Raw genomic sequence first — 144,179 nt, forward strand, 5'->3', positions numbered from 1 at the left:
ACCCCCTAACAGTCTGGTCAGAACGGCCGGTGGGGGACAATTCATCGATACGACCATCCAGCTTCTCACATCCCAATAATGCGCCCCTCCCAGACTCTGGTAACGGGGTGAAATCTCTTCTCTGCGCCGTAGAGGCGTCTAGTGGCCAACAAGTGGAAGAAGAGGTGACTACACACAAGGAGCCTCCGAGAGCCTCTTATAGGCCAAGGGGGGAATCACTTTTAGGGCCTCCGGTGACAAGACCGTCCATCTAATCACCACAACTCTCATCATTTACAGATCTACTGAGATGGAACTGCAGGACGGCTATTGCAGCAAACCGACAATTTCTTCTGGCAGCGGAGTGTTTTTGACAAATAGTGTATTTTTGATAGTTCACAATCTCAGACATTTATGGCCTTACCACAGACTCCGCAATGCAAATACACCCGTGTGCAGGAGACCTTCGGAAGTGAAGATAGAAAAATTTGAACCAGGTATCATGCTGCCCTCTTGTGGGACAAAGGGAAACTTGTAAATCTGAGAAAGAATAAGACACTAGCTGTCCGTTGTGTATGTTATGTACTAAGGTCTAACAGCTCATGGTCCTGGGTGCAACAGTTCAGCCTGCGTCCCCCCAACTACTATTTATGGCTGCTGGCTGTGGACCACCAGGACATTCTGCTGCATCTCTGGTGCTCTTTTTGTGCTGCTGATTCGAAAATACCATCCATTTCATTCTAGGAGCTCTAGTAGTGTTTGAGATATACCTGATGTCATTATCTAGTTGTTATATTTCCTTTATTTTCCCGCCTGCATCTGCTTACTATTAGTACATATGATACATATCGCCTCCGCTGCGCATCACACTTGGGTTGATGAAGCAATCTGTAAAGACATTGAAGAGAGATGGAAGGGGTTTCAGCTACAAATGTAGAACATTTCCTGCGGTGAGTGTGAAGAAGCTAAAAGCGGGGAAATTCGATGGACCACAAATCCGGGAACTCCTGAAAGACCGCCGTTTCCAAAATTCAGTAGACAACTTTGAGACTCGTGCGCATTTGTTGTTTTGTAGGGCTGTAAACATTTCCTTGGGAACTATAAGACTGCTAACTCCGGAGAACTTGTGGAGAATCCGCTCACTTCAGGTTCTGAACACTCGGGTATAACATGAGCGTCGGATGACAGGAGCGGCAGTCATTCTGGATGGGTTCCCAGATTGTCTTGGTGATGTAAGTGATGAACAAGGAAATAAGGACGGTGGGCGAACAGGACTGTGGAGGATGGGGGACGCATATGATGGCGGACTACTGGTGAAACCTCCAGAGCGAATGTCCAGGAACATCTCATCACTGGAAATCACAGAAATGTAGTTTCATCGACATCTCAATGAAGAAACTCTTGTTTTGTTCATGTTCTCGGCTTCCTGGGGTTTATCTTTGTACCTTCAGCTTTTGATTGGCAGTTATTACATGTAGAATACAATATCTGTACATAAATGGTATTCCCATCTGAGAGTTTTATGGCATATCTATAAAAGTCGGATAGACGCGGGTATGGGTCGGGGTATCTAGGGTTTTGCCCTCCACCACTCCGGACCCAGCCATCTGTCTGACAAGAAGCGGCACCAGGGAGATTTGCTGGCTCTTGTGGTGTGTATTATGTAGTTTGCTGTCCTGAATATCATGAACAATCGCAGATTATAATAGGGGCGGCCCCGGTCCCAATGCTGCATGGGGTTCCATCGCCATCCAAACTGCCCCTATTATAACCCGCTGCGACTGCGCCACTACTGTAGGAAAAAAGACAAAAACCGCTATTCTGCCCTGTGTTGCTTTTCAGCAAGGGCTCAGTGGTGTGGACTGCACAGGGCAGGAGTGGGAGGACTGATGGAAGTAACATAAGTATAGCTGGGGTTTTTTTCTTTTTTTTTAGCACAGTGGCTACATGTTTTACTAAATGGGGCCATGAGGGGCATTATTGCTAAATGGGGCCATGAGGGGCATTACTATGAAATTGGGCCATTATTACTAAATGGGGCAATAAGGGGCATTATTACTAAATGGAGCCATAGGGGGCATTATTACTAAATGGGGCCATAAGGGGCATTATTACTAAATGGGGCCATAAGAGGCATTATAACTAAATGGGGCCATGAGGGGCATTATTACTAAATGGGGCCATAAGGGGCATTATTACTAAATGGGGCAACAAGGGGCATTATTACTAAATGGAGTCATAAGAGGCATTATTACTAAATGGGGCCACAAGGGGCATTATTACGAAATAGGGCCATAGGGGGCATTATTACTAAATGGGGCCATGAGGGGCATTATTACTAAATGGGGTCATGAGGGGTATTATAACTAAATGGGGCCATGAGGGGCATTATTACTAAATGGGGCAATGAGGGGCATTATTACTAAATGGGGCCATAAGGAGCATTATTACTAAATGGAGCCATAAGGGGCATTATTACTAAATGGGGCTATGAGGGGCATTATTACTAAATGGAGTCATAAGGGGCATTATTACTAAATGGGGCTATGAGGGGCATTATTACTAAATGGAGTCATAAGGAGCATTATTACTAAATGGGGCCACAAGGGGCATTATTACTAAATGGGGCAATGAGGGGCAATATTACTAAATGGGGCCATAAGGAGCATTATTACTAAATGGAGTCATAAGGGGCATTATTACTAAATGGGACCACAAGGGGCATTATTACTAAATGGAGCCATAAGAGGCATTATTACTAAATGGGGCCATAGGGGGCATTATTACTAAATGGGGCCATGAGGGACATTATTACTAAATGGGGCCATGAGGAGCATTATTACTAAATGGGGCCATAAGGGGCATTATTACTAAATCTGGCCCTGAGGGGCATTATTACTAAATGGGGCAATAAGGGGCATTATTACTAAATGGAGCCATAGGGGGCATTATTACTAAATGGGGCCATAAGGGGCATTATTACTAAATGGGGCCATAAGAGGCATTATAACTAAATGGGGCCATGAGGGGCATTATTACTAAATGGGGCCATAAGGGGCATTATTACTAAATGGGGCCACAAGGGGCATTATTACTATATGGGGCCATAAGGGGCATTATTACTAAATGGGGCCACAAGGGGCATTATTACTAAATGGGGCCATAAGGGGCATTATTACTAAATGGGGCCATAAGAGGCATTATAACTAAATGGGGCCATGAGGGGCATTATTACTAAATGGAGTCATAAGGGGCATTATTACTAAATGGGGCAACAAGGGGCATTATTACTAAATGGAGTCATAAGAGGCATTATTACTAAATGGGGCCACAAGGGGCATTATTACGAAATAGGGCCATAGGGGGCATTATTACTAAATGGGGCCATGAGGGGCATTATTACTAAATGGGGTCATGAGGGGTATTATAACTAAATGGGGCCATGAGGGGCATTATTACTAAATGGGGCAATGAGGGGCATTATTACTAAATGGGGCCATAAGGAGCATTATTACTAAATGGAGCCATAAGGGGCATTATTACTAAATGGGGCTATGAGGGGCATTATTACTAAATGGAGTCATAAGGGGCATTATTACTAAATGGGGCTATGAGGGGCATTATTACTAAATGGAGTCATAAGGAGCATTATTACTAAATGGGGCCACAAGGGGCATTATTACTAAATGGGGCAATGAGGGGCAATATTACTAAATGGGGCCATAAGGAGCATTATTACTAAATGGAGTCATAAGGGGCATTATTACTAAATGGGACCACAAGGGGCATTATTACTAAATGGAGCCATAAGAGGCATTATTACTAAATGGGGCCATAGGGGGCATTATTACTAAATGGGGCCATGAGGGACATTATTACTAAATGGGGCCATGAGGAGCATTATTACTAAATGGGGCCATAAGGGGCATTATTACTAAATCTGGCCCTGAGGGGCATTATTACTAAATGGGGCCATAAGGAGCATTATTACTAAATGGGTCCATGAGGGGCATTATTACTAAATGGGTCCATGAGGGGCATTATTACTAAATGGGGCCATGAGGGGCATTATTACTAAATAGGGCCATAAGGGGTATTATTACTAAATGAGGCCATGAGGGGCATTATTACTAAATGGAGTCATAAGGGGCATTATGACTAAATGGGGCCATAGGAGGCATTATTACTAAATGGAGCAATGAGGGGCATTATTACTAAATGGGGCAATGAGGGGCATTATTACTAAATGGAGCCATTAGGGGCATTATAACTAAATGGGGCCATGAGGGGCATTATTACTAAATGGGGCCATCAGGGGCATTATTACTAAATGGGGCCATGAGAGACATTATTATTAAAAGGGGCCATGTGCATTATCATTATTAACCCCTTAAGGACATGGCCCTTTTTTTCTATTTTCATCCCCCCCCCTTTTTAAAAAAAAATCATAACTATTTTATTTATCTATCAACGTAGATGTCTGAGGGCTTGTTGTATTTTTCAATGCTTATCAGAGCTGTTGCAGGCGGGTGTTGGCTGTAAGAAACAGCTGGCACCCGCCTTATAAAGAGCAGGATCGACCCCCGATACTCCTCCATATTAACCCCGAACCTGAAGGACATAACTGTATGTCCTGTACCGTTAAGGGGTTAAATGGACCATGTGGAGTCTTTATTATTAATTGGGGGAACTTTTACTTTGTGGAGCCCACAGGGAGCCCAAAAAGGTTGATACTATTATTGTGTGGGGCACCATAGATGGCATTATTACTACCTGTGGCACTAAGGATAGAGAAATTGTATGGAAGTTTGTATACAAGACCAGGTGGCTAGAAATTGAGGAGTTACAGATGTCTGTGTGTTAAATTCTGCAGAGACAAGTTGTGACTGGGAGAAGTCGTCATTGTTGTCTGGACTGGATGGAGAAGAAAAGGGAAAGTGAATGACGCCAGTCAGAGAGGACATCGCCTGTGATCACTGGATATAACGGTACTGTAATCACTTAACAGTTTGCAAAGCGTCTGCACGGAGCTGCTATCTACTGCTATACAGGGGGTAATATTGGTCTGTGTTTCTTCATTACCTTTTGATATGGATTTGCAGTAGATTTTTATATCTTCAATGGAAAGGGTAAAAAGTCTGTTGCCGATTTTGCTATGGATTTTTCAGCTGTGGAAAATTGACGCCAAAATCCAAATATTGCAGAGCAGATGATCAGCAGACTTCACCTCTTCAATTGAAAGGGTGAAATCTGCAGCGGTTCCTCATCAAAATCCCTGCAAAGCACCCCAACAGTATACAATAAAGCAAAAACTATACACGCCTTTTAAATATCCTTCTAGTCCAGCGCCGCCGCTCCGGTCCCAGAAGCTGCTGCAGTGTTTACGGGCTTTATCGGTCATGTGCAATTCATGCAGACATGACCACTGATTGGCTGCAGCATTGGTCATGTGAATGATGAACTGGGCCGTGAAGAATACAGGACCAAGAATATTCTACCGGAGGATGAGGGGGGGGGGGGGTGAGGGGACGATGACGCATTGTGTGTGTGTTTGGGAAAAATACACACCCCAGCTGATGCAGAACATCATGATATACACCATCTTCTGCACAACCTCATAATGGACACCTGAAATGCTGCAGATCTAAGTTTTGAAGGGGAGTAGAAAAGCGGGAATTACAGGCTAAACTTTTAGGTGTCAATAAAAAGTTTCATCAGCATCAGAAATCCCCCAAGTCGCGGCTGACGTGATACTCCTGTCTGCGTGCACCATATGCCCTTCATTCTTCCAGCTCGGCGGTGGCGTCCGTGAAGTGTCTCTACTTGATTTCTTCAATTACCTAGTTATAATGAGCCTCCTGAAGCCTCTTTGTAGGGAGGTGATTTCAGCTGGAGACATGAATAGCGCCCACCCCGGCCCGTACTTTTTGGAGCACGCTCATCCTGAATGGGTTCACTGAGCCGGGAGCCGGTTTCCCCTTTAATCCCGGGTTTGGTAGCACAAGCTGAGAACAATGGAGAACTCTTGACGACTCCTTAAGCTTGATTCCATTTGACACCTCCAACTCCTTTTTGTCCGCCGCTCGAGGATACGGCTCGTCGATGTGCTCCAAGCGAGAATTCATCATACAAGTGTCATTGAGTTGAATCTTCCAGAATGATGGGATGGCTTCAAGTCTCGGGCCCGGTGACCACCGATGACAAGTCCCTTTGTGACACCTTCGCTGAAGAAGACGCTCACTTCATTCTAGGGTTCTTGTACCGCCACGGCCATCAAAGCCATTTCAGGGTTATGCTAATTTGTCCTTTTCACTTGCTGATAAGTCTTGCATCACTAAGTCCGATGGATTAGGCCGTTTGCATATTAAAAAAGGGGGCTAAAATGCATCAAAATGTAAATCTGGGTAACGTCTCGGGATTCGGCGCTGGTGGAGCTTAAGGAGGTGCGGTGTTCCGGCTAAGAAAGAAAAGTTATTCTTTATGTAATGAGACAGTTGGATGATTTTCCAATATACTTTCAGTATCACATATGGTCACACGTGATAATTCCATTAACCACATTTACTATTGGTGCGGCACCAGAATTTTGGTGCAATTTGCTTCTTTTTTTTTGGAGTGAATCAATTTAAACAAATTTACTCCTGATTCAGCCCCAAAAAACAGATGTTTCACCGTTTACTCCACTTTTTGAAAGTGTCCAGAAAAAGGGATGAGATATTTTTATGCTAGAAACAATGTAAATTACTTTAAACCAAGTATTGACCGACTTGCAGAACTTTTGGTATGAAAACGATTCTTGAGATAATTCCCTTTAATTCCATACAAATTCCTCATCCAGGGTCCGCGGTCTACAGATGGTGGACGGATGATAATCGCAATAAAGTTCTATTTTGTAGCATAATTTGGGGCTTTCTAGACTTATCCGTTATTTAGGATCCTCACTACTGTAGTCTCATTGCTGCAGACCGCTCCTCCAGGAACTTTTTTCGGTATCCCGACCGAAAAAGGTAAGACTTGATCCGCCACATGCTGAGAAGATATACGACCGTCATACTTCAGGGAGACTTCAAGGATATGAAGACGTTATTTGCAGATTCCAAGACTCAGCAGGAAGATTGAGCTATTCTTGTACTTTTTATTGTAGGTCATTAACCCCTTAGTGACCGGCGCATCGTGTTTTTACGTCCTGCCGCTGCAGGACATGTATGGAGGGAGATTGCGTAGCGATCTCTCTCCATACATCCCGAGTGCACGGCTCATTGGGGATGTTAACCCATCAAATGCCTTTGTAAATTCTGAAACTTAGATCACATGGAGCTGTGCGGGTGTCTTGGCAGCCTTCTGAAAGGCCCCAGGGCTGTCATGGCAGAATGCCCATCAAGCCATCCCCGTGAGTTGCCTTGATAGACTGCCTGTCAGATTGCAGTATGATGTCATGCTATGATATTACATCATACTGCAGGAGCGATCAAAGCATCGCAAGTTGTTGTCCCCTCTGGGGACTAAAAAAAAAAGGAAAAATAAAATCGATAAAGTTTTGCAAATTATTTAAAAAAAATACACTTTTGCCATATTTATAATAAAAAAAAAATCTAAATAATAAATCAAAAATACATATTTGGTATCGCTGCGTCTGTAAAAGTCTGATCTATCAAAGTAATGCATTATTTACCCCGAACAGTGAACATCGTCAAAAAAAATAAAAACAACAGAAATGTGCTTTTTTTTGGTAACCTTGTCGCCAATAAAAGATGCAATAAAAAGTGATCAAAAAGTCGTATGTATTTCAAAATTGTACCAACGCAAGCTACAGGACGTCCCGCAAAAATGAGCCCTCGCACAACTATGCTGACAGAAAAATCATGCAGCTATTGCGCGCAGAAGATGCGGCAGAAAATAATTTTAAAAAGTTAAATATCTTTGAAAAAAAATACAAGTACTACAGCAAAAAAAAAAAACTATATGTTTGGTCTCGTAGTAATCGTACCGACCCACAGAATAAATTTATCTTGTCATTTTTGTTGCAGTTTGGGCGCCGTAGAAAGATGGCAGAATTTCATTTTTTTCCCATTTCTTAACACTTAGAATTTTTAAAAAGCTTTTCAGTACATTTTATGAAAAATACAACTCGTCCCGCAAGAAACAAGCCCTCATACAGCGACGTCGATGGATAAATAAAGGAGTTACGATTTTTTAAAAGGGGGGGATGAAAGTAGAAACAAACAAAAATCTCCGTCAAAAAGGGGTCTGTATGTAAGAAGGCCAACGGCAGTCCAGTACTTCCTCTGCAGTGACTGTGATATCAACTGTTTTTGTGACATGGAATTATGTAAAAAGCAAAAACAAAAACTCTGCAATAAACTCTGCGACTCGACCAACTCTGGTGATTTGGTCATTGTGGTCAGATGTATTCACTGGGAAGGAGTAATGTGATTCCTGGGAAGTAGAGACTTCAAGAAGGAACTACAGGAAGTTTCAAATGACAGGAAGGGGTCATCGATTCATGCTGCTTGTGGCAAATTCTGACCTCCAATTAGCAACAGAAATCCGGATCCATCTGACCAGGAGATGTTTTGTCCCCTGCAACTTTCTGTTTCTCTTAGACACAATGGCGCTGGAACTAGTCGTCTGCTGTTATACCCCATCCATGCGAAGGAACGGCGAGTTGTGCGTTTGGACATGTTATTTGGAGCAACAGTGATGTATCCAGCTGCTCCTGACTGGGCCGCGCCTTTTGGTTAGAACAATTCCTGACATCCTCCTCTGACCCCTTTTGGTGACTAGTTGTTTCCGTCCACAGGATCCACTTTCGCTGGATGTTTTGCCATTCTCGGAATACTCTCTACACTGTTACATAAGAAAACCCCCATGGTTGGCAGTGAGACCCCGGCTAGTCTAGCACCGATGACCCGGCCTCGTTGGCAGTCGCCCCGATCACTGGATTTTCCCATCTAATGTGGATTCACACTGAAACTGATCCACGGAAAACTTGTCACGTGATTTTATGCTGCACTCCGGGGTCACGGGGAGAATTACCATACAGGGGGTGCCAATCATGAGAGGGCCGATAATAAAGGTGACATGCAATGAATTAGGCTGTGCGTCTTACATACAGTCATAGCAGGCCTGGAAGCCATGACTACCATCAGCATCCCACAACTGCTTCATGTAGGGTGGCCATGGGCACACGGGGAGCCTGCATCTGCCTGCAGCCACCACCAGGGTTACCACGTATGGATTTATGCATCTGGTATTGAACAGAATGGAAGCTGTATACAACTTTACTCTGTAACCCCCCGAGTGGAGACGAGGGCAACTAGAATTTTAGATTGAAAAGAGGTAATTGAAGACCCCTACAAAGCTTTATGTTGGCTAGCTGTAAGCCCTAACACACAGGACCAGTGGCGGGCACCACTGCACATATAGATAGGGCATGGGTAATTGTGTTTTAGCAAGGAGGTATGAGGTAGGACGGATGGCACAGTCTCTGTGCACTGGGGGCTTGCAATTATTTAATGGCGAGTTTGAAAACTTTCCAGTTTCAGTGCCGGCGTCCTGTATGGAAACTAGCTGCCCGCTGCCCGCCCCCCTGACAGCGATGCTTGCAGATAAGTAAGTTAATGTAAAATGTTGTTTATCTTGTTTTTTGCCCCGGATGATGGAAAACGGCAATATATACAGCTTTGGCCGAAAGGTTTGGACTGACAACATTTTGGTTTTCACAAAAGTTGTTTCTTAAGTGTTTTTAGATCTTTAAGGCCAACTTCACAGGGCAAGCGCGATATGGGACCATGAATACCGCCCTCATATCACGCTTGCCATCCATGTGAACGCCCCGTGGATGCAAGGTGTGTTCATGTGAAAACAGCCTTACTTCACTTTGGTGTGAAGGGAATCCCCACCGAGGCCGTCACAATGGGGCTGCGATGCAAGAGGGAACATGCTGCGATTTGTTGTCCGCATCGCGGCGGCAGGCAGGAAAGCATCGCTCATGTGTACAGCCCCATTTATGTTTGTGCAAGATGTCTTTGGCTGGATGAAGCCGGCATTAGGCCCAATGTACACGGGCGTATTTGCACTGCGGGGTCTGGAGCTCCGGATCCCACAGCAAATACAGGCCGTAGGACATGCATTGAAAATACATTTACATGCCCACGAGAGGAAATCAACTGCGATATTCCGCTCGCGGGGTTGAAATCGCGTCATGTCCTATTTCAGTACGAGCCTCGCACAGGCTCGCACGGCCGGGTCCTCACTGACGCACCGTCTCTGCACTGCGCATGTGTGACAGCTGGCACATCCACAGTGCAGAGTGAAGACGTCAGACAGGTAAGCCGGAGGTCACTGCAGGGACACGGGGTGGCATCCCGCTACAAGGATCTCGCAGTCAGAATCCGACCTGGCTGTCTGCATTCGGCCATAGGCTGCTCTCACATCTGCGCTCGGGGTTCTGTTTTCCTGCTCTGTGCAGGGAACAAGAAGGGGGAATCCCCTGGTCAAACAGACCCGTCTTCTGATGGAATCGCACAGCGCTGAGCGGGGAGTGTTTGCACGGGACGAGAAACCCGCAATCCAGTGATAGTTGTTATGCTAACGACTTGCGATCGAACAGTGAGCGATAATCATTACGTGTAAATGGGCCATTAGTGGGATGTCTCTATGGTTACAGAAGTACAATTATAACCATTTCATAAGTTTTTACACTTTTACTGACAAATCCATCAAGGTTAGGAAAAGACTCCACATTTACAGCATTGACCCTCATTTTTAAGACTTCTACAGTTCGCCCTGGCATACTGGATATCAGCTTCTGGGCCAAATCCTGACTGATGGCAACCTAAATCATAAATCCGTCCGTAGGTGCTCAGACGCCTGAACATCCCTCCGTCCGTCGATGCGGGGAAGCCTGAACTTCCCTCCGTCTGTAGGTACGAGGACGCCTGAACATCTCTCCGTCTGTAGGTGTGGGGACGCCTGAACATCCCTCCGTCTGTAGGTACGAGGACGCCTGAACATCTCTCTGTCTGTAGGTGCGGTGATGCCTGAACATCCCTTCGTCCATAGATGCGGGGACGCCTGAACTTCCCTCTGTCTGTAGGTACGAGGACACCTGAACATCTCTCTGTCTGTAGATGCGGTGACGCCTGAACATCCCTCCGTCCATAGATGCGGGGACGCCTGAACTTCCCTCTGTCTGTAGGTACGAGGACGCCTGAACTTCCCTCTGTCTGTAGGTACGAGGACGCCTGAACTTCCCTCTGTCTGTATGTACGAGGACGCCTGAACATCCCTCCGTCTGTAGATGCGGGAACGCCTGAACATCCCTCTGTCTGTAGGTACGAGGACGCCTGAACATCCCTCCATCTGTAGATGCAGGGACACCTGAACATCCCTCCGTCTGTAGATGCGAGAACGCCTGAACTTCCCGCTGTCTGTAGGTATGAGGACGCCTGAACATCTCTCTGTCTGTAGGTACGAGGACGCCTGAACATCACTCCGTCTGTAGGTGCGAGGACGCCTGAACTTCCCTCTGTCTGTATGTACGAGGACGCCTGAACATCCCTCCGTCTGTAGATGCGGGAACACCTGAACTTCCCTCTGTCTGTAGGTACGAGGACGCCTGAACATCCCTCCATCTGTAGATGCAGGGACGCCTGAACATCCCTCCGTCTGTAGATGCGAGAACGCCTGAACTTCCCTCTGTCTGTAGGTACGAGGACGCCTGAACATCTCTCTGTCTGTAGGTACGAGGATGCCTGAACATCACTCCGTCTGTAGGAACGAGGACACCTGAACATCACTCCGTCTGTAGGTGCGGGACGCCTGAACTTCCCTCTGTCTGTAGGTACGAGGACGCCTGAACATCTCTCTGTCTGTAGGTACGAGGACGCCTGAACATCACTCCGTCTGTAGGTGCGGGGACGCCTGAACATCTCTCTGTCTGTAGGTACGAGGACACATGAACATCACTCCGTCTGTAGGTGCGAGGACGCCTGAACATCTCTCTGTCTGTAGGTACGAGGACGCCTGAACATCCCTCCGTCTGTAGGTGCGAGGACGCCTGAACATCACTCCGTCTGTAGGTGCGAGGACGCCTGAACATCTCTCCGTCTGTAGGTACGAGGACCTACAGACGGCTTGACAAAGATCTGAGGATCGAAACGTCGCTTTCATTGTATTGAGGAATAAAGATGATTTTTATTTAAAAGAAACAACTCCTGAGTGCTGGCCGGGCTACATCTATATGGATCACTGCTTTTCTGATCCTAGGGTCTGGATCACCAACTGGGATCGTGCACCCTAGGCTGCTATATGCCTGGATTTAAATCAACTGGTAGTGCTGCTTCTCCTACCTAATTCTGTCTGTAGGTACGAGGACGCCTCAACATCTCTCTGTCTGTAGGTGCGAGGACGCCTGAACATCTCTCTGTCTGTAGGTGCGAGGACGCCTGAACATCTCTCTGTCTGTAGGTACGAGGACGCCTGAACATCTCTCTGTCTGTAGATGCGAGGACGCCTGAACATCTCTCTGTCTGTAGGTGCGAGGACGCCTGAACATCTCTCTGTCTGTAGGTACGAGGATGCCTGAACATCTCTCTGTAGGTACGAAGACGCCTGAACATCTCTCTGTCTGTAGGTGAGGGGACGCCTGAACATCTCTCTGTCTGTAGGTACGAGGACGCCTGAACATCTCTCTGTCTGTAGGTGCGGGGACGCCTGAACATCTCTCTGTCTGTAGGTACGAGGACGCCTGAACATCTCTCTGTCTGTAGGTACGAAGACGCCTGAACATCTCTCTGTCTGTAGGTGAGGGGACGCCTGAACATCTCTCTGTCTGTAGGTACGAGGACGCCTGAACATCTGTCTGTCTGTAGGTGCGGGGACGCCTGAACATCTCTCTGTTTGTAGGTGCGAGGACGCCTGAACATCTCTCTGTCTGTAGGTACGAGGACGCCTGAACATCTCTCTGTCTGTAGGTGCGGGGATGCCTGAACATCTCTCTGTCTGTAGGTGAGGGGACGCCTGAACATCTCTCTGTGTGTAGGTGAGGGGACGCCTGAACATCTCTCTGTCTGTAGGTGGGGGGACGCCTGAACATCTCTCTGTCTGTAGGTGCGGGGACGCCTGAACATCTCTCTGTCTGTAGGTACGAGGACGCCTGAACATCACTCCGTCTGTAGGAACGAGGACACCTGAACATCTCTCTGTCTGTAGATGCGAGGACGCCTGAACATCTCTCTGTCTGTAGGTGCGAGGACGCCTGAACATCTCTCTGTCTGTAGGTGCGAGGACGCCTGAACATCTCTCTGTCTGTAGGTACGAGGACGCCTGAACATCTCTCTGTCTGTAGATGCGAGGACGCCTGAACATCTCTCTGTCTGTAGGTGCGAGGACGCCTGAACATCTCTCTGTCTGTAGGTACGAGGACGCCTGAACATCTCTCTGTAGGTACGAAGACGCCTGAACATCTCTCTGTCTGTAGGTGAGGGGACGCCTGAACATCTCTCTGTCTGTAGGTACGAGGACGCCTGAACATCTCTCTGTCTGTAGGTGCGGGGACGCCTGAACATCTCTCTGTCTGTAGGTACGAGGACGCCTGAACATCTCTCTGTCTGTAGGTACGAAGACGCCTGAACATCTCTCTGTCTGTAGGTACGAAGACGCCTGAACATCTCTCTGTCTGTAGGTGAGGGGACGCCTGAACATCTCTCTGTGTGTAGGTGAGGGGACGCCTGAACATCTCTCTGTCTGTAGGTGGGGGGACGCCTGAACATCTCTCTGTCTGTAGGTGCGGGGACGCCTGAACATCTCTCTGTCTGTAGGTACGAGGACGCCTGAACATCACTCCGTCTGTAGGAACGAGGACACCTGAACATCACTCCGTCTGTAGGTGCGGGGACGCCTGAACATCACTCCGTCTGTAGGTGCGAGGACGCCTGAACATCTCTCTGTCTGTAGGTACGAGGACGCCTGAACATCACTCCGTCTGTAGGTGCGAGGACGCCTGAACATCTCTCTGTCTGTAGGTGCTCGTACCTACAGACGGCTTGACAAAGATCTGAGGATCGAAACGTCGCTTTCATTGTATTGAGGAGTAAAGATGATTTTTATTTAAAAGAAACAACTCCTGAGTGCTGGCCAGGCTACATCTATATGGATCACTGCTTTTCTGATCCTAGGGTCTGGATCACCAACTGGGATCGTGCACCCTAGGCTGCTATATGCCTGGATTTAAATCAACTGGTAGTGCTGCTTCTCCTACCTAATTCTGTCTGTAGGTACGAGGACGCCTGAACATCTCTCTGTCTGTAGGTACGAGGACGCCTGAACATCTCTCTGTCTGTAGGTGCGAGGACGCCTGAACATCTCTCTGTCTGTAGGTGCGAGGACGCCTGAACATCTCTCTGTCTGTAGGTACGAGGACGCCTGAACATCTCTCTGTAGGTACGAACACGCCTGAACATCTCTCTGTCTGTAGGTGAGGGGACGCCTGAACATCTCTCTGTCTGTGGGTGAGGGGACGCCTGAACATCTCTCTGTCTGTAGGTATGAGGACGCCTGAACATCTCTCTGTCTGTAGGTGCGGGGACGCCTGAACATCTCTCTGTCTGTAGGTGCGAGGACGCCTGAACATCTCTCTGTCTGTAGGTATGAGGACGCCTGAACATCTCTCTGTCTGTAGGTACGAGGACGCCTGAACATCTCTCTGTCTGTAGGTACGAGGACGCCTGAACATCTCTCTGTCTGTAGGTACGAGGACGCCTGAACATCTCTCTGTCTGTAGGTACGAAGACGCCTGAACATCTCTCTGTCTGTAGGTGCGAGGACGCCTGAACATCTCTCTGTCTGTAGGTGCGAGGACGCCTGAACATCTCTCTGTCTGTAGGTACGAGGACGCCTGAACATCTGTCTGTAGGTGCGGGGATGCCTGAACATCTCTCTGTCTGTAGGTGCGGGGACGCCTGAACATCTCTCTGTCTGTAGGTGAGGGGACGCCTGAACATCTCTCTGTCTGTAGGTACGAGGACGCCTGAACATTTCTCTGTCTGTAGGTGCGGGGATGTCTTAATACCCCTCCATCCATAGGTGCGGGGACGCTTGAACATCCCTCCGTCCGTAGTATTTGCTGGAGTTGTTAGCTCGTGTCATCTGTTCCGCTGCTTCTGGCTGCACGTTTAGGGAGAGTCAGTTTGCCCCTCGTTTTCTGACGCCAGTCCGTCCTTACCGGGACGATTAATCTGCTTACCGGCAGGTTCCCCTCTTGCTGTAGTCGGGGGTCCGACGTCTCCTTGTTGGTGACAATGTATGTATGTTGTATACTTGTCTAATAAACCATTACATGTTCGGTGTAAACAGAGGCTGGACAAATATCTGTCTGGGATGATTTAGTGATCCTGCACTGAGCAGGGGGTTGGACCGATGACCCTGGAGGTCCCTTCCAACTCCACCATTCTATGAGTCGCGTCTATTGGCTGTTCCCCAGGATGGCGTCGCCGTGTAGCGAGCAGGAAGCAGGTCCCTCGTGCGGTAGCCGCCATGATAATGTAGCCGCAGTTCACATTCACATTAGTCGTGCCTGCAATACTACATGACAGGTCACTGCACAGGGTACGGAGCCATCTCCTCAGTGACAGACTGCTCTACCCGGCCTCCTCCTCTCCTGCAGACTGCTCCCCATGTCCCACTCTCTCAGACTGCCCAATGTGACCTGCTATCTCACACAGACTGCTCCCCGTAACCTTCTCCTCTACCGCAGACTGCTCCCCCATGACCTCCTATCTCCTACAGATGGCTCCCTTTGACCTGCTCTCTCCCGCAGACTGCTCCACGTGACAAGCCGTCAGACTGACCCTCTTTCTTGCACAGACTGCTCCCTGTTACCTGCTCTCTCCAACAACCTGTCCCCATGGCCTACTTTCTCCCACAGACTTCTCCTTGTGGCCCCTCCAACACACAGTCCCATGTAAAACACAGGGGGAGACTTCTAAAACTATCTAAAATGAATCCTGTCTGTTACCCATAGCAACCAATCACAGTCTAGATTTCATTTCATATTCTGCCTTTGAAAAACCAAAGCCGCTCTGTGATTGGTTGTTAAGGGTAACACAGTTTTATAGGTCTCCCCTCCAGCACACACCAGCTCGTACCTCCTCCCGGCGCAGTAGTCTCTAGACGCCCCGCCCACCTCAACGTCATTCCTACCAGACACGCCTATGACTGAGAGGCTGATCGCCGAGCGCATCGCTGCATTGAGGGCGGAAGTGCGCAGAGTGCTGGCGGCAGTGATGACGTAGCCAGAACGGCTTCTTTAGAAGTAATCGATCGCCGATCTAATCGCACGGTGTTGGTTCAGCGTGTCCGCTGCCGGGAGTGACGCCGAGGAGAATGGGGGGCAAGAACAAGCAAAGGACGAAGGGGAACGTCCGGGTGAGTATTACCGGCAGTCCGTGGAGTGGGGGCCGCCATGACTGTGCGCTCTGAAGCGCTGGGCCTGTAGCTGCGGTGCATGCTGGGATTTGTAGTCCCCTTGCGGTCCAGAGTAAAGTAGGGGGATGATTGTGTGCGGTGGGCGTCCATAGGGGGCGCTGGAAGAGACTTCTACATTGTGCCTCATGCTGTATTATGTAACTTGAGGCATCTGGAACCTCGAACCTCCGGAGTCCCCAAGTTGCCAGTGAGGAGGAGCCTGTACTATCCCGGGGGTCCCCCTGACCTGCTCTACACCGGGGGTCCCCCCCCTGCAGCCCCGCTCTACATCTGTGGTCCCCTCCCGCAGACCTCCTCTACATCGGGGGTCCCCTCCCGCAGCCCCGCTCTTGGCACTGGGGGGCCCCTCCCGCAGCCCCGCTCTTGGCACTGGGGGTCCCCTCATGCAGCCCCGCTCTTGGCACTGGGGGTCCCCTCCCGCAGCCCCGCTCTTGGCACTGGGGGTCTCCTCCCGCAGCCCCGCTCTTGGCACTGGGGGTCCCCTCCCGCAGCCCCGCTCTTGGCACTGGGGGTCCCCTCCCGCAGCCCCGCTCTTGGCACTGGGGGTCCCCTCCCGCAGCCCCGCTCTTGGCACTGGGGGTCCCCTCCCGCAGCCCCGCTCTTGGCACTGGGGGTCCCCTCCCGCAGCCCCGCTCTTGGCACTGGGGGTCCCCTCCCGCAGCCCCGCTCTTGGCACTGGGGGTCCCCTCCCGCAGCCCCGCTCTTGGCACTGGGGGTCCCCTCCCGCAGCCCCGCTCTTGGCACTGGGGGTCCCCTCCCGCAGCCCCGCTCTTGGCACTGGGGGTCCCCTCCCGCAGCCCCGCTCTTGGCACTGGGGGTCCCCTCCCGCAGCCCCGCTCTTGGCACTGGGGGTCCCCTCCCGCAGCCCCGCTCTTGGCACTGGGGGTCCCCTCCCGCAGCCCCGCTCTTGGCACTGGGGGTCCCCTCCCGCAGCCCCGCTCTTGGCACTGGGGGTCCCCTCCCGCAGCCCCGCTCTTGGCACTGGGGGTCCCCTCCCGCAGCCCCGCTCTTGGCACTGGGGGTCCCCTCCCGCAGCCCCGCTCTTGGCACTGGGGGTCCCCTCCCGCAGCCCCGCTCTTGGCACTGGGGGTCCCCTCCCGCAGCCCCGCTCTTGGCACTGGGGGTCCCCTCCCGCAGCCCCGCTCTTGGCACTGGGGGTCCCCTCCCGCAGCCCCGCTCTTGGCACTGGGGGTCCCCTCCCGCAGCCCCGCTCTTGGCACTGGGGGTCCCCTCCCGCAGCCCCGCTCTTGGCACTGGGGGTCCCCTCCCGCAGCCCCGCTCTTGGCACTGGGGGTCCCCTCCCGCAGCCCCGCTCTTGGCACTGGGGGTCCCCTCCCGCAGCCCCGCTCTTGGCACTGGGGGTCCCCTCCCGCAGCCCCGCTCTTGGCACTGGGGGTCCCCTCCCGCAGCCCCGCTCTTGGCACTGGGGGTCCCCTCCCGCAGCCCCGCTCTTGGCACTGGGGGTCCCCTCCCGCAGCCCCGCTCTTGGCACTGGGGGTCCCCTCCCGCAGCCCCGCTCTTGGCACTGGGGGTCCCCTCCCGCAGCCCCGCTCTTGGCACTGGGGGTCCCCTCCCGCAGCCCCGCTCTTGGCACTGGGGGTCCCCTCCCGCAGCCCCGCTCTTGGCACTGGGGGTCCCCTCCCGCAGCCCCGCTCTTGGCACTGGGGGTCCCCTCCCGCAGCCCCGCTCTTGGCACTGGGGGTCCCCTCCCGCAGCCCCGCTCTTGGCACTGGGGGTCCCCTCCCGCAGCCCCGCTCTTGGCACTGGGGGTCCCCTCCCGCAGCCCCGCTCTTGGCACTGGGGGTCCCCTCCCGCAGCCCCGCTCTTGGCACTGGGGGTCCCCTCCCGCAGCCCCGCTCTTGGCACTGGGGGTCCCCTCCCGCAGCCCCGCTCTTGGCACTGGGGGTCCCCTCCCGCAGCCCCGCTCTTGGCACTGGGGTCCCCTCCCGCAGCCCCGCTCTACATCGGGGGTCCCCTCCCGCAGCCCCGCTCTACATCGGGGGTCCCCTCCCGCAGCCCCGCTCTACATCGGGGGTCCCCTCCCGCAGCCCCGCTCTACATCGGGGGTCCCCTCCCGCAGCCCCGCTCTACATCGGGGGTCCCCTCCCGCAGCCCCGCTCTACATCGGGGGTCCCCTCCCGCAGCCCCGCTCTACATCGGGGGTCCCCTCCCGCAGCCCCGCTCTACATCGGGGGTCCCCTCCCGCAGCCCCGCTCTACATCGGGGGTCCCCTCCCGCAGCCCCGCTCTACATCGGGGGTCCCCTCCCGCAGCCCCGCTCTACATCGGGGGTCCCCTCCCGCAGCCCCGCTCTACATCGGGGGTCCTCCCCTGACCCGCTCTACATCGGGGGTCCCCTCCCGCAGCCCCGCTCTACATCGGGGGTCCCCTCCCGCAGCCCCGCTCTACATCGGGGGTCCTCCCCTGACCCGCTCTACATCAGGGGTCCCCTCCCGCAGCCCCGCTCTTGGCACTGGGGGTCCCCTCCCGCAGCCCCGCTCTTGGCACTGGGGGTCCCCTCCCGCAGCCCCGCTCTTGGCACTGGGGGTCCCCTCCCGCAGCCCCGCTCTTGGCACTCACATTAGCGTTTCAGAATTGCGTAATCTGCTAGCAGAAAATGGAGCACAGCATGTTGTATTTTTGTGTGGATACCCGCGACCGAGCCCGAGGTGACGGATATATTGCGCTGTGTTTGGGCTGCAGGTATCCGAATCATCGCTAAGCGACGGCGCAGGAAATATAAACAAATGAAAAACCCCGTGTACCGCACGCGACCGGCTGCGCGACTCTGCGGACACGCCTGGTATCATGTCACCGCCACACACGGCCGGATGCGGGGTCTCAGCTGGAACCTGCCGCGAGCTGATGCCGCTTACGGCCGTGTGAGCCCCACCTTACTCCGATATGTTTCGGCTCCGCCCCGTTGACGATAACTGGTCCGTGTGAAGTCGGCTGCAGCCACAGATGTGAATGAGCCCCAATGTGTCACCAGACGCTGCACGAACGGATTGGTATTGCGTATTCCTTGCACATAATACGCCGTGAATGGCGCCAATAAGAGTAAATGGACCTTCGTTGTTTACAGTTGCGTATACAACCTGCCTAAAGAGGAATCCAGCCGGCGGCGGCCCGCGCGGTCAGCCCTGCTGTTTTCCATGACGGCCGTACATACGCAATTACATTGTTTATGGGCGACATTTTTTACGCTTGTTGCTAGGAGACGAGAAGAAAGCCTAAAAATAAAAGCCAAACCAGGAAGTCGTGCGGGCGCTGTACGTGCGCGGGCATACCCGCTATACGGGCGCGGGCATACCGGCTGTACGTGCGCGGGCATACCGGCTGTACGTGCGCGGGCATACGGGCTATATGTGCGCAGGCATACCGGCTCTACGCCATTCCCTGCGCAAGTGAAACGGCGACATATTTTTATCTTCAGCGCTGCGGCTCACAATATGGGTGCGTAAGTTCTGGCTGAGGAAGAGACGGACCGCGAGCCGGGTGGATAGGATGGCGCCCGGGATGGTATTTGCTACGTCTGCCGCTCGCGTTCCTTTACCTTATTATGGCAGGATAAATGGTGATAAATCGGGAGATGCGCCATTGCGGTTTTTTTTTTTTTTTGCAGCGTTCTCTGTCTTTTTCTGCATGATTTGTAAGATGGCGCAATACCCGCCTCGGCCTCCTTTCTGACCCCCGTGCCGGCGCTCTCCCACAGACTTCTACAAGAGGTTCGCAGGCAGGACTCTGTGAGGTAGATGTTCATGCGCCGCCGGGACTTCAGAGGGGGACAGCGCTGGATCATGGGAGTGTAAACAATACCCCCCATTCCTCGCTGCTCCCCCAAATGGCGCCAGGACTTGGCTTATGTGGGACGGGCCGCTTCCCGTTAATATGTATTTTGATGCCATCTGTGACTCCATTTTTCTTGTGGGCAGCAGGTCTCTTTCTCTGGTGCCTCCGTGTGATCTGGGGGTCCTGTGTGTTATTTGGGTTCTCGTTGGACCCCCTTCTGTGTCTCTGGTAACTGATCTCGCTGTTATTTTGCAGCCGTCCAGCAGCGGGCGCGCCGCGGAGCTGCTCGCCAAGGAGAGTGGCACGGTACCCGCCTTCATGGGGTTTGGCAGCGCACAGAGTGACCTGGGGTATGTCCCCGCCGTCCAGGGGGCCGAAGAGATCGACAACCTCGTCGATGCAGATTTCCGGATGGTTCTGCGCAAACTGTCCAAGCGGGACGTGACTACAAAGCTGAAGGTAAGGACACAAATTGCGAAACGCGTAGCTGCACAGTCGGCTTTGAACGCGGCGTTTAAACAGTTAACTGCCGTGATCAGAACTAATTTTGCCCATGGCAGCTGCCAGCCCTAATCAGAAACGGCCGCCGGGTATGGAGCGGACCGCCCACGCACTTCAGGACTCCAGGATGGCACCGGAGGGGTCGGGGGGTATCAGCTGCACTGGTTGTTCTCCGCCGTCTCTGTTCCCCGTTTGCAGCTGCCGTAATTTTCTATCTAGCTAATATACGCTGCTCTCTGATTGGTCAATGCTGATCATGTGACCAGCTTTGGCCAATCAGAGGGTAGCGTGTATCAGTAGCCTTAAGGCTCGTTCACACGGGCAGAGGCGTATTCGGTCGCTGAAATACGCTGAGACTTGACACGGTAAGAGAGCGTTCGCCCTCGGAGCTCGTAGGATTGTTTTAGTAGTCGGCGCCCCCTCCTGGTAGGGGGATTCTGCTGCTTCTGTACAGATCCCCGGAGTCGGCTGCCGCGGACCGACAGAGCGGTCGCCTGCTAGTGGTCACATGACTTGTAGAGGGGGAAGAACATCCGTCCGTGTATTTGTGTATTATGGCGGTCATTGACGCGCTTAATCTTTGTAGGCGATGCAGGAATTTGGAGCAATGTGCAAGGAGAGAGAGGTGGAGGCGGTCAGAGGCGTCCTTCCATATTGGCCGCGGAACTACTGCAAGATCTCTCTGGTAAGTGCTGCGTGGCCTGAAGTATCCGCTCGTCTGGTGCTCGCCGCCGTCATGTGACTGCGGACATAGAAGCAAGTGGAACTAAACCCGGAGGCCTCTGGGGGGCGCTCTGCCGCTCCAAAGACATGAAATTTGGACAGCAACCACTTCAGATGATGCGATCGCCATCTACGCAAAAACGTTTTAGTAAAAAAAAAAAATGCTATAAATCCGTAAATCACGCTACAAAACCGCATTTTCCACCGCTGAACGCAGTAAGTCAGCTTTAATCACTACGACGTGCTGATCTGACCCTGATGGAGGCCGTGGAAAACGTATCCAGACCTCCTGCTCTGCTGTTCCTGTTGGACTATCTCCAGCACAGCGCCCCCGTGAAAAGCACGAAAGTGGTCATGTGACATGGAAGTCATGTGACCACGTCAGCACCTCTTACATCCTAGCTGCCATGGCAGGTGGAATATTTTCCCTAAAAGCTTCACTCACAATGAGGCCGCTTTCACAGAAAATCGTGCAAGATTTGTGCGTTGCGAGACGCACAAATCTCGTACGAGTATGAGCCCCATTTTCTGAATGCAGTCCTACCCATGAGCGATGTGTTCCTGCGATGCTGGGAGGTAAATTCACTGCATGTCCTATTTTATTTCACATTTCCCAAAACGCGGCGCCCGTTTTTTTTCAATGGGGCCGCGTGATGCGATGTTTCCTATTGAAATCAATCGCGCATTAAACGTGCGCCAAAGGATCCGAATTTCACAGAGGCGAGGCGTGTTTGGATGAAAAACGCTCCGCAATCACAGGCAAGACACGCGCTGACGGGCGCAATATTGGGCTGAGTTTCCCATCCTGACATCGCGCTCGCCCGTGTAATACCTTATCATACAACCCATAAGGAGCGCTCGCACCGCCGCCGGGTCCGTGGAGAGACAATGGCGCTTGGAATGTGAGGGAGAAAAAAATCTAAGAAGAGCGGCTCTTAAGAGGTTAATTAGTAATCCCGGACGATCCCTTTAACTACTGCTATCCTTAAGGCTAACATCACACAGATGAGCGCGGTATCGCGCCTTAAATCCCGCGTGTGGCCGAGCCGTAGGATAACCGACATGCGGCGCAGAATTCAATTCCGCAACATGTCAATTCTTTTCTCGTTTCCGCCGCGGCCTCTCGATGGGGAGAGAAAGCCACGGCGGAATGCCGACGGTGAAACGCCACAAAACACGCGGGTTTTGAAGCTGCGCTTCCTCAGCGGAATTCTTGCGTTTTTTTTCAGTGCGGCCATTCCGTAACGATTCCGCTGAAATCCCGTCCCGTGTGACCCCCCCCCCCCCCCCCCCCCGTCTCGCGGTTCACAGCGGAATCTGATGCAGAGTTCTCTGTATGGATTTTACCTTTAAAGGTCCCGTCCGAAATCCGCAGCAGCGCAAAAGATTTGGCTAATTTCAGTGGGCAAAGCTGCGTGCAGAATTCCCAACATGGCCTCCACAGCGTGGATTCTGCGTCAAGAAGTGACGTCACTTTTTTCTTCCCGCATGCAGACTTCAAATCCTCGTGCACAAAAAAAAATGACGACGTATGAACTTTGGCGCGGATTCTTATTGAATGTAACGGGAATAAAGATTTGTCGCAAAGTGCAACACAGAAGCGGCGCGGATCCCTTGTCACATTCTGTGGCAAAAATGTGCTGTCTGAGCGCCCCCAGATGCCCCGTGCTGCCGGCGCGGCTTATTACATCACAGCTGCGGGCGCCCTTTAGTACAGCACTTAGACGGGTTGAGTTATTTTTGGCGCTTTTACACCGGACAGAATATTCGCACAACATCCGCGTGTCAAATGCCGGAGATCTGCGACAATATCCAAATTCAGTCCTTCGATTTAGGCAGCGGGATATTCCCTCCTGTGTGGAGCCCCCGTAGAGGAGCAGCAGAGCCGAGTTTGTTGTGTCTTACATGTGATTGTTTCCCCCCAGGATCCCGACCGCAGAGTGCGGGAAGCGACACAACAAGCCTTCGAGCAGCTCGTCCTGAAGGTCAAGAAGTATTTGGCCCCTCATCTGAAGAACCTCATGGGGTTCTGGCTGATCGCCCAGTGCGACACTTACTCCCCCGCCGCCAGCGCCGCCCGGGCCGCCTTCGAAGCGGCTTTTCCTCCGCACAAGCAGCCGGAAGCCGTGGCGTTCTGCAAGGATGAAGTGTTGGCCGTGAGTTGTGTGAATATTAACGAGTTTCCGTAACGAGGTTACAAATGTCCTTACGTTTGTGTCGCTTCCAATAGAAGTTAACCCCTTAATGACGCGGCCCTTTTTTTGTTTCCACTCTTGGATTCTCCTCCCCGTTTTCACAAGTTGTATTTTTCAGCGGTGCCACAAAATGTACTGAACTTAGTTTTTTAAGTCCCTCAGTCACAGCGGCTCTCGCTGCAGATGGCGCCGGCGCCCGCACCGTCCATAGGGCGTAAACGGCTTGTCCTATCTGCGGAAACTAGTTCCCAGCGTACGTTATCCCCTGGGGTGGGAAGGGGTTAATGTATTGTTTGTACTGCACAAGTGCTGCTTTCACCATCATCCTCCATCGTCTGCGCCGCTCTGACTCCTCGTACCGCGCACATCTGCTGCTCCCCTCCACGTACGTCTTTATCTGCAAGGAATAACATGTGAAGGCGGCCGGAGCCAAGTTATTAGCCGGGGGCCCGACCTCCACATCTGCTGCGGTTTGGCCACCTGTCGGGGATGCAAACATAATAATCTGCTTTACGTCGCGGTCGGAGAATGATCCCCCTCCGTGGCGGCGCTCCAGGCCCTGCTGCTTACAGCCTGTGGGATCCTCGTTGGAGCGCGGAGTCCCGGAACGTGAACTCTTCTCCTCGCTCGGGTCGCGTCCCGGTATTTCATGTTCTAGAACATCTCGACAACTTCCTGTTTAGACCAAAGTCTGACCTGATCCTGTGAATGTGCTGGAAACTTTTTTCTCACTTGTGCCGGCGTGCGAGAGTTCAGGCCATTAACTCTTAAGGTGAAAGATTTGAGAAGCAACTTGCTGCGTCCCCCTGCTGGCCGCGTCCCCCTGCTGGCCGCGTCCCCCTGCTGGCCGCGTCCCCCTGCTGGCCGCGTCCCCCTGCTGGCCGCGTCCCCCTGCTGGCCGCGTCCCCCTGCTGGCCGCGTCCCCCTGCTGGCCGCGTCCCCCTGCTGGCCGCGTCCCCCTGCTGGCCGCGTCCCCCTGCCACCCGCGTCCCCCTGCCACCCGCGTCCCCCTGCCACCACCTATACAATGACCAGTTTTATCTGCTACGTTCGTACGGTCACCCTACTGGATACGCTGTAGATTGTCTGTCCGGGTTTGTACGCCCTCTGGTGGTGGGGTTTGTATAGAGCAGATCCAGTAACTAAAGCTGCTTCATACATGGCCAGTGTTCATGTTGATCGCAGCTCTTAACCCCTTCAGTGGCAGGTTTATTATTACCATGTCGTGCCTCGCAGGTCAACACGGAAGATTTCAGATGACCGCTCAGTGCTCTGCACATTTCAGCACTAGAGCTGTCCACAAAAATCTTCCGGGGTTTAAAGGGGTTGTCCCGCGCCGAAACGGGTTTTTTTTTTTTTTTTAACCTCCCCCCCCCCCCCCCCCGTTCGGCGCGAGACAACCCCGATGCAGGGGTTAAAAAAACAACCCGCACAGCGCTTACCTGAATCCCGGCGGTCCGGCGTCTTCATACTTACCTGCTGAAGATGGCCGCCGGGATCCTCTGTCTCCGTGGACCGCAGGGCTTCTGTGCGGTCCATTGCCGATTCCAGCCTCCTGATTGGCTGGAATCGGCACGTGACGGGGCGGAGCTACACGGAGCCGGCATTCTACACGAGCGGCCCATAGAAGACTGCAGAAGACCCGGACTGCGCAAGCGCGGCTAATTTGGCCATCGGAGGGCGAAAATTAGTCGGCTCCATGGGAACGAGGACGCCAGCAACGGAGCAGGTAAGTATAAAACTTTTTACAACTTCTGTATGGCTCATAATTAATGCACAATGTACATTACAAAGTGCATTAATATGGCCATACAGAAGTGTATAGACCCACTTGCTGCCGCGGGACAACCCCTTTAACTGCATGGTCAGTGCTGCAAGCCCCGGAGATTTTCCGGGTGTGCCACTAAAGGGGTTAATGCTTTTCATTCTACTTTCATTTCTGACAACGGCATTTAAAGATCTTATTGGAGTTCGGAATTCTCAAATGGCCCCCCACAATGAGATTGGGAGGTGCTGTTCTGTTGTCATGGCAGCAGGGAGCCCTCTGAAGACCCCCAGGGCTGCCATGTATTTCTTCCTATTAGGACATGCTTGTAGCCCATTTTAATTAAATGCCATATTCTGCAATACTTAAGTATTTCAGTATATGATAAGTAATCAAGCGATCACAACCTCTTATTTCACTAAAAAAAAGTGAAAATAAGAGGGGGGAAAGTTTTTGTTATTACTATTGTAAAAAAGAAAGTATGTTAAAAAAAACAAACAACCTTTTCCTTTATGTTTATAACCTATTTGATATCGCTGCATCAATAAAAGTCCAATCTATAAAAAATACCAATTAATTATCCCGCACCGGAATATCATCCAAACGGACTTAAATGCACAATACCAGAATTGTTTCTTTTTGCCCCCCCCCCCCCCCCAGCTCTAAGATAAAATGTAATGAAAAGAGGTCAAAATGTCTTCTGAACTCCAAGATGGTACAAATAGAAACTACGTGACGTCCCGTATAAAATAAGTCGTCACATAGAGCCGTACGGACAGAGAAATGTAAGAAGATTTTTAACGTAGTACAGCAAAGAAACCCCCTAAGGCCTCCTGCACACCGCCGCATTAAATGGCACCATTAGTACAACTCGTGCTGCGGAAGAGCTCCTCGGACGGCTACGTGGGTGGAAAACTAAAAGATTAAAATTTTTTTTTTTAAAGTGGGGTGGGGGGCATTAAAGGGGTTGTCCCGCGGCAGCAAGTGGGTCTATACACTTCTGCATGGCCATATTAATGCACTTTGTAATGTACATTGTGCATTAATTATGAGCCATACAGAAGTTGTAAAAAGTTTTATACTTACCTGCTCCGTTGCTAGCGTCCTCGTTCCCATGGTGCCGACTAATTTTCGGCCTCCGATGGCCAAATTAGCCGCGCTTGCGCAGTCTGGGTCTTCTGCTTTCTTCAATGGGGCCGCTCGTGCAGAATGCCGGCTCCGTGTAGCTCCGCCCCGTCACGTGCCGATTCCAGCCAATCAGGAGGCTGGAATCGGCAATGGACCGCACAGAAGAGCTGCGGTCCACGGAGGAAGAGGATCCCGGCGGCCATCTTCACCGGTAAGTATAGAAGTCACCGGAGCGCGGGGATTAAGGTAAGCGCTGAGCGTTTTTTTTTTTACGTCCCTGCATCGGGGTTGTCTCGCGCCGAACGGGGGGGGGGGTGGGGGGGGGGGGGGGGGTCGAAAAAAAAACAAAAAAAAAAACGTTTCGGCGCGGGACAACCCCTTTAAGGGTTAAAGGGTTATTCTCACCTCTACACAGGGAATAATGGGATAACTTGCCAATCAGTGGGGGTCCGACAATTGGGGTCCCCATCGATCCAGAGAAATCGCCGACAGTGCGTACCTGAAGTTTGATAACATTGGCACACGTGGCCTCCGCACCATTCACTTCAATGGGAACACCAGAGATAGCCAAGTTCAAGCGCTTGGCCGTCACCGGCGGTCCTATCGCAGTGAATGGGACCGTTAGACATCGCCAAACGCTTGAACCAGGAACTCCAGCACGTTGACGTGAACGGCTGGATAACACATGTGCATCTGCTGTCGGACTGCAGGAACGCATCGGGGTGAGTTAGCCCTGAGTGCGACTCTTGAGATCCGTAGCGTGACGGCTCTGTGAATGGGACCGGTTATTAAAGGGACTTCAGTAGGACAACGTTCACAAGAGCGCGAAGAACGGACGCCGCTGTCATGGACTCTTTACCATATCGGACTGTACGGATTAACGCTGTGATCCCGCCGGACTGGGGCCGTTACTGCACCCCTGGTAGGTAGTTGCACTGGATGTGTTCTGCAATGTTTGTGGGCTCCTTTACTACAACGGGCATCTCATATGCCAGTCTTGGTGAATCGCCCGCCAGAGTAAGATGCAACAAATATATTAACCCTTTGCAATCCAATTTTGGATTCAGGGTTTCCTAGGGGGACTTTCTCTTTCTGCCATTATACAATGGCGCCATCTGCTGGCTAGAGCCAGTACTGCAGCATGGGAAATGCTGAGGAGGTCCCCGACAACAGAGCGGTTAGTAATATACAGTAAGAATACCCTGCCGGACATCTTCCGACATCGGAGCTGTACAGCCTTCAATCAGAATGTCTTCAGACGTCAGACAGTGGATTGGAAAGGGTTAAGTTTTCACCTCTTAATAAACTTCTTGTGTCTCCGGCCGTCTTGCGCTCCAAAACTTGAGTTCGCAGCCAGTTGTGAGCTGGTGGAGATTTGCGCTGTAGTTTTATGCCGCTGCGGTGAAAATTACAGTATACTTTGTTTGAGCCGTGGAGGCCCTGCCCCTTCTGTTAAGCCCCACCCACTTTTTTTGTTTTAAAAAAAACGTACGACTTGTGCAAAAATGTGCAACCTGTTTTTTTATACTCGGTAGTATTACATAAGTTGGTCTACTGAAGTCGCATTCAGGGGTGCTTCCAGTGAACGGGACTGAGTCTGCATTACTGTTCATGGCCACTGCACGATGTATGGAGCTGGTGCACAGCGGCTCCCGCAAACAGCTGATCCCCGAGGGTACCTGCTGCAGGACCCCCACTCATCTAATAATGATTTTAAAAAAACCTCTCCGAAAGGCGGCCTGCACACCCTGGGAGGGTTAAACTGACAGGTGATTGCAATGCGATGTAATTAGATGTGGTTGGGGTCACCTGATTACATCCCGCAGTGCTGGATGCAGGATGGCGTCGCTCCTCTCTTGGGCCTGACGAGACTTTCTCTCATATCGTGGGATCTGAATGTATTCTTTCATTTCTTCCATCTTCAGGTTCTGCTTGATCATCTGTTGAAGGAAACTGCCGACTCCCTGAGCGACCCGCAGTAAGTCTGTTGGCCTCTCCGTTTTCTGTCTGTCATAACCATCTATTCTGAATGACCCCTTTATTAGAGCGCCCGGGCCTTTCACGATTGGCGCTTCCCTGTGACCCCGGAGCATAAAATCAGGTAACACGTTTTCCGTGGATCAGTTTCCGTGTGAATCTACATTAGATGGGAAAATCCAGCGATCGGAGCGACTTCTGAGGCCGGTCATCGGGGCTGGACTAGCCGGGGTCTCATGTAACGATGTGGAGAGTATACAGAGAATGGCGCGATGGAGGTAAGCATCCAGTGAAAAGGGGATACTGCGAACGGAAACAACTCATCACTGAAAGGGGTCGGAGGAGGATGTCAGGAATCGTTCCGACCAACAGGCTGCACAGTCAGCTGAATACAACGCTGGAGCTCCAACTAACGTGTCCGAACGCACAACTCACCATTCCTCCACACGGATGGGATATAACAGCAGGCGACGAGTTCCAGCGCCATTGTGTCTAAGAGAAACAGAAAGACGAGACTCCACGGAGCAAAAGAGCGCAAAACTTGTATTCGTGATGTTGGGAGTCAGAATTTGGTACAAGCAGCATGAATCGCTGACCCCTTCCTGTCAGTCGGTCAGAACATGTCAGCACCGCCATCTCATCTGCAGCAACTACAAGAAGCTTCCTGTCCGCAGGGGCCGATATTCCTGCAGAACCGTTTCATCACCGAGTGGGATCTACACCATTATGAATCCCTGAGGTTCTGAAGGCCAAAGGAGTCCAAGGCGCTACTAGATAGGGGTCTCTAATAAAGCGGCCGTTCAGTGTCTTCTGTCTGTCTGTCCTCTTATAATTCACTCTGCTTATTTTCCAGGACTGTTCCACCAGAAGAAAGAGAATCCAAGTATCTGCGGGTCGTGACGTGTTCTCTGCTGGCTTTGAAGCGTCTCCTTTCCATTTTGCCGAGCGCTGATAATGATGCCCTACAAGAGCGGTTGGCTCACCTGCTGGCACAGAGCAAGTTCTGGAAGTACAGCAAGCACCAGTCGCCCAACGTAAGCCGTTGGCTGCACTTACTGTCTGGTCACCTACAGCCGAGGCCGTGAGCGGCTGCTAACTGATGAGTGTTTGTCGGCTCTCCTCATATGTCTCCTCTCTTCTGCACTTCTATTAACTCATTTCTGACCATACAAAGATAATGCTGCGGTCATAAATGAGCCGATCAGAAGCTGCAGGAGAGCGCGGAGGGGCACCGAGCCGACAGTCCAGCCTCGCTGACGGATCTCCCACTCGTCTGCAGTGTCTATATACAGCGATATGTAGAAGCTGCAGAAGGAAATTATACAACATTTTTAACTAAAGCTCCCAAAAATGATTCTTTGCCCAAAATACATGCATTTAAATGAAGACCCCCTGCCCCCACAAGTGTCCCCAGGTTAAGCATAATAACCTTATCATAGAAAGGCAAATGACCCGCCACACCCAACTCCATGATGTTAGACCTTGCCACATCTGTATACAGTGTATTAGATCTGTGCGCACAGCATTAGTTGTACATTATATTGTTACATTGTATCATCTTCTGTTACAGATTTGGGTCTCTCTGTGTAACTGCTGTTCAGCCTCATAACTTTGATTTGTCCTGTAGATCCGCTCGGCTTTCTTCGAGTTGGTGTCCGCCTTCTGCCAGCATCTGCCCTCCCTCATAAACACAGAAGCCCCTCGAGTGTGCCCGGCCGTGCTGCTGAGTGTGGATGACAGTGACGCCGCGGTGTGCCCGGCGCTGTGGGAGTCTGTTCTGTACACCCTGACCACTATAGAGGTGAGCCGGCTGAGTCATCGACTTTTTATTTTATATTTAGTCCCATTTAAAGGGGTTTTCCAGGGAGAATACTGTCCTCAGGGTAGGTCATCAATAGTTGATCGGCCTGGATCCGTCACTCAGGACCCCGACCAATCAGCTGAGCGGGCACATACCGTCAGTGCCGCACTAACACAGAGGTCAAAGCTGAAGCCTCTGCACCGACGACCTATGTAGTGGCCGGCGCTTGTTCTCAGGCACGGTTCTTGATTTCAATGAGAGCAGTGACTGCAGTTACAAGCGCCGGCCACTACAGGGAGGTTGGCGCCGAGGCTTCCACTCCAACCTCTGTTATTCCGGCACTGGCAGCATGTACCCGCTCAGCTGATTGGTCTAGGTCCTGAGCAGCCAAACCCGGCCAATCAACTATTGGTGACCTATCCTGGTCATCAATAGTATTTCACTGGAAAACCCCTTCAACGGTCAGTTACCGTCTGACTGCCACTTACATAAGGGGTTCCTCACATCGGCGTCAGAGACTGTTCTGCCTCAGACCCAGCAGAAAATCCCCAACCGCCTCATTGCGCTGCTTTGCTTGGTGACGTAATGTGTGTTTGGGGGAAGCACATGATGGAAACCCGGTGGACCTCGTTATAGTCAGCAGGGTCCATCGGGCACTTAACTATAGATGACTTATCCTGAAGGTAGGTCATCAACAGTATTTTGCTTGGAAAGCCCCTTTAAGTGCCAACTGCTCCTTAAGGCCGCCTGCAGACGGGCAGAAATTCCGCAGCGGAATTTCCGCCCGTGGAAGCTGCCATAGGATTGCGTTAGCAAACGCAATTCTAGGCAGACGGCCGCGTGAAATCTTGCACGGCAAACAAATCGCGGCATACTCTATTTCTGTGCGGGGCTCGCAGCGCCCCACACAGAAATCTCACTCCCCAGCCGCCGACACATCAAACAGCCAGAGCCGCGGAAGGAGGTGAGTGCCACGCTGCTCTCTGCAGGCGCTCGGGTCGGGTCCCGCAGCGAGAATTCTCGCAGCCGGATCCGACCCGGCCGTCTGCAGGCGGCCTAATAGTTAACCAGTAACCCACAGAAAAGACCTGTGTCCATCTAGTTCAGCCTATTACCCCCCCATTGTTCCAGAGGACGACAAGAACACCCCCCCCCCCCCCCCGCACATAACGCCCCGCCCCTCTGCGGATACATTTTATCATAATGTTTAACAAATATATAACTAAAGGTGAAGATTAGACGTCGGCCCAGTATTTTTCATTTCTGTACTTATACGCGGGCCAATTATAAGCTAAATAGAGGCGGGCGGCTGGAGGAGATCTCTGGCGCGTTCGGCCTTCATTCACTGAATGACTATCACTGCTGTGCGGAAGCGCAGGACAAAAGCGCCCAACATTCGTAAAAGTACCCCGAAATAAACAATACAGGTGTGAAAGAGGGCTTGACAGGCTAATGGTACGGTCCCTATACCTTCAGCCCCTTGAAGGGGTTTTCCATGCAGCTCCGGCTGTCAGTCCCTGGATACGCCGGCGTCGGAGCGGAAGCTGTTTATCCAATCCCCGTGTAGTGTGCGACGCTCGTATTTGCAGGTGCAGCTCTCAATAAAATCAATGGGAGCTGCACTTGTAATTGCAGGCCGGGGTCCCATTGATTTCAGCGAGAGCTGCGCCGGCCAATTAGACGGGTCAGAGCAGCCGCATCGTCTCTGACCCCGGTGTATCCTGGCAGCCGGCGCAGCCTGGAACTCCTCTTTTATTTTCATGCTGCCATTGCTGGCACCGTATACTCCTATCTGCCGGATTGGGGTCTCATCTGACCCCATACTGTTACAGGGAACTGAAAAGAGGAGTTCTGAGGCGCTGCGGACTGTGTCGGCGCCATACATGTAAAGACTGTCATTATTAGTGTCGTGTCCGGTATGGAGCGCCGTGTCCGGTATGGAGCGCCGTGTCCGGTATGGAGCGCCGTGTCCGGTATGGAGCGCCGTGTCCGGTATGGAGCGCCGTGTCCGGTATGGAGCGCCGCGTCCGGTATGGAGCGCCGCGTCCGGTATGGAGCGCCGCGTCTGGTATGGAGGGCCACGTCCGGTATGGAGGGCCGCGTCCGGTATGGAGGGCCGCGTCCGGTATGGAGGGCCGCGTCCGGTATGGAGGGCCGCGTCCGGTATGGAGGGCCGCGTCCGGTATGGAGGGCCGCGTCCGGTATGGAGGGCCGCGTCCGGTATGGAGGGCCGCGTCCGGTATGGAGGGCCGCGTCGGGTATGGAGCGCCGCGTCGGGTATGGAGCGCCGCGTCGGGTATGGAGCGCCGCGTCGGGTATGGAGCGCCGCGTCGGGTATGGAGCGCCGCGTCGGGTATGGAGCGCCGCGTCGGGTATGGAGCGCCGTGTTCCCGAATGCGTTGGTGAGGTCAGTAATGAAGTCAATGTTCTGACTAGAGAAGGTTGGACGAACGCGAAGCTGATGCGATCTTCGTCCTTCCTGCATATCTGTTTACAGATCGCTGGTAGGGCCTCATTCACACGGGGCGTGAATATTCTGCGTATTGCGCAGGGAATATACCTGTTGATTTCTATGGAGATATTGTGCATCCTTCACAAGGATTTGGCTGCATGGAAATACATTGAGCCCGTCCTATTGTGGTGCGTATCATAGGCCGGTAATGGAATGGAACTGCGCAAACACGCGATCCGCGGGTCGTCGCTACATTCAGTACAGATGAGGCTTATTTGCCACATTTACAGATTCAGCTATTTGTTCTTGTTTGATTGTATAAAAAACTATTTAATTTGCTCCACACAAGCGATCTTTAGAATTCAGCATCCAACGTCCGTATTTCGGCCGGGTTTTCACGCCCGGCCGATATATGCTCTCCCTCTCTGCAGGGGGAGGAGGCGGGCCGGGCCTGGAGCGGTGCACTGAGCTTCTACCCCCTCTCCGCCTCCTCTCCGGCCCTCGCCACTGTTGGCAATGGGAGACGGGGCAAATAGTGGAGAGGGGGTGGGAGCTCAGTGCGCTACGCCCGTCCCGCCTCCTCCCCCTGCAGAGAGGGACAGCGTTTATCAGCCGGGCGTGCAAACCCGGCCGATATACGGAAGTCGGAATAAGCCCAAAAGGTGACGTTTTACTCGGCCCGTGAAGGCCCGCCCCCTCGTTGAAGGAAAGGGTTAATGTAGATGTTTTTGTAGCAGTGTGTGAATATTCTAATTCCTTGCTTCATGTCTTTATCTCATCCAGAACTGCTGGGATCATGTGAACGCCAAGAAGGGGGTCCTACCCAAGTTGTGGACGGTGCTGAGAGAGGGAGGAAGAGGACTGGCCACCGTGATCTTCCCCAATGTGCTGCCGTTCATCAGCAAAGTCCCCCGTGAGACGATGGAGCCGCGCATGGACTTCTACAGCACTTTATTCGACTCCTTAATCCAAGGGTACGTTCTGTGCTGCTGTAGATGTACGCGCCGTAAGTGACGCCAAGCCCTGTTGTACCGCCTCTAGCTTGGATACAAGATGTGATACAGGCGGGCATGGAGGCTCTAGTACCCTGTTGTACGACCTCTAGCTTAGATACAAGATGTGATACGGGCAGGGATGGGGGCTCTAGTACCCTGTTGTACTGCCTCTAGCTTGGATACAAGATGTGATACGGGCAGGGATGGAGGCTCTAATACCCTGTTGTACTGCCTCTAGCTTGGATACAAGATGTGATACGGGCAGGGATGGAGGCTCTAGTACCCTGTTGTACCGCCTCTAGCTTAGATATAAGATGTGATACAGGCTGGCATGGAGGCTCTAGTACCCTTTTGTACCACCTCTAGCTTAGATATAAGATGTGATACAGGCTGGCATGGAGGCTCTAGTACCCTGTTGTACCACCTCTAGCTTAGATATAAGATGTGATACAGGCTGGCATGGAGGCTCTAGTACCCTGTTGTACCACCTCTAGCTTGGATACAAGATGTGATACGGGTGGGCATGGAGGCTTTAGTACCCTGTTGTACCGCCTCTAGCTTGGATACAAGATGTGATACGGACAGGCATGGAGGCTTTAGTACCCTGTTGTACCGTCTCTAGCTTGGATACAAGATGTGATATGGCGGGTATGGAGGCTCTAGTACCCTGTTGTACCGCCTCTAGCTTGGATACAAGATGTGATACGGGTGGGCATGGAGGCTTTAGTACCCTGTTGTACCGCCTCTAGCTTGGATACAAGATGTGATACAGGAGGGCATGGAGGCTCTAGTACCTTGTTGTACCGCCTATAGCTTGGATACAAGATGTGATACGGCCAGGCATGGAGGCTCTAGTACCCTGTTGTACCGCCTCTAGCTTGGCTACAAGATGTGATACGGGCGGGCATGGAGGCTCTAGTACCCTGTTGTACCGCCTCTAGCTTGGCTACAAGATGTGATACGGGCGGGCATGGAGGCTCTAGTACCCTGTTGTACCGCCTTTAGCTTGGATACCAGATGTGATATTAGTGGGCATGGAGGCTCTAGTACCCTGCGTGTTCTATTGTTGCTTAATCTGGTGACCGGCAGCCATGGAAGTGTGACAATGTTGTGGGGGCTCCTGTGACCCCCTTGTGTGCGGCCGAGCATTATCCTGAGAGGATTACACGTGGCTGCAGGATGTCCTGAATATATCGCTGAGCTGTCGTTGCCCCTCGTACCACCACTAGGGGGGACCGACTGTTGTGTGCGATGCCCCCCAGGTCACTACACACAAGGAGCCTCCGAGAGCCTCTTATAGCACAAGGGGGGAACCACTATTAGGGCCCCCGGTGACCAGACCGTCCATCTAATCACCACAACTGTCATCATTACAGATCTGCCTGAGATGGCATTGCAAGCCGAGGTCTGCAGCAAAACGTCCGCTTCCTCTGGGGGCGGGGTGTATTTGTCAGAGTATATATATAATTTATATCTGGGTATTATACTAAAGCTAATGATCTGCAGATTGTTCGTACAGCGAGGTTAAACTACAAGCGGCGTTCCATCAGGACACTTATATGTGATGTCATCGGACTGATCCGACCTCTCCCAATTCGCAGGTTGTCCTCGGACCGAGCCGTTTCCAGCCCCGCTGAATGTTCCGCCATACTGAGCGCCTACATGGATTGTCTGCGCTTCACCATGCAGGAGAACCTAGGAGACGGCGAGGAGCAGCTGAAGGTCCGGCAGTCCCTCGTTATGGACCAGGTATGGGACTTCATTAATGCTAATCAGTTGTGCCATCACGCCGGTCGCAGCGATATCCGTTAATCAGCCTCTGCTGCGGCTCGTTGGTCACAGAGACACGAAGCAGAAAGTTCATAAAAAAATAAACCCGTATAGAAGCCCGATCTTCTCATCAATTTACCGGCCAGAATAGAACCCATCAGCAGAGAACCAGAGGGGTTGTCTGGGACTTTTGGGATTTCTTTGTGTTATGATCTATCCTCAGGACAGGTAATCAATAGATGATCAGCTTGGATCCACCCCTCGGGATCTCCACCAGTCAGCGGATTCCCGGCACATCTGTCAGTACAGACATCGGAGGAAGCACATCACACTGTCTGTAGAGCGGTGGCCAGGGTTGGTACTGCGGGCACAGCTCCCGTTGAATTCAATGTAATGCCAAACTTGGCCATTGCAATACGGAGAGCGCTATCTGCTTTCTGCCCTGACCGTACTGGTAGGGGTTCTCGCGATCACCTGACAACTCCTTTTAACCCCCTTTTTTTTCTTTTCACAACTTGAACGTATCACCAGGTATGGACACCGTAAGCTTACTTATGGTACAGCAGGTTCCCTGGAGTCCGGGGAGGTATTTCTTGTACTTGCCTCCCTCACTGATCTAGCACCACACCGAACTATAGCTCTGATTATCAGGTGCCGCATACAACCCAACCCTCTGTTGGTATTTAATGGGTGACCCTTGGTTTTAGACTTATGAATGATCATTATGTTTGGGGTGCATTGATGTAATGTATTGGAATAGGGGGCTTGTGAACTTGAAAAATGACTGTTTTTGCAGTTGCTTTTAGAAGGTACTGATTCTCCTTGGGGAGATCCAGGATTCTTACAGCATTGCACTCTGGGATAAATGCAAATCAGCTCTACTGGAAGAAAACTGTCTCTCTGCTGCCATCTATGGGTAGCTGCTCTATAAGCCATGACAGAACCCTGAAACATGACTGGAGGGATCACCAAACTACATAGCCCTATTTTGGGGTCTTTGCTTCTTATTAGATCAGATTCAGGGTCTTTTTGACTGTTTTGTATTTAATATTTTGCTTTTTATAGTTTTGTGATTATTTTAATATGGAAAAACCTCTCTTTATTATTTTTCTCCCTTAGTTGATCCCGCTTATCGATTCCTCATTAAAAGATCCCAAGCTACAGAGCGGTCCGCTCTTTGGCCAAGTGGAGGAGACCGTTTATTCTTGGGAGAAGAAAGCAGGAGGCCAAATGTCACCAGAAGACGTTCCCAAGACCTACCGTGCCGCGCTGACGTGGTTCTGGGAGAGTCTGGAGCGGGTCTGCGTCACTCATGTGGACGTCCTCGAAGCCGGAGAGCGGGAATTGGCCGGCGTCTCAGGACTGCTACAAGTCATGCAGAACCCAAACTGTTCTCCGAAGGCAACAAAGAAGAAAAAAGCCAAAATCAGATTTACGGACGAAGAAGACGACGAGAAGGAGGATGCTCAGCTGGAGCCTTCCCCCGCGGCATCTCCCACCGCTGCGCCGGATGGAGACCGAGGTCTGGATGGCTTACGGCAGGAGCGTCTACAGGACTTGGTTTGTAAGCTGGCGGAGCTGAGCATGGTGTACATCTCCGAACAGGGATCGCACCGCCACCTACGCTTTCTGGCCGCTCTCCTTGGTGCATTCTCCTCCGTGAGGGTCTTCCATGTGCTGTTAGAGCCAAGCGGTGAAGACGACTCAAAGAAAAGTCCCGGAAATCCAGCCGTGCAATTCTTGCACCAAAAGTTAACAGTTTGGCTCCGTGAAGGCACCCAAGAAGACGCCGACTTCTTAGTAGACATCCTGTACAGCGTTCTGAGTTGTTGTCCGGAGTCTGCGGAGAGGAAATGTCTTCTGGATGGTTTAGTAAAGGTAATAAGAGGTAGAATCTGTAGGCTATGTTCACATGATGGAGTTTTCATCTGGGCTTCGGCTCGTATTTTGTACTGAAAGCTGCAGAAATTGAGTGTTTTTATCCGCGTCTCATTGTGGAACTCTGCACCGTAATTTATACGGCGTGGACAGCGGAGGAGTTTCATGGTGGTCGCAGCCCCGGCGGTAAACTGTTATCTAGTCCTTTGTCCATGTGGAAGTTGCCGGAAGCTGACGGCTCTGTACACTCCGCAGCGATCTGGGTTGGTGACGCAAGCGCAGCTCCCATTGAATGCGTTTACAGAAAACCCAAATCAGCGCCAATATCCAAGTGCAGACGCCATAACCGTATCCAAGTGCAGACGCCATAACCGTATCCAAGTGCAGACGCCATAACCGTATCCAAGTGCAGACGCCATAACCGTATCCAAGTGCAGACGCCATAACCGTATCCAAGTGCAGACGCCATAACCGTATCCAAGTGCAGACGCCATAACCGTATCCAAGTGCAGACGCCATAACCGTATCCAAGTGCAGACGCCATAACCGTATCCAAGTGCAGACGCCATAACCGTATCCAAGTGCAGACGCCATAACCGTATCCAAGTGCAGACGCCATAACCGTATCCAAGTGCAGACGCCATAACCGTATCCAAGTGCAGACGCCATAACCGTATCCAAGTGCAGACGCCATAACCGTATCCAAGTGCAGACGCCATAACCGTATCCAAGTGCAGACGCCATAACCGTATCCAAGTGCAGACGCCATAACCGTATCCAAGTGCAGACGCCATAACCGTATCCAAGTGCAGACGCCATAACCGTATCCAAGTGCAGACGCCATAACCGTATCCAAGTGCAGACGCCATAACCGTATCCAAGTGCAGACGCCATAACCGTATCCAAGTGCAGACGACACCAAACATACGATTCTGCGGAAAGAGGCGCTTCAGACCTGCTGATAATCGGCCTGTTGGTACGAGCGCTGATGCACAGAGCGTGTCTGGCGCTCATTCATTGGCATTCCCACATGCTAGAGGGTTGCATGTATGGGTACCGTCCCTACCAGGATCGCTCATCCCTCCGCTATCGTTGTTCGGACACCTTTCTGGTTCTACGAGTCGATGTGCCGCCGGCTAACAAGCATTAAAATACGATCAGCTGATGAACGACTGTTGGCTCCTCCATCAGCCGATGCTCTTACATGGCTCAGTTGGGTAAAAGAACCTTCATGCCTGATAATTGGGTGGTGCAAAAGGTCCTTCAATGCAGAATGATCTGACCAGTCGCTGCGGATGGAGGAGGGCTCTCGGTTGGACTATGGGGTTGGGATTAGCCAAATATTCGTCATCAGGAAGGTGAATTGATAGATTCTTCTCTCTCTTCTAGATGGACTTTCAGTGGCACGTTCTCCTTCACATCGTTCAGAAGGTAAGTTTCGTGTTTTCTATGTAATTGTCCTAATTTATCACCCAGTTACCTGGCAGGGAGAATAGTAGCCGGTAACACATAGAAAACTCATCAGTCCCTGGTCACACGCTACCGTCTTGTCCCGGCGCACGCTGCCAGACCTAGCCGCAAAGGAGTTCAAGCAGCCCCTTTATTAGAGACCCCATCCGGTAAGGTGTCGGACCTCCTTTGGTATTCAGAACAGCAACAATTCATCGTGGCATAGATCCCACTCAATGATGAAATGGCTCTGCAGGAATACTGGCCCCTGCGGACAGGAAGCTTCTGGTAGTTGCCGTAAATTAGATGGCGGTGCTGACATGTTCTGACCAGCTGACAGGAAGGGGTCTACGATTGATGCTGCTTTCGTCAAATTCTGACTTTCCCATAATCTTACAGGCATTGCACCCTGGGAAAAAGTATGCAAATTAGCTGTCCTCCAGAACTGTTCCTCTAGCACCACCTACATGTAGCTACTAGAGTTGAGCGAAGATGGTCATTCGAGTATTAGCATACTCAATGGTGCTCGTTACTCGAGTGAGTACCACGCCGTGTTCGAGCATTTTGGTGCTCGCTCATCTCTAGTAGCTACCCTGAAAGTTAGTGTCCAACCTTAGTAGAGACATAACTAGTAATAACAGGTAAACCAGAGACTCCTCTGCAGCTCCCCTCCTCATACATCTCTGTATTTGACTGCTTTCACCAGACCGGCTACAGGATGTACAAAGAGGCGGCCCATGTGGCTGCTGTAAGGCCCAGTCTGAGGCTCATGGGATGTGGATAGAAGGTAGATTTTTGGTAGGGGGTAACTTTTCTGTATACACTGATCACTTTTATTATAGACTCCATTGTCCTTCAGACCCACAGCCATTCCTCATGACGTCCTCCAATACCTGTGGATGGGTGCAGAGTGCGTCTAGAAAACCTTCCCCACACTATTACTGCACCTGCACCAACTGACAGGAAGGGGTCAGCTATTCATGCTGCTTGTGCCAAATTCTGACCTATCAGCACGGAGCAACAGAAATCTGGATCCATCTGACTAGGCGACACAATGGTGCTGGAACTTGGTCGTCTGCTGTTATAGCCCATCTATGCTAAAGGACGATGAGTTATGCATTTGGACGCGTTAGTTGGAGCCCTAGCGATGTATCCGGCTGCTCCTGACTGTGCAGCCTGCTGGTCAGAATGATTCCTGACATCCTCCTCCGACCCCTTTCAGTGATGAGTTGTTTCCATCCGCAGAATCCCCTTTCGCTGGATGTTTTTCTCCACTCACTCCATTCTCAGTATACTCTCCACACCGTCACATGAGAACCCCCCCAACCCCCCACCGTCCCCGCGGTTGGCAGCGATGCATCGGCTAGTCTAGCACCGATGACCGGCCTCGCTGGAAGTCGCTCCGATCGCTGGATTTTCCCATCTAATGTAGATTCACAGAAACTGATCCACAGAAAACTTGTCACGTGATTTTATGCTGCACTCCGGGGTCACAGGGAGAATTACCATCCAGGGGGCGCCAATCATGAGATATGTATATATGTATATATAAATGGAATACCGAACAACGGGAGGTCACATGCGGAGAACCGATAAACTGTGCAGAGAGCGGGTTGTTTGTCCTCTTTTAGTAATTGAGGAACGTGTAAATGTTGTCGCTCAGCGGTTTCTTTCTGGACATAAAGTTACTTACGGCCCGGTATATCCCGCAGCTGCCGTGTTTTTCCTGTTTTCTACACGGCTGTCCGTCCAGTAAACCAAACCATCTTTTCTTCCTCTTCTTTTCTTCCTCTTCTTTTCTTCCTCTTCTTTTCTTCCTCTTCTTTTCTTCCTCTTCTTTTCTTCCTCTTCTTTTCTTCCTCTTCTTTTCTTCCTCTTCTTTTCTTCCTCTTCTTTTCTTTCTCTTCTTTTCTTTCTCTTCTTTTCTTCCTCTTCTTTTCTTCCTCTTCTCTTCTTCCTCCTCTTTTCTTCCTCCTCTCTTCTTCCTCCTCTTCTCTTCCTCCTCTCTTCTTCCTCCTCTTTTCTTCCTCCTCTTTTCTTCCTCCTCTTTTCTTCCTCCTCTTTTCTTCCTCTTCTTCTCTTCCCCTGTAGGCTTGCTCAGACTCTGTGAAGCACTCCTTGATCTGCGACTGGCTGAAGGGCGATACTCTGGGTGACAAGCTGCTCTCTCTCGCCAGCGATCTGTGCAGCGCGGGGTTAATAGACCGGACGAGACAACAAGAGCCGTACCGCAGCGACAAATGGGCTCTGCTGAGTCTGTTGCTCTCGGAGCACGTCAAGAACGGTGAGCTTCCAGATCCTCAACCGCAATCTGTCCCTTCCTGTCCGATATTAAAGGGTTGGAGATCCTATCAGGAGGGTGGGGGTTGTAGAAGGCCAAGTTTTTTTTTCATCTACCACTTTTGTTTATACCTTTTTTATATAGATCATCTATTGTGAATCCTGTGTTATGTCACAGCTCCCCTCCTCCCCTCCCTGCACAGGTCACAAAGCATGCCCACAACACTCTCCCATAGAAGTCAGTGGGTCTCCTCCTGTCCATTGTGTCTACGGCCCATGCTGTAAAGCAGCTCTGTAAATGCTGTTAACTGCAGCTCAGGCAAGGTGGCCGTCCTCATAGAATAAGAAATCTACAGTCAGAAGATAAAAACGGATTAAAAAACCTGTTCATGATCTGGTTTTAATCTAATGTTGGTGGTACATCCCCTTTAAGTGGTTAATATAATGTTGGTGATGCATCCCCTTTAAGTGGTTAATATAATGTTGGTGATGCATCCCCTTTAAGTGGTTAATATAATGTTGGTTATGCATCCCCTTTAAGTGGTTAATATAGTGTTGGTGATACATCCCCTTTAAGTGGTTAATATAATGTTGGTGATACATCCCCTTTAAGTGGTTAATATAATGTTGGTGATGCATCCCCTTTAAGTGGTTAATATAATGTTGGTGATGCATCCCCTTTAAGTGGTTAATATAATGTTGGTGATACTTCCCCTTTAAGTGGTTAATATAATGTTGGTGATGCATCCCCTTTAAGTGGTTAATATAATGTTGGTGATGCATCCCCTTTAAGTGGTTAATATAATGTTGGTGATACATCCCCTTTAAGTGGTTAATATAATGTTGGTGGTACATCCCCTTTAAGTGGTTAATATAATGTTGGTGATGCATCCCCTTTAAGTGGTTAATATAATGTTGGTGATACTTCCCCTTTAAGTGGTTAATATAATGTTGGTGTTGCATCCCCTTTAAGTGGTTAATATAATGTTGGTGTTGCATCCCCTTTAAGTGGTTAATATAATGTTGGTGATACTTCCCCTTTAAGTGGTTGAAGTTACATTTTTGGTCCAGTGATTGCAGCGATAGAAGACAAGTTGAGAAGTCCCCCCCCCCAGCGACATTCAGCTCCTCGCTCCGTTACTCAGAACGTCCGGTTTTGTCCTCCTGAACATTTGGGTGTTCCTCCCAGGAGGTCCGCCTCTCCTTATTAATGGCGCTCTTCCTCTTCAGAGTCTCTGATTGCGGAGATCTACGTAGAGAAGATCATCGATCAGCTGCACTCTGCGCTGGCCCAAGCCAGAGACCTGTCTGCGGCCGGCGAGGTGGAGCCGTCCGTGTCCTTCATCTGCGACGTGGCTTCCAACTTCTTCAGTTCTGTAAAGGATTGCCTTGCGATGCCGTCGGCCGAGGACCTGCTGCTCACCATCTTCCAGCTGTGTGCCCAGCCCTCTGACAGCACCCATCTGTCAGGTACCGCCGCCGGCGTTGGGGTCTTACACATGTAGCCTAACCTGACTGAGGACTTTCTGGGACAAGTTATGTTAAGCCACTGAAAACCACGGAATCGGTACATAAACTGCGGCACAGAAAGTGATCTCACAGGGTTTCTGAGACTTTTACTGTTGATGACCTATCTTGAGTAGTTGATCCGCTCAGGATGCCCACTGACCAGCTGATCCCCGGCCCGCTGTTGGTGCCGACAGAGCTGGAGGCAGATAGTGCTGTCTGCATTGCAGTGGCCAAAATTGGTACTCCAGGCGCGGCTCCTGTTGAATGCAATGCAGGACAACCCAGACCGTATCAATGTTGGCAGCATTATCTGCTTCCAGAGCTGTATGTCCGGACGGTGCGCCTAGGCAAGAGCCGATCATCGGGGATTTGCAGAGCAGACCCCCACTTATCAAGTATTGTTCAAGCAGTGACCATTTGGACCCTTTTCCTTGGGGTCAGTGGGGTTCCCAGTAGTCGGAGGCGCACCAATTATACAGGAACCCCCTATGGTGTGGAAGGGGATGACTTTATATTTTAGTACAACCCTTTTAAAACCCGGCACACCTCCAGAAAATCCATATGTTAACCCCTGCGCGACACATAAATACCGCTTACGTCCTAACTGCACATACCCCATACAGGTAGGTCGTAAATAGTCTTGTGCATGTTGTATGTATGGAGCGGGCTCAGGAGCCGAACTTGCGGCACACACAGTGGATATCGGTAGTCTCTTACACCCTCGCGCATGTAGACGGGCCGCGCGCATGTAGACGGGCCGCGCGCATGTAGACGGGCCGCGCGCATGTAGACGGGCCGCGCGCATGTAGACGGGCCGCACGCATGTAGACGGGCCGCGCGCATGTAAATGCGTCACCGGAGAAAGAAAAAGTTTTTTTTTTGACTGAGCTGCATGCGGGCGCATCGATGACCGTTGGTCATGAAAGGGTTAGTTAGGTCCGAACAGTTTGGCGGATGTACCCTGACTGTTCCTGCCACCCACAGCCGCCTCTGTAGACGGATCCCTCTCCCTTTTGCTACGCATCCCTGTGTGATCCACTAGCCGCTCCGTCTGCGCCGTGCGTCCTGGGAGCGGCTCTGGCACAGTTGGCTCTTCTGCCTTCATGCATCCCTCCCATAAAGAAAGGGGAAAACCGGGTGCCAGGGTCCCTCAGAAGAAGCCGTTCGAGGCGGCAAGAAAATGATGGCGTCTTCTGCTAAGTGTATCGGGGTCTTCTGAGACGCAGTTTGTTTACCTGTAATCTCAGGTCTCGGTGGTAGAACACGTCAGCGGCGAAAATGTCCAAGTATCAAAGTCGCTAAATGTAAGCGGGACGCCGCAGCGTGAGATGGCGGAGCGCCCCCTGATGGGTGGAGTCACTCTGACGCTTAATTCCCTTCTAGAACCGCTGTTGTTGAAGCTGAAGCACACATGGATGTCCGGGCTGAATTCTCTCGTCCGCCAGTTCCACAGTATCCCCCGAGGAAGCGCCTTCCTGAACCGCTCTGCTCAGTGGGTCAAAGATCAGATGGAGACGTCACACCTGTCCGTACAGAGGTAAGCCGGTGGTGTGCCGCATCTCCTCCGGCCGCCTTCTACAGGATGCGGAGTATTGAATAGCAGGACTTCTCGGGGGGATCACCCAGACTGGGGGGCCGTTACTGTAGTTCCAAAGAGCCCTTTTACACGGAACGCGGATATACGTACAATAACCATTCAGTGTAAATACGGCTAGTGAATGAACAACGAATGGTAATTCATTCGCTTATCATTCATCATTTAGTTTAGGCAGATGTAAAAGCTGGAAGATTAGTCCCTGAATGACTGCCTGTGTACTGTGCATGGAGGCGGTGGAGCGATCTCTGGCGCGCTCTGCCTCCATTGACTGAGCGATCACCGCTCTTGAGTGAGAGCGCAGGAATGATTATCGTTGGGATGACATCAGGTGGTCCTGCATCATGACTGATCGGAATAGTGGGTATTCTGTGTACCCCTCTACCCTTGAATGGAGTGCTGGTCGAGCATGCACGCTGTCGGCCCATTCAGTTGAGAGCAGGAGAATTGAGCAACAGCGCACATACTCGGGAACCGCTCCATTCAGGAGAAGAGGGGGACATGGGATGCCAGTGGGACTTGTATCACTTATCCATGTGAATGGGGTGGAAACGCGGATGCTCAACTGCTGCTCCTTTCACTTGTGTGGGAACTTCACCTGTAATACCAAGCCTGGCCACTGCAATAGGAATGGAGCTGTCTGCTTCCTGCAGAAATCTGCTCAGTCCATTAGCACACTGTCCCACAGCTGATCGGGGGGGGGGGGGGGGGCAATCTACTCCTGCAGATAGGCCAGCAGTAGTTTGGAATTGGCTAACCCCTTTAGTATGACTGGTGCATTATGAGATATTGATCTACAGCATTGTAGCACATGGTAGTTGAGGTATCGCTGCACATTAAATGTCGTTGGCACCCGCTACATCTGTAGATGACTACTGACCGTGCTTGTGACTGTCCTTATAAATGCCCCATTGTCCTTCTTGCGCTCCCATGTCTCTTCATTTAGCTTGCAGTCACTAATTGTCGCTGTCGATGACCTTCATGCCAAGATCCTGCAGTCCGGTCCCTCTGCTGCTCCTATACTGGCGGAGCAAGTGTCCCGAATGATGCCCAGTGCCGAGAGGTGGCAGAAGATGCGCCAGTGCCTCTCGGGGCAGGTCAGTCGCCGCGCTCTGCTCACATCTGTCTTGGGTTTCCATTTTCCTGCTCCCCACAGAGGGTGAACCCAACTCATGATGGAACCAAATGGACTCATTAAAGAGGTTGTACAACCCGTTTAACCCCTTAATGGCACGGGCGTGTTTTTAAAATTTTTCTTTCCATTTTTGTTTTTCCTTCCACTTAACCCCTTAATGACATGGCCTATTTTGGCGTTGAGGACCAAGCGATTTTTTTTGGTATTTTTCCATATCCATTTTTCAAAAGCCATAACTTTTTTATTTTTCCGTCGACGCGGCCGTATGAGGGCTTGTTTTTTGCGTGGCGAGCTGTAGTTTTTATCGGTGCCACTTTTGGGTATATAGACAATATCGTAAAATTTTATTTTATTTTTTTTAATGATAACAGGGAGAGAAAACGCATCCATTCTGCCATAGATTTTTATTTTTTTTTTACAGCGTTATTTATGCAGCATAAATGACACACTAAATTTTTTCTGCGGGTCGGTATGGTAACAATGATACCAAAATTGTTATATTTTTTTTAGGTTTTTACACTTTTTTGCAATAAAACCCCCTTTTTTTTGGAAATCTTTTTTTTTTCTCTATAGCTGCATTCAAAGTCCTGTAACTTTTTTATTTTTCTATGTATGGAGCTCTTTAAGGGCTTATTTTTTGCGAGACGAGCTGTAGTTTTTATTGGTACCATTTTGGGAAATGTGCGGCTTTTTTGATCACTTTTATTGCATTTTTTGTGAGGCAAAATGCTAAAAATTAGCATTTTGCCTCTGTTTTTTAGCGGTTTTTTTAATGCTTTTTGTCGTACAAAATAAAAAGCATGTTCAACTTTTTGTACATGTCGTTACGGACGCGTCAATATCCAATATGTGGGGTTTTAGTTTTTTTTCCCTTTTTTTATGCTAATATTAGAAAAAGCATAAAAAAGGGGTTTTTTTACATTTTTTTTTTTTACATTTTTCTTTTTTTTACACTTTTCTTTTCTTTTTTTATACTATTTGAGTCCCTCTGAGGGACTTACATCACTGTGCCTATGATCGCTGTCATAAGGCATGGCAGAGCTACTGCTCTGCCATGCCTTATCGCTTGTACAGCGATTATAGGCACAGGCAATACAGGACGCCAGCGTCTGGCGTCCTGTTGCCATGGTGACAGGCCGGGCTCTCGCGATGACAGCGCAAGAGCCGGCCGGAGACACACAGGGATCGCGATCCCTCTGTGAACTCTTTCCCTGCCGCGATCGCGGCAGGGAAGGGGTTAACAGCGGCAGGCGCATTTAAATACCACTGCAGCGGCATTTTAAAGGGTTAACAGCCGCAGTCAGCCGTGAGTGCTGATCACGGCTGCTGTGGGTGATGTCAGCTATCAACGACAACCAACACCCTCCTTGAATGGAGCGGGATCGGCTCCTGATACCGCACCATAAAAAACCCGCACACCCAGGATGTAAATGTGTATGTCCTGGGGCTTGAAGGGGTTAACTAGAGCGTCATCCGTTTGGCTTCTGCACTGTCCTCAGGGGTTTCCCGGATGGATCTGTACTGCAGCCTCCGACGTAGATGTGAATGGAGCTTTACTAGTTGTTCGCTCCTACTAGAGGGGTAACTGTAAGCGCCCGGCCCTAATGCACAATCCATAACAGGTGCCATGTACCATTTACAATACTGGTGTTGTCTTATGTGGCAGACGGGCCCTTGGACTCCCTCGGGTACTAGCCGACCGGTGTGGCTGCTGCCCCTGCATCCCCAATTGTTACTCCACTGCTCGGTAACTAATGAGTTGTTGACGTGGCCGTGATGTTGTTGTGACTGCTCCGCTCTGTTACAGTGGTCAAGCAAACCTCTCTTGGACGGTCGATTAAGCATGAACTCGGAAACATCTGGGACGGATCTTAAATCATTCCCCAAGACTTGGCTGCCCCACCACCTCTGCACGGCCTCTCTACTCAGCAAAATGGCTTTCCGCATGCTGGAGAACGACGCGGTTACGAAAGACGAGGAGACTGAAAGGAGAGTAAACATTGCCGGTAAGAGCCTGGAATGCGCAGGGAATAACCTACTTCTTCTTCCCGTCCTCCCTGTTTTCTGTAGTTCTCCCATCGTCGGCGCTGCGGCTGCCAAACCCTCGTCCCGAATCCAGGACAGAGCGACTTATGTTTAGATTAAAGCCAATTAGCGTCCATTAATTGTCCAGCTGGAACGCTGCGGGAACATTGTGGATTGTTCTCGCCCACGCAATCTACTTGGAAAAACGTTTCCAACCGTCTCACTCAGCGCAGAGTAATGTAGGGGCGAACGGCTGATCCGCGGAAGAGGTCGCCCGGGCAGGCAGCCTTGTTCTCTCCCAGTCCCTGAACACTTCATTTATCTTCCTCGCCGGATGATGGACGGAGACGATACCGCGAAGTGTTAAGCCCTTCCTCGCTGACATTCCACCTCTGGATGAAATATGGGGTGGAAACTGACGAAACGCTGTTCTAGATCCGTGTATTTCTATAGAAATGGCTTATACGCCACGGGCGCACGGAGGATGCCACGTATCGCCCACATCACATCGTCTCTGCTTCATGTACGATGAGGGGTACGAAAAGGGGCAACATTTTTTTTTTAGCCACTTTTGCTTTAACCATTTAGAATCTACAGTCACTATTGACCATAGTATCTAAGGGGTTAAACGTCCAAGATCGGAGTTAATCTTGGCGTCGGCCATTATGGGGAGAGGCGGTCAATCTGTCCTGCAGGTGCGGGCACAGCTTCTGACCGCCATTGCTGTCCTGCTCTGAATCACGGTGGCCTTTGCTAGTGGCGTCATGAGATTATTAGAACACTTGTCGGATGTCTAGTCCGTAGCCCAACGGTGGTGCAAGCGCCTCCTGATGGTTTGTGTAGACGCTGTGTGATGCCCGAGGCTTGGGTTGGGGCGTCCAATTTCACTCGCAGTACAGAATGCATCACTGCGCGCCATTCTTCTAACCTGACGATCTGTTCGCATCTCTGCACCTCTTGCTGGCACTCCAGCTCATCGTTGTCTTCCCAACCGCCGGGACAAGCCTGTACCGTAGCGATCCACCGGAGTGGGTAAGCCAAGGTGGTGATAACCGACACGTCAACAAACAGGAGGCGTCGCATGATCGTACCTCAAGACTTGATCCGATTTGGAGGCTTCATGTGGCTAAAAATATTTTCCCTCTCTCCGGCTTCTATACCATTGAAGCCCCTCCCACTTGCCCTGGATCGGCATTAGATGCTTGAGGATGTGATCATTTGCATATCTTAGCCACATCTTCTGCTTCAATGACTTGCATAGCCTTGGGGCTCCTTCTTGTTGTTGCAGTTTTAATGTTGAGTGTTGAATGCCCAAATGTAATCCCTGTGTGCCTCCATTTTGCATATTTACATTCGCGTTGGTGAAGGTTTCATCGCTGAGCAGACTGGGCCGTTCCACCGCCCCGACCCGAGAGCAGCTCTGTTGCCTTCTAATTAATGGCACTGAGCTGTTATACCAGGCACGGACACTATTAAATGCATGGCGCTGTACCTGGCATGAATCCCTGCAGCCACTTCATACAGCTGATCGGTGGGGGTTCTGAAGCAGCGGACCCCCACCAGTCATCTGAGGACAGATCATCCTTATTGAAGTCCCAGAAAACCTTCTCACAGTGGCCATCTGTGAGGCCATGCTCTTAGGTGCTGACAGTTGTGACATAAATAACGTGCTGATTACCTGCTGCCACCACTGGAGGGAGCTGAGGAGCTTACTGTATACTGTTACTATTGAAGTCAATGTACAGTATAAGCTGTATGCAGTAAGCTCCTCGGCTCCCTCTAGTGGTGGTTGAAGGTAACCATCATGCTGTTGAAAGGGTTGTCCGAGTTGTGATATTTCACTAGACTCCATTCCCCATGCACTGACATAATAAACCAGCACTGTGTCTCATGGTGCCGCTCGGTCCTCCGCCGCTTTGTTTCTGTACAACTTTCAGTCGTGCCTGGGTTTATGGAACGTTACAGGCGCTGCAGCCAATAACGGCTCGGTCATTGATCGCTGAGCTCTGTTGGCTGCAGCGCCGGTCACATCCTGTAGACCGCCTGGGGCAGCCTGTAAACGTGGCAGCAGAAGGGAGACCCGGCGCAGCAGGGAGAGGTGGCTTATTGTGTTAGTGCATGCGAACGGAGTTTAGAGAACTATCACAACTTGGACGCCCTCTTTAACTTTTAGCATTATGCTGCAGAAGATTTAGAACTCGGATGAACCAAATTTTGATTGTTTTAAAACTATATTAAGAAATTATTGCCACCCAATTTTGGACCTAAAGACAATGATTAACCCCTTCCTGCCACGGGATGTGAACTTTTGTTGTGGCTGGGAAGCAGTCCTCCCCAAGGATATAAGCTTACAGCCTATGGATGGCATGGGCCCAGAAGCTGATCCTGCACTATCCACATCGCATATTTACCAATTCAGCATTGACTGAGTTGCGCTGCCAATTCCAGCCACCTGATTGGTTGTCGGGTACACACCCCCTTTGGAGATGTGCACGAGTGGCCGGCCCGTTAAATAAGCAGTAGGAGGGTCGGCAACTAACCCTAACCCCTAACCCCCCGCTGGCCTCGTGAAGTTGCACTCGTGCAGATCTCCTCAGGGGGTGTGTAACCAACAACCAATCAGGTGGCTGGAATGAGCAGCGCTACTCAGTCAATGCTGAATTGATATATATGCATCCACATCGGGAGCCAGCTGTAACTGACAGCCTGCCTCCTGCTGTGCCCGTCGAGGTCTGCCATGGCCTGTGATCGCTATAATTAGTGATAATGCATTGCAGCACAGAAGTACTGCAGTCTATTATCAAAGCAGTATCATGTTCACAGGTTCAAGTCCCCTACACGGATATAAAAAACATTTAAAAAAAAAAACCAAAAAACTTTAAATAGTAAAAAAAAAACCATTTTGAGCACTTTCCCTTTGTGCTTCAAAAAAAAAAAAAATTTGGTAGTGTCGCATCCCTAATGACCCGTACAATAAACTGAACACTCTTCTCATCCAAAGTGTTTTTTTTTTCTTTGTTCATTTCACCCCCCCCCCCCCCCCCAAAAAAGCGCATTAAAAGTGATCAAAAAAGCAGTTTGTGCTCCGAGATGTTATTGCTAAAAACTACAGCTGGTCACACAAAAAACAGCCCCTCACAGAGCTGTAATATATAATGTCCGTATCATCGGAATCCTACAAAGTGTATTGGGCCGCTCCGCTGCAGAATTAATGCTGTAAAAGATTGTAAATAATGAATAACAGCAGCAGGATTGAGGAGTTTTTTTCTCTCCCTCCCCGCCCCAAAAAAGAAGAGAAGTTGTACAACACATGACATATACTCGAAAAATGGTATCGCTAAAACAAGCCCTCATACGGCCATTTTGATGGACAAATAAAGTTATGGCTTTTGAAAAGTACAGATTAAAATCCCCCCCAAAATTGTTGCCGTTGGGTCTGGAATCGTCCTTGTCCCTAAGGGGTTAAAAGGGTTGGAAGAGATACAGCCCCGTTCTTGTGGAGAAGGGAGCTGGTCTGCCATATCAGACACAACCAATGGGGAGTAGTAGTAGAACGCCGCTGTGTCGCTCTAACCCCATACAGACCCTATGCAGGTTCCCGGTCCCTGTGGGGTCCAGAATGAGGGTCTTCAGCTGCATCTCTCCATGTTTTGTGACGTACCGCTCTGTAATGTCTGGTCTGCTCCGCAGTGGCAGAGATGCTGTACAGCCTGCAGTGGTGCGAGGAGCTGGAGCGACCGCCGGGTATCATCACCGAGTGCCGCCATATGCTGAGGACATTGGATATAACCCATGGAAGGGTGAAGGAGCTCGCTGGCTGCCATCCTGCTCTGCTACAGCTGCTCTACACCAGGTAACACACAGGGGGCGCCTGCGAGGCTGCACTATATCCCCCACATCTGGTACTCCTCAGATCACCGTCTCTGAATGCCTCTCACCTGCAGGTCAATGGAAAGCGGAACAATCTGGTCCCTGACTCTTCACAAGCTTATTCATGTGATCCGCCCCGGAATCGAAGAACTGAAGCCGCTGACGGTGGGCACACAGAGGTGGGTGCTCTTCTGCTAAACCACACGATTCTCCAGAATCTCAACTTTTTCCCTTTTTCTTTTTGATTTTTATGATTTTTAAAACGTTGAGGGTCTTTTCTCATCCTATAAAGCGATGGCAGTGTGCTAGGATACACCATCACTTCAGGATCAATAGGGGTCCCACCTCTGGGACGTCAACTGATCCTAACAATCGGGGTCTGTTCCACTGGGTTGGCACATGGTAAATTGTATTCAAAAAAGGGTCAACAATTGACCCTGGAAACTACAGGCCAGTAAGTCTGACTCCTATTGTGGGTGAAATGTCTGAAGGGTTTCTAAGAGATGTCATACTGGAGGACCTCAAGGAAAATAGCTGTGTAACTCCATATCAGCACGAGTTCTAGACTGGACCGGGAGCCACTGAATCTTGTGCATCTGGACTTCTCCAAAGCATCTGATACTGAGCCGCATTGAAGGAGTTACTAGTGGGGTACCACAGGGGGGCAGTATTGTAGGGAGTTATTAGTGGAGTATCAGAGGGGGCAATATTTGGCCCTAATCAGTTTAATATATTTATTAAAGCAACTTTCTGGTCTTGGATAAAAAAAGTTGCCCGCAGCTCCTCTGACTCCCTGCTGTACACGGCGTATTAGTTTGCATCATTAGTCCATTGGCCGGGATGCCCCCTTACATGGCTGCTAGGAGTTAGTACCGCTGTAATACGCTGCTGGGTGGAGGCTCATATGGCGCCATATTACAGACCTGAGAAACTCTGTGCCTCCGTACACAACCAGGGGGGCACAAGGCCTTGGTCTTTATTACAAAGTGTTATTAGAAATGATCCCCCCCATGTGAAGCCCCCATAACTTCTATTAATGACACTCTCGTACATACATTTAATATCAATGGAAACAAACTCAAAAAGTTACATTTGGCAAAGCTGTCTACCAGTAAGACGTTCTTGTTGCCCCTAGCAACCAATCACAGCGCAGCTGTCATCTTACCTCAGCAGCTTGAGAAATGAACGCTGCGCTGTGATTGGTTGTTATAGGCAACAAGGACATCGTACTGTTGGACAGTTTTGCTAAATGGGGCCCAAAAAGTTTTAAACAGCCGTAGCCATCGCTATATAAGACAAAATGGCTGCCAACGAAGACCGGGAGCGTTTTGTGTCCCTAATTTTCACACCTACCAGTCTGTTATTAATGTGCAACAACATTTTTGAACTGTTTAGTGAATCACTTACGAATTGTGCGCCCGCTGGGCGGAGCTTCACTAATTTTAAGGCAATGGGTTTGATTTATAAGTGAAAACCATCCAGCCATCCACCAGTAAGCGTGGAAACAGTGACGCACGTTCATGCGAGATTCACACGAAGTCCTCAGAAATCCGTTAGAGCGAGCAGAAGATGTGTAGAAGATTCTGCGCAAATGTTTGTGATGTTATCCCTACTGATTACAATTGTTACCGGCCCTGAAACCGGACGACAAAGCGCGGCGGCGATCTTTCTGCGACCGTGTACTGACTATAATGGAAGCCGGCGGTTTCATGGAGTCTTCAGTGTTTAGTGATGAAGTCGCCTTATAACTTTCAGGCAACATATGTAATGTCAGAATCTGGGAGGGAGAACCCACCGGTCTGCGTGGAGCAAACGGGCGACTTTCCCGAGGAGAATGTGTTTTGCGCTACAACCGTCAGGAAAGTGTCCGGCCGCTTCTTCTTCCATGAGGAAACAATCCCGGGGATTCCATATCTGGGCATTCTACAGATATGGCTTCTGCTGTAGTGTAACAGGGAATCCCAGCAGGACGGAGCCCCCCATCATTGTCACAATGACATCAGAAGTGAGCAGCGGCCACCAAACTGATGGACCGGCCGTGCCGGTGGGGGCGATAATGATCTTCCTCAGCCTCCACATTCCCCGGACATTACACCTTGTGGTTAGAGTCTACATGCCCCATGATCTGCGGCATCCCAGAAGTCATTGCATCCGTTAGTTAGGATCTGCTACAATGTATAAGGCAGGAACGTGACTACAGGCTCTAGTGACAAAGGGGGCCGTACTGACCCCTCTGAAGGGGGAGGGGAAACATTGTTGACATTATGCTACCAAACCTTTTAAGTTTCTGTCTCTATTTACATCCAAGTGTCATTAACGGGGGTTCTGGGGGTCTCGCATCGGCATGATCATGTGGAATAACCCCGGTGTAGATATTACTAGCATGCTTTCTGTCTCCGGTCTAGTTACTTCCCGGTGACCCCAGGCAGCCTGCACACTGTCCAGTGTCTGTCCCCATTCCTGCATGCAGAGGAGAAGGAGTCTCTGATCATCCAGTTTGTGTCCCGCCTGATGTCCTGCCCCGCCAGCGCCTTGTCTCATACAGATGGTGAGTAACTCCATAACCGTAGAAGGAATTATACCGAATACATGGCATTACCCTGGAGCCCCATGAACCACGTTACGAGGCTGAAAGGTTATACAACGGGGAGTACGGGGAAATACATTACCGGGCGCCCGTTCCGGCCCTGTGTCCGCATGAAGTCAATGCGCGCCAACGGCTATTCACTTCCCATAGAGATGAAGAGTCAAACTGCTGGCATGCTGACTTGGCACAGTGCTAGAACGGGGTGAACGGTGAGTATCAAACAGCTCTCCCCCGGAGTCCCTGTTCCCTGATCTTTGAGCCCCATAACATGGTTTTTGGGGCTCAGAGCTGATGACAGTTTGCCTTTAAGGGGGACTCTGGGTCTCTGGTATCAATGTACATATCTGCTCCCATCCAGCAGGGTTGATGCCATTTTGATAGGATTTACATTTTTTTGGTGCAGAATGTCACATTCAGACCACACATATCCTGCTAAGCTCCTCCCCTCTCTGGGAAGCCGCGCTCCTTTTCAGATATTCCACAAAAAGTGTTTAAAAAGAACCTGTCAGGTCCCTAATGGTCCCTGGGCTGCGGACACTACATCATAGTGACAGCCACACTGATGTCAGGGATCTGTCGCTTATCGGTGGCTTCAGGAAGTTTGGAAAACTTATATTTCAAACTTTGCAGTGAGTCGTAGATCTGAGTGCGACTCCTTAATATTCATATATTTCTCACCGTGGGACACGCTAAGAACGCTCACTGTTGCCCTCATCCACTCTCGGCTCAATTACTAAAACTCGTTGCTGATCGGCCTCCCCTGCACCAGACTCTACCCTCTCCAATCTATCCTGAATGCAGCAGCCAGGCTCATCTTCCTGTCCAGCCGCTACTCGGACGCCTCTGCCCTGTGCCAGTCACTGCACTGGCTGCCCGTTACATACAGAATTCAATTCAAACTCGCTACCTTCATCCACAAAGCCCTCCACAGTGCAGCGCTACCCTATATTGCCTCCCTCACCTCAATCCATCACCCAGCCCGGGCTCTCCGCTCTGCTAACGAAACCAGACTGAGTGCCCCTTTAATTCGAACTTCTCATTCCCGCCTCCAAGACTTCTCCAGAGCAGCACCGGTCCTCTGGAATGCACTACCAAAGGATACCCGGGCAATCCAGGACTCGCAGAACTTCAGGCGTGCTCTAAAAACGCACCTCTTCAGGGAGACATACCGCATTCCCTAAACAAACCCCTCTGTACTCCGCCTGATAACATGCCGTCATCAGGTCATTTGATATTTTTGTGAGGGCGGTTTGTTGAGTGTAGAGGGCGGAAACCTCTCCCTTACCTCTGGCACTTGCCCCTCATTTAAACACTCAATATCCCCTCTGCTTAAAGAACCAACCCTGGACCCGACTGATGCTGCCAACTACTGATCCATCTCAAACCTCCCCTTCATCTCCAAATTACTGGAACGCCTGGTCTACTCCCGCCTTACTCGCTTTCTCTCTGACACCTCGCTCCTCGACCCCCTCCAGTCTGGTTTCCGCTCTCTACACTCGACCGAAACTGCCCTTACAAACGTATCAAATGACCCGATGACTGCAAAGTCGAGAGGTGATTACTCCCTACTAATCCTCCTTGACCTGTCTGCTGCATTTGACACTGTCGACCATAATCTCCTTCTCACTATGCTCCGCTCTATTGGTCTAAAGGATACTGCTCTCTCCTGGTTCTCTTCCTACCTCTCTGACCGCTCTTTCAGTGTTTCCTTTGCTGGTTCTATCTCTGCTCCACTTCCTCTCGCTGTTGGGGTCCCCCAGGGCTCGGTCCTTGATCTCCTTCTCTTCTCTATCTATACTGCCCCAATTGGACAAACCATCCACAATTTCAGCCTCCAATACCATCTCTACCCTGATGACACCCAACTATACACCTCCTCTCGTGAGATCTCTGGACCATTCCTCCAAAGTATCACCGACTGTCTGTCCGCTGTCTCTAACACTATGTCCTCCCTTTTTCTCAAACTAAGCCTCTCTAAAACTGACCTCCTTGTCTTTCCACCTTCTAACCGACCTCCCCTCAACATCTCCATTCCAGTGTCTGGCACCATCATAACCCCCCGACGGCATGCCCGATGCCTTGGGGTCACACTGGACTCTGACCTCTCCTTTGCCCCCCATATCCAATCTCTGGCCCAAACATGTCACATGCACCTCAGGAATATTGCTAAAATACGTCCGTTCCTCACCACGGACACGCTAAAGACACTCGTGGTTGCCCTCATCCACTCCCGACTTGCCTAATACAACTCGCTACTCATTGGCCTCCCCCGCACTAGACTCGCTCCGCTCCAATCCATACTAAATGCAGCAGCTAGACTCACTTTTCTATCCAGTCGTTATTCAGACGCCTCTGCACTATGCCAGTCGCTGCATTGGCTGCCCATCCACTGCAGAACTAATATTAAACTCCTCTACCTCACCCACAAAGCTCTGCATGGCGCTGCGCCACCATACATCGCCTCCCTCCTGTCAGTACACCACCCAGCCCGGTCACTCCGATCGGCTAACACACTCAGACTAAACACCCCTGTAATACGAACCTCTCATGCTCGCCTACAGGACTTCACCAGAGCAGCACCCATCCTCTGGAATGCTCTACCCCAAGGCATCCGGACAATTCCCGATGCACGAAATTTCAGAAGTGCCTTAAAAACGCACCTCTTCAGAGAAGCATACCAAATTTCCTGCCCCTCCCTATGGCTTCCCACACCTTCCACCCTACTTACTACATACGACCTCTACCCCTGCACCTCCTTATCGCCCCACCATGTTGGCTTCCTAATAACTGATTTCCACATGTAATTCCTGTACTGCCCGTTCTCACCTTCTACCCCCACTTGTACCTCCTGTATCACCCCCACCCTGTTGGCTTCAAACTGATTGTATTATTTCCCTGCAGGAGGATTTGGTTTTCTTGCCATTATCAATTCCTGCCTGGATGCGGAGTCCATCCCGTCCCCCGAGCTTCTCCCGGGAATACTAAAAGTAATTTTCACGTGGAAGAACGCTCAGGAGAACATCTTTCTGTTCAGCAGGTGAGATGACCCTATTCGTTTCATGTCCCACCTGACCAGTGAACGCTCAGGGGTCCCTGAGAGACATCATGTTAGAGTGTCAGCTTCTAAACTAGCTATCGATGTACCCACGCTCTGCCCTGTTGCTGCCCCTGCGCTCTGCTGCCCCCTCTGCACTACCCTCGTGCTGCGCCGCCCTCTCTGCTTTGCTCTGCGCCCTTTGCGCCGCCCCCTTTCCCCCCTTTGCGCCACCCGCTCTGCTCTGCCCCCCTTTGCGCCACCCGCTCTGCTCGGCCCCCCTTTGCGCCACCCGCTCTGCTCTGCCCCCCTTTGCGCCACCCGCTCTGCTCTGCCCCCCTTTGCGCCACCCGCTCTGCTCTGCCCCCCTTTGCGCCACCCGCTCTGCTCTGCCCCCCTTTGCACCGCCCGCTCTGCTCTGCCCCCCTTTGCGCCGCCCGCTCTGCTCTGCCCCCCTTTGCGCCGCCCGCTCTGCTCTGCCCCCCTTTGCGCCGCCCGCTCTGCTCTGCCCCCCTTTGCGCCGCCCGCTCTGCTCTGCCCCCCTTTGCGCCGCCCGCTCTGCTCTGCCCCCCTTTGCGCCGCCCGCTCTGCTCTGCCCCCTTGCGCCGCCCGCTCTGCTCTGCCCCCTTGCGCCGCCCGCTCTGCTCTGCCCCCCTGCGCCGCCCGCTCTGCTCTGCCCCCCTGCGCCGCCCGCTCTGCTCTGCCCCCCTGCGCCGCCCGCTCTGCTCTGCCCCCCTGCGCCGCCCGCTCTGCTCTGCCCCCCTGCGCCGCCCGCTCTGCTCTGCCCCCCTGCGCCGCCCGCTCTGCTCTGCCCCCCTGCGCCGCCAGCTCTGCTCTGCCCCCCTGCGCCGCCAGCTCTGCTCTGCCCCACTGCGCCGCCCGCTCTGCTCTGCCCCCCTGCGCCGCCCGCTCTGCCCCCCTTGCGCCACCCCCTCTGCTCTGCCCCCCCTCTGCTTTGCCCCCCCTGCACCGCCCCCTCTGCTTTGCCCCCCCCCTGCCCCCCCCTCTGCTTTGCCCCCCCCCTGCGCCACCCCCTCTGCTTTGCCCCCCCTGCGCCACCCCCTCTGCTCTCGCTGTCCTTCCTGTGATGTCTTCCATACATCCTCACGTCTTCATGTTGTGTTTTGCAGCACTTTGGAGAACACTGCCTTGGACTTAGTTGGGCTGAATGTTGAAATCATCAGATTCTTCTCACATCTGCTGAAATACTCTGCGTCTGCTTTACCCTCCCTGGAGGACACGGAGTGGGACTTTATATTGTGCTCCATGTTGTCCTGGTTGGAGGTGAGTCTGCGGACGACTGACCTGTAAGTGTTGGGGAGACTGCTGGATATTTCCTGATTGCAGGGGGCGCTCTCCTTGTATTAGGGGGGGCAGTTACTGTACCGGGCAGCAGGAGTGTTTCATCTTGGATCTGCTCCCATCAAGGGCGGTTTCACGTTAGGGACGTGCTGATAGTATATAGGAGACAACCAGCCTTAAAGGGAACCTATCCTAAATCTACATTATGGGTCTCAAAGGTGAGGATTTGGGGTGATGGGGAGCTTGTTTGATACAGTGGGTGCCCCGTTGCTGCGCTGTGTCCCCGTGAAGTTATGGCGTGTGCAGTATGACTGACTCTGGTTCTGCGCCCGCACTCTCATGTTCATCTCTATGGGAGAGCGCTGGCTCAGAGACATTTAATAAGTCAGTGTGTGCGGGCGCCAACTTCACAGGGAAACGGCGCAGGAACAGGAGACTCCTCCCCCCCATCCACCTACCTGTTGAGCCCCATATAGTTTGAGGCTCGAGCGTGATGACCGCTTCCCTTTAACACCCGACTTCCCTGCTTTGCAGAATCCTTTGCTTGCAGGTCTGCTGCTGGTGTTCAGCATGCAGCGTCCTCCGCCTCGCACGCCAACGTCCTCCGCCTCGCACGCCAACGTCCTCCGCCTCGCACGCCAACGTCCTCCGCCTCGCACGCCAACGTCCTCCGCCTCGCACGCCAACGTCCTCCGCCTCGCACGCCAACGTCCTCCGCCTCGCACGCCAACGTCCTCCGCCTCGCACGCCAACGTCCTCCGCCTCGCACGCCAACGTCCTCCGCCTCGCACGCCAACGTCCTCCGCCTCGCACGCCAACGTCCTCCGCCTCGCACGCCAACGTCCTCCGCCTCGCACGCCAACGTCCTCCGCCTCGCACGCCAACGTCCTCCGCCTCGCACGCCAACGTCCTCCGCCTCGCACGCCAACGTCCTCCGCCTCGCACGCCAACGTCCTCCGCCTCGCACGCCAACGTCCTCCGCCTCGCACGCCAACGTCCTCCGCCTCGCACGCCAACGTCCTCCGCCTCGCACGCCAACGTCCTCCGCCTCGCACGCCAACGTCCTCCGCCTCGCACGCCAACGTCCTCGGCCTCGCACGCCAACGTCCTCGGCCTCGCACGCCAACGTCCTCGGCCTCGCACGCCAACGTCCTCGGCCTCGCACGCCAACGTCCTCGGCCTCGCACGCCAACGTCCTCGGCCTCGCACGCCAACGTCCTCGGCCTCGCACGCCAACGTCCTCGGCCTCGCACGCCAACGTCCTCGGCCTCGCACGCCAACGTCCTCGGCCTCGCACGCCAACGTCCTCGGCCTCGCACGCCAACGTCCTCGGCCTCGCACGCCAACGTCCTCGGCCTCGCACGCCAACGTCCTCGGCCTCGCACGCCAACGTCCTCGGCCTCGCACGCCAACGTCCTCGGCCTCGCACGCCAACGTCCTCGGCCTCGCACGCCAACGTCCTCGGCCTCGCACGCCAACGTCCTCGGCCTCGCACGCCAACGTCCTCGGCCTCGCACGCCAACGTCCTCGGCCTCGCACGCCAACGTCCTCGGCCTCGCACGCCAACGTCCTCGGCCTCGCACGCCAACGTCCTCGGCCTCGCACGCCAACGTCCTCGGCCTCGCACGCCAACGTCCTCGGCCTCGCACGCCAACGTCCTCGGCCTCGCACGCCAACGTCCTCGGCCTCGCACGCCAACGTCCTCGGCCTCGCACGCCAACGTCCTCGGCCTCGCACGCCAACGTCCTCGGCCTCGCACGCCAACGTCCTCGGCCTCGCACGCCAACGTCCTCGGCCTCGCACGCCAACGTCCTCGGCCTCGCACGCCAACGTCCTCGGCCTCGCACGCCAACGTCCTCGGCCTCGCACGCCAACGTCCTCGGCCTCGCACGCCAACGTCCTCGGCCTCGCACGCCAACGTCCTCGGCCTCGCACGCCAACGTCCTCGGCCTCGCACGCCAACGTCCTCGGCCTCGCACGCCAACGTCTTACAGCTTTAGCACACTGATGAATAACTCCTGCGGTACCAGAGGATGTTAGACCGATGGGGCCGAGCAGATCTATTTAACCCCTTAAGGACCAGGGTGTTTCGCCTTAAGGACCAGGGTGTTTCGGTTCTAAAGGACCAGACAGTTTTTTGCATGTTTTTTTTTTTTTTACCCATCTGGTGGTTTTACTGACCTAATCCCGGGATTAGTCAGCCATGTGGACGACATTTGTGAAAAATCTCGTCCACACGGGACGGCCAATCTGTCGCGGCAAAGCCAGCAGAAGTTGACACTGCGGCGCGGATTCCCTGACCGTAGCATGTCTATTATTTTTTTCTCCGTTGCGGCCGCGCTCTCCTCTATGGGAGTGCCGGTTGCAACGGAAAAGCGAGCGGCCAGACCGCTCCAAAACCCGCAGCTAGGTGCCACAGGTTTTGAAGCAGCTCTTTCCTGGCGGAAATCTTGTGGCTTTTCGCTGCGGCCAAACCGCGATATTTCCGGTGGTATTCCGCCCTGTGTGACCCCAGCCTTGGGGGGTAAAAAGATTAAAAACAATATTATTTTGTTTAATTTATTATATTGTACTTTTCTGCAATTTTTTTTCTTCTAAACTTATTTTTGTAACTATTTTTTTTTTAACCTCTATGTCTCCCATGATGTCATATAAGACTTCTGGGGGTCATTCACATTCTTTTTTTTTTTTTCTTCTTTTTTAATTTCACTTTCCCCCTGTAGCTGGGGCATCTATAGAAGCCACATCCATAGGAGCCCTAGTTACAGGAGAACGCATCCCCCTGTAGTGACAGTTGTCACTGGCAGAGCTGATCTGGGGTTGCTAGGACCCTGAAGCTCTGCTGTTTCAGTGAGTACCCGGTGGTCACGTGATCACCACGCAGCCTGCAAGAGAGAAGGCAGAAGCTGTTAAATCCGCTTCTCCCTTCTCCTCTGGGTCCTCTGCTGTGACTAACAGCCGAGAACCTGACTGGCTCCTGCTAGATTGCAGGAACAGGAGCTTTAGTCCCGCGTCCTATTTTTACTGTCAGACAGAATTAAAGCCCAGGACCAAGCCCCGTAAATTTAGAGCGCTTTGTCCTTATGGGGTTAATCCGAATGCCCGCCGTCCAGGCCTCTCTCCTAAATCACTGGCTGAATGTTAGCTTGCATCAGACGAGGACGTTCCTGGATAGCCAAGAATCCTGGTGATTTATTTGTTGTTATGACTAACACCAGGAAATGATTTTCTGTGAAGCCCGCTGAGTGTTCTGCTGCCGTCCTCATGAGCTACTGCAGTTACTGCAAAACACCACTAGAGGGCAGTGTTTACCTACTGAAGTTTTAAAGTTTTTCTAACTTTTAAACACTGATAAATAACTCCTTCAGTACCAGAGTGCGTTTTTTACATTTATCTTTTTATTTTATCCCCCCCCCCCCCATTCCAAGAGCCACAACTTCTTGATGTTTCTATCCCTCCGTTGACGTAGATGAACAAGGACTTGCATCTTTGCAGGATGAGTTCTATTTTATTTTTTATTGGTACCGTTAACAACGGTATTCCCGCATTTTTTAAAGTTTTTATTTATCCACTGGATGGGTAAAAAAATGATAAATCAATAAGGGTCTGACTGTTGGGCCCCCCACTGATCCTGAGAATGGGGGACCCGTGTCCCCTCTATATCACAGTTCACTCCCCATTCTTCCGTTTCAGTGTTGTAGTAGCACATCGGCCGCTGGTCGCACATAGACGGCAGTGGCTCCAATCCTGTCAGTGGTGCAGACAGATAGCCGTCATGATGAATAGAGTGGCGCTGCTCCTGGGACTGACGAGGATAGCGCTTGGCTAGTTGCCTGCGCTATTGAGATTAACGGAGCCGCCGCCATGCATATGTGGCCAGCACACGATTTGCCACTACACTACAGAAATGTGAGAATGAATTGTGAACTATGAATTAGGAGGGTACATGGGTCCCCCATTCTCGGGATCAGGGAGATCCCAGCAGTTTGACCCCCACCCCTGGGTGAAAACTGGGGAAAAAAAGCCCCAATTGCTGGAATTCCCCTTTAATTTTTCGAAAAACCTAAAAATTTGCAATCATGCCATTTTTTTTCTTTGGAGGTAAGTGGGGGGAGCTTTTTCGGTAAACCTGGTTTTTTTCTGTCCCCTAATATCTGTTTTGCACTGACGCACATGGCGGTCCGTCTTGATGAGGAACGGTCGGGTCAGCGGCTGTTCTATTCCCCTGGAAGGTGGTACGAAGGTTATTTCCTCGGAGCCGCAGCTTCCTGTCATTATCGATGAGCTGGTAGAATGTCTTCATCATATTTTGTCCTTATTGTAATCACATATTCCTTTTCCGTCTTCACATCCGCAGACGGCGTGTGAGAGCTCGGCACGCTACCATCAACCACTTGTTCGGCTCTTCGCTTGCGTCAGCTGCAACCTGGCCGCAGATTTATCTGCTTATTTCCAAACCGCGCCGACGAGCGCCGCCGAGACGCTGCCTGCAAAACGGATCTCAGAGTGGAACGAATTCTTTTCTGAAGGCGTCCGTGGCTTATTGTTACCGCTGCTGGTGCAAATAACAGGTGACCTATATGATGGGGTATATAGACACAGCCGCAGGGTGTATATAATGGGATATAGAGACACAGCCGCAGGGTGTGTATAATGGGATATAGAGACACAACCGCAGGGTGTATATAATGGGATATAGAGACACAACCGCAGGGTGTATATAATGGGATATAAAGAACCAACCGCAGGGTGTATATAATGGGATATAGGGACACAGCCGCAGGGTGTATATAATGGGATATAGAGACACAGCCGCAGGGTGTATATAATGGGATATAGAGACACAGCCGCAGGGTGTATATAATGGGATATAGAGACACAGCCGCAGGGTGTATATAATGGGATATACAGACACAGCCACAGGGTGTATATAATGGGATATAGAGTCACAACCGCAGGGTGTATATAATGGGATATAGAGACACAACCACAGGGTGTATATAATGGGATATAGAGACACAACCGCAGGGTGTATATAATGGGATATAGCGACACAACCACAGGGTGTATATAATGGGATATAGAGACACAACCGCAGGGTGTATATAATGGGATATAGAGACACAACCGCAGGGTGTATATAATGGGATATAGAGACACAGCCGCAGGGTGTATATAATGGGATATAGAGACACAACCGCGGGGTGTATATAATGGGATATAAAGACCCAACCGCAGGGTGTATATAATGGGATATAGAGACCCAACCACAGGGTGTATATAATGGGATATATAGACACAGCCGCGGGGTGTATATAATGGGATATAGTGACACAACCGCAGGGTGTATATAATGGGATATACAGACACAACCACAGGGTGAATATAATGGGATATAGAGACACAACCGCAGGGTGTATATAATGGGATATAGAGACACAACCGCAGGGTGTATATAATGGGATATAGAGACACAGCCGCAGGGTGTATATAATGGGATATAGAGACACAGCCGCAGGGTGTATATAATGGGATATAGAGACACAACCACAGGGTGTATATAATGGGATATAGGGACACAAACGCAGGGTGTATATAATGGGATATAGAGACACAACCACAGGGTGTATATAATGGGATATAGAGACACAACCACAGGGTGTATATAATGGGATATATAGACACAGCCGCAGGGTGTATATAATGGGATATAGAGAGACAGCCGCAGGGTGTATATAATGGGATATAGAGACACAACCGCAGGGTGTATATAAGGGGATATAGAGACACAACCGCAGGGTGTATATAATGGGATATAGAGACACAACCACAGGGTGTATATAATGGGATATACAGACACAGCCGCAGGGTGTATATAATGGGATGTAGAGACACAGCCGCAGGGTGTATATAATGGGATATAGCGACACAACCGCAGGGTGTATATAATGGGATATAGAGACACAACCACAGGGTGTATATAATGGGATATAGAGACACATCCGCAGGGTGTATATAATGGGATATAACGACACAACCGCAGGGTGTATATAATGGGATGTAGAGACACAGCCGCAGGGTGTATATAATGGGATATAGCGACACAACCGCAGGGTGTATATAAGGGGATATAGTGACACAACCACAGGGTGTATATAATGGGATATAGAGACAGAACCGCAGGGTGTATATAAGGGGATATAGAGACACAACCGCAGGGTGTATATTATGGGATATAGCGACACAACCGCAGGGTGTATATAATGGGATATAGAGACACAACCGCAGGGTGTATATAATGGGATATAGAGACACAACCGCAGGGTGTATATAATGGGATATAGAGACACAACCGCTGGGTGTATATAATGGGATATAGCGACACAACCGCAGGGTGTATATAATGGGATATAGAGACACAACCGCAGGGTGTATATAATGGGATATAGAGACACAACCGCAGGGTGTATATAATGGGATATAGAGACACAACCGCTGGGTGTATATAATGGGATATAGTGAAACAACCGCAGGGTGTATATAATGGGATATAGTGAATCAACCGCAGGGTGTATATAATGGGATATAGAGATACAGCCACAGGATGTATATAATGGGATATAGAGACACAGCCGCAGGGTGTATATAATGGGATATAGAGACACAACCGCAGGGTGTATATAATGGGATATAGAGACACAGCCGCAGGGTGTATATAATGGGATATAGAGACACAGCCGCAGGGTGTATATAATGGGATATAGCGACACAGCCGCAGGGTGTATATAATGGGATATAGAGACACAACCGCAGGGTGTATATAATGGGATATAGAGACACAGCCGCCGGGTGTATATAATGGGATATAGAGACACAGCCGCAGGGTGTATATAATGGGATATAGAGACACAACCGCAGGGTGTATATAATGGGATATAGGGACACAGCCGCAGGGTGTATATAATGGGATATAGGGACACAGCTGCAGGGTGTATATAATGGGATATAGAGACACAACCGCAGGGTGTATATAATGGGATATAGAGACACAACCGCAGGGTGTATATAATGGGATATAGAGATACAACCGCAGGGTGTATATAATGGGATATAGAGACACAACCGCAGGGTGTATATAATGGGATATAGAGACACTGCCGCAGGGTGTATATAATGGGATATAGAGATACAACCGCAGGGTGTATATAATGGGATATAGAGACACAACCGCAGGGTGTATATAATGGGATATAGAGACACAGCCGCACGGTGTATATAATGGGATATAGAGACACAGCCGCAGGGTGTATATAATGGGATATAGAGATACAACCGCAGGGTGTATATAATGGGATATAGAGACACAGCCGCAGGGTGTATATAATGGGATATAGAGACACAGCCGCAGGGTGTATATAATGGGATATAGAGACACAGCCGCAGGGTGTATATAATGGGATATAGGGACACAGCCGCAGGGTGTATATAATGGGATATAGGGACACAGCCGCAGGGTGTATATAATGGGATATAGAGACACAACCGCAGGGTGTATATAATGGGATATAGAGACACAACCGCTGGGTGTATATAATGGGATATAGTGATACAACCGCAGGGTGTATATAATGGGATATAGAGACACAACCGCAGGGTGTATATAATGGGATATAGAGACACTGCCGCAGGGTGTATATAATGGGATATAGAGATACAACCGCAGGGTGTATATAATGGGATATAGAGACACAACCGCAGGGTGTATATAATGGGATATAGAGACACAGCCGCACGGTGTATATAATGGGATATAGAGACACAGCCGCAGGGTGTATATAATGGGATATAGAGATACAACCGCAGGGTGTATATAATGGGATATAGAGACACAGCCGCAGGGTGTATATAATGGGATATAGAGACACAGCCGCAGGGTGTATATAATGGGATATAGAGACACAGCCGCAGGGTGTATATAATGGGATATAGAGACACAGCCGCAGGGTGTATATAATGGGATATAGGGACACAGCCGCAGGGTGTATATAATGGGATATAGGGACACAGCCGCAGGGTGTATATAATGGGATATAGAGACACAACCGCAGGGTGTATATAATGGGATATAGAGACACAACCGCAGGGTGTATATAATGGGATATAGAGACACAACCGCAGGGTGTATATAATGGGATATAGAGACACAACCGCAGGGTGTATATAATGGGATATAGGGACACAGCCGCAGGGTGTATATAATGGGATATAGAGACACAACCGCAGGGTGTATATAATGGGATATAGGGACACAACCGCAGGGTGTATATAATGGGATATAGAGACACAACCGCAGGGTGTATATAATGGGATATAGAGACACAACCGCTGGGTGTATATAATGGGATATAGAGACACAGCCGCAGGGTGTATATAATGGGATATAGAGACACAGCCGCAGGGTGTATATAATGGGATATAGAGACACAGCCGCAGGGTGTATATAATGGGATATAGTGATACAACCCCGTGATGTCATGTCCGGAGGCTCCTGTCCTCCCTTTACACTGGGTGCGGACTTACCGTGTGCTCCGGAGGCTCAGACGCTGTCCGGTTTATGGACGGTCCACACGTTAGCCCACATCTGCACCTCCTTATCCTCCTCCGGACACGGACGGGTCACACGTTGAGTCTTTTCATGTAGTCGGAGTCTGCGTGTGCCGCCTCATTTAACAATATGAGTCCGTATGCTTTCCGTGTGTCTGACGTGTTTTTCACATCCATGACACGGATTAGTAATAATGCTGCTATGTCGGAGGTCTTATTAAGACTTGTTCTCTGCTATAACAAGACAAGTGTGTTTATAGCCTCTGGAGGTCAACAAAAATGGGAGGTCCAGTATAAAGGGACTGTTCAGGACTTGTACTACTGATGACCTGTCCTGGTGGGATCCTATAGCTCACTGGTGGGATCTGCCGCTCGGGATCCCCACCGATTGGCTGATTGTTAGTGCAGACAGCGTTGAAAGCATATGGCGCTATCAGTATTGCAGTGGCCCAGTTTGGTACTGCAGGCACAACCCCCATTGAAGTTAATGGTAGCTGTGCCTGTAGTACCAAACGGGGCTGCTGCAGTGCTGATGGCACCATCTGCTTTTAGCCCAGCGATCAGCTGATTGGCAGGCGCCTGAGCGGCAGACCCCCTTCGATCAGCTATTGTTGACCTATCCTGAGAGGAGGCCATTACTAGTAAAAGTCCAGAACAGCCCCTTTAAATCTAGGACGAAATGTTGGGCAGTACGGTGGCTCAGTGGTTAGGACTCTTGCCTTGTTGCATCAGAGTTCCAGGTTTAAATGGGTTTTCCCGCTGATGACAATAAATGTCTGATTGCTGGGGGTCCGACTGCTCCACTGATCTCATCTATATACCCTGAAGGGACCACCACTCCATTCACATCTAGGGGATAGGGACAGAGGTGAATGGAGCCATAGTCACCCAGGGTGCACAGATGTTGGGATCGCAGGGGGTCTCGGTTGGTAGGACCCCCAGCGGTCAGACATTTATCCCCTCTCCTGTGCAGATGGGATACTATAATTATCATTAGTGGGAAAATCCCTTTAAGTCCCACCATGTCAACCAATGTGTGCAGCCGGTATGTCCGCCCATGTTTCCTCCTGCACTCCACAAGCTTACTGCTAGACGGACCCCAGCGTGCAGAGCAGCAGGAAATAGGATGCTGATATTTCAAGATATTTCTGCATTTCTATGACATTGGCGGTAATGTTGGATTTTTAGGGATATTGGTGCACCCCACTAGTGACGGGGACCGATGTGAGCCATGTGGCTTTCTGTGCTGCGCTGCATAGTGACAGCGCTATACATAAAGACTGGCGCTGTGTCTCATACTGGCGCCCTATAGGATCGGTCGCCGAATCTCCTGCAGACGGCGGCGGATGACTTGCTGGATGATCTGCTCCTGCCGTAGCTGAAGGAGGCCGCTTCTAGTACTTCCCTTACTTCAGGATGCCAGTAGTGGGGTATAGCGCTGGATCAGGCTTTTCCACTGCACCCCGTATAGGAGCTGAGCTAAACGAATTCACAATGGAAGTTGTAGTTTCGCCCCTCTGGGCTCCTCCGAGGGTCGTTTTGCAGTATTTGGGGGTCAGGAGGTTATCCCAGTCTAGACCTATTAACAGATCTTACCTCTGGATGGAATGCTACAGCAAAAAAAAGGTGTATTAACATATGCCAGCCATCCTCCGCCGGGTGATTGGGGTCTATGAATACGTTGGACATACGCACTGAGAGCGAACGCCGCACAATACTGCATGAAAGTCGCCTTCAAGGGGTTGTGCTGAGATCGCACATTGTGCTTCATCCATAAGATAGAGAATAACCTGCTGATCGGTGGGGGTCTCACCGCTGAGTCCCCTGCCAGTCTCCAGTACGGGACTCCCGTGTAGTATTCTGCCCATCACTGTGGGGGTCTCTTCTCCCTTTGCAGTGATGTCCACATGGAGGGAGTGCCTGACCAAGCATGGGCCGCCAGCGCTCCATTCATTTCAGTGGGGCTGATGGAAATACACAAGCGGCTGCCATTCAGGTACCTCCGCAGTCCCATTGGCAGTGAATGGAGCAACAGTGCGCTTGCATGACCGGTGCTTCATTCATTCTCCTCCTCCCTAGGTGCAAGTGGCGGGATGGTAAGCCCACAATGAGGAGAACGGGACTCTTGATCTTGAGATCTACATGGGTCTCAGCAGTGAGACCCCTCCAATCAGCAGGTTATTTCCTATTCTATGGTTAAGGGATAACCCTTGCAATCTTGGTACAACCCCTTTAAGGGTGGCCGTACACATTAGTCATAGGTTGTCAACTACATCGATTTTCGGAGGGTTCAGCTGTTCATCTAATGGTATGGCGGCCTCCTGACTGCAGATGAGGATTAGGCAGATGGATTTCAACATGCCCAATCCTTCTATTCTCAAGGGGGATTTGTCGATGCCAGACGTGCGGCTGACAGCGGCTAACTCCGCCTCCGGTATCATGTGGCGGAGAACCGTGCCGCGCGAGCTGTCGGATGTGTCTGGGTGTCCTTACATCCTAAATAGATTCACATGTGGGAATTCTGATTTTAACCCTTTTGGCTTATTTCCATGAAGCGGTCTTGCTATACTGGGGTCCGTGCATCTGTGCGCTCTGACTTTTATCTCTCCGTGTGCAGGGGAGAACAAGGCTCCGGAGACGTCTTATCACACCTCCGTGCTGCAGTCGCTGGGCCAAGCTTTGTGCTTCATTTCAAAGGAGCAGCTGCTGAACCACAAGCTCCCTGCCAAGTTTGTCGCTGGACAGAAGAGCCGCCTGTCGGACCGCTTACAGAGCCTGCTGAATACGCTGGCCCCGCTGCTGCTGTACAGAGACCGAGCCGTGCAGATCACCGTCTACCACATGCTGGATAAGTAAGAGCACCGCCGGCTTCTCTCGGGGCTCACGTGGCGCCGGCGTCTCCCTGTGCCTCTAATTATTCACCACTTACTTTCTCACATTTTGGCAACGTGGTACTTAATGCAAAATGATGTAACCTTACATCATGTGGATAGTGCAAGATCCGAAGAGATCCCGAGCCACCTGGCAGCGGGAGCCGGCTGTTACTGATAGCCAGTCTACTGCTGCAACAGTTGGTCAGCAACCCCCACATGTAAGGGTTCACAGAGGGAGGGCGCTCCCTCTGTGATGTCATCAAACCCCGTGATGTAATCGGTTAAAGAGGTCTTCAGGGTTAGGAAAAAATGGCTGCTTTCTTCTAAAAACCGCGGTACATCTGTATATAGGTTGTGTGTGGTATTGTGGAAGCCCCCCAGTAGGTTTGCGGGACGTCACGGATGACTTCCCTATCGGGCCTTCTGGTGACAGCAGGAGTCAAGTGGTTAATTCTTTTTAAAGAAGAGATTCTGGGTGGCCCTGACTTTTGAATCACCCTGTATATGAGCATCACCTTGAGTCATTCTCTTCTAGGAAAGCTGGGAGATAAGCCATGATGGCAGCCATATTGGTTGTCACCCAGTTTTCCCAGATGTCCAACACAAGCCAAGATCTGGTCATCCGAGCCGAGGCATTGGAGCATCGAGAGATCAAGTTCTCCAGTTCTGTGTGTGTTCTGGATCCGTCTTCCTGGGTGTTCTTGATTGAAAGCCTCGACTTCTGGTGCCTGAACAGACCTGTGATTAGTGTTTTCCATACCAGATAATTAACGTAACTTTATTAATACTCAACATGACTTCCATAACTCAAACATGGTTGCAGGTGCTGAACAATAGACGACACCTATCGACTTCCGATGTAATCCTACCCCTAAATCATGTATCCCATGACCCCCCTTTCCATTGACGTTTATTGGGCTGAATCCAAGATGGCCGGCAGGCACCACCATAGTGCCAAAAACTTTTCCCCACCCAACTAAGTGTTCTACAAATGTTTCCTATTTGTGTCTCTTTTGGTTCAGGTGGCCCTGACTTTTGAATCGCCCTGTGTACTAATGCAGACCGTTCCCAGTTGCTGATATGGGTACCCTGAGCGCAGATACGCGGTATATAGTCGCGGTATACAGAGTGCATACAGTATAACTTGTAAACATCGTAAATAGTTGGAGCGATTACGTAACCGCGATCAAATCCTCTCCAAGTCAGGGAACACAACAGTCGTAAAAAGGATCTAGAGATGGTGAACAGCTGTGGGGGACTGGTAACAGGCGAGGGGGTCTGTTACCTCTGCACATCAAAGACGGACATTTACCTTCCACCGTCTTGGGTTTATCTGGGAGCACTTAATGTTACAGTCCTGACGTCATCGTGGAGCTGTGGACGAGGAGGTGCCGCCTGTTTGTAATAAAGAGCTCCTGCTTAATTACCATGAAAACCAGATCCACCCTCCCCCCCCCCCCCCCCCCCATGCAGGAGAGGGAATCGCTGCTGATCGGGGAACCCGAGCCTCCATGCATGAACCCAGGGATGCCGCCGCTCCGTTAACTTCACTGGGACCCTCGGAGAGCGGAGTTCAATCACTGCTGAATGCGGCTGACCCAGTGAAATGAATGGGGTGGCAGCGAGCGTGTACGACCTCGGTTCTGATCATTCAGGGATGTGCCGGACCCCGTTCTCAGGATCCACCCGCCAATCGGCAATCCTGTGGATAGAGGATAACTTGTTTTTGTGGTAAAACCTCTCGTACATGTGAATGGGTCCTCTGACACAGAGGTGAATGGGGCCTTAGAAGTAAGATTGAAGTAGTTGTCTAGTTGTGAAGTACTCTGCAAGATAGGTAATTACTAGTGGAATGACCGTAGTTTGTTGCCTAGGGCCCCCGCTAATCAGCTGTTCTCTGAGCCAGCATGCTCAGGCGCTCAGCTCTGTTCTCACTGCAGTGGTCAGGGTTGGTATTGCAGGTATTATTCATTTCAACTTTCCAGCAAGTCCTGATTAGAAACTTTCCTAATGTTTTCTGACTTTAGCTCCTAAGCAGATTCTGCAGAGTCCGCTATTCCAATTTAAATCCCCATGCTAGTGCAAGGGCTAAGCTGCAATACCAGACACAGCCATGAGAGAAGGTGGTGCTGTTTCTGAGATCAATAACAAAAGAGGATCGTTTTCTAATCCTGGACCTGAACCCCTTGAATAAAGTAGCTGCAGAGGGCAAATACAATCGGATTCACAGCCTACAAGATCCACGATGATCATCTTGATGGAAAGATCTTGTAGACGTCACATTTGTTGCCTATATATATGGCGTTCGGCACCGGCGGAGTTTGACTTGACATTTCGCTGCGTGGTCACACTTGTGCATCAGTTATAATCCGCTTTTTATTTCCTCGCAGACTTATGGCCGATCTACCGGCGTTTGATGAAGACCACAGCCCTGAGGATGAGGAGGAGCCCGCTCTGTAAGTCTTCACAGTGGTTTGGTAAATGGGGCGAATTGGTTTCAAGGGGCTGAATGGAGCAGTGGTGCCAATGCAAGACCACCGTGTACTTCTATGGGACAGAGGGAGATGGAGCAGGTCGATGCACTGGGCAAACTGGTCCAGGATCAGCAGGACCCGCACCTACTATGGGCTCCCATCTTGCAGTCATGTGACTCACACAAAGCAACCCTCCCCATATTTGTAGTCGCGGCAGTCAAGTCTTTTTCTTATTTGGTCACTTGGGTTGGTACTGACAGTTTCTCATAGTAACTCCTTATTAAAGGAACAGGCAGACCTTAAACAGCGTAGTGCCCTAACAGCGGGCCGGGCCCACAGGAAGGGGGGGGGGGGGGTAGTAGGCCTGCAGTAAAGAGGACGGAGGACACGGGACGTCTGTTCTTGGGATCGGTGGGGGTCTTAGTGGTGAGACTTCCATCGGTCTGCAAGTTATTCCCTCTCCTGTGGATATGAGATAACTTCAGATTCTGGTACAACCCCTCTTATCATTGGAGTCTGGCAGATTCCATGTCCATAGCATGTAACGTGATGGTCATGTGATCTACCCATGCGACTTCATGTTGGAGAGGTACTTAAAGCAGAATCTTAGCATGTAAAGTGATGGGTACACTTTGTGAGGATCCTCTTCATATTATGATTTATGGAAATCATACAGATGGGTCCCCCCCGCTCCGGACCCCCCGACCAGGGAGTTACTATGATAGGTACACGTGAACAATCGGCACATGGCATCTTGTGATCAGTAACGCGGTACCATGTGATGGCCGCGTCACAAGCTGTTCTCCGATAATGTGCTGACCCCTCCTCTGTGCAGTAGAAGGCAACATTTGGTAGTCGTGGGTAAACGTGACTTGAGTGACTTTGACCGCGGGCAGATTGTTGGTGCCCGGAGGTGTGGTAAAGCTTTCTGGAACAGTCGCACTTTGCTGTTCCTGAACCTCCGTATCAAGAGTGTTCCAAGACTGGATGAACCAAGGACGAACATCGATAGAAGATCATACAGCGGCAGGCCATAAGGGGTTAATGGTAGAGGCGAACATTAAGTAGCGGGTCTCGTCTCTCTGCAGTGATGTGCCACGGTGGACCACCTGACCCAGTAGTACAACAGTGGGGGGAGTTAAACAAATTTCCACAATGACTATGTGGCACACCTTGTGTCAACTGGGATTCAATAGCCGAAGACCGACAAGGATACCCCCGATGATAGACTTCATCACCAAAAACACCTGGGATGGGCCCAGGAAAGATATCAATGGACCTTGGACACATGGCTGAAGGTCCTCTGGAGTGACAATGCACTGATCGTTCAGTGTAAAAAGTGGCCCCAGCTCTATCCATCATGGCCACATGACATGCTACACTTTCCCTGCAGTTACCACTACTGGCCCATGTATGGTCAGATGCCGATTCCTCCGGTGGCGATACAGCCCCTCGAAAGGCTCTCTTCTTACAGTCTAAAACCAGAGGTTCTGGTCACACGGACATGAGGAGAACCTCAGTATGACAAGGAGGTCACTAACGCCACTTCTTCAGCTCACGGTTAAAAATAACACTTGGCTGCAGACGAATGATGAGTTTGTTCCTCTCTGCTGCCGCGTATTCTCTACATAGAGGAACATCCCCACCGAAGAATGACTCAGAGTCCATTATTGGCACGGAGCAAACCTAATGTGTCACCTTGTAGCCGTCATCGATGGGGCTTATGTAGATGAAGGGAAACAAAAACTGGCATAAAACTGACAAATCAGAATAAATGAACACCCCAAGGACAATAAATAAGTCCAATTTGATGAAGTAGATGTGAAAGGCGTTTATTCCCTGTGGTAACACCCCGGTGTGTTCCGATGAACTCCATGGAATTTCTTCTTCATAGGAGAAAGAAGCCAAGTTTTTGTTCCTATGATCACCACCAACAAAAGGGGGAAAATTAAAGCCTGAGATTTCCAGAGACTTATTTTTTTGGGTGGTGGTGATTAACTGTGTGTTTTCCATTAATCAGCTTTTTTTCATTATTGGTTGATACATAGAGGCCATGCTTTTGGATGGAGATCACTTTCTGATAGTTTTTCGAGGAAGGGCAGTGACCATAGAAAATTAACTTAACCTCCTATCTAGAATTTCTCTTAGAAGATACTGATTCTCCTTATGGAGAGCCATAGTCTTGCAAGCATTGCACCCTGTGAAAAAGTATGCAAATTAGCCCTCCAGAACTGCTTCTCTAGCGCCACCTATATGTAGCTACCCTGAAAGTCAATGTCCAACCCATTAAAGAGCCTTGAGACATAACTATTAGTAAGAGACAAACCAGAGACTCCTCTGCAGCTCCTGCCTTCATACATCTCTGTATTTCACTGCTTTCACTAGACCGGCTACAGGATGTACAATCTGGCTAATAAAGTGTAGAAACCAAAGAGGCGGCCCATGTGGCTGCTGTACGGCCCAGTCCGAGGGTCATAAGATGTAGACAGTGGGGAAATGCCAAACTCTTCTGTTCTGCATGGCAAAGCCCAACACCATAATGATAGGGCGGTAGGGGGGATAGATTTTTTTTCCATGGGACCACTGAGTGACTACTTTATTATAGACCCCCACTTAGCAGCACGTTGAACCTCTGTTGTCCTTCATACCCACAGCAATTCCTTGTGATATCCATCCACAGGAATTGGGAGGACCCGGAGTGTATCAAGAGAGCCTTTCCCACACCATTACTTCACCTCCACCAGCCTGACAGGAAGGGGTCATCAATTCATGCTGCTTGTGCCAAATTCTGACCATCAGCACGGAGCAACAGAAATCTGGTTCCATCTGACCAGGAGATGTTTTTTCTGCTGCTTAGTGATACAAGTTTTGCGCTCTTTTGCCCGCTGGAGTCTCGCCTTGCTGTTTTTCTTATACACAATGGCGCTGGAACTGGTCGTCTGCTGTTATATCCCATCTGTGCGAAGGAACGGCGAGTTGTGCATTCAGACATGTTAGTTGGAGCTCCAACGTTGTGTTCTGCTGCCTTTGACTGTGCAGCTCCTCTTGGTCAGAGTGATTCCTGACATCCCCCTCTGACCCCTTTCGGTGACTAGCTGTTTCCGTCCACAGGATCCCCTTTTGCTGGATGATTCTTCTTGATCACCATTCTCTGTATACTCTCCACACCGTTACACGAGAAAACCCCACATGGTTACAGTGAGCCCCCGGCTAGTCTAGCACCGATGACCGGCCTCGTTGGAAGTCACTCAGATTAGTGGATTTTTCATCTAATGTGGATTCACACTGAAACTGATCCGCGGAAAACTTGTCACGTGATTTTATGCCGCCCTCCGGGGTCACGGGGAAAATTACCATATTGGGAAGCGCCAAGTATTAAAGGGCCAGGTCTTATAATGTGACCATTCAGTGTAGATCACCGTTGCTGTTTATTAGATGTGGGATTTCTTGGCCCTGTGATGTTGTCCTCTTATGCATAAGTTTTGATTCTCTGTAGGTCTCCACCTGCCGCTCTCATGTCTGTCCTGGCCCTTCAAGAAGATTTAGTAGAGACCCTTCTAGAAGGAATCCAAGTGGGGGAATTTGCAGTCATCCAACCCTTAAAGGAAGAGTTCTGCTCTGTTCTTGGTTATCTTCTGACTTGGAAGCTCATACTGACTTTCTTCAAGGCTGCATCATCCCAGGTATGTTCTTAGGATCTGTATTGGCTCATCGTCTTGACCGAACGGTACATAAAATGTTTTAAACTAAAGCCCGGTATGTGATGATGCTAATTGTTGTTGAGCTACGTTTGGAGTTGGGGTCTTAACTTGTTTTCATAGTAAAACCCCTTTGTCTCCTATCCACATCATAGAGGAATACTTCCTGATCTGTGGTGGTCCAACCACTTAGACCCCAATGAACCCAAGAATGGGGTCTGGTATGTCCCTGAATGAACACCTCTGGCCTTCTACTCCATTCATTTCAGTGAGACCACCAGATATGGCAGAGTGCTGGAAGCTGACTATCTCCAGTAGCCCCATTGTAATGAATGGAGCAGCAGTCCTCATGTCCGACCGCTGCTCATACTGGAGGCCTGTTCTCGGGTTTGTTGAGGGTCTTAGGAGCATACAGGGGTGTATGGGGTCAGACCTCCATCGATCAGCTAGTTATTCTTTATCTAGTGGATAGGTATAACTGTTTTTGTGTTTGCGATAACACCCATTTAACATCAATGTCCACCTTTTATGGTATATAGTGAGTTATCTGCACTCGGTGGTGTTTTACAATGGCCTGTAGTTTCCGGGGTGCCTTGAGCTCTGGCGGGCGGTCATGCCATGTCCTGATGGTTTAGGGCCTACTCACATCTCTTTTTGGCCTTGTCCCAGAGTTCCTTCTGGATCACCGACAGCCGCATTCAGACCGAACCAGAGATTTCCATTATTAGAACAAAGACCAATAAGGCGGCCTCTGTGTAATCCGCTTCCAGTTAGTTTGCAGCATTTGTGCTGGATGTAGGGAATAGCCGGATACATTGTCTGCAGCAGATGCTCCCCATTTCCAGCTTGTAGGCCCCATATCGTGACCGCTATTCCCATCCCCCTTGCAGACTCGGTGCCACATACAATGCATTTGACAAGTCTTCAGACCCTTTCATTTTTTTTTCATTTTATGTTCTAGCCTTGTGCAAATTTAAAAAAAAGTCAAGTCTTTTTCATCATTCTGCACTCAGTACCCCAGAATGACAAAGTGACAATAGAATGTTAGAAATCTTTGTACATGTTTTGCAGTGACATAAGTTTTCACACCCCGTACTCAGTACTTAGTTGAAGCCCCTTTTGCCAGTGATTCTAGCTTTGTCTTCTTGGGGATGATGCCACAAGGATTTCACACCTCGATTTGGGGATTTTCTGCCCTCTGTCAAGTTGGATGGGGGCCAGCAGTGGACAGCCGTTGTCAGGTCTCTCCAGAGATGTTCATTGGGTTCAGGGCTCTGGCTGGGTCACTGAGGACATTCACAGAGTTGTCCCCGTTGCTGTGTTGTCTTGGCTGGGGTCTTAGGGTCATTGTCGTGTTGGAAGGTGACCCTTCTGCCCAGTCAGAGGTCCCTTGCGCTCTGGATCAGGTTGTCATTATCTCTTTACTTCGCTCCATTCAACTTTCCATCCACCCTGATCGGTCTTCCCTCCTGCAGCATGATGCTCCCCCACTAGGTTTCACTGTAGGGATGGTATTGGGCAGGTGATGAGCGGGGCCTGGTTTCCTCCAGACATCTTCTCCAGATCTGCGCCTCCACACAATCTAGTCTCTGAGCTCTATAGGCAGTTCTTCCCTCTTCATGGCTTGGTTTTGGCTCTGATATGCATTGTGAGCTGTGAGACGTTATATAGACAGGAAGGGGTGTTGTGATGGCCAATCAAATTAATTTCCCACAGGTGACTCCAATCAAGGTGTAGAAACACCTCAAAGATGATCAAGATAAATGAGAGACCCGCTGTTAAATTCCAAGTGTCGTACCAAAGGGTGTGAATACTTAATTCAATGCAAAATGTTAGTTTTTCCTTTTGAAAACTTTACAAAGATTTCTAACATTCTGTTGTTACTTTGAGTGCAGAATTATGGGAGAAACTTCAAATACTTTTCAAGTTTGCACAAAGTTACAAGATGATAAAATGTAAGTAAATGAGCGGGTGTGACGACCGTCCAAGTGCGATGTAACCGGTCCTATCACTTACCTCCAGTCCAGCCAGTTGTTGGTGTTCTGTCAGATCGTTAGACCTATCAGCGTTGCTTCCACTAGAGCTGCCCCTTCACACGCCCGGCCCCCCATCACATTAGCAGGGGGGCAGTAATACTCCGATTGTGGGTCTTACAGCCCGCACTTTACATAAGACGGCATAAGTCTGCAAACCGCTGCTACATCTCTAACCCATCAGTGTTTTCCCCCAGCTGCGGGCGCTCTACTCCCAGTACCTTCGGAAAACAAAGAGCTTGAATAAGCTGCTTTACAACCTGTTCCGGTTGATGCCACACATGCCGATCCTACCCGGTCAGGCGGGCGATGCCAGCTGCAAAGAGCCCAGAACCTTCTTTATGGAAGAGCTCGACCTATCCGTACAAGGTGAGTGCATGTACACGGCAGCACACTTGGTGAACCACATTTAGGGTCTGTCGTTCACGCATTGTTGGAAACGCTGCGGTTTGGTTTGGAATTTCCGCAGCGGATCTGCAGCAAAACCGCAGGTTGGAATTACAGCAGAAAACCTGCAGCACGTGGCTCCTGCTGTGATGTGGGCAGATTATCCATCCTTGTCCGCAGAAGATTCAGGGACCGATCCACATAGAGAGTCCCTGGAATGAACACGGGTCCAATGAGATGATCGCACCAAATTCCAACCCGCACGTTCACGACGAAATTGGCGTTATCCTCTTGCATTGCATCCACACTGAATCAGCGCTTTGCACACGGTCCCGCCATGATGGCGTCAGCCCTGGACCGCACTGTCAAATGGATCTATGCATGTATCATAGCAGAAAGAGGCCATTTTGAGTACGCTTTCCTTACATCAGTCGTAGCAGCGATCCCATTACACTTAAAAAGACGTGGAAGCGCACTTCTGCTTCCCATAGGCTACTCTTCAGCTTTACAATTGGGTTTTTCCCTATATCTCTTACAAGGGCCACAGCATAAAATTGAAATCTATGTCCCAGGGGCCGAAGGCATCCATGCCTTCTTGTTCAAGTACGCTATTGGTATTTCAATATAGGACAGCAGTAATGAGATATGGCGCCGGATCCGTCTCTTTGACATTACCCAATATACCTAAAATGTCATAAGAAACAGAAATCTCCTCTATCACCCCACTGATTCTGCGCTGTTCCCACGCTGCTAAATCTCATTGGTCCCCGGTTGTTTGCCGCAGTATTCGATGAGAAGTCCATGTTGTGATGTGTCACATGACTGCTGTCCAGTCTAGGCTTGCCGCGTTGACGTATCGTCCATACCGACCCCACATTCTGTGGCATGAGAAACCAGCGCTGTTGGCCAACTTTGGGATTTTGACTTCATGTTGTTGTGTGCTGCCCCGCAGATGGCTTTTACCAAACACTTGTCTGTCGGACATCTATACCCCCCCCCCCCCCTATACGTGTGGCTTGACTTGGTCTTTGACCAACATTTGGCATTTGGCTGACGTTCATCTAAGGTATGGAACCACCTTCAGGTTGCGTTGTCTCTGGAATCCACAGAATAGTAGATAAATGTTGGATCGCTGGGGGTCCAACTGCTGGGACCCCCTGTCATCTCAGGACTGGCACCCCTGAATGCCACGTGCAAATAGAACAGCAGTGCACATACATAACCGCCACTGACAGAAGGAAGGTTGCCAAGCTCATTAATCTCCACATGTCCCATAGAAAGTAATAGAGTGTTGGTCAAGCGTGTGCACCGCCGTTCCAATTACACGCAGCGTTCGGAGGTGCCAGTCCTGAGATGACAGGGGGTCCCAGCAGTTGGACCCCCAGCGATCCGACATTTATCTACTATTCTGTGGATCGGTGGGAGTCCCAGCCATCAGATGATATCCCCCTGTGCTGTAGAGAGGGGATAAATAACTTTAAAGGGAAAACCTCTTTAAATATCCAACAGAACCTCCTTCGTATCGCTGCGTTTAAAGCGACGCTGGCTGCTGCGGCCCCTTAGTGGTCTCCAGGAAGCTCCAGCGCCCCCGGTGTGGAGTCCCCGATATCCCACATCCAGCTGCCGGCATGAGATGCCAGAGAGCGCGGACATCGCACAGTAATGCGCTCTGGTGTTACTTTCCACGCGGCGTCCAAGATGATGTCATCGCTGCTGCAATCCGAAGGCTGATAACGCCGGAAGGTGAAGACCACGAACTCAGGAAAATGTCTGCATGTTGGCAGCGGAGGGCGGCCAAAGCGAGAAGCACGATGGAGTTCATATAACAAAGTGGACTGGAGACGCAAGAAGATTATTTCTGTAGTACCAATATATTCTGCGCCACTCGTCAGACAGTATATATAATATTCCACTAATAGGGGGGAGGGTTCACAAGAGCTTGCAATCTATGAGGAAATAGGGGGAATCAAGAACTTACAGTCTGATGAAATAGGGATGATGCAAGCTTATGGTCTATCAGCAAATAGGGGGAGGGGCACGAGGTAGCCGTGCTTGTTCTGTACGATGGTCGGCCATCGTGTATAGAAATATGATAGTATACATAAACCTGCATGAGCCGCTATCTGTGTATGTACAGAGGAGGTGCATTAGGATGTCTGGGGTAGCGCATTGCAAAGAACTTCTGCAGCTCAGGAGAAGTCTTGGTGAGGGGAGGCTTGGATTATGGAGGAACTTGGTCTGAGATCATTAGCAGTGCGGAGAGCACGGGTAGGGTGGTAGACGGAGATGAGGGAGGTGATATAGGATAGTGCGGCACTGTGGAGAGCTTATGGGTAAGAGTCATGAGTATAAATTGTATTCTGTAGCGTACAGGCAGCCGGTGAAGTGGCTGGCGTGGGGGCGGAGGCGTCGTTGCAGTGGCTGGCATGGGGGCGAAGGCGTCGTTGCAGTGGCTGGCGTGGGGGCGGAGGCGTCGTTGCAGTGGGGGGCGGAGGCGTCGATGCAGTGGCTGGCGTGGGGGCGGAGGCGTCGTTGCAGTGGCTGGCGTGGGGGCGGAGGCGTCGTTGCAGTGGCTGGCGTGGGGGCGGAGGCGTCGTTGCAGTGGCTGGCGTGGGGGCGGAGGTGTCGTTGCAGTGGCTGGCACGGGGGCGGAAGCGTCGTTGTGGCTGGCGTGGGGGCGGAGGCGTCGTTGCAGTGGCTGGCACGGGGGTGGAAGCGTCGTGGCTGGCATGGGGGCGGAGGCGTCATGGCAGTGGTTGGGACGGGGGCGGAGGCGTCGTTGCAGTGGTTGGCACGGGGGCGGAGGCGTCGTTGCAGTGGTTGGCACGGGGGCGGAGGCGTCGTTGCAGTGACTGGCGCGGGGGCGGAGGCGTCGTTGCAGTGGCTGGTGCGGGGGCGGAGGCGTCGTTGCAGTGGCTGGCGCGGGGGCGGAGGCGTCATTGCAGTGGCTGGCGCGGGGGCGGAGGCGTCGTTGCAGTGGCTGGCGCGGGGGCGGAGGCGTCGTTGCAGTGGCTGGTGCGGGGGCGGAGGCGTCGTTGCAGTGGCTGGAGCGGGGGCGGAGGCGTCGTTGCAGTGACTGGCGCGGGGGCGGAGGCCTCGTTGCAGTGGCTGGCGCGGGGGCGGAGGCGTCGTTGCAGTGGCTGGCGCGGGGGCGGAGGCGTCGTTGCAGTGGCTGGCGCGGGGGCGGAGGCGTCGTTGCAGTGGCTGGCGCGGGGGCGGAGGCGTCGTTGCATTGGCTGGCGCGGGGGCGGAGGCGTCGTTGCAGTGGCTGGCGCGGGGGCGGAGGCGTCGTTGCAGTGGCTGGCGCGGGGGCGGAGGCGTCGTTGCAGTGGCTGGCGCGGGGGCGGAGGCGTCGTTGCAGTGGCAGGCGCGGGGGCGGAGGCGTCGTTGCAGTGGCTGGCGCGGGGGCGGAGGCGTCGTTGCAGTGGCTGGCGCGGGGGCGGAGGCGTCGTTGCAGTGGCTGGCGCGGGGGCGGAGGCGTCGTTGCAGTGGCTGGCGCGGGGGCGGAGGCGTCGTTGCAGTGGCTGGCGCGGGGGCGGAGGCGTCGTTGCAGTGGCGGGGGCGGAGGCGTCGTTGCAGTGGCTGGCGCGGGGGCGGAGGCGTCGTTGCAGTGGCTGGCGCGGGGGCGGAGGCGTCGTTGCAGTGGCTGGCGCGGGGGCGGAGGCGTCGTTGCAGTGGCTGGGGCGGAGGCGTCGTTACAGTGGCTGGCGCCGGGGCGGCGTTGCAGTGGCTGGCGCGGGGGCGGCGTTGCAGTGGCTGGCGCGGGGGCGGCGTTGCAGTGGCTGGCGCGGGGGCGGCGTTGCAGTGGCTGGCGCGGGGGCGGCGTTGCAGTGGCTGGCGCGGGGGCGGCGTTGCAGTGGCTGGCGCGGGGGCGGCGTTGCAGTGGCTGGCGCGGGGGCGGAGGCGTCGTTGCAGTGGCTGGCGCGGGGGCGGAGGCGTCGTTGCAGTGGCTGGGGCGGAGGCGTCGTTACAGTGGCTGGCGCCGGGGCGGCGTTGCAGTGGCTGGCGCGGGGGCGGCGTTGCAGTGGCTGGCGCGGGGGCGGCGTTGCAGTGGCTGGCGCGGGGGCGGAGGCGTCGTTGCAGTGGCTGGCGCGGGGGCGGAGGCGTCGTTGCAGTGGCTGGCGCGGGGGCGGAGGCGTCGTTGCAGTGGCTGGGGCGGAGGCGTCGTTACAGTGGCTGGCGCCGGGGCGGCGTTGCAGTGGCTGGCGCGGGGGCGGCGTTGCAGTGGCTGGCGCGGGGGCGGCGTTGCAGTGGCTGGCGCGGGGGCGGCGTTGCAGTGGCTGGCGCGGGGGCGGCGTTGCAGTGGCTGGCGCGGGGGCGGCGTTGCAGTGGCTGGCGCGGGGGCGGCGTTGCAGTGGCTGGCGCGGGGGCGGCGTTGCAGTGGCTGGCGCGGGGGCGGAGGTGTCGTTGCAGTGGCTGGCGCGGGGGCGGAGGCGTCGTTGCAGTGGCTGGGGCGGAGGCGTCGTTACAGTGGCTGGCGCCGGGGCGGCGTTGCAGTGGCTGGCGCGGGGGCGGCGTTGCAGTGGCTGGCGCGGGGGCGGCGTTGCAGTGGCTGGCGCGGGGGCGGAGGCGTCGTTGCAGTGGCTGGCGCGGGGGCGGAGGCGTCGTTGCAGTGGCTGGCGCGGGGGCGGAGGCGTCGTTGCAGTGGCTGGCGCGGGGGCGGAGGCGTCGTTGCAGTGGCTGGGGCGGAGGCGTCGTTACAGTGGCTGGCGCCGGGGCGGCGTTGCAGTGGCTGGCGCGGGGGCGGCGTTGCAGTGGCTGGCGCGGGGGCGGAGGCGTCGTTGCAGTGGCTGGCGCGGGGGCGGAGGCGTCGTTGCAGTGGCTGGGGCGGAGGCGTCGTTACAGTGGCTGGCGCCGGGGCGGCGTTGCAGTGGCTGGCGCGGGGGCGGCGTTGCAGTGGCTGGCGCGGGGGCGGCGTTGCAGTGGCTGGCGCGGGGGCGGCGTTGCAGTGGCTGGCGCGGGGGCGGCGTTGCAGTGGCTGGCGCGGGGGCGGCGTTGCAGTGGCTGGCGCGGGGGCGGAGGCGGCGTTGCAGTGGCTGGCGCGGGGGCGGAGGCGTCGTTGCAGTGGCTGGGGCGGAGGCGTCGTTACAGTGGCTGGCGCCGGGGCGGCGTTGCAGTGGCTGGCGCGGGGGCGGCGTTGCAGTGGCTGGCGCGGGGGCGGCGTTGCAGTGGCTGGCGCGGGGGCGGCGTTGCAGTGGCTGGCGCGGGGGCGGCGTTGCAGTGGCTGGCGCGGGGGCGGCGTTGCAGTGGCTGGCGCGGGGGCGGCGTTGCAGTGGCTGGCGCGGGGGCGGCGTTGCAGTGGCTGGCGCGGGGGCGGCGTTGCAGTGGCTGGCACAGGGCTGGATTAACATCAGGATTAGGTCAGTCTGTAGATGACTGAAACAGAAAAAGGTCTATTTTAAAAAGATTCCCTTTCAGATGGAGGGAAGACCTGACCGGTGGAGCAGGGAGGCAGATGATCGATGGGAACAAAGTTTGTGCATTTTGGAAAACCGTTCTATTCAAAAAGACCATTTTTGAAACTATTGTTTTTAAAGTGCGGCCGTCATTTCATTATTTCTTTTTTTAGGGTTTCTGAGCATTTTTGGAGTGTGTATTTATTAGCCAATTCTGTAAAAAAAATTTTCTTGAAAACCTCTCTTCTGCTTTGCAGCTAGGTGAAGACATTGCTAGGGCACTATGTGTCCACCTAACAGCAGAAGAGGGCGCTCAGGTGTGCCTGCACTGTCCCCATGACAGCCTCTATTATACTGAAGCCAGCTGGGTGACCTGTAGTCATTGCCAGGGATTGTTGCAGCGGCAAGGTCTGGCATGCATTCCTGATACTTACAGCAGCCCCGACTTGGCCTGGGTCTTGCTCATTGCGCCTCGTCTGCACAGTTTGACTTGTGATCATGGACAGACTTGTTGCTAGGCACGTACATCCAGACAACCTTATATATAATCCTGTGAGTCCATAGCAACCAGTCTGTTTTAAATGTCCAACGGCTGCATTGGCAGTAATGGGGTAAAGACTGGCAGCAGCTGTAACATGCCATTCCCTTCTGGGTCATTGGTCAAATTGTTCTTTGCACGCCCCTTACATCCAATGGCCTATGTCTATGGCTTCTGAGCTTTTGGACCTTGGGATTTGCAGCTTACCTTTTTGTAGTAGGATAGGACATTGCGGTCAGTTATGCATCCAGGGTAATGGTGCCCGCTTTCCTTCTTTAGGTTGCAGCACGCTGCAGTACGAGATCCCCCATTTGGCGTGTTGCGTTTATCACATCACTTTGAAGGATTTGCCGGCCATGGTCCGCTTGTGGTGGAACGGCTGTGAGAAGAGGATCTTCAACGTGGTCGATAAATTTACTACGAAGTATGTGAGCGGGGTGCTGTCGTCTCAGGAAATCTCATCTGTTCAGTCCAGCACTCAGATGTTCGATGGCATGACCGTAAGTTATACTTCCATCACTATAGTGTGTGTAGGGAGCGGGGATCGGCAGATCACTAGACACTTGAGTTGTCAGTTAGACTAGTCCAGAATCGGGTCAGCAATGACCACTTCTATACTCGCCAATATCAAACCAAAAAAGTTAAAGGGGTTGTCCAGTTGTAAACAACTGATGGCCTATCCGCAGGAAAGGCAATCTCTAGTAGATCAAAGGGGATCTGCTAGCTGGGATCCCCACCAATCAGCTGTTTGCCCAGCCAGTGTGCTTGTGCATTAAACTGATTTCTGCAGGAAGCAGACAACTCTGTTCCCCTTGCAGTGGCCGGCTTTGATATTACAGGCAAATTTCCCATTGAAGTGAATGTAATATTTGTAATACCAAGTCTGGCCACTGCAGTGAGGATGGAGCCGTCTGCTTCCTGCAGAAACCAAATCAGTGCATGAGCGCACCAGTCCATTGAACAGCTGATCTGTGGAAGTCCCAAGTGGTGGATCCGTTGCTAATCCACTATTAATGGTCTGTTTTAAGGATAGGTAATCAATAGTTTAAAAATGGGCTACCCCTTTAAAGCGACCCTCTGGTCCCAGAGACCACATTTGTCCCGACAACGGCAGGAGGAAGTAATATTGCCCACTGTTCTCCTTTCTTTGCAGTTCTACCATGGTTTGGCTCTGGGACTTAATGGATCGGATCTGTGGCAGAACTGCAAGAAAGGACAGTGATGGGTATTATTACTCCCACCCCCTCCTTTCCGAAGACAAATTGTGCCGTGGGACTTGAGGGTCCCCTTTATACACGACTAGCAAATGCCTAAATGCCCAAGATGAATGGCAGGGAGTATCAGACTACATAAGGTTTATTTGTAGTCTGTTACCGTGGAGACACATAGGTCTATGGAGAGTTTTAATTTTTAAGCCTATTTGCTAAGCTGCTTCATTTCTTAATTTTATGCATTAAACAGGCACGGTCATTTCAACTAACTTTACATAAAGCAGTAGAAACTTTGTAATATATGTTATTAGCGAAACATGCTTTTTATGGCATTTGAGTCACAGCTCCACCCCTTTCTCATGCATTGATTATTCACTTTGAAATACTGCTAAATCTATTTTATGATAGACAAATGGCTCACTGAGGGATCAGGTTACATGCTGCCAGTAGAAGTCTATGGAAAGTGGAGGGAGAGGAAGAAATGGCTGCAGTGAGAGAGAGGCAGCGGGTCACTAAGAGCTAATGCTGCCGCAGTAGTTTATCTCATCCCTGTGCTGAAATTACATCTACACTGCTCAGTACTGCTGTATAATGTCCTCCATGCTGCTACTACATCTAAAGGTTCGCTACAGAGAGAGTTAAGTGGCAAGATCTCTTCTATCTGTGCAGTGTATAGGAGACAACATAGCAGCAGTCCACACCTATGATCTCGGAGAGCTAGAGAATAGATTCTGCTCTCCTATGTGTGCATGGTATGAAGACATAGCAGCAGTCTACACGCACCAGCTTAGAGGTAGAGAAGAAGACATCCTGTTCTCTTATGTGTGGGTCATTCCACATCAATTGGACCAATTTTCAAAATCGTCCCCACTCGACCGTCTCCGATTTTGCTGAAAATTTACTCAGATATATGTATATGTTTGAAACGAGGTTCTGTGAAGTTTTAGCTCCAGATCTTAAATACCTGTGGCACTGTCGCCTTTACACTGGAGGTCCCACTGAGCTCGCGGCTTCAGCTACAAGGATTTTGCAAACTTTGGCACATAGGCATTATAGAAATATACTGGCTATGATGCTGAAATTGGACATACTAGCTCAACTTTTGCTGGTGAACACAAAAAAATTAGTACCGGCTATCACAAAAGAATATATCGGCCACAATTTTGTGTCAAAGTAGCTTGAAAATCACGCCGCATGACATTTACACCAAACTTTGGCCAAGTATAGCTCAAGACCAAAAACGACTTGTAACCGGTGCTTTGCTCTGTACACCAAACAGCTACATGGCGTTGCACTGCTGCAATATCACGGTCAAAGCATATGTATTTGTGAAGATATTCACACCCACATATGATGAAAAATGTTAAATGATCAAATCTGACCTATTTTTAAGGTCAAATATCTAAAAAAGGGTACCCCTCAAATCTATTTATTTTGATATCAGTCGAAAGAGCAAATTTTTCTCTACAAGGATCATCATTTTATTTTTTGGAGTCTTTCAGTTTAAGAAAAGAAAAATGCCACTGAACATGGCGTTTTTAAACATACGCAATGAATGATAAATGCACTATTCAAACCCTTGCGTTGGTCCATGGTGGTTATACCACTACCAATTCCCTAAGAATTGGTATTATAATCCTATTAAGAATTGTAATAATGCCAAATCTGAAATTTCAGTCGACGACCATGATGCATTAATAAATTTCATGCATCCTCATGGACCAGCTAGCTTCTTTCACTGGCCTGTGAGAAATGATACCTGCTGGATTCCTGAGCAGTCAATCATTGCAATACTGCCAGCACCAGCTGCAACAGCAATGGGACGACAATACAGCTTCTTGGAGCCAATTATGTTGCAAATTCAGCAACAGTTCCAGACCACTTAGACTGAACATTATGGCTTGGGAACCAACAAAAGAGACCCAATATTAGGCTTGGGATCCTAGGCTAAGACACCCACCCTCAGGCTTCGGAACCTGTGATAAAGAGACCGCCCGTGGCTGGCCTTGCACGGCTATCGGGCGTGGCCCCTAGGCGATGGGGCTGCCAATTCTCAAAAGATTTGGCATTATTACAATTCTGAATAGGATTATAATACCAATTCTTAGGGAATTGGTAGTGGTATAACCACCATGGACCAACGCAAGGGTTTGAATAGTGCATTTATCATTCATTGCGTATGTTTAAAAACGCCATGTTCAGTGGCATTTTTCTTTTCTTAAACTGAAAGACTCCAAAAAATAAAATAATGATCCTTGTAGAGAAAAATTTGCTCTTTCGACTGATGTCAAAATAAATAGATTTGAGGGGTACCCTTTTTTAGATATTTGACCTTAAAAATAGGTCAGATTTGATCATTTAACATTTTTCATCATATGTGGGTGTGAATATCTTCACAAATACATATGCTTTGACCGTGATATTGCAGCAGTGCAAAGCCATATAGCTGTTTGGTGTACTGGTCAAAGCACAAATTACCAATGGTTTTTGGTTTTGAGATATATTTAACCAAAGTATGGCTTAAGTTTGCAAAATCCTCGTAGCTGAAGCCGCGCGCTCATTGGGACCTCCAGTGAAAGGGCAACAGTGTCCCAGGTATTTGATATCTGGCCCTAGAACTTTACAGAACCTCGTTTCAAACATACATGTACATCCTTATAAATTTTCAGCAAAATCGGAGATGGCCGAGTGGGGACCACTGGTCCACTTGGCATGGAATGACCCGTGTGCAGTTTATAGAGATGTCATAGCAGCAGTCTGCACCCATCAGCTCAGAAATGGAGAAGAGCTCCTGCTCTCCTATGTGTGCAATGTATGGAGACAACATAGCAGCAGTCTACACCCATCAACTCGGAGATAAAGAAGAGATCCTGCTCTCTTATATGTAAAGTGTACCGAGACATCATAACCACAGTCTACACCCACCAGCTCAAGCACAGAGAAAGAGATCCTGCTCATCTACGTGTGCAGTTTATGGAGACCAACACTGCACACATCTGTCTACACCCTGTAGCTCAGAGACTGGGGATAAGGATCTCTTCTCTATCTCTGAGCTGCTGGGTGTAGACTGATGCTATGGTGTCTCGATACACTGCACACATAGGAGAGCAGGATCTCTTCCTCTCTGTGTGCAGTGTATGGAGACCTCATAACAGCCAGTCTACACCCACCAGCTCATGGAAGGCTGAGAATTCCTGATGGAGTTTACAGAGGGGAAACTGATAATAAATGCAGGATACAAGTCCTATAATGGCCATATATAGTGTTCCTCCTCATGTACGCACACCGCAGCTAATTCTGGAAGTCACCTGTGATGACAAGTACTCTTTATATTGCAAATTACAAGTCTTTTCATTGTCTTTGTTATTTCCTTTCTTCTGTTCATCCGATCGCTGGTATTTTTACAAGGACACCGCTGTGATCTTCTTAAGGAGCCCGTTAGCATGGCCTTCCAGCTGCAGAGGCGTACAAGACAATGGAAGTGTTGAAGGCTTTGGTTCTTTCATCATCCTCTTCCCATAAATACGTCCTCTATAGCTCACCCTCTACATACCTGGGAGTCCTCGCTCTCGGTTACGGTGGGGGTTGTATAATGCAGACTTTGTAGTAACGCCACATTAGCAGTCAATAAAAATGACAAGGGGAAGTTGTGCAAAAAGCAATTAAGCTTCCAAGTTGCGAAATTGTATTTAGTTTTAAAGTTTATTGTGCTCTTTTCTCGGGGGAGAGCGGGCATTATTAACGACGGATGGAACTACAAACGGCGCGGACGTCATCTGTAGAAATAAGCTGCCATTGTCTTCCATATGCCTCTAAAGGCCGTGGATGCTGGAAATATAGAGGAAGGCCAAACGATCTGCATCACATCCTCCCATAAAACCTGCAGACACTTTCAAGTTTTCTTTAGTTGTTTTCCTCCCCATTTTCAAAAAATCATAACTTTCTCATTTCTCCGCAGATGGCCGTCTGGGGGCGCGTTCTATGCGGGGCGAGTCGTAGTTTTCAATGGTGCCATTTAGTTTACCATATAATCGACTGGAAGTGTTTGAAAAATGTATAAGTGGAGCGGAATGGAAATAACTAAATTTTGCCATTCTGTTGGGCGGGGGGGTCTTTACCATGTGGGATCAAAAATACGTTCTCTTAATCAGACTTTTACGGATCCTACAATGTCAAATATGTGTATTTTTTTATGCTTGAAATGGGAAAAGTTTTTTTTTTTTTAATTTGTTTTGTAATTAACCAAAGAACAAAGTCTGTAAAAAATATTTTTAGGTCCTCTTAAGGAACTTGACCTTATATAATGTCTGATTGCTTATAAATCTACTGCAACACTTCAGTACTGCAGTGTATTGTTATTCTATTAACTTTGGCGCCTTTTATAAGTATTCAATTTCCCTGCAGCATCACAGCATTGGAAATGACCCATAAATGGTATCCTTCAATCTAATGGTGGAGGTGGGGGATGCTAGGGAAAAAAGAGGGGCGATGGGGGATAACTTTATGATCAGTGGTGGTCCGTCCACTGAGATCCCCACTGATCCCGAAAACTGCTGTCCCAGATGTTCCTGCATGAATGCTGCGGAGGTTGTGCAGGAGCTCCGCTGCTCCATTCATTTCCATGGGAGTGCCAGAAATTGCTGAGTTTCAGCACTTGGTCATCTCTGGCACTGCCATTGAATTTAATGAAATGGTGGCGTGCCCAACCTCTGCACCACTTATCAGGTGGTCTTTCGGGAACAACGGGGGTCCTGGTTGTCTGATCCCCCGATCATACAATTATCCGCTATCTTATCGATGGGTAACTGTACCATGGCACTGCCCCTTTAAACCAATCTTTTAAAGGGGTGGTTCCAGAATTGACTTTCATCACTTAGTCTTGGTGATAAGTCTGATCAGTGAGGGTGTCCGTGCTGAGACCTCCACCAATTCCGAGAACTAGGTTGCCATTTTCCCCTCTCCTCCCCACTGCGGGATCACGGCATCCTCCGCAGTGAGAAGGAGGTTGAACGGTCTGCCAGTGATGGCGGAGCGCTTGTACTCGCCAATTTCCATCAGTCTTATTGAAGTGAATGGAGCAGCACTGCAGACAAGCGCCGCTTCATTCACTCTGCACATCACTACGGGTGGATAGAAGGACTCCTGTTCTCGGGGGCCCCGGGTGTCCCTGCAATGAGGTCCCTGCAAATCAGACATTTGATGCCTGTTCTTTGCATAGGTGATAACATTTGATTGTGGTGCCAACCTCTTTAATGCCCCCCATGGGCGCTGTAATGGCAGACATTGCTAAGTATCGCCCGTCACGAAAGAAGAACATGTTTTAATTTTAGGCTTGGGCTTACTTATCAAAGGCGCAATTCGTGCCCGTTTTATACTAGTTTCTGTAAGGTATCTATGCCGTACGTCTGAAAGCAGTGAACGCCTCTTGTAAATCTGGTTAATAATTAGAGGTGCGGGAAATATCATTGATGCGCCAAAAATTTCTGAAATGGGTCAAAAATTTGAAGGAATTTGCAAAAGAGATACACGGCCAGGATACAAATCAACAGGAGACGTAAAAAAGGCTATTAGGAGGAAAATGGCGTCCGTTACACGTGACCTAAATAGCACAGGCGACCATTTGCACATTTTATGGCGTTTGTGCAAGTAAGTTGCAACAGATTGTACGATTCCGTGACAACCTTTCAGCCACGAGTAGGTTATAAAACGTGTGTGTGTGTATATATATATATAACATAAAATATCTCAAGGCTGAAAGATTGCGCCAGAATCTGCGCTTACATGATGAATTCCATAAAATGCGCCAAACTGTGACCTATGCTATTTAGACCACGTTTTTCTTTGTCTGCACTTTTTGCACCATTCTTCAGGGTTTGGGCTTCATAAATGTGTTGGAAACATCCGGCAGGCAGAGTCTTCGCATTCCTAACAAAATTAAATAAAAACCGTAAAGCCATTTGTAACTTTCTATTTTTGGCGCAAATAACTTGTAAATATGGCGCAACAAATCACGCGCCATTATTCTGGCGCAAATTCTGCCACGATTTTGGCGGCAAGGTCCTCATAAGTCCGGGGCTCCGTCTTTGATCTAGTGGGTTTGAATATACAATGATTCTGCAGGTCTGTACTGACACACTGTGACGGCACAAGAATCGCTTCCAGCCTAAAATTAGAGAACGGTGCGCGGCCTTTGAAGTTGGAAATTGTACTTAATGCCGATTCCATTTCCTCCGAGCCAAAGGCAACACAAGTCGTGTGTCTCATTTTCCGCTGCTGCTGGATAAACTCTAGAGACGGCGTAAATGAGGAAGCCTTTATGTGATTCCTGTATTGTTATTGGAAGTTCCCATGGAAACTCTGGAAGATGAAGTTGAATCTCGCACACGGAGAGCCTCGGCGCCGAGAAATTCAGATTTAGAAACTTCTTCACTTTTGCTTTTTTGCGCCTTCGTCTATTCGGTCTAACCTGAGATGGTTTGTTCTTAGGTCAAAGCTCGTCCGACCACGCGGGAAGTCATCGCCACCTATTCCGTGGATGACATCTGCATAGAACTCATCATTCAGCTACCGCAAAACTACCCCCTGGGCTCCATCTTCGTAGAAAGCGGACGGCGAGTGGGCGTGGCAGTTCAGCAGTGGCGCAACTGGATGTTACAGCTCAGTACCTACCTTACCCACCAGGTCGGTCGATGAAGAACGTTCCTCCTTCTCTACACTGATTGCCTTTTGCCTCCTGATAACGATATTCCGCCCAGTCTGGTTACTGAGTTTGCTTTACTCGTATAGATGTTGGCAGTTTTCGATTCATTGACAGCAGCAAGGGCAGCCATATTGGTTGTCACCTTTTGATTTAAAGGGGTTGTCCAACGAGTTATTGCTCTTGCAAATGCGTCATTAAGGGCCAAGCGATTTTCAAAGGGGCCGTTCCAGAATTTCAAGTTATCTCTTATCCGCAGGATATCCATAGGACAGGGAGTAACTTGCTGATCAGTGGGGGTCTCACCGCTGAGACCCCCACGATTTCCAGAATGGGACTCCCGTGTTCTGTTCAACTGTCCCTGCAGGGGGCACTTTTCTACCCCGCAGTGATGACAGTTTGTGTGGTCAGCGCTCCATCCATTTCAATGAAGCTGATGGGAATACCCTGTCGGAGCCTCTTGGGTATCTCAACAGTGCCGTACACAGTGAATAGAGTACTTGCGTCACCAGTGCTTCATTCCGTCCACAGCGAGGAGGACGGGGGCAGAGGACCCCCTGTTCTTGAGATCAGTGGTGAGACCCCCACAAATCTGCACGTTATCCCCTATCCTGTGGTTAGGGGATCGCTTCAAATTCTGGTACAACCCCTTTAAGGCACAGAATAGGCGCATCCCTAAAATAAAACCCCCCGATATATGATAAAAAGCAGAACTGGTCACTAGTTCTGTGGATATGAGACCACCTACATCAGTAGAACAACAAGAGCCTGCTCATTTACAACATTACGGTGTAAGTCATTCCAGTAAAGCATGCACATAGGTGGGCGGGTAGGACCACTTCCTGCGGGGTGCGTACCTCCTCCAACTCCTCTGCCAATGAAACTCTCGTGCATGAGCCGGGAGCTGCGGGACCGACACATGCGCCGTTGAGTCTACTGAATCTGCCCACAAAAGGGACTGATGAACTGCGCCAGCATCGGTCCCGGAGCTTCTGGCGCATGCGAGAGAGTTGGATCTCCACACTGATGACATGGAGAACGTCTCAGGTCAAATCGGGGATTTACACGCACTGCAGGAAATGTTACAACCCTGTGTGCTTTTACCAGAAGGACCAACAAAGTATCGTTGTAAATGTGCATTACCTCGCTGTTTTACTGCCGCAGGCGGGTTCATATCCGGTAAGCGATTTACGTGTTCCCGTGCCGCCGCCGCCGGCTCTTCCATCTGCAGATGCAGCAAACTTTAACCCAACAGTGTTAATTTGCTGCAACAAGTTATCGTATCTTAGAACAACAAAAGGCAATATTAAGCTCGTCGCCGCAGTCTAACGAGTGTCTGGCCAGGGCCCTGCGCTGTTTATGTATCGCCTCACTATATCATTACTGTATGTTACTCTGTGTCCTCAGAACGGCAGCATCATGGAAGGCCTGGCCCTCTGGAAGAACAATGTGGACAAGCGCTTCGAAGGAGTAGAAGATTGTATGATCTGCTTCTCCGTCATTCATGGCTCAAATTATTCTCTCCCTAAGAAAGCCTGCAGGACCTGCAAGAAGAAGTTCCATTCGCAGTGTCTGGTAAGGGCCGGCAGCTCCTAGATATTAGGTCGTCCATGGAGTTGTTAAAGGGAACCAATCAGCAAGTTTTTACAATGTGATCCACGATCAACCTTTAACAGCGCCGCTAATGAGATCTCCTTATCGTTATTTGTTCTGTACTCTGCGCCCGACACCTTTACAATCTGCTTCCCGTTTTTTTACGTGCTGTATTCTAATGAGCTGAAAAGAGTCCGATGTTTCCTGCCGCGCAGCGCCGGGCCCTCCTGTGTTCTTGATTGGGAGACTGATTTCTCTTCTTCACTGTAATCCCACGCAGGTGCCGTAGCAAACCCGTACTGCGCACCTCCGCTCTCCCTTACTTGCTGAGACTTTAGTGGTGTATTGCGCATGTGCATTGAGGACCGTTACTCTGTCATATGACTTTGGACACTATGGGAGTAATCATCCTCGAGATGTATGCGCAGTACACCACTGAAGTCTCAGCAAGTAAGGGAGAGCTGGGGTGCGCAGCTTCGGGCAGGGTTTACTACGGCGTCTGCGCAGGATTACAGCGAAGAAGGGAAATCGGTATGCCTGCCAATCAAGAACAGAGGCCAGCCTGGCACTGCGCTGAGTTCGAAATTGGAGTCTTGCCTGCCCGGCCCGAGTCTTGCCTGCCCGGCCCGAGTCTTGCCTGCCCGGCCCGAGTCTTGCCTGCCCGGCCCGAGTCTTGCCTGCCCGGCCCGAGTCTTGCCTGCCCGGCCCGAGTCTTGCCTGCCCGGCCCGAGTCTTGCCTGCCCGGCCCGAGTCTTGCCTGCCCGGCCCGAGTCTTGCCTGCCCGGCCCGAGTCTTGCCTGCCCGGCCCGAGTCTTGCCTGCCCGGCCCGAGTCTTGCCTGCCCGGCCCGAGTCTTGCCTGCCCGGCCCGAGTCTTGCCTGCCCGGCCCGAGTCTTGCCTGCCCGGCCCGAGTCTTGCCTGCCCGGCCCGAGTCTTGCCTGCCCGGCCCGAGTCTTGCCTGCCCGGCCCGAGTCTTGCCTGCCCGGCCCGAGTCTTGCCTGCCCGGCCCGAGTCTTGCCTGCCCGGCCCGAGTCTTGCCTGCCCGGCCCGAGTCTTGCCTGCCCGGCCCGAGTCTTGCCTGCCCGGCCCGAGTCTTGCCTGCCCGGCCCGAGTCTTGCCTGCCCGGCCCGAGTCTTGCCTGCCCGGCCCGAGTCTTGCCTGCCCGGCCCGAGTCTTGCCTGCCCGGCCCGAGTCTTGCCTGCCCGGCCCGAGTCTTGCCTGCCCGGCCCGAGTCTTGCCTGCCCGGCCCGAGTCTTGCCTGCCCGGCCCGAGTCTTGCCTGCCCGGCCCGAGTCTTGCCTGCCCGGCCCGAGTCTTGCCTGCCCGGCCCGAGTCTTGCCTGCCCGGCCCGAGTCTTGCCTGCCCGGCCCGAGTCTTGCCTGCCCGGCCCGAGTCTTGCCTGCCCGGCCCGAGTCTTGCCTGCCCGGCCCGAGTCTTGCCTGCCCGGCCCGAGTCTTGCCTGCCCGGCCCGAGTCTTGCCTGCCCGGCCCGAGTCTTGCCTGCCCGGCCCGAGTCTTGCCTGCCCGGCCCGAGTCTTGCCTGCCCGGCCCGAGTCTTGCCTGCCCGGCCCGAGTCTTGCCTGCCCGGCCCGAGTCTTGCCTGCCCGGCCCGAGTCTTGCCTGCCCGGCCCGAGTCTTGCCTGCCCGGCCCGAGTCTTGCCTGCCCGGCCCGAGTCTTGCCTGCCCGGCCCGAGTCTTGCCTGCCCGGCCCGAGTCTTGCCTGCCCGGCCCGAGTCTTGCCTGCCCGGCCCGAGTCTTGCCTGCGCACTAGAATACAGTGTGAGAAAACTTCAAAAGCAGATTGTCAGAGTACCGGGGCACGGAGTACAGAACAAATAGCAATAAGGTAATCTCATTAGCAGCGCTGTTACAGGTTTGTCATAGATTGTATTGTAAAATCTTGATGACCGGTTCCCTTTAAGGGATTTTCCGGGATCCTGATGACCTCTCCTCGGGACAGACGGCATCAACAGGCACCTGCTGGAAGCACCTGATCATAGGGTACATGACGGATAGGAAGCCTGGCTGCCCATTGTGACTTGTTTGTGTCCTTACAGACGCACACAAGCTGTCATTCCAAGTGTCTCTTTATACCTCCAGATTTGTGTTTTGCATCCAGCTTCCCATCACACATTTCTGTGCTGTAACCCTGTATTTTGCATTCCTCCGTTCTAGCCACAGATAATCCCCCTCTCCACAGGCCACGTGCTGCCGAGGAATAAGAGGGGAAGCCGCTAAGAAAGGTCACTTTGTTACAGGAGTAAATTCTCTTGAACTAAAACCACCAATATCCTACTTAATCTCCTGAGTTCAGCTCTGCAGCACAGCACTCCCAGTTCTATCATACAGGAAGAAGGCAGAATAAACAGTCACAGGTGTCTGACCTCCGGCCATCCCTCCGAATCCCAGCCCTGGTGTCAAACATCCTCTCCAGGACACGTGGGTCAGGCTTTACTGTGGATGAAAGCGAGACGAGCGCCTGTGTATTTACTGCGGTTACATCACTCACCGCATAGTTTTTGTTCTACTTACGTAGTTAAGTTTTCGTCTTTTTCAAATTATCAGTATAGGCTGAAAGTAGACTTAACCCTTTGCAATCCAATTTTGGATTCAGGGTTTCCTAGGGGGCTTTCTCTTTTTATATCTTTTTACAATGACGCCATCTGCTGGCTAGAGCCAGTACTGCAGTATGTGACATGCTGGAGAGGCCCTCCCGACAACAGAGCGGCCAGTAATATACAGTAAGAATACCCTACCGGACGTCTTCCAACATCAGAGCTCTACAGGCTTCAATCAGAATGTTAGAAGACGTCAGACAGTGGATTGGAAAGGGTTAATATCCAAATATATATTACTCGGACGGCCTCTTTATTAGCGACCACCATCTAGTAGCACGTGGGACTCCTCCGACCTTCAGAACTGCAGCAATTCATCAAAGAGTAGATTACACTCAGTGATTAAATCATTCCTCAGGAATTTCGGCCCCTGCGGACAGGAAGCTTCTTGTAGTTGCTGCAGATTTAGATGGAGGTGCTGACATGTTTTGACCAGTTGACAGGAAGGGGTCATCGATTCATGCTGCTTGCACCAAATTCGGAGATTAGCACAGAGCAACAGAAATCTGGACCAGGAGATGTTTCTCTGCTGCTCGGTGATACAAGTTCTGCGCTCTTTTGCCCGCTGGAGTCTCGTCTTTCTGTTTCTCTTAGCCGGCAGTAGGAAATAATTTTAAGCTAAAAAATTTTCGGCGTTTGTCTTCTGCAGTTTCTACATATCACTGTATAAAGACACTGCAGCACAAGCCAATGTGGATGGACTCAGGGCTTGGTGTCCCTCTGCTCTCCCCTCTCCTGCACCTTCTGATCCGCTCATTTAGGACCACAACCAAGTTTTTCTTCCTTGTGGTCATAAATTAGTTAATAAGCAGGAGAGGGGAGATCAGGGCTGAGAACTAAGGATCTCTTTTACACGGGGGGGGTTATTGGACCTCGGCATCCTTTTGGACTCTTGTTTGCTGGACACTTGCGTCACGTAAAAGGACCAACGATGAGCCGACGAACTAACAATCGCTCGTTTATCAGCTGATCAGCTTTATGCAAGCACAATAAAGCTCATTGATTGGTGGAGCGTCTTCCCGTGTGAACAGGGAGGCGTAGAGATGCTCGGTGGGGGCCGTTGATCCTATTATGGATTGGTCAGCCCTATAAGCAGGCTCTCAGTCCGTGTAAGAGACACTGAAACAAGTACTGATCAACGTGCATCAATCAGCATATTACCGCAAGGCGGACAATGTGGCCCGTGTGAAAGGACCATAAGCTGCAGTCTCTATATATATGGTGATACGAAGAAGCAAATGCTGCAAGATTGTAATTGAAGTGAACCCTGAACAGACGCGACTACTTGGTCCATGTAGGTTTTATCAGAAAACATTGCTGCATACTTAGAGGTTTGACTCGGAGCTCTTGAGTCGACGGGGCCGGCCTCTGCTTGCCTGCCGGTTTTCCTCTCCATTCTTGTGTATAGGGAAAGGGCCTTCAGTCCTGATGATGTGGATGAGGAGAGCCCGGCGTTGTTCACCTCTTTGACTCGGAGCTCCATTCCAGCTGAGCTTCAAGCCAAATTGGCATTGCTGTCTGAGGTTCATGCTGCCCATCACCCGTGCAGCGTGGACCTGGTGACTGATTCCCTCTAAATCCTATTGCAAGGCTAATTGTCAGCTCAAAATGTATATATTTAACCCTTTGCAATCCAATTTTAGATTCAGGATTTCCTAGGGGGGGGTTCTCTTTCTGCCATTATACAATGGCGCCATCTGCTGGCTAGAGCTAGTACTGCGGTATGGGACATGCTGGAGACGCCCCCAACAACAGAGCGGCCAGTAATATACAGTAAGAATACCCTGCCGGACGTCTTCCGACATCGAAGCTGTACAGCCTTCAATCAGAATGTCTTTAGACGTCAGTCAGTGGATTGGAAAGAGTTAAAGGCATATTCCCATGTCAGGAATCCTTTCTCAAAGAGTTGAAAACCCCCAGACCATGCGCTCCCCCAGACCATGCGCTCCCCCAGACCATGCGCTCCCCCAGACCATGCGCTCCCCCAGACCATGCGCTCCCCCAGAAGATGTTGGTTTCCAAAATGCTCCATTCTCCAAATACTTACTCTTCTGCCCTCTTGTTGTTTACTGCTCGTTGCCAGGGAAACAGACCGCCTCTTCTGGTGGCCGGGCTGGTAAGCTAGGGCGCATGCGCTCCTGAGATCCTGGCCCCCAGATTTAGACCCCGCTCTGCTGTTTCTTTGGCAACAAGCAGTAAACAACCAGCGGGCAGAGGAATCAATGGCTTCAATATCTGGAGAACGGAGCTTTTTAGAAATAAACCTCTTATGGGGGAGTATATAGTTTTGTGATTTTGAACACCTACAAATAGGATCCCTGAGATGGAATATCCCTTTAAATAGGAAAAAAAATGGCTCCCAAAAGTGTCCATTAGCATTAAAGGGGTGGTACCAAAAGCTATCCCTTTCCACTAGATAGGAGATAACTTGCAGATCAGTGGGGGTCTCGCCGCTAAGACCCTTTAAATCTCCAGAACAGGCATCGCCTTATGATGGTCACTAAGGGGGTCGCTTCGTTCCCCACAGTAATATCGCTGTGAATGGATCACTGGCTGAGTATGCGCGGTCAGCGCTCCACCACTTTCAGTGGGGCTAACGGAAATACCCAAGTGGGTGCTGCACGGGCATCTCACCAGTCCCACTGAAAGTGAGTGGAGTGCCTGTGTGATTGCACGGTCAGCGCTCCATTCAGTCTCCTCACTCCTCAATGCAGGAATGCAGTAAACCCCGCATTGAGGAGGACAGGGGACACGGGACCCCCATTCTGAAGATCAGTGGGGGTCTCAGCACTGATTAGCAAATTATTCCCTCGTCACAGAACTTGCAATTTTGGTACATCCCTATTAGAGGGGTTCTCTGCTCACTTTAAAAAAAAAAGAGGTTAAGATTAGGGATGAGCGAGTATACTCACTAAGGCACGACTCGTTCGAGTAATGTGCTTTAGCCGAGTATCTCCCTGCTCGTCCCTGAAGATTCGGGGGCCGCCGCGGAGCGGGGAAGAGCGCGGTGGAACGGAGGGGAGATCTCTCTCTCCCTCTCTCCCGCCCGCTCTCCCCTGCTCTCCGCCGCGACTCACCTGTCGGCTGCGGCGGCTCCCGAATCTTTAGGGACGAGCAGGGAGATACTCGGATAAAGCACATTACTCGAGCGAGTAGTGCCTTAGCGAGTATACTCGCTCATCCCTAGTTAAAGGGGTTGTCCCGCGCCGAAACGGTTTTTTTTTTTTTTCAATAGGCCCCCCGTTCGGCGCGAGACAAACCCAATGCATGTGTTAAAAAAAAACAAACCGTTTAGTACTTACCCGAATCCCCGCGCTGCGGCGACTTCTTCCTTACCTTACTAAGATGGCCGCCGGGATCTTCACCCACGATGCACCGCGGGTCTTCTCCCATGGTACACCGTGGGCTCTGTGCGGTCCATTGCCGATTCCAGCCTCCTGATTGGCTGGAATCGGCACACGTGACGGGGCGGAGCTACGAAGACCCTTCTGCGCAAACGCGTCTAATCGGGCGATTAGACGCTGAAATTAGACGGCACCATGGTGACGGGGACGCCAGCAACGGAACAGGTAAGTGAATAACTTCTGTATGGCTCATAATTAATGCACAATGTACATTACAAAGTGCATTAATATGGCCATACAGAAGTGTATAGACCCACTTGCTGCCGCGGGACAACCCCTTTAAGATGCTTTAATTTGAGGATAAAAGTATTACTGATGCCCTGCCGCTTGCATTCTTGTGCTACATGGGGTCCTCTGCTGGTTTCTACACTTCCTGGTCCTTGTTGACAAGGACATGCAACCACTTCAGCCAATCAGTGGCCGGTAGTAGGTTACCCCTATGGCAGTGATTGGCCACAGCAGTCACATGTCTGTGTAAACAGGGATCAGGAAGTACAGAGGCCAACAGGGCACCCCAGGAAGCATCAGATCGGGATCGCTGTGGTGAGTGTTACTAGTTTTTTATGTAAAAGCTTTCTAAGCAGATTAAAAAACAAAGTCTGAGACGCTGAACATCCCTTTTAAGTGCAGCCAGCTGTATTCATCATCTCTGCACTGTTTTGACACATCGGTGTTCCCTGGTGGACACGTGTAGTACAACAACTGTATGATGTCATGAAGCTGCTATCTAGGAGGTTTAGCCGCTCCCCCGTGTATCCGTGTCATACTCCTTATTACAGACTGATGATGAGCCTATCCGCTACATCGGCGGTTTGTAAACTCCCGCATATTCTACCTTCAATTATCGAATATTATGGCCCCTTAACACCGGCCGATTGTCTGGGGCAAATGCCCAACGGTCGTCCCAGCGATGGTCGCCCATGTGCTTTTAAACAGGAGGATCATCGCCGAGTAATTGGAGGTGGGGCGGGTGGGAAATCGTTCCGGGCCTCCGGCCTCCATTCACAGTAAACAGGCAGTCCATCATAGATGAGTGACTGCCTGTTCACATGGGACTGGCGACCGATAACCAAACAAGTTAATTATCGTTGTGCAGTCACTGCAAGCATTTACACTGAACGAATCGTTAAGATTCCCGACGCCCGCCTGAACAGTCGTCGGCCGTGTAAAAGGGCTGCAAGTCTCCATGCTTTATGTCCAATTCAGGAGCGTCGTTTCTAGAGGGTTCCTCTTTGCAGTGCGCCAGGATTTTCTTCGGCTTGCTGCGACTTATTGCAATGTGTTGAGGATGAATAGCATGTGACTCACAACCAAACTAAAATAGTCATGTGACTTCAGTGGACAAGTCAGACAAATGGCGACTTGTAGCGTGTAGACATTGGCCTGATGAAGCATCTGCTTTTTCTTATTGGCCGAGCTGAAACATGTGGCCTCGTTTCTTGCACCCATGGGGTGTGGATATGGCCATGTAATCCAAATACGATGGTCAATTGCCATACAAAGCAGTGGGAGGGGGGGGCAACCCTCTTCTGATAGGTTGTCGTGGCAGTCTGGAGCCGGGCTTAAAGGCCTATTAAGCCTTGGCAGTGGCAGATCTTACTAGGCTAGCAGCATCCGGTAAAAATGCACGGTATTGCAGTGTACTGTATGAGTGATCAAGCGATTACTTGTTCAGGTCCCAATAAAAAAATTTCAAAACTTTTTTTTTTTTTTTTTTTAATGCACCGTCCGTATCACCGCAGCCATAAAAGTCAGAAATATTAAAATGTTCATTACTTACCCCACATGGTGAGCAGCATTAAAAAAAACGCTGTTAACCCGCTGTCGCCTGTGTGGGAGGGGCCTAAGACGTGTTCCTGGTGGAGGCGCTTCTTGGCCTGCTTTTGTTTCAGAAGATGCAGAATAATTCCGTCGTCTTATCTTTTCAGTACCGGTGGTTTACCTCCAGCAACAAGTCTACGTGTCCCCTGTGCCGAGAGACGTTCTTCTGAGAGCCGCCAGATGTCCTACACACTGGAGCCATCTACATAGGTCCAGCAAGGCCTCCCAACGCCGTTCTCCACCGCGTCCCGTATAGATGTAGAGTTCCTGCGGAAAGGATGTTTTCTACACCCATACATGATGATTTCTGCGTGGCTCGTCTTGTCATCTGGGTGAGCGGTAACCTTCTACACGGGATTGGCTGGGACGGATTCCGGGAAGTATAAATCAGTCGTCTGTCACCAGGGATACTTTTAGTGGAAGAAAATAACATTTTCGGTTTAAAGGCCCGTGGAGTCGCGTGGACAGCAATACGAATACGACAAGACTTGTAAATGTCGTAGATTCGGAAATGAGATTTATTTTAAATAAAAATTCTACAATCGCCGGTTGTGGGGAAGAGTTGTGTTAAAGGGGAAGTCTCACCTGAGCAGATTGTAAAACGCCAAAGGTTTGGTACCGTGTTGAAAGAAGACCACAACAGGATGGGTAGAGGAGTAAATACTTAATCAGTCCACTAGTAAGGGATGTAAAAGTTTTATGGTCTCTAAATTGTTGTTAGGGGGTCACCAGGCCTGAGTGTTATCTCTGCTCCAGATTTCTCATATTCTCCACTGATGCAAGAAGCCCCCCCCGGAGGTACATTCCGGTCCTGACTATGTCAAAGGTTGTTATAAATTCGCACTCCCAAATTCTTCTGTGACGTTGGGATTTGAAGTTGTCTTTTAATATAGTAACTTGCATATGTCGTGTCCGTGACTAGAAAAGTGCTCGGCCGCAGGAAATTCTGTATTTTTCTGTTTAATCGTGTGGCGATGAGATCTCATCCCGGCTCTCAGTTTTTGTCCTGTTTCCCCGATATAAAGCCCCCCCCAACAGGACATTTACTGCACAGGATCAGGTACACAACATCAGACGTGGAACAGGTGAATGTCCCCAGGATCTTATAGTCCTGCTGTGTGTTGGGGTTATGTATCCTGTCCGCGGTCCGTACATGTGAGCAGGTCTTACAGCTCCTTACATTACAGGGATCTTATAGTCCTGCTGTGTGTTGGGGTTATGTATCCTGTCCGCGGTCCGTACATGTCAGCAGGTCTTACAGCTCCTTACATTACAGGGATCTTATAGTCCTGCTGTGTGTTGGGGATTTGTATCCTGTCTGCGGTCCGTACATGTCAGCAGGTCTTACAGCTCCTTACATTACAGGGATCTTATAGTCCTGCTGTGTGTTGGGGTTATGTATCCTGTTCGCGGTCCATACATGTCAGCAGGTCTTACAGCTCCTTACATTACAGGGATCTTATAGTCCTGCTGTGTGTTGGGGTTATGTATCCTGTCCGCAGTCCGTACATGTCAGCAGGTCTTACAGCTCCTTACATTACAGGGATCTTATAGTCCTGCTGTGTGTTGGGGATCCGTATCCTGTCCACGGTCCGTACATGTCAGCAGGTCTTACAGCTCCTTACATTACAGGGATCTTATAGTCCTGCTGTGTGTTGGGGTTATGTATCCTGTTCGCGGTCCGTACATGTCAGCAGGTCTTACAGCTCCTTACATTACAGGGATCTTATAGTTCTGCTGTGTGTTGGGGATCCGTATCCTGTCTGCGGTCCGTACATGTCAGCAGGTCTTACAGCTCCTTACATTACAGGGATCTTATAGTCCTGCTGTGTGTTGGGGTTATGTATCCTGTCTGTGGTCCGTACATGTCAGCAGGTCTTACAGCTCCTTACATTACAGGGATCTTATAGTCCTGCTATGTGTTGGGGTTATGTATCCTGTCCGCGGTCCATACATGTCAGCAGGTCTTACAGCCCTTACATTACAGGGATCTTATAGTCCTGCTGTGTTTTGGGGTTATGTATCCTGTCCGCGGTCCGTACATGTCAGCAGGTCTTACAGCTCCTTACATTACAGGGATCTTATAGTCCTGCTGTGTGTTGGGGTTATGTATCCTGTCTGCGATCTGTACATGTCAGCAGGTCTTACAGCTTCTTACATTACAGGGATCTTATAGTCCTGCTCTGTGTTGGGGATCCGTATTCTGTCTGCGGTCCGTACATGTCAGCAGGTCTTACAGCTCCTTACATTACAGGGATCTTATAGTCCTGCTGTGTGTTGGGGTTATGTATCCTGTCTGCCGTCCGTACATGTCAGCAGGTCTTACAGCTCCTTACATTACAGGGATCTTATAGTCCTGCTGTGTGTTGGGGATTTGTATCCTGTCTGCGGTCCGTACATGTCAGCAGGTCTTACAGCTCCTTACATTACAGGGATCTTATAGTCCTGCTGTGTGTTGGGGCTATGTATCCTGTCTGCGGTCCGTACATGTCGGCAGGTCTTACAGCTCCTTACATTACAGGGATCTTATAGTCCTGCTGTGTGTTGGGGATTTGTATCCTGTCTGCGGTCCATACATGTCAGCAGGTCTTACAGCTCCTTACCTTACAGGGATCTTATAGTCCTGCTGTGTGTTGGCGATTTGTATCCTGTCCGCGGTCCGTACATGTCAGCAGGTCTTACAGCTCCTTATAATACAGGGATCCTATAGTCCTGCTGTGTGTTGGGGTTATGTATCCTGTTCGCGGTCCGTACATGTCAGCAGGTCTTACAGCTCCTTACATTACAGGGATCTTATACTCCTGCTGTGTGTTGGGGATCCGTATCCTGTCTGCGGTCCGTACATGTCAGCAGGTCTTACAGCTCCTTACATTACAGGGATCTTATAGTCCTGCTGTGTTTTGGGGCTATGTATCCTGTCTGCGGTCCGTACATGTCAGCAGGTCTTACAGCTCCTTACATTACAGGGATCTTATAGTCCTGCTGTGTGTTGGGGATTTGTATCCTGTCTGCGGTCCGTACATGTCAGCAGGCCTTACAGCTCCTTACAATACAGGGATCTTATAGTCCTGCTGTGTGTTGGGGTTATGTATCCTGTCCGCGGTCCGTACATGTCAGCAGGTCTTACAGCTCCTTACAATACAGGGATCCTATAGTCCTGCTGTGTGTTGGGGTTATGTATCCTGTTCGCGGTCCGTACATGTCAGCAGGTCTTACAGCTTCTTACATTACAGGGATCTTATAGTCCTGCTGTGTGCTGGGGGTATGTATCCTGTCCGCGGTCCATACATGTCAGCAGGTCTTACAGCTCCTTACATTACAGGGATCTTATACTCCTGCTGTGTGTTGGGGATCCGTATCCTGTCTGCGGTCCGTACATGTGAGCAGGTCTTACAGCTCCTTACATTACAGGGATCTTATACTCCTGCTGTGTGTTGGGGATCCGTATCCTGTCTGCGGTCCGTACATGTCAGCAGGTCTTACAGCTCCTTACATTACAGGGATCTTATAGTCCTGCTGTGTTTTGGGGCTATGTAGCCTGTCTGCGGTCCGTACATGTCAGCAGGTCTTACAGCTCCTTACATTACAGGGATCTTATAGTCCTGCTGTGTGTTGGGGATTTGTATCCTGTCTGCGGTCCGTACATGTCAGCAGGCCTTACAGCTCCTTACAATACAGGGATCTTATAGTCCTGCTGTGTGTTGGGGTTATGTATCCTGTCCGCGGTCCGTACATGTCAGCAGGTCTTACAGCTCCTTACAATACAGGGATCCTATAGTCCTGCTGTGTGTTGGGGTTATGTATCCTGTTCGCGGTCCGTACATGTCAGCAGGTCTTACAGCTTCTTACATTACAGGGATCTTATAGTCCTGCTGTGTGTTGGGGTTATGTATCCTGTCCGCGGTCCGTACATGTCAGCAGGTCTTACAGCTCCTTACATTACAGGGATCTTATAGTCCTGCTGTGTGTTGGGGATCTGTATCCTGTCTGCGGTCCGTACATGTCAGCAGGTCTTACAGCTCCTTACATTACAGGGATCTTATAGTCCTGCTGTGTGTTGGGGTTATGTATCCTGTCCGTGGTCCGTACATGTCAGCAGGTCTTACAGCTCCTTACATTACAGGGATCTTATAGTCCTGCTGTGTGTTGGGGTTATGTATCCTGTCCGCGGTCCGTACATGTCAGCAGGTCTTACAGCTTCTTACATTACAGGGATGAGTTACTTTTTGTGTGTTGGAGGACAATGCAGATAGTGAAACCTTTTCCATGTTTCTAATGTTTTTATTTTGCTTTTATGAGGGCGGCCATCCGGCTTGAGTTGCAGTCGATTGCATTTAAAGAGATGATTTACAGCAGCTTCTTGTTCTGTAGACACAATGAACAGATGGGGACCCATTGACCTCTATGGAAAAATGTTGTGGAAGTATACTCAGTGGGGGGAGGAGGTGAGCTGTGACATCACCTATTGTGAATGGTGTCACCTCTCAGTGTAATCCTGCCTGTGATGAGAAGGAGATGGCTACTGAGAAGTTTTCTCTATGCAACAGGAAGTATCAGATTATTATTAGGCCTAGTGGTCCATGTGAGAACTGCAGGATTTTAGGTTTCTTTTTTTTTAGAATATAAATTGTGACGTTAAAAATGTAAAAAAAAAAATCTAAAATTCTTAATGTTTAATATAAAAACTGTTTTTTTACAAGAGGCTATCTTCTGATGACACATTCCCCTGTCAGAGAAGGAAGATTTTAGAAGAAACTTGTCATCACCTATGAATACCATAAATTTAAGTTATGGTGTTTACAGAACAGGTCCTGAAGAGTCCGGGATGTGCTTTGCATACTTGCCTGGCCCCCTGTTCCCACGCTGTCACCTGTGGAAGACTTTGTGGACAGTTCTGCAGACTCCCATAGAGAACCATGTATGTGTACTTGAACAGCCTGCAGAGATGGGTGCTGCACCGTCCGTGCGCCGACTTCTACGGGTGACCTTGTGGGAATAAGGAGCCAGGTAGGTATGCAAAGCACATCTCCAGTCTTTGTGACTTGTCCTAGGAGTGACATAACTTAGTTTATGGTTGTTATGGGTGATAACTGGTCCCCTTAAAAGGTTTCAGCCAATAAATACAGTATAAAATATACAGTTTTTCAGCATACTTTCTCTATCATTTCCTTGTGGCTTTCAAGATCCCTGCTTGCTGTTCTTTATCAGGCACGCACATGGGAGCATGGCTCATTGCAGCTTTGTAATTTGGCTCTTGAAAGTGGACACTGAAAATGTCTCGTTTGTCCAAGACGGCCAACAATAACTTTGTCCCGCCTGCTGCCGTGTTCAGTCCTCCAATGTGTTTGTGGGGGACTGAGGATTGGTAAACACAGGACTAGACAGGTGATGGGAGAGAACAGTAAACTATGGGGCAGAACAAAACCCCCTGAACCTCCCCAACTGGACTCTACAGAAAGCACAGCACCCGCCCTGAGAAGGGCGACCTTACCACTTACACATGTCAAGGTCTGATGCCAGAGAGGAACCGGGGACTACAAAAGGATACGATGTAGAGTGCTGGACACTGGCAATCTGACAACAGACAAGTATGTTGAGAGTCCTGAGAGGTTGAGAATACTAGGAGTATAACTGCTGCCCTCTGCAAGGAGGGGCTGGTTTAAATATAAGAACATTGCTGCCTCTACACTGTCACTCATCCCTGCCAGTCCTTCAGTTAAACAGCAGCAGGGAGGTTTCTAACCCTTCACCGTCCAGGACTGAATGAAACAAATACGCCAGCAGGTGCATCATGCGATCCGAATCTGACGTCATGACGGCATCCTGTAATCAAACCCAAGACTTGGGAGAAACCAGTGCTGGCAGCACCGCGATAAAGTTCCCATTGAATGACTGCAAGCAGTGATCCTAAAAAGCATTGAAACTTGTTACGGTCATGTCACACCGGCTGCTAAGTACGCTGTGTAATCAATTGTGGCCTTTATATGAGCTTGTCCGTTATTAGGTGGGCAAGAGAGCGCCAGCATGCACAATGGGAAGAAGACAAGTTGGTGGAGGGAGTGTGAGCAAACTAACCATTGCACAAACTAAGACCCCCCCTTCCCCCCTCTACCTTCATGACAGCAGTAATTGTTCAGGAATGGTTGGGGAAACGTGACAAAGGGTTCAAGCCGATGACTTGGCCTCCACATTTCTCAAATCTCAATCTGATGGACAGAATCCATGGAGGCAGCGCCTCACAATTTACAGGACTTAAAGGGGTTGTCCCGCGGCAGCAAGTGGGGGTATACACTTCTGTATGGCCATATTAATGCACTTTGTAATGTACATCGTGCATTAATTATGAGCCATACAGAAGTTTTTCACTTACCTGCTCCGTTGCTGGCGTCCTCGTCTCCATGGAGCCGTCTAATTTTCAGCGTCTAATGGCCAAATTAGACGCCTTTGCGCAGTCCGGGTCTTCTTCTTTTCTCAATGGGGCTCCGTGTAGCTCCGCCCCGTCACGTGCCGATTCCAGCCAATCAGGAGGCTGGAATCGGCAATGGACCGCACAGAAGCCCTGCGGTCCACCGAGGGAGAAGATCCCGGCGGCCATCTTCAGCAGGTAAGTAAGAAGTCACCGGAGCGCGGGGATTCAGGTAAGCGCTGTCCGGTGTTCTTGTTTAACCCCTGCATCGGGGTTGTCTCGCGCCGAACGGGGGGGCTGTTGAAAAAAAAAAAAAACGTTTCGGCGCGGGACAACCCCTTTAAAGGGATTGTGCCGCTTCTAGTTGTTTTGCTGCACAGTGGCTCCAGTTGAATACTACCAACGAAGTTCCATTCACTTCTACAGGAATCGGCTTGCAGTACCAAGCCAGGCCACCCCTAACCCCTTAATGACACGGCCTATTTTGGCCTTGAGGACCAAACGATTTTTGGTATTTTTCCATCTCCATTTTTCAAAGGCCATAACTTTTTTATTTTTCTGTCGACACGGCCTTATAAGGGCTTGCTTGTTGCGTAGCGAACTGTAGTTTTTATTGGTACCATTTTTGGTTACATAGATTATATTGTAAGACTTTTATTATTTTTTTCCCCTCGTCATCCTGACAGCATACACATGGAGGTTGCCTGCTGGACACCTGTTGGGACAGGAAGCGGAAACTACAAAAGGCAACTCCCAGCACCGGCTCACCAGTGTCTTCCTGTCCCTACAGGACAGTCCAAGCGGGCCTCCAGGTGTATCCTGGAGGTGAATGAAGAAAGAAGACTCCCATGCAGCCTGTCCGCCCGTGGGGGGACGACTCTCTGTTCGGGCTGGCAGGGCTTGCGCGAGTGAGACCCTACGAGGGGACCCTCACCCGCAGGATCTACCCAGCAATGTTCCCCCAGTGGGAAAATCCTCCCCCGGTACACTGCCCAGTGGGGTTGTCGTACCGGTAGGAAGCAGCCCCGGTACCTGCAGGCTCGGACGCCGGTGTCTCCAGGGATCCACGTCTAGAGAGGTATGCCAGCAGCGCTCGGGGCGGGCCAGGGGGGCATAGCTCAGTGGAAGAGCATTCGACTGCAGGTCGAGAGGTCCCTGGTTCAAACCAAGTCCCCTCAAGTGCCAGCTTTACTCAAAAGGCCGCCGGCGCGGCGTCAGCGCGGCCGCATCACGGGGGGCGGGGCCTCACTTAAAGGGGGCGTGTCGGCGCCAAATTTGAAAATTTAAAAGGACTGGATTCCTCTGCATCTCTCCTGGCTGCACCTTACTGAAGATGTCAGCCAGAGAGGACACTGAAAGCAGCCTGCTGGTGAGTAGACTGCTTTGGGCGTACCGGGGAGGGAGGATTGAGACATCAGGATCTGGTGCTGGAAGTCCTTTTTGCTGTCTCCGTTTCTTAGGACAGAGATGCCCAAAAAGCGAGTGCGCAAATGTCCAGTTGGCTTGCGGCGGCTAGAAGAGGGCCACACCAAGCCACTATGCGCGGACCCTACGGAGAAGGTGATCCGCAAAGAGGGCTCCTCGGGCATGTCGGACATCCGATCCATGATCCGCGAGGAGATTGAAGCCTCGCTCTCCTCTCTTTCTCTGCCACCCCCCACGGAAAGGGTAAGGCGGGCACGAATGGAAGAGTCAGACTCTGAGGAGGTCCTAGAAGATTCTCCTTCAGAATCCATGCCGCCCATGAAGGATACAAGGAAGTATTTCTTTTCATCGGCGGACTTGGGTCAGCTGTTAACTGCAGTCCGGCGCACCATGCAGGTGGAGGAAGAGGTGCCGCAGCAGCCATCCTTTTAGGATTGCCTGTTCCGGGGACTCCTACCACAGCCAAAACCGTCATTTCCAGTTAATGACACTTTAAAACAGCTGATCCTGACAGAGTGGAAACAGGCAGATCAGAAATTCTTCCTGTCCAAGGAATTCAAGGATCGCATGGTCTTCACACCAGAAGATATCGAGTTCCTAGAAACCGTCCCTAAGGTGGATCTGGCGGTCGCCAGGGTCTCAAAAAGCAGCCCTCCCCTTTGAGGACATTTCCCAACTGCGGGATCCACTAGACACCAGAGTGGATTCTGCGATGGAAAAGGCCTGGGAGACCGCGGCCCTGACCGTCAAAGCCAACATCACGGCCACATCTGTGGCGAGATCTATGTCAGTCTGGTTAGACCAACTCCAGACGCTGATTTCTCAGAGGGGCTCTAGGGAGGACATCTCCAGCTGCCTTCCCCTCCTCCAGAGGCAACCGGCTTCCTGGCAGACGCCTCTATGGAGTCAGTGAGGTTCAGGGACCGTTCAGCAGCCCTCTCGAACACAGCAGGAGGGCTGTCTGGGTTAAGGCCTGGACAGGAGATAACGCCTCCAAGAATAGACTCTGTTCCCTGCCCTCCCAAGGACACAGAATCTTCGGGCCTTCCTTGGATACTCTCCTAGAGAAGGCATCGGATAAGAGCCAGGGACTACCATCGGAGAAATCGTTTAAGCGGCTTCCTCCTCCTACCCTCCTCCTTTTGTTCCCTCAAGAGCATACAAGGGGAAAGGAAAAACCGGACGCTGGTCCTATCCCAAAGGCGGAAAGGGTGAGAATCTGCCTTCCCGGATCCTACAAGTAGGGGGTAGACTGAAAGGGTTCGCCCTTAGATGGAACGAGGCGACCTCCAATCCCTGGGCCTTACGCCTAGTCTCGGATGGCTACAAAATTGAAATTTCCTCCCTGGAGGTTCATAGTCACCCCCTGCCAGTCACCTGCGTCTACTCAGGCCCTCCAGTTGGGGGTGCAAGAGCTGTTGTCCCTAGGGGCCATCACTCGGGTTCCCGCAGAAGGACTATTCAAGGGGTGCTACTCCCCCTTGTTCCTAATCAAAAAAAAACAAAAAAAAACAATGGATTCTATAGAACTATAATTAACCCCTTAACGACCAGCCCATAGTGTTTTTACGTCCTCCCGAAGTGGGCCTTATTCTCTGAGGACGTAAAAACATGCTTCCTGCAGAGAATAATGCCCCTCGGGCTGTGGACGTGACAGCTCCATGCTGTCGGTGTCCGCAGGTAGCTGACAGCATGGAGCTGTCATCCCGGGCTGTTCGGAGCCCCCCCCGGCATTGCGATCGGCGCTATGCAATGGATAGCGCCGATCGCAAAAAAGTAAATAAAAGTGCCCAAAAAGTTAAAGATTCAGCTGCTCTGATGGATCGGATCCATCGGAGCAGCTGAAATTACTCACCGCTGTCCGTCGCACGACTCCCAGCTGTCCCGATGCTCCGGGCGCCGTAGCCGTCCTTCTGCGCATGCGCGCCTGGCGGCATTACGTCAGCCGCATGCGCAGAAGGCCCGGCGGCGCGGGAGACTTAAAATCTCCTGGCTCCCGGCTCCTGTAGGTAGCCGGGAGGCAGGAGATGTCAGCGGGGACTGCGGTGAGCGGTCCCCGGTACCGCGATCGCCGTTATCCAATGGATAGCGGCGATCGCAAAAAAGTTAAAAAAAAGTGTAAAAAAAGAAAAGTTTCACCTCCCCTCATGGATCGGATCCATGAGGGGAGGTGAAAATACTCACCTCAGGTCCGCCGATGTCCTCCGGCCGGTGTCTGGACCCCCCGCTGGCTTCTGCGATGTGCCGATGCGGCGCGCATGCGCAGAAGCCGGCGAGCCCGGCAAATTCAAAATCTCCTTGCACCCGGCTGTCACAGGTAGCCGAGTGCAGGGAGATATGACTGGGGACCGCTGTATGCGGTTTCCAGTCATATGATCACCGTTATCCATCAGAGAACGGTGATCATATAAAGTTAAAAAGTAAAAAAAAAAAAAAAAAGTAAAAAGTAAAAAAAAGTTTAAAAAGTTAAAGTTTCATCTCCCCTTATGGATCGTATCCGTAAGGGGGGATGAAATTACGTACCCAAGGTCCCGGATTCGTTCCCTGGTGGGATGTTGATCCGCGGATCTTACCCCAGCTTCGGCGCATGCGCCCGTCAGCATGATGGCGGACGCATGCGCAAAAGTGAAAGATTGCCCAAGAAATATAAAATCTCCCTGCTACTGGCTACAAAAGGTAGCCAAGAGCCTGGAGATGTCACGGGGAGCCGCGGTGAGCGGTTACTGGTCACGTGATCGCCGTTATCCAATGCATAATGGCGATCACGTAAAAGTTCTTTAAAAAGTGGCAGTTTCATTTCCCCTCACCGATGCGATCGGTGGGAGGAGATGAAACATCTTCTCGGAGGCTTCCGCATTTGAATCCAGATGCGATTATCCTCCATGGACCCTTCCGGCTGCTGAGCATGCGCCCGCCGGCAAAATGCCGGACACATTCGCAGGAGCCGGGAAGCCCAGGAAATGTTAAATCTCCTTGCTCCCAGCGACCAACGGTTGCTGAGTGCTTGGAGCAGTGACCAGCGGCCTCGCTGAGCGGTCCCCGGTCACATGATAAAGTAGCGAACTAACATTAGGCCGGTCACGCGTGACCAGAGAGGAATTACAGGTTCTGCATGCGCTTGATCAGCGGTAATCCACGGATCAATCGCATGCATTGGATTACACAATTCCCCCCAATTAGCGGGTCGGAATTACGTAATCCACTCGCAGAAACAGAACACAGCATGCTATATTTTACCACGAATATCTGCGACCTAGAGCCCATTGTGCTCTATGACCGCGGATATACTCGCACCCCATATGCAAACACATTGTGTACGGGCTGCGGGTACCCGGGTCATCTCTAAGCGACGGTGCGGGAAATGCAAACAAAAAACCGCCTGTGTGAGTAGGCAGTTATGTGCAGTACATTACGCAACCGTACGCAGGGTCACAGCCGGGCTCACAGCTGGAATCCGCTGCGGGCCTCCGCAAGCAGATTCCGCCTACGGCTACGTGAGCCCGGCGTTATTCAGACCGCTACCTGTAATCCGTAATTTACAAGAAGCCCCGGGAACGCTCGCCTTCCTGCAGTTCCAGGAGCAGCTTGTTGAGCGCCTTCTCTGTGAGACCGCTGCACCGCAGCAAGATTACAAAGCCTCACAGCGCCACTTTCTACACCCCATCCCCGCCGCTGAGGTTACGAAATACCCCCCAAAATACATGAGAGGAGGAGGGGGGATACCCGGTTTTCTTGCCCCATGTGCCCAGCCCAACCAGCCTCCGTAATTACCCCTGTCTTCGGACATAAAACGCATTTATATTATTACCTTTATCTAATATTTAGGGAATGCCAAAAAATGGGGATGGCGGGGGGGGGGGGGGGGATTATTTTTAGGAAGTCAATTTCCGTATAAGTGGGCAATGGGGCCTGGAATTTATTCAGTTCTGCCCTGAAATCCAGCGGGCATTCCCTCCATTATGGGCCTAGCCATGTGTCCTGTAAGTAGATTAGGGCCACAATGGGTATGTTTCTGAACAGGGGACAAACAGGGGTATCCATTTTGGGGTGAAAGTCTTCATTCCTATGTACACTGTACAAAAAAAACAGTTTTTAAATTGACAAAATTGACAAACAAATGAAAATCGTAATTTTTTCCTTTTGCTTTGCTTAGATTCATTCAAATACTTTGGGGTCAAAATATGCAGTACACCCCTAGATGAATTTGTTAAGGGGTCTAGTTTTTAAAATGGGTCATTTGTGGGGGTTCTCTATCGTTTTGGACGCTCAATGGCTCTAACTGTGGGCAATGGGGACTGGAATTTATTCCGTTGTACCCTGAAATCCAACGGGTGCTCCTTCCATTATAGGCCTAGCTATGTTTCCTTTAAGTAGATTAGGGCCACAATGGGTATGTTTCTGAACACGGGACAAATGGGGGTATCCATTTTGAGGCGAAAGTCTTCATTCCTATGTACACTTTCCAAAAAAACCAGTTTTTAAATTGACACAATTGCCAAAAAAATGAAAATCGTAATTTTTTCCTTCTGCTTGGCTTAGATTCATTCAAAAACTGTGAAGTCAAAAAAGTCATTATACCCCTAGATAAATTCGTTAGGGGGTCTACTTTTCAAAATGGGGTCACTTGTGGGGGTTCTCCATCGTTTTGGTCACTCAATGGCTCTACAAGTGGGCAATAGGGCCTAAATCTCCTTCAAGCAAAATTTCTGTTCCGAAAGCCACCGGTTGCTCCTTTCATTTTGGGCCCCATTGTGCATATAGACGTAATACTAGGGCCACAATGGGTATGTTTCTGTGCACAGGACAAACAGGGGTATCCATTTTGGGGTGCAAGTCTTCATTCATATATGTGTGGTACAAAAAAAACTGCTTTTGAAATGACAGAATTACCAAAAAATGAAAATCGTATTTTTTTTCCTTCGGCTTGGCTTAGATTCATTCAAAAACTGTGAAGTCAAAAAAGTCATCCTACCCCTAGATAAATTCGTTAAGGGGTCTACTTTTCAAAATGGGGTCACTTGTGGGCGTTCTCCATCGTTTTGGTCACTCAAGGGCTCTACAAGTGGGCAATGGGGACTAAATCTCCTTCAAGCAAAATTTCTGTTCCGAAAGCCACCGGTTGCTCCTTTCATTTTGGGCCCCATTGTGCATCCAGACATATGATTAGGGCCACAATGGGTATGTTTCTGAGCACGGGAGAAACAGGGGTATCCATTTTGGGGTGCAAGTCTTCATTCATATATGTGCTGTACAAAAAAACTGCTTTTAAAATGACAGAATTACCAAAAAAATGAAAATTGTAATTTTTTTCCTTCGGCTTGGCTTAGATTCATTCAAAAACTGTGAAGTCAAAAAAGTCATTATACCCCTAGATAAATTCGTTAAGGGGTCTACTTTTCAAAATGGGGTCACTTGTGGGGGTTCTCCATAGTTTTGGTCACTCAATGGCTCTACAAGTGGGCAATGGGGCCTAAATCTCCTTCAAGCAAAATTTCTGTTCCGAAAGCCACCGATTGCTCCTTTCATTTTGGGCCCCATTGTGCATCCAAACGTAAGATTAGGGCCACAATGGGTATGTTTCTGAGCACGGGACAAACAGGGGTATCCATTCTGGGGTGCAAATCCTGATTTTCATGTGTACTATAGAAAAAAGTCCTGTCTTTAAAATGACATATTTGCAAAAATATGAAATTTTTGTTTTTCTCTTCTAAATTGCATTGACTCCTGAAAAAAAACTGTGGGGTTAAAATACTCATGACACCCCTCAGTGAATACGTTAAAGGGTGTAGTTTTTAAAATGGGGTCACTTGTGGGGGTATCTATCATTTTGACTCCTATGAGCCTTTCCAATCTTGGATTGGTGTAGGAAAACAAAGTGTTCCTCAAAATGCTGAAAAGTAATGTTACATTTGTACGTCTCCTAAATGGTTAAAAAAAAACGAAAGTTTTTCCAATGTGCGCCCAAAATAAAGTAAACGGATGGAAATATAAATCTTAGCAAAAATTTCTATATTATGTTTGCACATATTTGAGATATTGCAGTTGGAAATGTGAAAAAATGACGATTTTTTCAAAATTTTCCCAATTTTGGCGCTTTTTATAAATAAACACAAATTCTATCGGTCTTTTTTTTCCACCTAAATGAAGTACAACATGTGGCGATAAAACAATGTCAGAATCGCTTGGATATGCAAAACCTTTCTGGTCTTTTTCCATGCTAAAGTGACATGTGTCAGATTTGCAAAATTTGGCCTGGTCATTAAGGCGTAAACAGGCTTGGTCACTAAGGGGTTAATCTGAAATTCCTGAATAAATCTATCACATATCAAAGATTTAAAATGGAATCGGTGCGGTCAGTAATCCCCTTAATTGCGCCGGATAGTGTCATGGCCACCGTGGACTTAAAGGACACATATTACCATGTCCGTATACACATAGATTCCCAGCGGTTTCTGCGGTTTGCCCTGGTGATAGATGGCTCTGTCTCTCACTTTCAATTTATGTGCCTGCCGTTCGGGATTTCCTCCGCACCCCGGGTGTTCTCCAAACTGGTGTTAGAGATGGTGGCGGCACTGACAAGGTGTTGATTGTCCCATACCTCGACGATTTCCTGATCATAACAGGATCGGCTTCAGAACTCCAGTTCCAGGTCAACCTCACACTCCGTCTGTTCGAGTCATTAGGCTGGATCATCAACTCCTCTAAATCCAGTCTTCTGCCTGAGCAGAAAGGGAAAAAAAATAAAAAATTCTGGGAGTGATTCTGGACTCACACCATCAGTGCTCATCCCTTCCCCTAGAAAGGCAAAAAACGATCCAGGATGAGTGTCGGGCACTTTCTCTAACCACTAAAGTCTCCCTTAGGAGAGGCATGAGGGTCCTCGGCCTCATGACCTCTTGCATCGGGTAGTCCCTTGGGCCCAGTTACATTGTAGAACCCTCCAAGACTTTATCCTAAACAACTGGGATAAATCCCCCGCCTCCCTGGATCGGAAAGTCGTCCTTACCTACAAGATAAAATCCTCCTTGGAATGGTGGATGTCTATCTCTAACCTTGCCAGAGCCACGGCTTGGTACCCCGCGTCCCCAGTATCCATCTTTACTGACGCAAGTGCAACTGGTTGGGGGGCCCACTTAGGCCGTCATTACGTCCAAGGGGGCTGGAACCGGGAGGAAGCTGCTCAATCCTCCAACTACAAAGAACTTTGCGCTGTCTGGAAGGCCATTCGGGGCCTCGAGACAGAGATCAGGGGTAGACACATTAAGATTAGAGATGAGCGAACGTATTCGTCCGAGCTTGATATTCGTGCGAATATTAGGGTGTTCGGGATGTTTGTTACTCGTAACGAGCACCACGCGGTGTTCGGGTTACTTTCACTTCCTTCCCTGAGACGTTAGCGCGCTTTTCTGGCCAATTGAAAGACAGGGAAGGCATTACAACTTCCCCCTGTGACGTTCAAGCCCTATACCACCCCCCTGCTGTGAGTGGCTGGGAAGATCAGATGTCACCCGAATATAAAAGTCGGCCCCTCCCGCGGCTCGCCTCAGATGCCTTGTGAGTTAGATGAGGGACAGTGCTGCTGGTACCGGAGCTGCTGTAGGGAGAGAAATAGCAGTTAGTGTAGGCTTCAAGAACCCCAAAGGTCCTTATTAGGGCCAGTAATACCTGTGTGTTGGCTGCTGTTAGCAGTGACTTTTTTTTTTTTCTTCTCAAAATCGCCTCTGCAGAGCATTGCACCCGGCATTAGGGACAGAAGTGTTGGATAGGCAGGGAGAGTGTTAGGAGTGAGTGTAGCCTTCAAGAACCTCAACGGTCCTTTCTAGGGCCATATTTAACCGTGTGCAGTACTGTGCTGGCTGCTGTTAGCTGTGCTGCATATTTTTTTTTCTTCTCAAAATCGCCTCTGCAGAGCATTGCACCCTCCATTGATACTACAGGGAAAGAATTGTGTAGGCAGGGCCACAACACAGTTATTATTCATTGAATATACGCAGTGGGTCCTTTTGGTGTAAAAAAAGGGAAACGAAATCTATTTGTCCTGCCTCTGTCCGTCCTAAGGGCTGTGGACACGTGTGAGCTGCGTGTACAACGTTAAAAAATGAGACGCACCCAGCTACGGTTTACGGCTGGCTTCGCCATTTGCTTTCCTTAATTGGGAAAAAAATACCTGCTCTGCCAGAGTTAATAACTCTGCTACCCTCAAGTTCTGTGACACATTAGCAGGGACACAGCACAGTTATTAAACTTCTCATGTTCATTGAATATACGCAGTGGGTCCTTTTGGTGTAAAAAAAGGGAAACGAAATCTATTTGTCCTGCCTCTGTCCGTCCTAAGGGCTGTGGACACGTGTGAGCTGCGTGTACAACGTTAAAAAATCAGACGCACCCAGCTACGGTTTACTGCTGGCTTCGCCATTTGCTTTGCTTAATTGGGAAAAAAATACCTGCTCTGCCAGAGTTAATAACTCTGCTACCCTCAAGTTCTGTGACACATTAGCAGGGACACAGCACAGTTATTAAACTTAGATTATTCATTCACTAGAGGCAGTGGGGCCTTTCGTTTTCAAAAAAGGGAAAAAATTATATTTGGCCTGCAGTCTTGCGCCAATTTATTTCCTGCCTGTGAAATCAAATCACTGGTAATACAGCATGCTGAGGGGTAGGGGTAGGCCTAGAGGACGTGGACGCGGCCGAGGACGCGGAGGGCTAAGTCAGGGTGTGGGCACAGGCCGAGCTCCTGATCCAGGTGTGTCGCAGCCGACTGCTGCGCGATTAGGAGAGAGGCACGTTTCTGGCGTCCCCACATTCATCGCCCAATTAATGGGTCCACGCGGGAGACGGTTAATAGAAAATGAGCAGTGTGAGCAGGTCCTGTCCTGGATGGCAGAAAGTGCTTCGAGCAATCTATCGTCAACACGCAGTTCTGCGCCGTCCACTGCTGCAAATCAGAATCCTCTGTCTGCTGCTCCTCCTTCCTCCCAGCCTCCTCACTCCACTCCAATGACACCTGCTCAGGAGCGGGAACACTCCCAGGAACTGTTCTCGGGCCCCTGCTCAGATTGGGCAGCAGTGGTTCCTCTCCCACCAGAGGAGTTTATCGTCACTGATGCCCAACCATTGCAAAGTTCCCGGGGTCCGGGGGATGAGGCTGGGGAATTCCGCAAACTGTCTCAACAACTTTCTGTGGGTGAGGAGGACGATGACGATGAGACACAGTTGTCTTGCAGTCAGGTAGTAGTGAGGGCAGTAAGTGCGAGGGAGGAGCGCACAGAGGATTCTGAGGAAGAGCAGCAGGACGATGAGGTGACTGACCCCACCTGGTTTGCAACGCCTACTCAGGACAGTTCTTCAGAGGGGGAGGCAGGGGCAGCAGCAGGGCAGGTTGCAAGAGGCAGTGCGGTGTCCAGGGGTAGAGGCAGGGCCAGACCGAATAATCCACCAACTGTTTCACAAAGCGCACCCTCGCGCCATGCCACCCTGCAGAGGCCGAGGTGCTCTAAGGTCTGGCAGTTTTTCACCGAGACGCCTGACGACCGACGAACAGTGGTGTGCAACCTTTGTCGCGCAAAGCTCAGCCGGGGAGCCAACACCAACAGCCTCACCACCACCAGCATGCGCAGACATATGATGGCCAAGCACCCCACAAGGTGGGACGAAGGCCGTTCACCGCCTCCGGTTTGCACCCCTGCCTCTCCCCCTGTGCCCCAACCTGCCACTGAGATGCAACCCCCCTCTGAGGACACGGGCACTACCGCCTCATGGCCTGCACCCACACCCTCACCTCCGCTGTCCTCGGCCCCATCCACCAGTGTAGTTCAGCGCACCGTCCAGCCGTCGCTTGCGCAACTGTTGGAGCGCAAGCGCAAGTACGCCGCCACGCACCCGCACGCTCAAACGTTAACCGTCCGCATAGCAAAATTCATCAGCCTTGAGATGCTGCCGTATAGGGTTGTGGAAACGGAGTCCTTCAAAAGTATCATGGAGGCGGCGGCCCCGCGCTACTCAGTTCCCAGTCGCCACTACTTTTCCCGATGTGCCGTCCCAGCCCTGCACGACCACGTCTCCCGCAACATTGTACGCGCCCTCACCAACGCGGTTACTGCCACGGTCCACTTAACAACGGACACGTGGACAAGCACAGGCGGGCAGGGCCACTACATCTCCCTGACGGCACATTGGGTGAATTTAGTGGAGGCTGGGCAGAGTCAGAGCCTGGGACCGCTCACGTCCTACCCACCCCCAGAATTGCGGGCCACAGCTCGGTGGTGGTATCTGCGGAGGTGTATGCTTCCTCCACTAAAGCACCCTCCTCCTCCTCCTCCTCCGCAACCTCTGTCTCGCAATCAAGATGTGTTAGCAGCAGCATGTCGCCAGCAGTCGGTGTCGCGCGGTGTGGCAGCACAGCGGTGGGCAAGCGTCAGCAGGCCGTGCTGAAACTACTCAGCTTAGAAGAGAAGAGGCACACGGCCCACAAACTGCTGCAGGGTCTGACAGAGCAGACCGACCGCTGGCTTGCGCCGCTGAGCCTCCAACCGGGCATGGTCGTGTGTGACAACGGCCGTAACCTGGTGGCGGCTCTGCAGCTCGGCAGCCTCACGCACGTGCCATGCCTGGCCCATGTCTTTAATTTGGTGGTTCAGCGCTTTCTGAAAAGCTACCCACACTTGTCAGACCTGCTCGTAAAGGCGCGCCGGCTCTGCGCACATTTCCGCAAGTCCCACACGGACGCTGCCACCCTGCGCACCCTGCAACATCGGTTTAATCTGCCAGTGCACCGACTGCTGTGCGACGTGCCCACACGGTGGAACTCTACGCTCCACATGTTGGCCAGGCTCTATGAACAGCGTAGAGCTATAGTCGAATTCCATCTCCAACATGGGCGGCGCAGTGGGAGTCAGCCTCCTCAATTCTTTTCAGAAGAGTGGGCCTGGTTGGCAGACATCTGCCATGTCCTTGGTAATTTTGAGGAGTCTACCCAGGTGGTGAGCGGCGATGCTGCAATCATTAGCGTCACCATTCCTCTGCTATGCATCTTGAGAAATTCCCTGCAAACCATAAAGGCAGCTGCTTTGCGCTCGGAAACAGAGCCGGGGGAAGACAGTATGTCGCTGGATAGTCAGAGCACCCGCCTGTCTATATCTCAGCGCGTTCAGGAGGAGGAGGAGGAGGATGAGGAGGAGGGGGAAGAGACAGCTTGGCCCGCTGCTGACGGTACACCGGCTGATTGCCTGTCATCCTTTCAGCGTGTATGGCCTGAGGAGGAGGAGGAGGAGGAGGAGGATCCTGAAAGTGATCTTCCTAGTGAAGACAGCCATGTGTTGCGTACAGGTACCCTGGCACACATGGCTGACTTCATGTTAGGATGCCTTTCTCGTGACCCTCGCGTTGCACGCATTCTGGCCACAACAGATTACTGGGTGTACACACTGCTCGACCCACGCTATAAGGAGAACCTGCCCACTCTCATTCCCGAAGAGGAAAGGGGTTCGAGAGTGTTGCTATACCACAGGACCCTTGCGGACAAGCTGATGGTAAAATTCCCAGCCGACAGCGCTAGTGGCAGAAGGCGCAGTACTGAGGGCAAGGTAGCAGGGGAGGTGCGGAGATCGAGCAGCATGTACATCCCAGGCAGTGCAATAGTCTTTAAGGGCCTGGACAGCTTTATGGCTCCCCACCAAGACTGTGTCACCGCTCCCCAGTCAAGGCTGAGTCGGCGGGAGCACTGTAAAAGGATGGTGAGGGAGTACGTAGCCGATCGCACGACCGTCCTCCGTGACGCCTCTGCCACCTACAACTACTGGGTGTCGAAGCTGGACACGTGGCCTGAACTAGCGCTGTATGCCCTGGAGGTGCTTGCTTGTCCTGCGGCTAGCGTCTTGTTGGAGAGGGTGTTTAGTGCGGCTGGGGGAATCATCACAGATAAGCGTACCCGCTTGTCAACTGACAGTGCCGACAGGCTAACACTCATCAAGATGAACAAAGCCTGGATTTCGCCAGACTTCTCTTCTCCACCAGCGGACAGCAAGGATACGTAAGCAATACGTAGGCTGCACCCGCGGATGGAAGCATAGTTCTCTCTCACCATCCAAAACGGGGACATTTCTGCTTCATCAATCTGTGTCTAATATTCCTCCTCCTCCTGCTCCTCCTCCTGAAACCTCACGTAATCACGCTGAACGGGCAATTTTTCTTAGGGCCACAAGGCTCACTCAAATAATTTTTCTGAACAATTTTTAAAAGTTTCAATGCGCTTAAAAGCGTTGGAACTTTAACTTGAACCAATTTTTCGTTACACTGGGCTGCCTCCAGGCCTAGTTACCACTTAAGCCACATTAACCAAAGCGATTAATGGGTTTCACCTGCCCTCTTGGCTGGCCATGGCCAATTTTTTGGATGTACATTAGTACTGTTGATACAGCAATTTTTGTGGGCCCTCGCCTACAGTGTAATCAAATTAATTTTTAGCCCACCTGCATTACAGCTGACGTTACCTCAGCTGTGTTGGGCAATGCAATGGGATATTTTTGTGTACCGCCGGTGGGTTCCAGGGAGCCACCCATGCTGTAGGTGCACACGGAGTTTTTACTACATCTGTACACTTGAAAAGAACCCCAGTCTGACTGGGGCATGCAGTGTGGGCCGAAGCCCACCTGCATTAAGCACGACATTACTACCTCAGCTGTGTTGGGCAATGCAATGGGATATTTCTATGTACCGCCGGTGGCTTCCTGGCACCCACCCATGCTGTGGGTCCACAGGGAATTATAAATGCATCTGTTTCCACTTGTAAAGAACCCCAGTCTGACTGGGGCATGCAGTGTGGGCCGAAGCCCACCTGCATTAAGCACGACATTACTACCTCAGCTGTGTTGGGCAATGCAATGAGATATTTTTGTGTACCGCCGGTGGGTTCCAGGGAGCCACCCATGCTGTAGGTGCACACGGAGTGTAACCTACATGTGTCCACTTGTAAAGAACCCCAGTCTGACTGGGGCATGCAGTGTGGGCCGAAGCCCACCTGCATTAAGCACGACATTACTACCTCAGCTGTGTTGGGCAATGCAATGGGATATTTTTGTGTACCGCCGGTGGGTTCCAGGGAGCCACCCATGCTGTAGGTGCACACGGAGTTTTTACTACATCTGTACACTTGAAAAGGACCCCAGTCTGACTGGGGCATGCAGTGTGGGCCGAAGCCCACCTGTATTACGCACGACATTACTACCTCAGCTGTGTTGGGCAATGCAATGGGATATTTTTGTGTATCGCCGGTGGGTTCCAGGGAGCCACCCATGCTGTCGGTCGACAGGGACTTCACAATAGGGAGTTGTACCTGCCTGTGTCTATGAATTAAAAACCGCGGTCTGACTGGGGCATGCAGACACCTTGACAGAATGAATAGTGTGTGGCACATAGGTTCCCCATTGCTATGCCCACGTGTGCAGCTCCTGATGGCGGTGGCACAGGATTCTATTTCTCATTGCTTCTGTACAGCATTGTGGGCTATCGCCCCGCCACTTTTAAAGAGGGTCGCTGCCTAGCCGTGCCAACCTCTGCAGTGTGTGCCTGCGGTTCCTCGTCATGGCAGACGCACTTCTAAATAGACATGAGGGTGGTGTGGCATGAGGGCAGCTGAAGGCTGCGCAGGGACAGTTTGGTGTGCGCTGGGGGGGGGGGGGGGGGGGGGTTGGGCAGCATGTAACCCAGGAGAAGTGGCAGCGGAGTGTCATGCAGGCAGTGATTGTGCTTTGTTGGAGGTAGTGTGGTGCTTAGCAAAGGTATGCCATGCTAATGAGGGCTTTTCAGAAGTAAAAGTTGTTGGGAGGGGGGGGGCCCACTCTTGCCGGTATTGTGGCTTAATAGTGGGACCTGGGAACTTGAGATGCAGCCCAACATGTAGCCCCTCGCCTGCCCTATCCGTTGCTGTGTCGTTCCCATCACTTTCTTGAATTGCCCAGATTTTCACACATGAAAACCTTAGCGAGCATCGGCGAAATACAAAAATGCTCCGGTCGCCCATTGACTTCAATGGGGTTCGTTGTTCGAAACGAACCCTCGAACATCGCGGGAAGTTCGTTTCGAATAACGAACACCCGAGCATTTTGGTGTTCGCTCATCTCTAATTAAGATCTTTTCGGATAACATAACAACTGTGTCCCTCATCCGCCACCAGGGATCCACGCGGAACCCCCGACTCCAAGACCTGGCGGCAAAAGTTCTCGGGTGGATAGAGCAGCGGACGCCTTCCGTCACAGCGTACCACGTAAGGGGCCCAGAGAACTCCATGGCGGACCATCTCAGCCGCAGGAAGATAGACCCCGGGGAGTGGACTCTACATCCACACGCGTTCCAGCTAAATTTAGAGAGATGGGGAACACCCAAGGTGGACTTGTTCACCTCTCGGGAGAACACCAAGTGTCCCCGGTTTTTCTCCATGGGAGCAGACGGGGGCTCCCTGGGAATAGATGCACTATCCCAGGCCTGGGATTGGGACCTTGCATACGCCTTCCCGCCTATCCCCCTGATTCCTCGGGTCCTAAGGAAAATTCAGGAGTCCCCAGGCTCCGTTATCCGGGTGGCCCCATTCTGGTCCAAGAGACCCTGGTTCCCGCTCCTGGCCGCTTTCTCGACACAGGATCGCCTCTACATCTGCCGCAGAGAGACGACCTCCTTCAGCAGGGTCCCCTGATATGCCCAAAGGTCCGACAGTTCAGACTGGCGGCCTGGAAGTTGAGCGGGTAAAATACCTGAGCCGGGGCCTATCAGAGGGGGTGACCACTACGTTATGTGAGAGCCTCAAAAAAGAAATCCACCTGAAAAATATACTCCAGGGTGTGGGATACCTTCTCTAGGTGGTTGGGGCATAGTATACATGACCTCCAACAGCCCGACATTAACAAAATATTGGAGTTCCTACAGGATGGTTTGGACATGGGGCTAAGACCTGGTACCCTTAAGGTCCAGGTGGCCGCCCTTGGGGCCTTCTTCGACTTCCCCTTAGGCGACCATAGGCTAATTAAGAAATATCTGAAAGGGGCAGTCAGACTCCATCCCTTTATAAGAGAAACCATGCCCCCATTGGACCTGAACCTTGTTTTACAGGCCCTCTGCGCACACCCCTTTGAGCCCCTGGAAGATCTATCAGTAAAGATCCTCCCCCACAAAGTTGCCTTTTTAGTGGCCATCACATCCGCCAGACGGATCGGGGAGATCCAATCCCTCTCGATTAGGACCCCATACATGACCACCTTCCCAGATAAAATAGAGTTCAGGCCTGACCCCTTCTTTCAACCAAAAGTTCTCACAGACTTTCACAGAGAACAGCGTATAGTACTTCCCTCCTTCTGCCAGGAACCCCGTAATACCACGGAACAGAGGTTCCATAATTTAGATGTTAGACGAGCAGTCCTGAAGTATTCGGAATTCACACATTCCTTCAGGAAGTCTAACAACCTCTTTATTCAATTTCAAGGTCCACGCAGAGGAGGGGCCGCTACTAAGGACTCCTTAGCGCGTTGGGTCAGGAGGGCCATAGAAGAGGCGTACAGATCCCAGGGGATCCCACTCCCGGGCGACGTTAGAGCCCATTCCACTAGGGCGGTCGCCTGTTCCTGGGTGGAGAGAGCCCAGGCGACAACCGACCAGATCTGCAGAGCCGCCACGGGTCGAGCACACATACTTTCGTTAAACACTATCGCCTGGATTTGGGGGCCAACCGGGATATGGCCTTTGGGCGGAAGGTGCTACAGGCAGTGGTCCCTCCCTAAAGCCCTTGGTCGTTGGTATTCCTCCATGTGTATGCTGTCAGGATGACGAGGGGAAGACAGGAATTAGGTCCTACCTGTTAATTCCTTTTCTTGAAGTCATCCTGACAGCATAGGGGCTTTTCCCTCCCCTTCGGTTATATTTTACATGAAGTAACGTATTGTACTATGATTTCCATATTAGAAATGATTGGTTAAGCAAAGCCGGGTCACTGTAGTTATTTGGTACACACTGGTGAGCCGGTGGTGGGAGTTGCCTTTTGTAGTTTCCGCTTCCTGTCCCAACAGGTGTCCAGCAGGCAACCTCCATGTGTATGCTGTCAGGATGACGAGGGGAAAAGGAATTAACAGGTAGGACCTAATTCCTGTCTTTTATGATCGTAGGGAGAGAAAACGCATCAATTCTGCCATAGAGGTTTTTTTTGTCTTTTTTTTAAAGCCTTAATTATGCAGCATAAATGACACACTACATTTTTGTCTGCAAGTCAGTACGGATACAACGATACCAAAATTCTTATATTTTGGGTTTTTCCACTTTTCGACAATAAAAACCCTTTTTTTGGAAAATATTATTTTTTTCTAAACTCACAGCATTCAAAGTGCTATAACTTTTCTATTTTTCCATGGACGGAGCTCCATGAGGGCTTATTTTTTGCAAGACGAGCTGTAGTTTTCATTGGTACCATTTTGGAGTACACACTTTTTTTATCACTTTTATTGCATTTTTTTGGGAGGCAAAATGCTAAAAATTAGCATTTTGCCTCCGTTTTTTAGCATTTTTTTAATGCTTTTCACCGTGCAGAATAATAAGCACGCTCAATGTATTGTAAGCGTCGTTATGGATGCGTCGATACCAAATGTGGGATTTTTAATTTTTTTAAAAAATTTTTTATGCTAACGAGAAAAAGCATTTAAAAAAGTTTAACTTTTTTTACATTTTTATTTTTTGTACTTTATTTTTCCCTTTTTTTTGGGACACCGTCGGTGTCCCTCTGAGGGACTTTTACTGTAGCAATGCAGATCGCTGCGATAAGGCACGGCAGGACTTCTCTCCTGCCATGCCTTATCGCTTACTATAGCCATCACAGGCTATGGCAATACAGGACACCGGTATCTGTGAACCTTTTCCCTACTTAGATCGTGGCAGGGAAGGGGTTTACCACTAGAGACATAAACAAATACATGAAGACGACTATAATGTTTCCACAAGCACAAATCTTGGTGTGATGATGGCTGTAAACATGCGGTTTGATCCAATGACTTCTCCTTTACTTAATTTTTGATGACTGGACATGCTGGTGCCTGGTCAACCTGAAAAGAAGCCAATCATCCTGTCCATTTACTTCCCACAGTCAGGAATGGTGGTGGATCCGTCATGGTTTGGGCAGACATTTCATGGTTTTCTGCAGGACTAATCATCACCTTAAAAGGGAGAGACCTGTACTGATATTTTGACCAATTGGATCCACCCAATGGTGTAAACATTGTGTCCTGATGGAGATGCCATTTTCCAGGATGATAATGCCCCCATCCATGCAGCTGACTATGTCCAGGCGTGGTTTCAGGAGCGCGTGAAGATGAGGTTCAGCACCTTCCATGACCAACAGTCACCAGACCTGAACATCATCGAGAACAAGAGTGAGAAGACATTATCCCCCACCAACATCTCTACTAGTACTTGATTAATTATTGCATGAAGAGTCGTTTGATATTACATTAGACACCATTCAACGCTTGTATAAGTCCATTCTCAAGCAAATTCAGGCTGTATTAACCCTATGCACCAGGGTGTACTTTTACATCCTGGCCAAATGGGGTTCGTATGGAGCAGAAGCTGATCCTAATCCATACACAGCAGGTACTGACTAGCTTTGACAGCTTACAACTGCCCACAACAGTGAAGGTGGATCATTGCATTGAAACACCCCGATCAGTATTGGGGGTTCCAAACAACCTCCCCCTGCGATGAGATCACGGTGTGCTATTCATTTGTCATGGCAGCCCAGGGTCTTCTGCAGGCCCCAGGCCTGCCATGAATAAATGCCAAGATATGCTACACCCTGCCTGTCAAAAATATTGTATAATGCACTAAAAACATTTGGTATTGCTGCATCCATAAAAGTCTGATCTAGCAAAGTAATACATTTATTTATCCCGCACGCTGAATGTCAAAAAAATATAAAATACACTGACAGAATTACACTTTTTGGTCACCCTGTCTCCAAGCAAAATGTAATAAAAAGTGATCAAAAAGTCATATGAAGGGGGCGTGGCCTGACTGCCGTCCATGCTGGAAGCAAGTCCTTGAGCTCCGCGGACTCGGTCCCTTCCAAGCGACAACAAAGCTAATTTAAAATAGCCATCTTCACTCCTAAGGTACCACTTACCTGTGTGACAGCGGAGATGTCAAAACGGAGGAGTTCTAAGCCGCCTCCGCAGAGAGTCTCCGACTTTTTTGCAGCCCGGGGCGCCGCTCGGAGTGAAGCCGCAGCCACTGACAGCCCGCCCGCGCTCCTCACTCCAGCTACAGAAGACGATGTCTCGTCTGCCTCTTCTTACACAGAGGAAAGCTCCAGGACCGAAAACGCTGCACAGGAACACAGCGGAGACTCCCCGACCGGCAGACAGCCACAAGAGCCGCTCGCACAACGCCAAAGGAGGGTGAGTGGAGATCTTCACATTCCAAAAAATAACTGCGACACAGCTAAAATGGCGCCCACAACAAAAAAGGTGCGAGGGACTGTTCCCCCTCCCTCCCCCTCCTCGAGCCCTGAAAAACAGCGGCCAAGGGTGTCTTCTCCCTCCCCCCCAGAGTCTAATTCAGCTGCCTTAGAAGACCCTATTACAAATCTTCCCTCTACTGACCAACCTGTGACTGAACTTTTTATCAAAAACATGGTTGTAGCTCTGAGGAAGTCCATGCAAATAGATTTTAATAACTTATCATCTTCAGTAAATGCATCCATACAGGATTTGGGTGACCGTACGGATCATATAGAGCATAAGATGGAGGAACTGACGTCTTCTCATAACAATTTAATTGATTCCCATTACTCCCTTGAAGATGAAGTATCAGCCATGAAAAACAAACTTGCAGACCTAGAAGACAGGAGTAGACGCAACAACATAAAATTTCGAGGAATTCCAGAAAATATTACCCAACCTAACCTAAAAGATTTCCTATCGAAACTTATAAGCGTCATCCTTCCAGACATCCCAAAATCTGAACAAATCCTTGACAGGGCTCATAGACTTCCCAAACCAAATTTTCTCCCGGCGGAAATCCCAAGAGATGTGATAGTGAGAGTCCACTTTTTTCATGTTAAAGATGCCATGATGCAAACAGCACGGAAGTTGGGCACACTTCCAGACCCTTTCTCCAAAATTCAAATGTTTTCGGATCTCTCTCAGACAACTATCCAGGCAAGAAGAGCCTTTGCCCCGGTAACATCAGCGTTACGTGCAAATAAAATTCTATACAAGTGGGGCTATCCAGCAAAACTGCTAATCCACAAGGAGGGCTCTATTCACATAATCGCAACCCCCCAAGACGGAAGCAGGGTTCTTGCAGCTTGGAATATATCCCTTCCCGATGAGGTCCAGAACACCAATACAACAAGATCCAACAAAGTCCCCAATTCCTGGTCCCGCCAGGCTCATACTTGAAAACTGCGACCGGAACTTACAACTCAATTGTCTCCTTTTCTCGCGCACGAGGAGTGCGATGGCTCAAGATTGTCCTGATGGAAGGTTGATTGAAACCAGGCGAACTTTTGCTATCCCCCACAAATATGCAGGCAACAAATCCTGCTCTTTTTGATGTTTGTTTTACATGTTTTACCTTTCTATATTTCCTTCTCAGGCATCAAGAATCCAAAAATCTACAAGAATCTACAAATGTTGAATCTGATGCATCTTTACTTGTATGTAATTTCAACTGTTCATTATCTGTTGTTTGTGCGGTCTCGCCCCATCCCCGGAAAAATAATATCCGAGTAACCCTAGATCATGTTACTTAAACTTTTATCTCAAAATGCTAGGGGATTGAACTCGCCCTTTAAGAGAGCTCAAATCTGGAAAGATGCTAAACAATCAGGAGCAGACGTGATCTGTGTCCAAGAGACGCATTTCGCCTCTACAGCCTGTCCTAAATTCACCAATAAAAATTTCCCTCAAGTGTACATGTCGTGCGCCCCCCCAAAAAATGCGGGAGTATTAATCGCTTTCAAAATCCATACTAATTTCATACTCAAAGAAAGTCTCATCGACCCAAAGGGTAGATATCTTGTCCTGGCTGGCACCATTAATCAAATCCCTATTACATTTGCCAACATTTACGCTCCAAACAGGTCCCAAATCTCCTTTTTAAATAAAACTATAAAAAAAATAAAAAAACTACAAGCAGGAAAAATAATAATCTGTGGTGATTTCAACATCACACCAGATAGAGATCTCGATTCCACAAATAGACACAGGTCCTCTCCAATACTTTTCCCTTGGCTCCATAAAGAGTCCCTTTATGACACTTTTAGGTGTCTAAATTCTTCTTCCAAAGAATATACATATTTCTCGCCCCGACATAATTCTTTTTCACGTATAGACTTGTTTTTAACAGATAGATGGACCCTTCCCCTAATTAAATCGTCAGATATTGGCACAGCAACCTGGTCCGATCATTCCCCAATACACTTAAAAATAGAATTGGGACCACCCAGAGTAAATACAAAAATTTGGCGTAATAACGTTTCATTAATGAAACTCCCCCAAAACAAAAACCTAATATCCGAAGCCCTTAAAGAATATTTCAGACTAAACGCAAACCCAGAAACGAATCCATTTACTCTGTGGAACGCCCATAAGGCGGTAATCAGGGGAACCATAATTAAACTAGATATCCAACATAAGAGAAAAAAAAGAAAACAAACGGACGATCTGTTGTCTCAAATACACACTATAGAACAAAGACTACAAAACTCCCCTCAGTCTACAGACCAATTAGAACTGACAAACCTTAGAAGACAACTTCGAACAATACTTATAGAAGAATACGACAAAAATACTAACTATATGAAAGCTAACTATTACTCCTCATATAACAAGCCATCCAAATTAATGTCAAATAAGGTCAAACAAAAAAATATTAAAGCAAAGGTCCCTTTCTTATTCAAACGTAGCAACCCAAACATCAAGCTTACTCACCCACAAGATATTGCTAATGAATTTAGTTCCTTTTATGCTGAACTATACAATTTAAAAAACGACTCTGCAACTCCCCAACCAAACTCAACCACCATTAACGACTTTTTACAGAAAATATCTCTCCCAAAAATTGACCCATCAAAACACGAACTAGACAACCCCATTTCTATAGATGAAGTTGTGTCATCCATTAAACTATTAAAAAATTTTAAATCACCAGGCCCTGACGGGCTCACAAATGAATATTATAAAATGTTTGGCCAAATTCTCTCTCCCTACCTTGCCAGTACCTTTAATGAGGCTGTCTCCACAGGTGCCATGCCCTCAGAGATGCTGCAGGCCACCATCATTACAATCCCTAAACCAGGGAAACTAGCGAACAACCCAGTAAATTTTAGACCTATCTCTTTACTCAACTCTGATACAAAACTTTTTTCAAAAATTTTAGCGACAAGATTACTCCAAATACTCCCAAACATAATACATAGTGACCAGGTGGGTTTCACCAAGGGTAGACAAACTTCAGATGGAACGAGAAGAGTACTTAATCTCTTAGCAGGTATGGGGTCGAGTCGAGCGCCTTCTCTCCTCCTTGCCCTGGATGCAGAGAAGGCGTTCGATAGACTCCATTGGGACTTCGCATTCGCGGTCCTAGAAAAATTTGGCATAGGGAACAACCTACTAAAAGCAATTAAGGCCCTTTATTCCTCCCCGTCAGCCAGAGTGTTAGTCGACGGAACATTGTCTGACCCTTTTCAGATATCAAATGGATCAAGACAAGGCTGTCCCCTCTCTCCCCTACTATTTATAATGGTGATGGAACCCATGGCCGAATTGATCAGAACTTCCTCTTGTGTGTCTGGCTTTCCAATGGGAGTCAGACAACATAAGATCGGACTTTATGCTGACGATGTTCTGCTAACACTAACTAACCCGCTAACCTCTTTGAGAGCAATACAAGACATTATTCATGAATTCAGCACGGTATCATATTACAAATTGAATATAAGTAAATCCTTAATTCTCGGGATAAACGTTTCCCCGTCTTTGAAACAGGCCATCCAAACTGAATTTAAATTCACATGGACAACAGCGATTCCATATTTAGGAATAATTATATCCCTTCCGCTACCAGAAATGGTAGCGATAAATCTAGACCCCCTTCTGGTCTCAACTCTGGAGGAACTAGTCGCCCTCGGGAAGCACGAATATTCATGGTTCGGGAGAATCATGCTTTATAAAATGATAATATTACCCAAACTCTTATACCTTTTTCGTACCCTAGCTATGCCAATACCCTATAGCAAAGTCGCAGACTTCCAGAAACAACTTTTACGCTTTATCTGGAACAATAAAAAACCCAGAGTGGCGTCTTCAATTCTATATCTAAATCGTAAACAGGGTGGGGTGGGAGTCCCAGACCTGTGGGCATACTCTCAAGCCATAAATCTAAAGCTAGCTGCCCCTTGGGTGGAAAGATCGCTCACCCCTCCGTGGCGACACATAGAAAACTATTTAAATAAGAATAGAGATTTGGAAACACTATTATTAGCATCATCATCTGTCGAGTCAGCTCGACACCCTATCCCAGCCATGGATATTCAAGGATTATCCCCTCCCATGATGGCAACCTTGCAAGCCTGGAACATATGCAGTCTTAAACTAAAAACAGATAAAGACAAAAGGGAAGTCAAACTACCCCTAGAAACTTTGACATATTTTATCCCAAACCTAACAGTCCGGAACTGGACTAGGGCGGGGGTGAAGTGGATAGAGGACCTTCTGGTGGAGGGGAGGATTGCTCCTTTTCAAACTCTAAAGAGTAGATACGGAGTCACTGACGGAGAGGTTTTCTCCTACTATCAGATGCGCTCACTATTATCAGGGTCCTTTCCAGACAAGTGTTTCTTACCCAATAAACTAATTAACCCTCTTTCCAAGGAAAGCTCTCCAAACACTTCCTCAACAAGAAAGTTTTACAACATTCTCTCAGGAGATTTGGGTACAAATAAGAAAATTTACCTTCTAAACTGGGAACTAGACTTAAAAAAATCATTTTCCGCTGATCAGTGGCTTCAATCCTTTACCTGGGCAAACAAATCCACATTATCTGCCAACCTCCTTCAGACTCATTATAAAACACTAACTAGATGGTATTATACGCCTGCTAAGTTGGCCAGATTTTTCCCCAGGTCTGACGGATACTGTTGGAGAAATTGCGGACAAGAGGGCACCCTGGTCCACCTACTTTGGTCCTGCCCTCTCATACAACCATTTTGGACAGAAATATTTCACATTAGTCGGAAAGTGTCCAGTTGTATAATTTCAAAAACCCCGGAATTAGCGTTGCTGCTACTAAACAACAACAGTATCCCAATTCAAAAGAGGAAACTGTTATGCCATCTACTCATGGTTGCTAAATTAGCTATACTTAGAAGGTGGAAATCCGCACTTCCTCCAACGGGAGCTGAGGTATTTGATATAATGTCGGAACATTGTTCCTATGAAAAGATATTGGCTCGGTCAGGTGAAAAAATGCCTGGCTTCCTTCACGTGTGGAACCCCTGGCTAAAATACGCTTCTTCTATCCCCTAACTGAGATCATCTCAAATGTGTCTAGATATACAAATTTTTAGGGATGTATGCGGACCGCACTAAGGTTATAAAGTTTTAACTGTTTCCTTGTTAAAAAAAAAAAAAAGAAAATGCTTCTTTACAGTCCCAAATGGGGTTTTCTTTATAATTCCTGTATACAAAGACTACTATTACCCAGTATTAGCGTCGTTGTTTTTTGATGCAACCCTCCGCACCCATGTCTTTCTTAAACGCTCTGTAAACGTGCAGAACTATGTGATTACTGCGGTTACTTGTATGTAATATTACTCACTTGTGTAAAACCCAATAAAAAAATATTTGTAAAAAAAAAAAAAGTCATATGAACTTCAAAAATGGTAGGAATAGAAACTACAGGATGTCCTCCAAAAAAGGAGCCCTAGCCTAGAGCTATTAAGGGGAAAATAAAGTTACGGTGGCAGAAAATAGCAATTTTTTTCCAAAGAATTTATTTTTTTTAATTTTTAAAGCAAAACCTAGAAAAAGTGATCATGCTTAAAATGGGCCTAGATAAATTGGAAATTGGGGTGAGAATAGGTGGGAGAAACATCAACAATCTCCGTTCTGTGGATGACACAACTCTGCTTGCAGAAACAGAAGCCGGTCTGAAGCTGCTGATATGGAAGATTAAAACTGAAAGTGAATGAATGGGCCTCTACCTGAATGTAAAGAAGACTAAAATTATGACAACTGTAAAAAATGGCCAAATTCAAAGCAAAATCGACAATGAGGTAAAAGAATGCGTGCGAGACTTCATCTTCCTTGGTTCGCAAATTGACAAAGCTGGAGAGTTTATGCCAGAGATAAAGCGTGATGCTAAACACAAACAAAATCTGGAAAAGTTGGGATATCGGCATAGCAACTAAACACAGGATAGTGCAAACCACCATTTTCCCCAGAGCCATGCATGGATGTGAAAGCTGGACTGCGAGGGAAACTGATAGGAGGAGAATTGATGCGTTGGAGTCGCTGGCGAAAGCAGCTGTTTATACCCTGGACGGCGAGAGGAGCAAACAGAGAAGGCCTAAATCATATAAGACCCAATATATCACTGGAGGACAAGATGACCGGACTCTGACTCACGGAGGACAAGATGACCGGACTCTGACTCACAGAGAACAAGATGACCGGATTCTGACTCACAGAGGACAAGATGACCGGACTCTGACTCACGGAGAACAAGATGACTGGACTCTGACTCACGGAGGACAAGATGACCGGACTCTGACTCACGGAGGACAAGATGACCGGGCTCAGACTCACGGAGGACAAGATGACCGGGCTCAGACTCACGGAGGACAAGATGACCGGGCTCAGACTCACGGAGGACAAGATGACCGGACTCTGACTCACGGAGGACAAGATGACTGGACTCTTACTCACGGAGGACAAGATGGCCGGGCTCAGACTCGTGTATGTTAGCCATGTAATAAGAGCAGAGTCACTAGAAAGATCTATAATGCTTGGATAGATCAGTGACAAAAGAAGACCCAGCGCCAAAGGACATGATGGCTTATACTGTCAGAGCAGATACTGGCATGGAGATCACACAACTGAAAGAAGCGGCGCAAAACTGAAAAACATGGAGGGAGCTCACCCGTAGGGTCGCCGAGGGTCGTGAATGACTAAACGGCTAACAACAACATAAAAGAAAAAAAAAAAGTATATAACTTTTTGTAAAGTCATTATCGTACTGACCCACAGAATAGAGTCAGCATGTAATTTTTGCTGCAGTGTGTACGCTGTAAAAAGACACCCCCAAAGATGGCGGAATTGAGTTTGTTTTTTTCCAATTCACTCTACTTCGAAATTTGTTTCACGTTTTTTAGTACATTAAATAGTACCACTAAAAAATACAACTCGTCCCACAAAAAAACAAGCCCTCCGACAGCGACGTCCATGGATAAATAAGAGTTGTTTTTGTAAAAGGGTGGAGGAAAAAGAAAAATGAAAAAAAAAAAAGGGTCATGTCCTTAAGGGGTTAATAGCCAAAGGTGTCCTACACATTGAAAGAAAAAAAAAAAAAAGTCTCCCGGACACCTAAATGTTTCCATTATTTTGATAAATCCCAGTATATCCCTCCAATTTATTGTCCACCTTATTACGTAGCACAAGAGGTGTAACTTGTAGCTCCTGGATCTCAACCGAAATTCTATAACGCCGCCCACCAACCATGCGCCATTTATAATACTGGCATGGCCCCATGTGACAGGCAGGGCTTTAGGCTCCCTCCGGCCCCGGGGGTGACAGCTACCTCTCATCTCCTCTATGGCTGCATCCTTGTTGAGCTCCGTTCATACATTCTTTTTGTGCCTCTAGATAATTGATAGCGCTGAGGCTGTAAATTTCCCATAAACCCTGCGCCGAGTTACCGAAGCCGAATGTAACTTTAGATTTATTAGAAAGAAATAAAATGATCTCATCTGCACTCCGAAAATAGAAAATATTTCGCCAAATCAAATATATGAAACAATAATAGAAACTTACACCGGCGGCATTTTTAACATCTCATTTTTCTTTTTAGTTTCCCCCAAAGTCGTCGTCTCGCGGTGCGTCCAGCGCACATCTGTGCTTTCACCGTTCTTATAAATGCAGGCTTGTTGTATCCGGTAACGACGGCTGGAATGGTGTGATGGATTCAGCCTGTACAGAATGTTACATAACGCGCCGCGTGCGATTGTATCAGCCGGACGGTTATCATATTCTATTTTCTTTTCATCCAGTACGGATTGAATAATTCCGGACCCGGGAAAATCAAGAATATCCTTTTACTGGTATTCTTAGAAGGGAATGTATCACCAGCAGAAAATGACTCCTATTATTTCACTCAGTTATTTTATTAGAAACACTTTCTTTTTATAATCTTTCCAATTATGGTCAAAACGTTTAGATTTTTTTTATGCAACTACATAAAAAAAAAAAAATCTTGAAATATTCCAGTTCTCACACTGACCACCAAGGCAGGAACAGTGGGATGACATTTCCTATTTTCCATAGATCACTTGCCAGCTGTGCTGTTTAGACTGAGATAGATAAACAGAGTCATCTCAGCATAAGGCCTCGTTCACACAAGCGTGCATTTGCACATGCGTAGGTGCGCACTGATCCACGCATCCGCACGTGCCAAAACACGCGTGAACGAAGCTCCGTGCAGCATTGCTTTCAATGGGGTATATTTATACTCCCATGTCCACCGCTGCAGGAGCTCAGGCTCGTCTAGCTGCTTGTTCTCCCTGCACTGCTCTGAAGCTCTTTCAGGGATTTGAGTGCTCAGCCAATCACAGGCAGCGCTTTGCCATTTATTGCATTCAGTTCCTCCACTGCCTGGGACAGGGGGGGCCACGCAGTCTGCTCACTGACCTGGGAAGGCCGCAGGGCAGAAGCACCTGCTGCGACCTTGCCAGATGCCTGCCGCGACGGGATGCGGTTCCCAAAAAACTGCTCTGCTTGACTGCCCGGAAATTTTGTCTTGCATCGGGAGCACGCACAGAATGTGGCCCTGCTGGGGGCCTCTCTGGTGTCAGACATGGCGCTGCCAATAGCCAAGTGCAGGAAGAAACAACTGTGGAGATACAGCCAAGTCGCTGTTGCCCGTACAGCCTGTGCTTTTGGAAAACAGGACTGGGATTGACCGGAGCATGACCACACCATGAAATTGGTGTGTCCCAAAGAAATAGCCTGAAGGACGCTTATCCCAGCTGCTGGTCTCCATTAAATCGGGCGCACAACGTGTGGATAGGATGCGAGGGGGTGAAGGGGTGGGAAGAACACCCACCCCCACCCCCTTGATTCACCTGGACGGGAGCAAGCCCTGGACCCTGCCAGCGTCATCAATATGCAGGGTGGTGTCGGCGCGCACCAAAATTGAATCCTTGCATCACCCGGAAGTGAAGACAGAACTTTGATGCGCCTGGGACACATGCCGGCCGGGGCGCCCCTGACCCACCTGATACCGGAAAGGAGGAAACGCAACCCGGTAGAACGCCAGCAGGGAACTGCCGAGGAGGAGAGCCCAGAACAGGGTGGCACCACAAGGGGGGCTGCACCAAATGGGGGAGGCAATACCAAGGGGAACCTTCGAAATGAGGGGCTGCACCATAAGAGGAACTATATGCAGCTGGTGTTGCCTACTTGCCTGTCTTCATGCTTCCTTGAAGAAAAGGAAAATCTGGGTTCCAGCAGGGTCCTCCTACACGCTCCCCATGATCCTAAGGGTGGGCCAGGGGCGGTTCACCAGGAGGAACCCCATGGCTGGCGTGTCAGTGTACTACCACCCCAGACTTGTCTTCGAAGGCAGGGCAGACAACGGTCAGGAATTGGCTGGATATTAGCCCTTCTTGTGTGGGGGTAGAGCGGAGAGTAATGGTGCTCCATTGACTTTTTCCCTGAGCGGCCCAAGAGGACCACCACCGCTTTTCCGTCTCCTGAAGACACTAAGCTGAAAACTAATTAGCTAAGTGCCTGCAAGGGGTATATAGCTAGTGGGAGAAGCCAGCTCTTTTTTTTTTTCTACTTAGCGTCCACCTCCAATCAGCAGTTGCTATATACCCATGGTCAAACTGTGTCTCCCAATGACACGAGCAAGAAAAATATGTTACAGGGATCCCCTTACACAGGCCTGCGGCATAAAATGGACCTGTAGTTTGAGCAGAGCTGTCCGGTCCTCTATGGGAGGTAAGTGGCCAGCGCAGATTTTTTTTTCCTGTACTTTAATATAATATGACATCATTTTCTGCATATATTAGGCTCATGGAGAATCCCTGCAACCAAAAATACAAATTGTGTATTTTCCTCTGGTTCTCCGTCGTATTTACAAGAAATAACGGGATTACTAATATTGTCTTTAAGGCCGGTGGAAACAAGCGCTGAACATTTCTATCCAAGGAAATCTCACACTCGGCCCATGGCTGGAAAACTCATTCTTCTGCCTGTTTTTATCTCTACAGGTGGCCGCGCTTATTAGGCTCACCCAGCGGATGACCTCACCTTCCTCAGCTGTATACGCTGTTAGTTTTGGCCCCTTTTGACATCTTAAAGCCGAACTAATTATGATTCATTTTTTAACTTGTAAATCTCCTGCCTAAATGTTTGCAGCGTTTCTATTAATTGCTTTAGCAAAGCCACAAGTACACAGAGATGTTTGCCTTGGTGTCAACTTCATCTGTTTTTGCCAGTTCAGATTCTCTTTTTCACTTCTGAAAGTGGTTGGAAAGTTGGTATTGATAGTTTTATGTTTAGTTTGTCATGATGTTATGTGTCCCCCTAACTGCCTTTCCTACTCTTAGGCCGGCTTCACACGGGCGGATTCCTATTGCGGACTCTGCGATCAGCATCCGTACCGAGGATCCGCTGCAAGTTGCACACATTAAAAGGCACGCCAAATCATTTTTTGCTCACACCCGCGGATACGAATTGCATAGGAAAAATCTCAGCATGCTCTATTCTTGCTGCAGAATCCACACAGATGCGCTCCATTGCAGTCAATAGAGACCGTACAAACCCATAACCCATACGCAATTAACATTCCATATGGGCCGCGAGTACCTGTGGTGTCATCACTAAGCGACGGCGCTGGAAATCCAAACATTAAAAAAGAAAACGTACCGCGCATGACCGACGGCGGACCGTTGTGGTCATCCACAGTATAGAATAAATAGTTCGGCAGGGTCACTGGCTGGCTTCACAGCCGGAGTCCACTGCTGGATTGCTCATGCCGAATCCAACCCGGTGGTGTGAGCCCGGTCATAGCCTGAGTCTGAGGGGTAATGTTTCTTCTTGTGGAGAGTATCACGAGAGTGTAGGGAGTCTTGTAGGCCATGCAATGCTGTCTGGGAAAAAATAGCTGTACACATAAGGGCTCATTCACACGGCCATATGCCTAGAACATTGCGTGTGTTACGCAGCATTTTACCGCCGTGTGAGCTGGCGGTGTGCCGGCTATCGCTGCATAGGGCAGCGAGTCTGCACTATGCATGGCAGCATATCTCACGCATGCCACCATACGTGTTGTAAGTATTTTCTACAAGCTGAAGTAGGTTTCTAGTATAATGTATACCAGTTTCTGGCTTAGGTTATACTAAATGTGACAGGCCCTGCCTACAGGCTATAATAGATATGCCTCAGTGTGTAAACTAGACAATTCCTTTAAAGGGGTAGAATTGACTTTTATCACCTCTCCACAGGACAGGTGTTAAAGGTCTGAAGAATAAGGGTCCTATACCCCCACCATCTGTTTACTGCACCCCCTCCCCGCAGAAAGGAAGAGCTTGAATGGCATGGCAATTGAGCAGGTGTTCAATAATTTCAATGGGCCTGACAGAAATAGCTGAGCTTTATGTGCTTTGACAGTCCAGTAGAGTTGAATGCTATATTCAGCAGCCCTTCACTCAACTCATCCCTGCTACAGGGAGTGCAGTAAGGAGGAGAGGATAACATTGGACCCCGTTTCTGTAGGGACAAATGACACAGCAAAAAAGGACCTTGAAACTATCTGCAGAGACTTTAAAAACCTTGGAATGAAGGTGAAGGAACTAGGAGCTCAGGTGGTATTCTATATCCATCCACTGGGAGGATGGATGAGAAGAAGGAGATGGAACAGGATTCTAGAGGTGAACAACTGGCTATGTCAATGGTGCCGTCAACAAAGATCTGGATTCCTAGACCATGGAGTGAATTATCTATATGATGGATTGCTTGCTAGAGACAGGTTATACCTTACAAAAACAGGTAAGCATATATTTGGTGGGCACCTTGCTTCACTCATTAGGAGAGCTTTAAGCTAGAACAATATGGGAAGGGAAGTGAAAGGTAGAAGAGAAAACAAGGGGATCTGCAATCTTGGACCTAATTCTTACCAACAGGGAGGAAATGGTTGAGGAAGTAAGGGTGGCTGGGACCGTAGGAGGCAGTGATCATGCTATCCTTGGATGTTGAATAACAAGGGGAGGAAGACCTGAGAAAACTTAGACATCAAGGTTGGATTTCATAAAGGCAGATTTTAATGAACTCAGAAAGAGGAAGGATCCAATGGCTGGATGTTCTTAAAGGGGTTGTCCCGCGCCGAAACGGGGTTTTTTTTTTTCAACCCCCCCCCCCCCGTTCGGCGCGAGACAACCCCGATGCAGGGAAGTAAAGAAAGTTTACCGGAGCGCTTACCTTAATCCCCGCGCTCCGGTGACTTCAATACTTACCGCTGAAGATGGCCGCCGGGATCCTCTGTCTCCGTGGACCGCAGCTCTTCTGTGCGGTCCATTGCCGATTCCAGCCTCCTGATTGGCTGGAATCGGCACGTGACGGGGCGGAGCTACACGGAGCCGCTTTCTGGCACGAGCGGCTCCATAGAAGACTGCAGAAGACCCGGACTGCGCAAGTGCGGCTAATTTGGCCATCGGAGGGCGAAAATTAGTCGGCTCCATGGGAACGAGGACGCTAGCAACGGAGCAGGTAAGTAAAAAACTTTTTATAACTTCTGTATGGCTCATAATTAATGCACAATGTACATTACAAAGTGCATTATTATGGCCATACAGAAGTGTATAGACCCACTTGCTGCCGCGGGACAACCCCTTTAAGGACAGAAATGTCCAAGAAGGTTGGAAAATATTGGGAAATGAGATTCTCAAAGCACAATCGTTAACAATCCCTAAAAGAAGGAAGAATGAGAAGCATTTAAAGAGACCCGAATGGATGAACACAGAACTTGCACACATGTTAAAGAGGAAGAAAAATATGTTTATCAAATGGAAAGAGGGAGGAAGATCTAAGGAAGAATATAATGGGGTCTGCAGAAACTGTAGGGCAAGTGTCAGAAACGCTAAAGCTAATAATGAATTGAGGCTTGCAACAGAGGCCGAAAGCAATAAAAAAGGATTTGGGGGGAGGAGGGTGATGTCAAAAGCAAAAAAAAAGTCAAAGATGCTATTGGATGCTTACAAGATGAAAATTGTAAGTTTGGTTAAGAATGATGTTGAGAAGGCCGAACTTTTAAATTCCTATTTTGTATCTGTTTTCTCTCAGAAAGTAGATGGAACATCAGCTGATCTTCCCTGTGTTATTGGGGGAATAAAAGAATGCAGGCTATCTGTAAGCAGAGAGATGGTGAGGGAACACTTAGCTAATTTATGCTTAATCAATGTTTATTATTATTATTATTATTAATAATACAAAACATGTGAAGCATGTACAGTACACAGACATAGAATGACAAAATTGTAAAAACAGTCGTCTGTTGTTGCATCATGAAAGAAAAAAGAAATACTGACTTAATTACTTCGTTACAGTAGCCTAAACGATGCCACATACACCAAATGGATATAGCAAACTGTAATTGGAGAACCATGTTAAGAACTCAATAGGAGAGAAGAAAAGAGACAAAGAAGAAGAAAAAAGGGAAGGAGGGGGGTGAGTAGCAGAAGGGAACCTGGGAAAATGCAAGTATTGTGGATATAGGTTAGTAGTGCTTGGAAGTCAGGATTATTTTGGAACAAGATCCTGGGGCTCCACAACGCAACAAACTTCTCCAGGAAATCCGAATCCTCAGCCATTAATTCTTCCATTGCCATTATTTTGTTTCCTTCATGGAGCCATTCAATTGCTGAGGGGGCCTGCTGGGTCCTCCAATGTCTAGAAATGACAGCATGTGCCGCTATTAAGTATTGGTGCAGGAGATCCCTTTTTATAGAAGCTAATGAACCATGTAAAATGGAGAGTAGGGATATCTGTGGAGATGCTACCACAGAACATTTTGTGACACTCGTGTAGGTAGAAACACCAGATCCGAAAAGGGCTTCAAAAAAAGGACAATCCCACCAAATATGTAAGGATAGGATTACAAGAACCGGTGGTAATGGCATAACACTCTCTAAACATGAAAGAAATATTGTAACCGATGCAGTGTGAAAATCCTCCTTTATTAAATAATGTGCATTGCCAGCATGGGAAAATGCATTTCGGGGCAAAACCCCTTCATCAGTTCAGCTGGTTAGAATATACAAACAATTGTAGACCTAGAGGTTTTGGGGTCCCAAAAGTCAAGAGGACTCCTGACCATCTATCTTTCCCTTCTAGAGTGTTGCACCATTACCACCAGTTCTTGTAGTGTTATCCTCCTGTTCACTGACAGCCACTCAGGTGGTGCATCATCCGGTAGGCGGCACCTCTCCCCCTTTTTGAGTACCATCAGAATCCTCAGTCTTGCATTTTCCTAAAACAATTATACAGGTTTTTCCCCACCTTTTTTCCTTTTCAGCGAAATATGTAGCATGGTTGCAAGTCCTGAGCCACATCTCCAGCAATTTGGAGAGACTGATGGGTAAATGCGGTGTAGGAGCTTCGGACACCTATAACATCTGGTCAGTAGCTAATAGTTCTTTTTCTGGGCTTTACAGGCCATGGGCAGCTGTTCTAGAGAGGTTCTAGTTTCCATGTTAATTGTAGGAAGAGGGTTATCTTGGCTATATTCTTGTATTTTTGTTTGCAAGGCATTTCTAGGTAGATCTGAGAGTGGTCCTTTAATATTCGATAGTCTTTGTAATTCCTTCGGATGAAGTCTGAAATGGTTGTTGGATGGTGAGTTTTGTCACCTGAGAGAGTTGTAAGATAGGGGGTGAAAGTGTCTGGCAAGTGTCAGCCACATTTATCAACATGTTAGTAGAAATATCTTTTGATTTGTTGTCACATTTGTTGGCACTTTTTTTTATTTAGGATAGTTTTGAATTCTAGCCTAGTGCTAAGAAGGTCATTTAAGATGATGGGAGAATAAGTGGATTTGTGTGAGAGCTCTAGGTTGTGTAATTTAGTAAGCAAACAAGATACTTTAAAGGAAATTGCTTTTTTCAGGTGGGTGCTGTGTTTAATAAGTAGACCTTATAATCTGCATTTTAGGGCTTCCAATTGGAAAAGTGGGGTTAGATGAGGGGTGTACAAGGAAATCTATGATTAATGATGTAATCTCTGAGATGCATGATGAGTCCTTTAATAAGTTATCATTCAGGCGATGTCCAAGGTTGCCTCAATGTTCCCGGGATCTCTAGGAAGAGGAAAACAGGTGCATGGTCAGAATATAAGATGTTCCCTATGAAGGAAGATGGTTTCCAGGAGAGAGCGTGGTGGCTCAACATAAACAGATTAATACGCTATAAGATTGGTGTGCATGGGAGAAAAATTAGTTATTTCTGTCCTGGGGGAGAAGAATTTGACAGACATCAACTAACTGGAGGTTAAGAAGGTGTTGTTTGATGAAACGTAAATGAGATGTAGGTAAATGTGTAGAATCTATAGTATGGTTTATTATGAAGTTAAAGTCACCTCCGAACATATTCACTCCCTCAGCAAAGTCAGCCAACCTACAGAATATTGTCTTCAGGAGATGAAGCTGTTCAGTATTGTGGAAGTATAGATTACCAATAGTAAGGATCTTACCCCCTATCTGCCCCTTAATAAAAGGGTTTCGACCTTCTGTGTCCACCAAGATGACCTTGTGCTGGAGGAATTTGTAGATGGTCATAGAGGCAGGTTCGGTTGGGCTATGTGAGACGTGGAGGTTCGGTTGGGCTATGTGACCAGACTGAGTAATGGCGGTCATGCATGGTAGGGATGTGTCCCGTTCTGAAGTGTCTCCTGAAAAAAATACATCATCCTTTAATTTATGCATTTGATGAAGAACCTGGTTATGTTTCTGAGGGATATTTAGACCACGGACATTCAAGGAACAGAAATGTGTGGGGGTTATGAGTCAGATAAGTATACGAGGAGAGAGATGCAGGAGAAAAAAGAAAGAGGATAGAGAGAAGAAAGAAAAAAAAGGGATAAGAAGGAGCTAAAAAGAAAAGGACAGAACAGTACGTTAGGCAAACCTACAGGCTTGATCTTAGCAGAGTTTAAAAGATTAAATAACAGATAAAGGAACTAAACTAAATCTGCCTAAATAGACAGTAAAACAAAAGTAGGCAGAAGCTGCCCTCAGCTCACCTGGGCACAGAACTGTGAAAAGGAAAACTGGTGATAAATTCACTTTAGGCGAGTCCAGGAGGGCCAAGGGGAAAATTCCATTGGACCTCCCGGGTCCGCTGAAAATAACCTAAGTCGGGGAGTGAAAGGACAGGAACTAGTGTCCTTTCCACCGGCACTGCAATGTTTGAAATACCAACAGTAGAAGCTATTGCTAGTTCGAACATTAATCCCTTTAAGGATTACAAATCTAGAG

General features: G+C 50.0%; 1 protein-coding gene across 1 annotated transcript; it reads left to right on the forward strand.

Moving 5' to 3' along the window:
• The first annotated feature begins 16,277 nt into the window (after window positions 1-16,277).
• On the forward strand, window positions 16,278-102,113 carry LTN1 (listerin E3 ubiquitin protein ligase 1). Its single transcript, XM_066599083.1, has 30 exons — window positions 16,278-16,407; window positions 20,514-20,717; window positions 21,346-21,444; window positions 23,408-23,638; window positions 28,496-28,548; window positions 29,401-29,581; window positions 30,175-30,348; window positions 33,584-33,774; window positions 35,397-35,544; window positions 36,685-37,443; window positions 38,833-38,874; window positions 40,984-41,176; window positions 42,403-42,642; window positions 44,065-44,218; window positions 45,222-45,372; window positions 47,218-47,416; window positions 51,126-51,288; window positions 51,380-51,484; window positions 53,711-53,853; window positions 56,794-56,929; window positions 58,057-58,210; window positions 62,586-62,799; window positions 69,450-69,684; window positions 72,096-72,161; window positions 75,676-75,862; window positions 78,108-78,279; window positions 84,511-84,731; window positions 91,929-92,123; window positions 93,547-93,714; window positions 101,677-102,113. The coding sequence occupies exons 1-30, from the start codon at window positions 16,366-16,368 to the stop codon at window positions 101,737-101,739; spliced, it is 5,283 nt and encodes a 1,760-aa protein (XP_066455180.1). The 5' UTR covers window positions 16,278-16,365; the 3' UTR covers window positions 101,740-102,113.
• The last annotated feature ends 42,066 nt before the right edge of the window (window positions 102,114-144,179 follow it).

The sequence above is a fragment of the Eleutherodactylus coqui genome, chromosome 4 (genome assembly GCF_035609145.1).
Source record: "Eleutherodactylus coqui strain aEleCoq1 chromosome 4, aEleCoq1.hap1, whole genome shotgun sequence".
Lineage (NCBI taxonomy): Eukaryota > Metazoa > Chordata > Amphibia > Anura > Eleutherodactylidae > Eleutherodactylus > Eleutherodactylus coqui.

What these genes read in the sequence shown, in the direction of transcription:
- LTN1 (XM_066599083.1), top strand. Translation starts at nt 16,366, where the DNA reads ATGGGGGGCAAGAACAAGCAAAGGACGAAGGGGAACGTCCGG. An exon ending in ACGTGACTACAAAGCTGAAG is followed by an intron (nt 20,718 to 21,345) that starts GTAAGGACACAA and finishes TAATCTTTGTAG; the next exon opens with GCGATGCAGGAATTTGGAGC. An exon ending in GTCTACCACATGCTGGATAA is followed by an intron (nt 69,685 to 72,095) that starts GTAAGAGCACCG and finishes ATTTCCTCGCAG; the next exon opens with ACTTATGGCCGATCTACCGG.